The sequence below is a fragment of the Betta splendens genome, chromosome 1 (genome assembly GCF_900634795.4).
Source record: "Betta splendens chromosome 1, fBetSpl5.4, whole genome shotgun sequence".
NCBI lineage: Eukaryota > Metazoa > Chordata > Actinopteri > Anabantiformes > Osphronemidae > Betta > Betta splendens.
In genome coordinates this window covers 14325587-14438428 of record NC_040881.3, presented here as the reverse complement: position 1 = coordinate 14438428, position 112842 = coordinate 14325587, and the positions used below count along the sequence as shown (strand labels likewise).

The 112842-nt window shown below is 45.5% G+C and overlaps 8 protein-coding genes across 11 annotated transcripts; 2 read left to right on the top strand and 6 right to left on the bottom strand.

Moving 5' to 3' along the window:
* Positions 1 to 18170: 18170 nt before the first annotated feature.
* On the bottom strand, positions 18171 to 23543 carry cpz (carboxypeptidase Z). 2 transcript variants are annotated; one of them, XM_029153086.3, is made up of 13 exons: positions 23284 to 23543; positions 22865 to 22897; positions 22446 to 22497; positions 22046 to 22368; positions 21768 to 21974; positions 21452 to 21687; positions 20037 to 20207; positions 19806 to 19964; positions 19604 to 19739; positions 19379 to 19518; positions 19200 to 19299; positions 18984 to 19129; positions 18171 to 18890 (listed from the first exon to the last, which is right to left on the bottom strand). In XM_029153086.3, the coding sequence occupies exons 1-13, from the start codon at positions 23378 to 23380 to the stop codon at positions 18687 to 18689; spliced, it is 2004 nt and encodes a 667-aa protein (XP_029008919.1). In that variant the 5' UTR covers positions 23381 to 23543; the 3' UTR covers positions 18171 to 18686. The 2 variants fall into 2 exon arrangements, with proteins under 2 accessions (XP_029008919.1, XP_029008929.1); XM_029153096.3 differs by lacking the exon at positions 22865 to 22897.
* Positions 23544 to 23915: 372 nt separating this feature from the next.
* Positions 23916 to 26288, bottom strand: gpr78a (G protein-coupled receptor 78a). Its single transcript, XM_029153108.3, has 3 exons — positions 25375 to 26288; positions 25179 to 25292; positions 23916 to 24687 (listed from the first exon to the last, which is right to left on the bottom strand). The coding sequence occupies exons 1-3, from the start codon at positions 26046 to 26048 to the stop codon at positions 24444 to 24446; spliced, it is 1032 nt and encodes a 343-aa protein (XP_029008941.1). The 5' UTR covers positions 26049 to 26288; the 3' UTR covers positions 23916 to 24443.
* A 5795-nt stretch (positions 26289 to 32083) lies between these two features.
* htra3a (HtrA serine peptidase 3a) lies at positions 32084 to 34845 on the bottom strand. 3 transcript variants are annotated; one of them, XM_029150759.3, is made up of 9 exons: positions 34337 to 34600; positions 33798 to 34020; positions 33301 to 33495; positions 33163 to 33195; positions 32941 to 33055; positions 32808 to 32858; positions 32678 to 32738; positions 32503 to 32598; positions 32084 to 32376 (listed from the first exon to the last, which is right to left on the bottom strand). In XM_029150759.3, exons 1-9 carry the CDS (start codon positions 34468 to 34470, stop codon positions 32196 to 32198), a joined length of 1089 nt encoding a protein of 362 aa, XP_029006592.1. In that variant the 5' UTR covers positions 34471 to 34600; the 3' UTR covers positions 32084 to 32195. The 3 variants fall into 3 exon arrangements, 2 of the variants coding, with proteins under 2 accessions (XP_029006592.1, XP_055366359.1); XM_055510384.1 differs by lacking the exon at positions 32678 to 32738 and having other exon boundaries at positions 32211 to 32376; positions 34337 to 34442; positions 34567 to 34845; XR_008695166.1 differs by lacking the exon at positions 32084 to 32376 and having other exon boundaries at positions 32511 to 32598; positions 32678 to 32858; positions 34337 to 34442; positions 34567 to 34845.
* A 1997-nt stretch (positions 34846 to 36842) lies between these two features.
* On the bottom strand, positions 36843 to 46238 carry pi4k2b (phosphatidylinositol 4-kinase type 2 beta). The gene is made up of 11 exons (XM_029157311.2): positions 45699 to 46238; positions 42549 to 42700; positions 41933 to 42013; positions 41530 to 41649; positions 41301 to 41432; positions 40777 to 40930; positions 39680 to 39750; positions 39184 to 39286; positions 38922 to 39055; positions 38740 to 38799; positions 36843 to 38081 (listed from the first exon to the last, which is right to left on the bottom strand). Exons 1-11 carry the CDS (start codon positions 46027 to 46029, stop codon positions 37911 to 37913), a joined length of 1509 nt encoding a protein of 502 aa, XP_029013144.1. The 5' UTR covers positions 46030 to 46238; the 3' UTR covers positions 36843 to 37910.
* Positions 46239 to 48439: 2201 nt separating this feature from the next.
* On the bottom strand, positions 48440 to 50325 carry zgc:195282 (uncharacterized protein LOC100192223 homolog). The gene is made up of 4 exons (XM_029151509.3): positions 50100 to 50325; positions 49012 to 49106; positions 48866 to 48920; positions 48440 to 48756 (listed from the first exon to the last, which is right to left on the bottom strand). The coding sequence occupies exons 1-4, from the start codon at positions 50140 to 50142 to the stop codon at positions 48746 to 48748; spliced, it is 204 nt and encodes a 67-aa protein (XP_029007342.1). The 5' UTR covers positions 50143 to 50325; the 3' UTR covers positions 48440 to 48745.
* Positions 50326 to 57956: 7631 nt separating this feature from the next.
* rnf38 (ring finger protein 38) lies at positions 57957 to 77157 on the top strand. Its single transcript, XM_029156510.3, has 13 exons — positions 57957 to 58116; positions 59109 to 59804; positions 67685 to 67746; positions 72222 to 72424; positions 72512 to 72884; positions 72974 to 73135; positions 73404 to 73574; positions 73703 to 73879; positions 73979 to 74082; positions 74203 to 74287; positions 74571 to 74692; positions 74790 to 74889; positions 75265 to 77157. The coding sequence occupies exons 2-13, from the start codon at positions 59195 to 59197 to the stop codon at positions 75325 to 75327; spliced, it is 2232 nt and encodes a 743-aa protein (XP_029012343.1). The 5' UTR covers positions 57957 to 58116; positions 59109 to 59194; the 3' UTR covers positions 75328 to 77157.
* Positions 77158 to 77582: 425 nt separating this feature from the next.
* Positions 77583 to 87587, bottom strand: chrnb5a (cholinergic receptor, nicotinic, beta 5a). Its single transcript, XM_029160780.3, has 8 exons — positions 86063 to 87587; positions 83641 to 83786; positions 82924 to 82968; positions 82734 to 82843; positions 81710 to 82236; positions 81135 to 81625; positions 80293 to 80438; positions 77583 to 80195 (listed from the first exon to the last, which is right to left on the bottom strand). Exons 1-8 carry the CDS (start codon positions 86106 to 86108, stop codon positions 80180 to 80182), a joined length of 1527 nt encoding a protein of 508 aa, XP_029016613.1. The 5' UTR covers positions 86109 to 87587; the 3' UTR covers positions 77583 to 80179.
* A 6210-nt stretch (positions 87588 to 93797) lies between these two features.
* chrna6 (cholinergic receptor, nicotinic, alpha 6) lies at positions 93798 to 112445 on the top strand. The gene is made up of 8 exons (XM_029153163.3): positions 93798 to 94518; positions 105808 to 105947; positions 106314 to 106358; positions 107358 to 107467; positions 108297 to 108504; positions 109236 to 109847; positions 110373 to 110636; positions 111265 to 112445. The coding sequence occupies exons 1-8, from the start codon at positions 94461 to 94463 to the stop codon at positions 111388 to 111390; spliced, it is 1563 nt and encodes a 520-aa protein (XP_029008996.1). The 5' UTR covers positions 93798 to 94460; the 3' UTR covers positions 111391 to 112445.
* The last annotated feature ends 397 nt before the right edge of the window (positions 112446 to 112842 follow it).

The window sequence follows — 112842 nt, the reverse complement described above, 5'->3', positions numbered from 1 at the left end:
TTTCAGGGGCAGTTTATCATCTAAGTGTTGTGAAGTGTCATTCGGGGTGGGGTGCTTAAGAGCGCTAGGAAATATCTGAAAAAGCAACTTCTGACAGAGGACAGAATAAAAAGTTGATCGTCTTGGGGGAGGGTTTAATAATGGAACGGGAACATGTGGACCTGCTGGAGTTAAGTACACTTAGGAGTGCACTCTGAAGAGTTGTGGAGGAGATACCAGATGACGAGCTGGGACCAGGAGGTGCCAGGAAGATGGTTAACAAACCACTGCTCTGAATCTGGCTTCTCTTTATCTTTGATTCTCTGTCAGATAAAAAGAGATTTTTCTTTTTTTTAAGGTCTGTGAAACTGAGCAACCATAGAGTTTCTGGCCTGATTAAAACACACAGTATTCATTTTTCTAAATTTAGAGGCAGTTAATCTGAATGTATCCCATTCATAAGCGGGACTCGCTGGTGTCTTAGTGCGCTGCTTGTCTTGGAGCGGAGACAATGGACAATAATGTTAAGTGCATTCCACTTGTGTGTATCAACTAAGACCGTGTGCGTTTGTGTGCAGCCTCTTTGCCATCAGGAGGCTTTAATAGAGTAGTATATTGCTTTGCATTTTACATGACTCTAGGGCAAGCTGCTCTCGCCTGTCTGCTCCGCTCAGATCAGATGTTCAAACTGGAGCACAGAATGGACTGTGAGTTTTTCATACCATCTCACTCTGCAGTGTGTTTGTGTGTGTGTGTGTGTGTGTGTGTGTGTGTGTGTGTGTGTGTGTGTGTGTGTGTGTGTGTGTGTGTGTGTGTGCGCGCGTGACTCTACTGTATCTGTTCAGATATTACTACCATAAAATAAATTCTCGATTAAAATTTGCAGTATTAATTGCTAGATTCTAATATTTCTGTTTTTTCTTCTAAGTGACGGCTCTGGGACAGTCAAATGTGACAAAAAGTGAGAAGTGGACTTCTCACAAATAAATAAACCAGGATATCTAAAAAGTGGATTTTGCATTGTACTTTATGCTGCCTTTAAACTACTTAAAGCTGTAGCAAACAGGAAGTTTGTCGCCTCCTCAGTCGCCACGTGGCAGCGCGTGAGGAGCTGCTCACCTGGTTTCTGCCTCTGTCGTTCTCTCTGTGGCAACAACACAACACAATCATCTCTCTAAGGCACTTTCACACACTCTCCTCCTGTGACCCTGTCAACTTTATTTTATTGCCGGTTTAATCATTAAAATGCAAACATTACATGAATTACATGTTCAGACCAACATCTCCAGGGACCAACAATAGCCTGAGACTCACACAACTCGCCTCTGTTGCATATCAGTAGTAGAATATCAGCCATGACAGACCAGAAGCCATGCTGTAAATGAATATGTCAAAATTTAAACAAACGCTCCTAAATCTTTATCTTCTTTTTCTCAATAAACCATAAACCAGGAGTTGTTTTCTTTTTAAAAGCTGCCAGGAGCGGTGTATAATCTACTAAACACTGCTTACTGCTGCAGCATGCAGGCGAACACTAACACTCAGAACCAAAAGAGACACTGACTCTCATGTTTCCACGCCAAAGAGCAGGGAAGTGGACTGTGGAACCAGAGAGAGAGAGAGAGAGAGAGAGAGGGAGAGAGAGAGAGAGAGAGAGAGAGAGAGAGAGAGAGAGAGAGAGAGAGAGAGAGAAGCAAAGTGAGTCAGGGGTGTGTTGACAGCTTATATAAAAGGGACCAGATGGAGACAGGGACTGGAAAAATGGATGCTGTGTTAATAAGAGAGACAGTGTTTAAAACACGGTGACGAGGAAATGCTTTTCACTCACTCACGAGGCACATATTAGGATGAAGTTACAGCTTTGTGTGTTTTCTAGAAACGCGTCAGACATTGTGCCGCACGCTTTGCAAAAACATAAACACATCATTGGGACTGTGAGGATGGGTGTGTGCTGCTATGCGCTCCTGTGTGTGTGAGAGCATTTATGTATGTCTTAACTTAATGCAAAATTAATGAGACTTTTCCTGCTCCGGCTGAACAAAAGTGCCGCCAAATCCGCTCTTTCCTCCTGACATGGCGAGGAGTGAGGAACTATTAAAACGGAGTAATTGCCCGCAGGACAGACATGTCAGACAACGGCGCTATTTAGACTGCAAAAACAAGCCCATGCGATGGAACGCGAACATGAAGGAGGAGGAGAGAGACGGCGAGATGCCCCGATGGCGCTCAGGTTAAGAGACAAGGCGATAAACACAACAACGCACACATCTGATGACGAATAACTGCTCATGAGTGGAACGCGTGCACGCAAAACCTAAGGCGTCAATAGATCTGTCTGATGCCAACTCCAAAAATATTGTGCGCATGCTCCACTTTGTCCCCTTTCTCCGTCTTCACAGTAAATTGAAGGACTGAACACAGCTCAATTCACCGTGTCTTGGTGGAGTTATACTGATAAATATTAGATGGGCTACTTTTATTGCACGGAGCGCGGCGTGTTTGTTGTTTCAAAAGCCTGGGAAATAGCTGCGAAGTTAAAGCTAAAACCCCGGAGCGGGTCCACCCAAATAGTCCACATGGCAAAAAAAAAAGAATAAAATAAATGCAGCACTACTCTAAATACTGCCGGGAGTTCACCTGGAGTGATCAGAGGCGTTTACCCCGCTTTGGATCTCTAAAAAGCTTTTAACAATTTCTGCAGCATCTCTCCTGATTCAATCAATATTGCAAGCGTGTTGTGGGGATGAATAAATAAGTGAATAAAGCACATTTGGAGGCTGAAATGCTCTTACAGCTGCAAACTTCCCATGTATGCCCTCCGGCTGAGCAGCAGAGGAACACGTGTCCCATTACAGAGTGGGGATGCGTGGACATGGAACGCCGGGCTCCAGCTTACGCCATGCGCTCAATTAAATGGCAGAAAACAGATTTTTTTATTTTCCCACATATGATTCTCTTGGTCTGGACTCATCTATCAGGTTACAGGAGGCCTGAGAGTGACTTCATCTGCAGCTCCCTGTCCTGTGAAACTCATCCACCAGATTTATTATGATTTCATGAGCTACATGTGTGTGAAGCGAGGGAGGCCGACAGTGGGAGAAAAAGCACGTCTGCGTGGTGATTTATGATGCTGTATTGGTAATCAATATGGTTCTTTTAAGTCATTTAGATGCAATGATTGATACTTGGAGTGGCCAGCATATGGGCTGGGAACTCGAGCTGTAAGTCAGACCGTTCCCATATGGGAAACTCTATCTGTGCTGATTCCAGTGCATTTATTGTTTGTGCTGAAGTGAATTAGGTACAAATAAAATTGTCAAACAAAAAAAAAAAAAAACAGCACAATATACATAAGATACATAAAAGCGGTATATTGTTGAGTGATCGCAGCAACATTGTGGTTATGATTGCGTTTCTACGGGGAGCTCACAGTTCGGGGCATGTTTCTGGTTTCTCTTTCATGTGCAGGTTGATTTGACAGGAGGGTTAGATGGAGATAAGGTCAAACAGAGCCCTCTCTTTGGTCGTCTGTCAGCGGACAGGGACAGGGCTCCCTCTCCGACAGGCACGCGTTACCCCCAGCCGGGCGCGGGACGAAAGCTAGCTATTTTGATTGAGCTTTGATTAAATGTTGTTAACAATGCTCAGAACCGGTTTGGCCTCGTGCTGACGTGGCAGTAACGGGCTCACGGACCCACAAAGTCCCGCTGAACTCCGGGGGAATTAACCGCTCGTGTCCTGGGTTCCACATATTAGCGATTACACTTTTTTTCTTTTAACGGAAATCCATGACTAATAGTGCAAAGCCCATAAAGTTTTATGTTCGGTGACAAAAAACAACGAATAACAATAAAAAGGAAGCAACAAATGAAACAAACAATATTGTGTGTTTTTTTTTTCATCTTTAAATGTGTATATTATGGGTTTGCTAGCTAGACGGTAACAGTACTCTGAATGTCTTCAGCTAACCTGTGTTAGCGGCTTGTGGGCTGATCCGAACTATTAGAAAGGAATGTTTCATCCGGGCTGATGAAAGACAACAACTGCTCTGATCTTATCAGCAGAAGACAGATATTTAGAACCCTGCATTAGGGATTAGAACCCTAGACACAAATGAATACGCTTCTACACAAGGTTGTATTCTGTTTTTCAAAGCTTTATTAAGCATTTATTGTACCTAAAATACCTTAATCTGATAACGATCAAATGAAAAACTATTGGGAATTGTCAAACAAATGTGTGGTACTGTGATAAAGGTAAAGGAACCAGGGTTACACCATTTTTCGCATAAACAAAAGACCATGTCCCGATTTAAAATTAAAAATATGTTTGAAACTGAAGTGAGCAAAAGCAGGGGCTCTTTGTCTGATCCTTGAGACGCCTGGTGGACCTGTAACCAATCAATGATGTAAAAAAGGTTCTAGAACCTTTTCCAAAATACTTTGCAATAAACCCGAAATTTTACAGCTTACACCTCTGATACAACTTTATGGTAATTTGTATGGAAACTCAATATATGTATATATAAAAGAAAGCGAAGTAAAAAAATATGGACTAAAATAAATTTGAAGTTACACGTAGTAAAATGTGTGTATAGTAATTGTAACTGTGCTTTGTTCAATCCAGGTTATTTATAGGTTTAGCATTCTCGATAAAAGCAAGAAGTGAGCACAAACAAGCATCCTCTGATGTGTAGCCCATCTGCTGTAGGCGTCTGATTGAGAATTCTGGAAAGGAAAAGTAACATATAAACAGGCACATTTACACAGACACACACACATATCGCATCGCACAGGCCTGCATTTCATGCCCAGCGCTGCACTGATTGCAATAGATTTCAGATGAGGCTCAAAACTTTGAAACTGAGTCTATGACCTGAGGGCTGGGAAGAAAGTGACATGTAAAGAGAAGGGCAGAGAGGACGAGAGAGAAGGGAGCCGGGTTGAGAAAGAGTGGGAAAATGGGCAGCAAAAAAAACTATGTTAATTACCCGAAAAGCATTTTGTGAATCAAAACTGGACCCCGGCAACGGCACATTCACGGCAGCTCGTGTTCTCTCGTGTGTGTGTGTGTGTGTGTGTGTGTGTGTGTGTGTGTGTGTGTGTGTGTGTGTGTGTGTGTGTGTGTGTGTGTGTGTGCGCAATCTAAGAATGATGTATTCATAACTTGGCATTCATAATCCAATCTGTGACTGATTTAGCCGTCTGCTGCCCGGGAGCCAGGCAGGCGCTACGGGATACCCCATCTAACACTTTGTTTTCCCGCACCGGGACAGTGGGACACCAGGAACCCCCCGTGGGGCCGGAGCCGGGTCGGAGCGGGCCGATCACCTTAGTCTAAAGTGACGTCTCCGCTTAGCGCACACATCCACGCAAACTGCAGGTAGTGTGCGTGACAAGGGTTATTTGGAGGCGATATGGACGCGGCCTGTGGTGTAGGATGTCGTCCCTGAAGGGGGCTGAGGCGTGGGCGTTTGATCTGCTGTGCGTATTTCTAAGTTTCTGTGACGATGGGAGATTGAGCATCGCGTGTTTTGGCACGTTTGCCAGCATGTAACCGAGACAAAGAGGCTCTAATAGAGAGACTTTTGCTGCACGGTGCATTCGAGCAGCCTGAAAGATATTCACAATCATACGGAGCAGACTGAGGAAACACTCGCTGGCATTAATCCTCGGGCAGTGAATGGGAATTGCCTTCTCCTACGTCGGGATAATCATCAACATGATTTCAAACACCGTCCTTCAAAGGTTATTGACCGTAGCCCCTGGCGCGCGTTTGTTTCTCGAATACCAAAACCTCCTTATTTTTCGGTTTCACGCAGGCATCCCGATCTGAGAGAAACCACAGTGATGAATATTTTGACTAATGGCTCCTTCCAAATGTATTTGGCCTGAGCACAAAGAAACTTTTTCCAGCATGACCTACAGCTGTAGCTTGCAATAACCGAATCCTCTTTCAAGCCCGTTGAGTTAACAGCTAAAAACCAACAGAAAAACATCCTGGGTGCAGGGGTCATGGTACCTAGGGGGTATTGTTGTTCTCTGGATCTCTTGCCTCTCGCCCTCCTTAATGAATATGAGAGGCCTAATGCCCCTCAGTCTGACCCCCAATAAGTGCTCAACGCTTGGAAACATGCATTTCTGTCTTCAAAGTGCTGCCATTTCCTGAATGCTGCCCTTCCATTCAACTTGTGAAGTGTGTGTGTGTGTGTGTGTGTGTGTGTGTGTGTGTGTGTGTGTGTGTGTGTGTGTGTGTGTGTGTGTGTGTGTGTGTGTGTGTGTGTGTGTGTGTGTGTGTGTGCGCGTGGCAGAGGTGACTGCCCCCTTGAGCGTTGAGGAGAACCCAGGGATTCCAGGCTCACACACACATTTCAGCAGTCACAATTATTCTTAATTGTGGTGTAATGTAGAGACCATGTGAGTGAAAGAGGGAAACTGAGAGACCCACAAACTGACAAATTTAATAAAAAGCTAAGAGGAAGACTTGGGTAAAGTAGTGGAAAGACTACAGGAAGAGAGCGGGTGAAACTTTAGGTAGGTTTTCTGTCAAACACTAAATATGTTGAAACCTCTGTTTCAGGAACAAACCACACTTTAGACATAGCTTTTTTTCCAAAAACACGTCGATCAAATGTAACCTCACGCTTAATTTCTAGTTAACTAGAGGGTGAAAAAAATCCTCCCTTGTACCTCATAAATGATTTCAGTTAAATGTGCACTTTCACAGGCTTCCTCGCACAGGACACAATCATCTGCAATTAATCTGATCAAATGAACGGCGTACAGGATACGCCGCGGCAAAACTAAGTGCCCTCGAGCCCCATGGAGGATATTCAACGTGATGGAGAAAAACCATGTCCCCATCTCCTCAGGGGGCTAAATCTCTCCCATGTTAGATAAATTAGTCTGGGTTAGTACCTGGACTTCCTATAGTCAACTCACAACCTTTTGATCTCTAACTACGGCAAAATGGATCCAAGCTGATGAATTTGTACACCCCGGTTATGATTGATTATGCGGGCGCTCCGGACGGAAAGGCCTGTCAATGTTTATTCTGAGGCTTTTTTTCACCCCGGCAGGTCAGTTCTTTTCAATATTGTTGGATTGTGGTCAAAAACAGGAAAAGCGTTAGAGAGGAAAGTCACAAAAGTGGAGAGAGACAAAGGAAGCAACGCAAGACGGGAGAAGTCATTGGGTGCGGCTGCACTGATGGGACAGGGAAGGTGGTGGGACAGGGTCCAAACGGAGCAAACCTGAGGTGAAACGATGACGCTAATGAATAAGCCCCGTAATGATCCCGTCTGCAGCGGCTGGTTCCCATACAAACCACTGGGCCAAGCTGGAGGCCAACACACACACACACACACACACACACACACACACACACACACACACACACACACACACACACACACACACACACGCGCAGAGTCACCATGTGTTTCTGTTTTATCCTGTGTGTGTGTGTGTGTGTGTGTGTGTGTGTGTGTGTGTGTGTGTGTGTGTGTCGGACACACAAAGAGCATACAATTACTTCACACTCCTCTTTCCTTTTCTCCTCTGAGGCTTTTACACAACAAGCAGCAGGAAGTAGCTTCCTGTTTATTTCAGTGACAGTTTTACGGGACTATAATTCTTCACACATTTAGTATAAATCTTTGAAACTTTGCTTGCAGTCTTCCTGCTACCTGTGCAGGATGTCCTTCAGATTTCGGTCATATATTCGGTCATAAAAAAGGACAGTAATAAAGAGAAATTCCCACATTGTTGATGTGTCCGTCATTGGTGGAAACAAGCAACATAATGCGACCAGAGCCTCACCAGAACACCGCACGTTTTGGTTGTTCCTGTGAATGTAGCAGCAGTCTTCTAACTGCACACACACACACATTCAGCAGGTAAAACGGCACTTATGTAAAATAACAAGTAAACGCACGGAAAAACAAGGGTTTCAGTGGACCACAGCTCAGCTCCCAGAGGCTGCTGCAGCCTTGGAAGCCACACCGATAATTACGTCTTTGACCTCAACCCCACTCCTGCTGTGCAAAGGCAAGACCTTGTTTTCCGTTCACAGAGCCTGGACTGCATAAAAAAAGACTTTCTGCTAAGTTGCATCATATGTTAAAAGCACTCAGAGTGCATCAGTAATCAGGAGACCAACACCAGATCTAAAAAAAAAGGATCTGAACGCACTAGAAGAGCATGTTACACTATTTACAGTACATTCACATATATACTGTATTAATGCTTTTTGGCACTTTTGAATTTTTTTTGGGGGGGGGGGGGGGGTCTGGTTGTACCACGCTCAGACCACTCAGCTCATACTGTAGATGTTCTTCATTGACAGTGGCGGCCATTTTCATTTCATGGTTCTTTAGCTGTAACACACACACCAAGCGATGAGAATGTTTTTGGGTTATTGTCTGTCTGTCTGTTGTGGTTCAGTAAACACGACAGTGGAGCCATCGCGCTGTTTCACACCAGCTCGCTCGACCGCAGCGTCCAGTCACTTCCAGCACGAGGCATGTGTCAGACCATTAAACGACAACCGCGGCCTCGCGTCCACAGCTCCACCCTCAGATTAGGGAACTGAGTTGTGTCCTGTATGCAGGTCAGTGGAGAGTGTTAATTAAAGGACGTGTTCACGTAACATATGTGTGTGTTGGAGTGTGCCCCAGTCCTCCGCCTTTCACACCGACAGTGATGGTATGAATCACATCCAGATAAGAAAAAAAAAACACGAAATAAACAAAAATCACAACCCGATCCACTTCCAACGACTCTACCTTTTTTATAACTGTCGCTTGGAGCCCCTCCCCTCCCCCGCAGCGTAACCATGGTGATGACCAAATGCATATCATATGCATGCATGAGTTTGTGTGGCTTAAGCGCTCAGGGCTGGGCAGCAGGCGGGGGGGTGGGGGGGGGGGGGGGTGTAGTGTGTGGAGCGGGATGCGACACAGAAATGTGTTCTACTTAAAATGCTAATTTTACATATTTAATGCCATGGAGCTGTTTCTAGAGGGAGATGAGCTAAGAGGCAGTGAAGTGAAAGGGGAGAGCACTTATAGCATACACTATCCTACATGAGGGATGGGGGGGGGGGGGGGTTAAAGCACAAATTCCCTCCTCTCCACTTAACTCATTATTCATCTGTTTGTACCCTATCCTCTCTCCTGCCCTCAGCGCTCTGTGTGCCGGGGCTCCTTATATAATTGTTCCAAGTGTGACACATTCACTGACACTGCAAACAGTTTGACTACAGAAAAGACGACCACGACCAATGACACCCCCCGACACGAGTGTTTAAAGCTACTCAGTGGATATTTTTCCACTTTTTCCACACAAGCTCTCACTATTAGTTCAATGTCTCAGAGGTCTCTCGAGGTCTCTCCCCGTTGTGCTCCCTGACCCCGGCTAGCATGCAACCATCAGTGTTTTCATGCTTGATTACAGCTGTTCCTGGATTACTCCTGTGTTGTTTTTGGGGCTAAAGGTAAAATCAGATTAACTCGACTTTGGATCTGTGAACTCAGCTGGAAGGCCAGAGGGTTGGTTCTCATGGAGAGATGATGGACACGGACATCCATGTGCAAAGCCGCGAACACACACGCACGCACGCGCACACACACACACACACACACACACACACACACACACACACACACACACACACACACACACACACACACACGCATAATGTACAAACACAGTGTGCAATACTTGATTTTAATAGTTTTTTAAGCAATTCCGGTAAATATATATTGTATTTATTCTTGGTGTAAGACAGTTATTGGTCATTTGTTTACTGACTAGTCATGTGCTTCACTGAGCACACCTCCTGCTAGTCACAAACGTCATTAGCCACTATATTATTCAGAAGAAAGACAATAACGTAAGATGAAACTGACAGGTTACCCTTTTCAATTATCTCATAGCCACAAGCAAAAACAACACAAACCGTTAATGTGACATGGCATGAAGACAATCGAAATATCATTACTCTCATACCCTGCTGCCTGCACACACTGTATCCTATGCAATACCACACAAAACTGCCAAAACAAAACAGCTGGAATTCTATTCTGGGGCCTGTTTGCAAAGTTCAACTGGCCGGTGTCAGTACATCGTGTGTCTCAATAAAACAAAAAGTGCACACAGATTCTCACTGAGTGGCCTGTTTGACACAAGGTCTCCCCAATCCTCCCACAGGCACTAGTCCAGCCCATGAGGTCATCGCCTGCCGAGACCCAGGATTATAACTCCAAAGAAGCCCTTGGAGGCATGTGGTTATACGTCCTGACAGTCCAGCAGCCTGATTAAGCCCCACTGTTTGCCACCGCTAATGCTAAGCTAATATTAGCTTTGTTGTTGGGCTAAAGGTGTCTTTTTGAGCTGTCCCGCCAGGCTAAGCTATGGTAGGCTAAGCTAAAGCTATGCTAATTAGCTGCGAATCTCCGTATCTCCTCTCCAAGTGACTTGACTCAGTGTGAGAAATTCGTCATCTTGTAATAAGCTCATTGCACTGAGCGAACAGGGGATCACTTTGGTCCAACACGGGATTACAGGTGGTCATATGCAGAGGATTTGGCTCCAACTTGTTTAGAGACTGAAGGGAACAAGGGTAAAATGAATGCTGCTGCCTACGCTGCCAGGAAAAACACAGTGGTTGAATATTGACTGAATATGAATAAAGTGACAAAACCGTCTCACTATTAAACTAAATCTGTTATAGCAAATTATTGCAAATAGTTGACAAATCTAGTAGCTTTCAAATAATATAGGTACATAGACTTAATAATAATAATAATAATAATAATAATAATAATAATAATAATAATAATAATAATAATAATAATAATAATAATAATAATAATAATAATAATAATAATAATAATAATAAATTGGCTGAAGTATGGAACATGCTTTTGTCGCCTTGCTTGAGAAAGACCCTGTAGCGTAGATGCCACTTCTCTCACTCTCTCTACACAGAAGCCATCAGTCCACTGAGTACTCGGTGGTTTTAACATCAATTAAAATCCCAGCGCCACTTGCTGAGCTGCACTGTGCACTGTCACATCGTGTTGTGTGATCTCGCAGCGTGATGAGCAGTGACAAAAAGCTCCATAGTGTTTCTGTGCAACACACACATTCCCAGAGAAAAAAAAAACACTCTCGCTCTTGTCTCCTTTTTTTTTCTCTCCCTCACAGTATGTAAACATGCAAACGTGTCTCTAGCAAATGTGCTTGTGTATACACATTCAAACCAAAGGTTCATCCACGCCTGCACAGGCAAGCACAATTGACAAATAAGGTTTGGCTGAGAAATCAAACAGAAAAGTGTGGTTAAATAAGATGAGAGAAGAAATAGAACGAGACTTGTGTGAGAGAAATCAACCGCATCTCCATCAGGACAAGTTCCCCGCTCCATTCTCTCTGTCCCAACACATCGGCAGTAAACAGGCTGAGGCCGACACGTGTTGTCCCAAAGCGTCTGCTTATGCCTTCACGGCTCTAATCGGCTTTGACAAAACAAGCATCTCCGGAGAGTTTATGGCACTTAAATTGCCTTATCAGTTGACTTTTAACTATGCAGCAGATTGCGTGGCTTTGAGGTCAATGCCTATAGGCATGAAACACCGGAATAAAGAATGCATCGGCATCGTTTGTCTACTCACAGTTACAGTGTAATAGGAAACAAAAGGGCAATACAATTTTTAAAGACGAACCAAATACTGTAAATAAATGAAAATTCCCAATTAATAGTCTACAAAATAGTTAGAGCCCAACTTAGAATTTATAGAAATCTTTATTCGTTGCCATTAGTACAAGATAAAGCCATTTGACATCGTATCTGAAAAGCGTAATCCTACCATCTTTGTCACCACGGCCGTGTGTGTATGTGTGTTCAGTGATGCTGACTGTGTGTGTTCATTGGTGCGTTCACATACTCTTGCATGACAGCTAAAGTAGCTCCGTCTAACGGCACTGATGTTCCCTGCCATTTGCCTCCGGGGCCTCTCTTCATTCTCTCTCTTCCCCGCTGACTTTTAAAGTGTTCTTCTTCTTTTTTTTTTTTTTTGCCTCTCTAAGGAACTATGATCAACCAAGGCTTGGCTTCAGAACCGATCTCGGTGTGTGTTTGGTGAGTTAACGTGGCCAAAGCCGAAGCACAGGTTGAAGGGACGGCAGGTGAAGTGTGGCTTCAAAGGCTGCTTCTTCCTGAACTCCTCACGAGGCAGCGCGAAGCTGGAGATCCAGTGTTACATCTAATTTCCGACAAATGTTAAAAATGAGACGTAACTAATCCGCCTGATACTGAAGCTTAAGTTGTTCTTTAATGGCGTGTAAATGAAATCTCCATTCAGGTGCTTTCATCCTGCATTTTCCTTCCTCTCTAGCGATTCCACTTGAGCCGACTATTTGGTGGTCATGAGTAATAATAACACACGGTCTACTTCTCTTCATAGCATGAGGAACGATGGGAACGCGAGAGCAACAGAGGCCTCAGGGCACCGACCGACCACCTAATTGAATTGCAGTTTACTTCACTACTTACCACTAAACTAAAAGGGGCTTGAGGAGACATAAAACATGTTTTACTAGAAGGCGATTTTAGAGCAACATCTGCGTAAGTAAATAAAAAAACAAGAGTAGGACAAAAAAAGATACATGTAGTCACTATTTTGACATTTGAACTTCAGCTTTTGACCTCACTTTCCTTTATCTGACAGAGCAGCCTTTAAATAAATGTTGATAAATGACACGTAAGAACATTTCAGATAAATGCGTAGTTTCTAAATTTAAATCGTCACAATAATTAGGGACAGTGGTCTAAATATGGCACCGTACCTCAATATGGATATGGACTTGGTTAGCGCTCAAGCACATAATCCCAACATTGTCTGTCCTTTTTCTTTACTCCTTGATCTTGCTTCTCCCCAGAATCATAACGATTAAAGCTAAAAATACGTTGCTTCCCCGCATTTATATTTGTTCCTGTGGCCACATGACTTCAGGGCATTCTCCTGCCAATCAGCCCAGGTTATAATCATTTTTTAAACCGTATCTGTCATTGTGGGGATGAAATGAAGCAATTCACCTTAGTGAATACCGTTGAGTGGTCTGAATATGGGATCAAAGTTATTCTGTGTTTAGTGAAGGTGCTCAAATACAGGGATGTACAGTATTTACAGAACTTCAACCTGCAGTTGCATTGGTTTTCTTCTGGAACAGCGCTCTCCCACTGCACTGTGAGGGTCACTGCTAACACCACCCAACCCGCGCCTCTGAGAGGGACCTTGGTCGACATCTCTACCTGGATCCTGGACGACCTCACGCACCGACAGCACCAACAGCGAGGGCCGGTGAGGAAACGGTTCTGGCTCAGTTTCTCTTCAAAACCTGGGTTTTTTACACCAACAACGAACTAGACTGTTCACACAACGCAGGAAGGGTCCGATAAGGACGACTGCAGAGCGCACGACTGAGGACCAGATTACAGTTGGTTCAGGTTGAGGAGGCTCATATACAAACCTCGCTTCCTCTTCAAATCCTCATTTATTGGATGTTTATTATGCTGTCATGCTGTAAACCAGGACCCACAGTGTTCTAAACAACAGTGCTATTAACATAAAGGTAATATTTCTAAATCATTTACATCTTAAATTACAACACAATCTGCCAGTTACTTAAGTACCACTGGTGCAACCTATGCAGATGCTGCAGAAAAACGTGTTTGTCTTCACAATACCTGTGCAGTGCGTCTCTGACTACTTTTGTGCAGAATCTAGTTTGTCATTCAGCCTAAACCACATCATCGTACATGTTGCATTGTAAGTTTCTGCTACAGACCTGCTAATTTCGGCACATGTTCTGAAAACAAAAAAAGCACCACGTGAATCACGATGTATTACATTCTTACTGACGTCTAAGCATCAACCTAACAACCAGCGCATGAAGCTTTCTTCATATTCAGCCGGTGTTCGTCCTATCTGGTTCTGAGGAGGTGCCGACAGACGTTGCCCTAGGAAATCGACGTAATCACACACAAATGGTTGGGACTTGTGTCCGATTTCACAGGTACTGTTGCCGCTTACGGCTACTTTGCCCCGACCTCTAACCTCTTCCGCAACCAGACCCTGGCTGCTGTTCAGTCATTTCATGGCTGCAAAACTGCGTCCAAATCAAAAGCAGATACTGTCTTTTAACAAATCATAAGCGATGAAATTGAAAAGGGAAAACAAGTTTCTCATGGTGAGCGGCGACAATAGAAGACTGTTACCGTACAAGTCGTGCACTGTTTTACTTTTCTTCGAAAACTGCTTTGCTGCTCTCTGAGCAATGAAGGAAATCATAACAAAACAGGGAGGCTCAGACAAAGTGCGGCGCGGTGAAACTGCCACTTGTTAAAAGAGCTTAAGCTGGCAAATTAGTTTGGGGGTCAGACTCCATTGTCTGCCGTGAGCCCAGTTTGTCATGCTTCTGTAGAGAAAATCAAATAAAACAATAGCGGGGCAACAGCAAAGCTCAGTTGACGTTTGGGTGCAGCCTCGTGACGGCCATTGTAGGAGCCATGGTTGGGCAGCCATGAGAGTGTTTAGTAAAGGAAGTGGCTCGGGGACATGTCCAAGTGTGTGGCGCCCACACAAACCCTGAGTGTTCACACTTTAACAGTGGAAGAAATGGCAGTTCAACTTCAAGGGGACATCTGATATATTATTAGTTCCTAAGCTCTCTACCGTTAATATGCAGGCACTTCAGTATATAATGTAATACTCAAAAAATATGAGAAACCCAGAAAGAATTATGTATTGAAATGATGTATGTGTGAGATTTTAAAGAACTTCTATACATTTAGTGATAGTCAAGATGCAGGTTTTGTAGCTGTATGTCAACAATACTATTACTTCCATATCCTTTGACTCTACATACATACATACACACACACATAGACACACACCCCCAGTGTGCTGCTCCTCTGTCCCTGTGAGTTCGTCCAGCAGCGGCAGGCCTGAGTCTGTAATTGCCGCCACTGTGGCGTGGACAGACAGGCAGACTGGGGATTGAAGATGACACGCACCCATTATTAGTGGACCAAGTGCTGTTTTTGTAATTACCAAGGGTTTGGCTGAGCGTACTGAATCGGACTCTGGGATTCTCTATTCAGGAGCCGTTTCAAGTCCAACTGGCTGCACAGCTTCTGTCGTCCACAGCCTACACGGGAGCGGACTGGGCCTCTCTGAGGCCTGAAAATCTGTTCCGCTCTTCATATTTTGGAGTTCAAAAGAGTCCAAAAGTCCTGTGTGGAGAATTTCTCACACCAGGAGTTTAAACAGGGCCACACAGGGACACTTTTTGTCTTCACACAAGACTCTTTCAGTTTTTGTTTCCTCTACACTCCTCTAAATGTGCAGTGAATGTTAAAAGGCCTGAAAACATCATCTTATAATCAGACTGTTGCTTTGATACATACTGAACTGTAACTTGGAGCTTCTCTGCCACAACCATGGATTAAAGCTAATACATTTTTATATGTACGTTCTTATCAACATAACAGCATAAATACTGTCCAGCTGTGTATTATCAGGTAGACAAGTTCCCAGGAAGTCTAGACACACATATTAGTTCTGCCCAGCAGCTCGGTGAGAGTGGGGGCTGACTTGGAGCCAGCTAGCCGCTCAGGCATGAGAGGGGTTTGAACTTAGCTAAGTCTGCATGGCTCGGTGCTGGGTCTGAGGCCGCGGCTGTTGTGCCGGCAGCCAGTGGCTGCTGCGTACCTGCGATCTGCCTGACGGTAATGCAACATGGCAGCCCAGAGGGCAAAGCCCATACAACTTTCTCAGCCCTTTCCGAGTAATTGGTGACCCCTGAACCTGCCCTCCGTACAAAGGGAGGCAGAGAAGGAGAGACGGGGGGTGGGGTGGGGTGGTGGGCAGGACATGGAATAGTCATCACAGATACTGGAAAGGGGGAGACGGGGTCAGAAAGAGGAAAGGAAGACAGAAGGCAGAAGAAAGGAAAATCAAGGAGACACAGGCTGGGATGAAAAGGTTAATCTCTCTCATTGTGGATGGTTTGAAAGTTCAACAGAGACAGAAGAGGTCTGCAGCCTAGTTACGCCCATCACACATTAGCTGCAAATAGGGAGACCCTTCACCACCGCTTTCTTCTCAAGGTACAGTCCTGCAACCACTCCTTAGCCCAATATCTGTCACAGGCACAATCCATTTATCAGTGTAATCTCAATTATATGGTTATTATTTCATATTACTGAAAAAGGAAACTAGTCTTTTCTCCCTAAATTTGCCACATGTTCAACTTTTGGCTGATACACTAAAGTACTAAAACACACAGAGAAGGAAAACATTTTTTTTAATCACTCTCAGTTGCTAACATTAGCTAATCACTACAGTCCTGAATGTGATATGTAACAACTGCTCAACAATGCCCAATTGCAATGATAATGACCCTAATCCAGTAAAATTAACGTATTTTTAGTTAATTAGCATTTGACAATATCACAATATCACACAACAGCTGGAGGAGTGGTAGCGGTGACACAGGCCGCTACTGAGACCATCCAGGTACAGTGATTAAATATGCAGCTACTCTGGTGATCTTCATGCTCTTATACCCTACGTTAGCACAGACCCTTCACCTCAGGTGCTCCATGTTTCCTGTCTCGGTGCTTGTGCAACTCACATTACTCTGCTCAGCTACATTCATCGCCGCAGCCCTGTCGTTGTGGGTTTTTCTATGCAGCATGAATCCATTTGTCTCCACTGACGGAAAATAATTGGAAAGCAAACAAATCATCTCTGCCACATTGAGCAGGCCTCTGCTCCTGGGGCAGAGCAGCTAGATAGCTACAAGAATGAAAGACAGACAAAGAGAGGAACGGAGAGAGAGAGAGAGAGAGAGAGAGAGAGAGAGAGAGGGGGGAAAGAGAGGGATGGAGGGAGTTCGGAGCAAAGTGGTTTGGCATTTGCATTATATATGCAGAGTGTTAAAAAGTGTTATGTTAGAGAAAGTGATTCAGTCGGATTGAAAGTGACTACATGGTGCAGTGGGAAAGCCAAATAGAGAGAGAGACGTGCAGAGAAAGAGAGAGGTGGAGACCTCGGTGGAAGTCTGCCAGATGGAACATACGGAGGAGACATCTGCTTCTGGACGGAGATAATTATAGAATGATGCGAAGCTGAGAACATGCCAGTGCATCATAACTGCTCATAAACAGAGGGACTGACAAAGGTGTTAGAGCATAGTTACAGAAATAGAGATATTGTTTAGGCTTGATGACAAAAAGACAGTCAAAGCCCGCTCTCCATTGGATATTTACTTGGGAAGCCTCACTATGAAATCACACATTATTTTAGATACGACCTGTGAATGTGGTTGGAAATGCAGCTACACAAAGACTAACATCATGAAGTTCATCAACAACATGAAGCTCAGTCCTGATGCAACATACGGAAGCGAATGACAGCCCGTGTTCCTGCTTATAGGACTTTATTAATCCCACAATGGGGACGTTTTTGTGTTTGGATCTGACTTCAAGCAGCGAGGAAGGCACCGACAAGATGAAGTTGTTTTAACACTGGCAGAAGAACGGACTGTAGGATAATCTCCCTAACAATCTACCTGGCTCAACTTTCAGACATTATTTGGCAATGACAGCAGCCAGAAATGAGATAACCTCTGTGGTGGAGTCACCATGACTTAGGATCTGATGGACCCAAAAGTTCAAATCATTCTCTGAGTATTTGTGTCAAAATTGAGGGTTAAAAAAAATGTTGGTTCAATTCTTTGTGTATATTTGTTCACTAAATTTCACTGACATTCAGTCTAATAGCTTTTACATTTTCACATCATTTTAATTAAATTATTGTCCTGCTGCATAAATGCGATGGCTGCAACACTAGCGCTGACAAATAACTTTCTTCTCTGATAGTTTAAGCCGTCTTCACCCACGTTCACAAGCGGGTGGCCTGTGTGTGAAAACAAAACCTACTGAACACATTCGACATGCAACTCACACTACGAACTCTATTATCCGCCACTAGTTTAAACGACTCAACAACCTGAACGAGGCTGCGCTTTCGTCGGTCATTGCGCGTCCTCTGGCGCCCCCTGGCGGCCGACGGCTGCAACAGCCTCTTGAGCTTGGTCGGTGAAAGGTTGGAAATGAAATGGCGAAATTTGATTTATTGTTTATACTTCAAACAAAGGAATAACTGCAAGTGTTTACAAGTGGCACGTGACTAAACTAAGCGTACGCGTGGTGCTGAATATAAGTTGCATATGTGCATGTGAGTGTAGTACATTATAGTGCATTAAATGTAGCATAGTTACATAAGAACAAATCACCTGTGGAATGAAATAAAGAAGAAAGACTATAATTTGCAGAGCTGCTGTTGTGATTCTAATATCATATTTATAAGTACCGGTAAGTATGTTACTTTTAACAAACAACATTTTAAAATGTGGAATGTTTTGGAACCTGATTTTTTTTACTTCCCTGTGGTTTCATTGAAACGACTTAACAACTTAACCATTACTTTAAAAGACAAGACACAATGTAATCTGTTGCTGGTGGGGAAAAACGTGCCTATTCGCGTCTTTCCAGGAATCACTGACATCTCTTCAGGCTTGATCGTCAGTGTCAGTGTTCTTGCGGCTCACCCTCTCTCCACAGGTGTGTTGGACCTACACATTTCGCAGTAGCCAGTGCGGCGGTGAGACGCCCGACTGGGAGAAGTAGTTCCACCACCACGGCTTCTCCTGCCGCTCGATCCCTCCTTCACTCTCCTCCGGCTCAGTGTTACGCTCGAAGTTGTTGTAGGGGTCAAATCGATCCCACGTGTCTCTAAGGGGGAAGAGGTGGTCGTCGATATCGGGCTCCACGGGGACCTGAAGGCAGCGTGGAGGGCGGCAAGAAGACCTTAAAACAAAGCCTGTTTGGACGCTGAGATGTTTTTACATGAACAGCATCGGGACTCGAACCTTCTGCAGGACGAAGTCGACGCGGCCGGCCCTGTTCAGGCTCCTGGGCAGGTGGACCCTCTTGCTGACCTTGGAGTAACCTTTGGCCGTGGCCGTCACGACGTAGGTGCCGGGGTTCAGCAGCCGCCAGTAGTCGCCGGCCTCGGCTGAACACAGACAGAGTCACAGACATGCTGCACCCCGGAGCTGCGCCCTCGCCTCCTGTGTTATTATTACCTGTGGTGATGTCTTTCCGGATCCCCCTCACAGAGATAGTCGCACCTTTTATCCCATTTCCGTCCGAATCCTGAACGAGCCCCTTTATTCCTCGATGGACCTGTTCAGCACAGCGATTGGTTCACAGGATTCATCCACTGACCTTCAACATGTAAACACGACCCAGTGCCGTTTCTTACAGACTCCAGGAACGTGAGCAGAGCTTCCTTGTTCCTCTTCCACTCCGGATACAGCTCCGCCTCCGGGGGGAATTTGTCACAGCCCAGCTCCACGGTGATCTCCAGGCAATTCGTGTGCAGGTAGTTGAAGTCGGACATGCCTGCGCGGGAAGCGAGCACACGGTCGGCCGCTCACAGCCACAGCCTGCACCTGGGGTGCCAATAGGACGGGCAGCGGCCTCTCACCTCCGGCGAAACTGTACCACAGCGCTCCGTTGATGATGCCCCGGTTCCGGTGGAACGAGGCCCCGCAGCGCTCCGTGTCGTTGTCCGACATGGTGGCGTGGGAATCCGCGTAGGTGCGCGCCAGCTGCTTGAAGATCTGCAAGGTGGGAGGTCAGACTGTGTGTAGGCTACAGGTCTCACACACACACACACACACACACACCTGCTCATCTGGAGTGGGTGAGAACATCCTCTCCTCGTGCGGGTGTCTGGAGAAGTCAAAGGGATAGGAGATCACCAGCTCCCCTCCGTGGAGGCTGGCGGACTGAACGAACGGCAGCGACCTGAGCCACTTCATCACCGCGTAGGTCTCTGGCGCCACCTACAGGCCAATCGCACGCTTTGGATCGTACAGGAGACGCGATGACGTTAGTGAAAGCCAATCTTGCCTTACATTTCCGAACCAGTAGGCGTCTGGAATCGGGATGTGGTCGATGCGGTAGAGCTTGCTCCGCCGGTTCCGGTAGAAGACGGAGGTGAGGTCGGGAAAATTGCGGTTCAGGTCGATGTTCTGGGCGTTCGTCCTTCCCACGGTCCAACTGTTCAACAAGTGGCCCTGAAACATCTTAGTTCAAACATCTACCAGTGTTAGAAACAGTGAATTATTGGTTATTGGTTATTACTGATTGGTATAATTATTATGACATTAGGGCAAGCAATCATATCACGTGATGAGAAACAACACATCAGACTACATTTCTTCTATTGTTCTATTGTTAACATGTAGACAGACCATATATCCCTCCTGATTAAAGACAAACAAACAAACAAATAATTCATATTTCAGCTGAGACTAAAATGGATATTATCCATTATTTAGCCGTCCAAACAATCAAAATGTGATTTTTGGTTATGCAAACTCTCACATACTGTGCACATATAGTATATGTTCCCATATACAGAACAACTATGGCAGTTTGTGCATATCTTTAATATATGCATGTATAAGTACATATATAAGCAACATGCCACACACACTATGTGGATACTTAAGTGTGAGTTAAATGTCTAATTTCAACAGCACATGTATGTGGATGGTGTTAAATCTTAAATTTGTGTACGGTTCTGTTTTTTACATTGTCATGTGGAGTGTTCTCATACAGATGATGTCACCTAAAGGGAGAATGAGCAACCAGATGAAATCATTTGTAATAAAACCCTTTTTCCCAGCATGCTGCATGGAATATTTTTAATACAAGGAAGACTGACCTGAGTGCAGCGTCATTCACATACATGTACTTCCCAAAATGCATTGTGTTGTGTTGGCAAATGACTTTGCACTAGACCTGCACTGTCCTGATGACTGAATACATGATCAGTCTACAGGAAAGACATGCAGAACGATTAGAGGCATTAACTATGACCAGAGGCAAAGCAGAGAGAGCCTCAGTCTCAGTAGTTGTCATGCACAGTGATGCACACACACACACACACACACACACACACATGCAGACACACACACACCATTAGTACTCCATGCTTTGCAGTAGAGAGCACATGCTGCCAGGTTTTTGCTGCAGCTTTGAACTTGTAAACCCACAGACTGACAGGCGTGAGGTGGAGGTCTCAGGTGGTCTCATTCTGTGCAACAGCACCCATGAGAACCAGAAAATCAGTACCCCAGCCTCTGCCCTGCACCAACTCCCTTACACAACTTCTTTCTTGCTCCTTGTCAATCATTCACTTAAAGATATTGCCAATCCACTTCTGGACACCTACGGCCTCCACCTCCACGCCTGCAGCGGCTCGGACGACGACTTGCGAGCGGATAATGGCGGCTTGTCTGTTCCGGCTGTTAACAATATTTACTTCCTGGTCGCTGAGCTCCGGGTCACCGCGATCCTCTACCTCGGAGGCGGCCAGCTCGTAGCCGTCGGGGTTCATGGAGGCCAGAAGATGGACGCGCGTGGTGTTGATGATGGCCTGGACGCGCTGGTTCCCCAGGTTGTACTCTGAACACAGGTACTGGGCCAGGTAGATGAGGAGCTGGCGGCCCAGCACCTCGTTGCCGTGCATGTTGCCCACTAGCTTGATCTCCGGCTCCACTGCAGAAGCGGAAGTCGTTAACAGGTCCGCTGATTGTACCCGTAAACCTCATTCCAGCCTTTCTATGATTCTTACTCACGTAGGTCATGCTGTCCAGGGTTGTTGGAGAACTCAATGACGAGCAAGTCTCTGCCCTCTGAGCTGCGTCCGATGCTGTAGACGCGGGCGACGTGGGAGCACTTGGCCGCGGTTCTCTTCAGGATGCCGTACATCTGCGAGTTGGACGTGTGGGTGAACTGGATGATGGTGCTGGGTCCCTCGCGGGACATCGCCACCTCCTGTCTGGCTGTGAGGCGGAAACCGGGATTTAGAGCGTCCCCTCCGCGGGCGCGGATCGCCCGCCCAAGGGGACGCTACCTTTCAGCTTCGCCAGCGGGTGGAAGCAGCCCTCCTCGTCGCCGGCGAAGAAGCGGTCGCAGTCGAGGAAGTACGGCCAGGCCATGTCCACGGCCTCGAAGGCGTGGGCGCAGTCCCTCCGCAGGGCCTCGCAGGCGCTGCGGCACGGCTTGACCATCCTGTCGTCCCGGCACGGCGACGCCAGCACCGAGCAGCCCACCAGGCGGATCTCCGGGGAGCACTCGCCGCCCAGCAGGCCGTGGGCGACGCTCAGCAGGAGGTACTCGGCGCCTGACTCGGCCTCCAGGCGACTCTGGTGGCCGAGGATGTTTGGGAATATGGTTCTAGGGAAGCAGCGTTCACGCTTAGGTCCCGTTGCACAGGGATTCGATTTCAGACAGTGGCACCGGCCTCTACCCACCTAGAGTATTCCAGGTCATTGCAGTAGCCCAGGTTCAGCTCCGTACAGGTAGCTGTGGGATGAAGGCAACAGAAACTGTTTGTAAACTCATTATTTGGATTTTACTTTAGGAAGACAGACCCACAATAAATAGGGCTTTTACTAAACATCTGGATCATCGCATCTTTATGACTGTGGCATTAGACCATGCTGCTGCCTGCAGACTGAGCTGGAGAGTTGCAGCCTGTTTCCTCTAAAAACTGGTTCTGGGAAGACGAGACCTGTTACATCTTGTAGCTGTTTGGTATTTCAAACAGCTCATAACATGAGGTCACGGTGTGAAACTTCAGCTGCGCTCAGCTCCATGATGTGAAATTATAGACTGCGACGATCGCTCATTAGTTTTTCTTCCATCTCATTTAAAAAAATCATCCACCTACGTTTCTCTTCATACACATTGTCGTTGCATCTTCCTGTAAAGCAAAAAAAAAAAAAAAAACACTTTTTAAAAGATTAAACAAACCGGCGTGTCGTAAACGAAACGCCAGGAGGCGACAACATCCCAAAGGAAACTTCTCCAAGTCGCAGCATCTGTCCAGTCTAATAACAGTTTATGGCAAAGCTGTTATGGTTGTGAGCGAACAGCAGGTAACGCTGTGACCTTCTCATTAAGTTAGTGTCGGCTGCGCATCTAACAAACCTACAGAAGCCTGGTGACGGATTAGACATGAATAAGCATCTACTGAACAGACCGACCAGTAACTCATTCTGCTCCTTACAGTACTTCACGGCCTACTTCACTCATACCGATACGGCTGCTCGGTGTCGCTCCGAGCCGCTAAAGCAGACGCCGCCTCACCCACGAGCTCGTCTTCAGGCTGACAGCTGTGCTGCGGGACGCACCAGCGGCCGCTCGTCAGGGAGAGCAGGAGCACCGCTATGCCCGTGGGACGCATGCCTGGACGCAGCCAAGCTGGCGGACGACGACGACGCGTGATGTGGCAGTGCGCGTCCGAAGCTGCGGCTTCTGCGCTCCGTGGGCGGTAATTGACACCCACCGCACGGGAACCTCCTCCCTTTGTCTGCGCGGAGCATCCATTACCCAAAAAAAAAAAAAAAAAGTGAGGCGCGCCGGGATCAGTACGAGGAAGAGCCGATCAAATTTCAGTGTGTGTGTGTGTGTGTGTGTGTGTGTGTGTGTGTGTGTGTGTGTGGCTACAAACTTTGAGGATCCTTTCGACTTTTCACACAACATGAAGCTTATTTAGAGGTTTAGTTTTGAGAAAACACGGTAGAAACGTATCTTATGATGACTCTGTATCTTATTGTCTGGCTTCTTCAGTTTAGTTTGCATATTTTATTAAATAAATGTAGGGAGGGACAAGATTTCCCCAACTTGCTTGTTTTTTACTGTAACTACTGTTTAAATTTCTGAAAGCCTTTCATACGCTTTAATGCTGATCTGCAGTTTACTGTATCTGATGAGTCAAAAGCCAGAACAGTTGGAGACAGTGCACTTAAATCTTTAATCTGTGTTTTTTGCTGTTGTATTACACTGTTACAAATCCTCACATTTACATCCAATACATATAATATAATATACATATAAATATGGCACTCATATAACACTTTAATATTAGCTTTGCAACAGTCATCAGCTTTTACTGAATAAAGTCACTTCATACATTTACACTGGTGATAATAATGAACAAAGTGTTACACTATTTCCTTGGCAATGCCTCAGCAGGCAAACGGACAAGCCCTGTAGAAACAACAGTCTGTGGAGTCTAAAAAGGCCTTTGGCACATAAGAGCCAGTGCACCTTCACTGACCATACATCATTCGTGTGTCTTTGACAGCCCACCCGCCCTGAGCAGCACAGTGGCCTAAACAATCTCGCCTTCAAACCCTCCGCTGGAGCGTTCTGGAGCAAAGCGCTGCCTCTTTCCCATCGCTCTCAAAGACCCTGAATAGATGCGGGTGCTGCTAGTTCGTAAACGGATCGCCACCACTCGGACCTCAGGTGATTCTGGCGGCGCAGGTGTCGTCGATGGTGTCCAGCGCGCTGCTGACGCTGTGGGCGGACAGCGAGTAGCGATCCTTCCCCAGGACGCGGCCGATGACGCCGACCAGGACCTTCCGGTACTGCTGCCGCAGCAGACAGTACACGAAGGGGTCGCTGGAGGCCTTGGCGTAGGACAGACACTTGGTGGCGACGCCCCAGTACCGAGGGATGGGCACCGAGAGCAGCAGCTCCACCAACCTGCAGGAGGGAACCGAGCAGGAGGAGTAAGTCTGCACACAGGGCACTGCAGGTTTACAAGTCAAACACTAAAAAAACATTTCAGTGGCTCATATTCCTTTACGATCTCCTTTTTTAATTCATTTTTCAAACTAGACTCCCTTTATCTACTTTTTGCTGAATAACCTTTTAATCTAAACTGTCAAACACAGTTTTAATACATCACCGCAATCACTCCCTGAACAGCAAAAAAAGTTCTGGAAATGTTAGAAAGCTGCCAAAAAGGTTATTTTAGTGTCTTTCTTTTGGTTTTGTATCTAAAAGGATTGACATTCATTTATTTGTTTGTTTGTTTATGTCTCAACATAATACATTAAGTCACCCTTGTTCAATGTCGCAGTTGCAATTAAAGTAACTGTGAAACAGAAATAAAAAAAGAATTTCAATGCTTTCAAAGCTCGTACAATCCAGATTTAATCCAATTAATTAAAGACGTGGGCTGTAGATGTTACCTTGTTATAACGTAGGGTGAAAAGCAGAAGACGAAGGAGCCGATGAAGATGCAAATCTTTTTGGTGGCGCGCTGCCTCCTCTTCTTCTGCTCAGCCAGACACCTCTCCCTCACACTGACACGGGGAGAGTGGAATGAAATCAAGTCTGACGCGACCGCTGCAAGAACGACCATAGGGCGACAGGTGCATGCGTTACCTCGGGTGCAGGTCCACCAGCAGGAGCAGCGTCTGCACGGTGATGACGTCGATCCTCTTGCAGTGGGACCGGGCCACTCTCAAAACTTTCAAATAGGCGAAGCACAGGACGACGAGGCAGAGCGCGAAGCTGCCGAGGTGGAAGAGCACCGTGAAGGTCCCGTAGCCGGCCGCGCGCGACCCGCCCCGCTCGCCCGGGCGAACGGTGCACGAGGCGTACGCGTGGCTGTACCCTCCCCAGTCCATCAGCGTCTGGGTGAGGGCGAAGGCGAGCGCGTGCAGCCAGCAGTAGGCCAGGATCAGCAGCGCGTCCCGGCAGCGCATCTTGCTGGAGTAGCTGAGCGGAAACACCACCGCCAGCCAGCGGTCCATGCTCAGCGCCGCCATGCTCAGCATGGCGTTGGTGGTGAGGAAGGTCTCGGAGAAGCTCGCGGCGCGGCAGAACTGCTCGCCGAAGGGCTTCGCGCCGCTGGCCACGCCGAGGAACGTGGCGGGCATGTTGATGCCGGCGAGCAGGACGTTGGAGAAACACAGGTTTATGACGAAGAGTCCGGGCACGTGGGACCTCAGCTCGGAGCTCTGGGTGAAGCACAGCAGCACCGACAAGTTCGTGGTCAGCGAGACGACAGTTATCGCCACGATGGACACTTCCAGGAGGAACTCCGGGACGCTCATCTCTCGAGGCTCGGGCGGCGCGCTAGCGGCGGTCGCGGGGAGGGTTCGCCACGCTCTCTGCTCGCGCCCTCCACCAGCTGCTCATCCTACCGGCGCACATGGCACGAGCGCGCCTGCGAGCGCGAGACACGCGGAGAGAGCTGTCCAGTGCTGAAACGCCGTCAGCGGCGTCAGTCGGTTCTCGCCTCGCGCGCCCGGATCTTATCTGAGCTCCCCGGTTGTTCGCCCGGCGCCGGCGTGTTCTCCCCCCCCCCCTCCAGTGTGTTGTTACTGGTGTCGGGTCTGAAGTGAAAAGCTGCCGAGACGTCGACTTCGGGTTACCTAGCGCTCTCTCTCTCTGTTTACTCTCAGTCATGCGCACTGTCCTGCGCCTGAGCTCTGCCTGGCGATGCCGTGCGCCCTGCACGTGCAGTCAGTAGCTGACTCATGTGATGCTTGAACAATATTCATGCAAGCAGGAGTTAATATCTTCGATGGGGGGGGGCAGTTTTTACTCCAAATGTGAGTTCATGGCTCGTGCGATGGTGTTGATTGGGGGTATTTTTGATGTTTGATGTTTCATTAACACCAGTAAAAATATGAGGAATGTGATTTATTTGTGTGTGTGTGCGTGTGTCTGTGTGTGTTGTTTGACTATGAGTCACTTTTTGACTTTCTTCTGCTCTATTCCGTCAACCGAAGCACCAGGTGAAGAACACACGCACGTGCACGCCGGGACACCCCCATCTCCATAGCAACAGCAAATCTCTGGTGGCTTCATCACTCTTTGAACTTCATCTTCAACACCGATTTGTGTTGATATCGCCTCAAACGACCATTTGCAAAAAGCATGTTCGTTTAAACGGGACACGTTTGAAAATATCAGGCGCCGTGTTTGGCACGTTCTGCAGAACGTTGCATCGGGAGGAGGGAGTGAGGAGGGAAGAGCAGGGATGCAACCTGAGGCAGGCAGGAATCATTAAGAAGCAAAGAAACTCCTGCACACTTCCTGACGAGTGAGATCTGAGAGAAGATTTAATGTAAGCTAAGATCTCTCACTATAACGAGCATGTGACAGCGGGGTCCACGCATGAAAGTTTATAGAAAGAAATCATTTCTTCTGTTTAAAATATAAAGGCCATGATAAAATGAAACGACAATAAAATAATAAGTATATAAATAATAAGTATATTTTACAACTGGTGCTATTTACTTCTCTAAAATATGCAAATGTATTATTTCAAAACTAAAAATTCCTAATATGTTTGTATAACTTGATTCGAGTCCACCTGTTGAAAATAATAAGCATAGGTTCGAAAGACATGTGGTTGCTTATGCATGTGATTAAAAATAGCTCTGAAGACCAAGGAACTCTCTGTAGACATCATTACACCTCGTGTTGAGCCATGTTCATGAAATGAAAGACGTGTGAAGCCTCCAGAACCTCCAAAGGTGATTCATTCTCAGCACTCAGGGAAGACGTGCACACCAGAACAGTCACGCTCCGAGAACCCAGATGTTCCATGACTTTTGGTCCATATGTACTGATTGGCTTCCACAGTGGGCTTTTGCAAGGATTCCTCAGATGATTTTGAACATTTCTAATAACGCAGACAAGTCGAACCCTTCAACACAACTTGAGAACAATCATAATAAATGACCGTGTAATTCTGTTTCTTTCACTGTGAGTGCGTGGGCGGCTTCTTCCTCCACGTGCACACGCATACGTGTGTGTCTACAGACACTGTGAAGTTGGCCCGCGGTGCCTTTTTCTTTGTCGCCGTCCTGCTCCGGCGCGTGTCAACTCGACGGCTCCGTCGCTGCGTGGCGAAGGGAAAAACCTCTTTGTTGCTAAGGAGGAGGACGGGAGCGAGTAAAAAAAGAACAGAGGGAACGAGGAATCCGCCTGCAGCGATAGAGGGAACTCTCACGCCGGTCACGTGTTCGCTCCTGAGTTCTTTGCGCCGGAGAGGCGGTTACGCAAGAAACAGAGCGCTGATGGCAGAAGCACTTAGGAAGCCCCATTAGCAGGCGAGGGAACCACCCCGCCCCCCCCATAAGCCGCTGCCCCTGGTGCCGTGACTCCGTGTATATGCGTGCAGCGTGTGTGCCATTGCATAACACCACAGTTCCCACGGTCGGCAAGCACCGCTCATCACCTCGTCCACCCAGCGGTCCGCGCGTCTGTCTGCCCCCTCCATCCGCCGGGGTCTGGCTCCCCGCGGGTGCGTTCAGGCTCGTTTGAACGGGAAACAAACACATTTCAATGCACCGTGGGTCCAACAGCCCACGAGTGCAGCTGTTTAGTCACTGCCACAGAGAAGGGAGGCGCACCTTCCTCTCAGCACTGACCCTGATGTGTCTGCTCCGTCTAATCCACTCGTACACTTCAAAGACCTGACAGCGATGCATCTGGCGGAGGTGACGGCGGCGCGGCCCCCGTGATGATGCTGATGAGAGCCGAGCGACGGATGAAGCGCCGCGGATGAGAAGATGATCCGCGGGAAGAAAAGCAGCAGAAGCAAATGTCATGGGTGAGTGTGTTTTTCGGAACGTGGGCGTGTGGGTGTATAAATAGGTCTCAGCCCTGTGAGCTGCGGGAGCCGGCGCTGCGCGCAGAAACGCTAACTCGCACTGACACTCACATGTCCAGACACACACACACACACACACGCACGCACGCACGCACGCGCACACACACACACACACACACACACACACACACGCACGCACACACGCACGCACGCACGCGCGCACACACACACACGCACGCACACACGCACGCACGCACGCACGCAAGCACGCACACGCACACACACACATACACACACACACACACACGCACACACACACGCACACACACACAGGCTCGCTTTCATGCGGGCGCTCCGTCTCTCGCCCCCCTCTCCTCCCTCGCTCGCTCGCTCCCAGTCACGTGTTAACAGTATGGGAGCCTTAGCAGGGAAGCGGCCTATGCATATGTATGAGGGCGATGAAGACGCGCTGCGCTTATTTACGCTTTAAAAATACACTCGAACCTTAATTGTTTTGTTTTTTTAATTATGGTTTTAGCATCATGCTGGTAAACTGGTGGTAAAACAGGCGAGTGACTGACTCATCAGGGATAATCATTCTCTAATACTCTAAGTGCTGTTAAAAGACCAGAGATCCTGTATAGTAGAACTGCAGAGTCACTTGTGCATAATTAAAATCTAACCTTTGTCCACTTAAGTGACCGCTGCGAAGCCACATGTGATCCCATTGTCTTCACCAGGCAGCGTTTGGGTTGGACATGTTTGGCTGATGTCCAGGAACACGTGAACACACTTGAAGAACACGTTTCTCTGACTGACTTGTTTATTTTAACCAGTGTTGGCTCCAGCCTCCTGCAAAAATAGACATAACTACGCAGCACCTCCTGCCAGTGCTTCAGCAGACACAGACGGAGACATGGGGGGAAAAAAAATCACATTTCAAAACAAAAGACCTTTTCTCTGCTGTAGTAAAATGCTGGTTTTCACACAATATGCTGCGTCTCCAGCTCGAGCACAGCGGGGATTTTGTCATCACACTCAGCTTCGGTATGAGCCAATTACTCTTCTAACACTAACTTAACTGCAGGCAGAGGGCGGGTGGGGCTCAGGATGGTTACACATCTAAACAAACCCGCACACAGCAGGCGCGAACCCAACCGGTGCTCACGGTGCACGCGCACGCCCTCACCCAAAGGTCGGAGGGAGAGAAAATACAAGAGAATTATTCCAAATCCCAGAAAGAAGCGGAGCAGAGGGAGAAGCGGAGAATTAGATTTATTAGAGAAAGCATGAGTCAGCAGTCTGCCAGGATCCAGCTCTCAGCCCTGACAAAAGAATTTCTGGGCTTAGTTTCCCCTGTGTGTGTGTGTGTGTGTGTGTGTGTGTGTGTGTGTGTGTGTGTGTGTGTGTGTGTGTGTGTGTGTGTGTGTGTGTGTGTGTGTGTGTGTGTGTGAGGCCCTCCGGTTCCGTGGAATTTCCCTGAAACCACATCAGCCCGCTGGGTTCTGTTTTGCTCAGGGCATGATGTCAGTGCCTCATTGTCATTCCACCAGATCCGCGCGTTGGCAAACGCTCCCATTTGCCTCCTTGACAACAGTCAGATGAGAAGAGTGATGACGCTCGCTTGTCTAGTCTTGTACTGGGCTGTAGCCAGACACAGGACTCAGCTCAAAGTTTAGCGCGGAGCCTGGAAAGCGGGTGAATGCCCACCATGAGGTCCACCGCAGCTTGACCCAGTTTTACTTCCCTTATTCAGCAGTTTGACGGCTGGAGGCACAGTCTGACCTCAGAGAGAAGAGAAACGTGAAAGGGGCAAATTGTAGGACGGAGAAACCAAAAGTAAACGATGAAAGATGAGACACACAAGGGTGAACGTTTCCCATCATCCTGTGGGTGCTTTCATTCCTGTCTCTTACTTTGACAGGGAGCAGAGACAAAGGAGGCGGAGCTTCATCAACAGATCAGCTTTCTCAGCATGCGTAGGAGTTCCAGCCTGCATTGAAACTATGTGAGCTCTGGCAAAACATAACGGCACCTCATCCAGTGAGAAGCCGCATGTCGTGCCTGCGTGGCCGCTCCAATACCAGCTAAAGTAGTGAATCACACAGATGTTCTCGGTTCCTCCAAGGAACCGACGCCGTGTGCTGACGTTCTGCCGGGTTGAAAGGTTTGTTATTCATCTTTATTTATGTGGTGCTGGTCAGTAAGGCGGTGAGTCACGCAATAAGAGCTGGATGCAAAGCAGATGGAGGGAGGCAGGACACATGGAGAAAGAAATCCGTCCAAAATGTCTTTCGCTTCTTCGTGATCCAGGTCTTAATAATTCATTTCTATATGAATATTGGGTTCCGGAGTCGCGGCCTAAACTTTGCATCTCCATGAGACCAACACGCGTGCTCGTCTGCTTTCACGCATCAGGGACATGATGCTGATCACCGTCTATTAGGAGCCGCTAATGGCACTTAGAATGTCACGGGGCGTCCAGGTCAGCGAGGACTCACGGGCTGACATCACATGGGGGGCAAACAGTAATGATGGCAGTCGTTTGGTCTCGACGCCCTTCGCTCTCTCCGCGATCAACTGCGTAATTAACATCATAACACCATTTTTCCTGGAACACGTGAAGCGATAGTACTCTATTATTTCTATTTTTGGGGCTCGAGCCCGGTTGTTTCTGAGCCACACGACAGGCGTGTGGTCACAGCGTGTGGGGATATGATCAACCTGCCTGGAATTAGAATCCTCTGAAATCACAGCAGAGACGCATGAGAAGCGGATGTGAATGATGCATAAAGAGCAGGAATTTGGTTTTTAATTACAAAAGGCTGTCGCTGCTGTAGTGTAGTATCCATAATAACCTTCCAGATGTTTACTAAGCCCTTCATTTTAACTCCTTAAGAAGCCAGTAATACACAGGCTACACATAAACACAGTCTGTTGCCACGTCAGAAACACACGTACACGAGTCGCCATCTAGTGGACGTGGTTCAAATTAAAATGAGTCCGTGCCTGAACATGCAGATGCAGGCGCCAGCTTGGACCAATGCCTCAGCAGCAGATGTTGAACTTGATATCGCATAAACATGGTCCTGTGCGGTAGGACGTGTTCTGATCCGGTCAGTACATCCTAATATAGTGTTGTGTTTATATAAGTTCAAACGCTGAGGAGAATCCGTCAGGCTTGACTGGTTTAGTCGCCCTGTTATTTACGCCGCCGCCACCTCACGGTGCAGTGGCTCTTTAAATAAGCGGTGAGGTTCTGTCTGGCTCCAGGTTATAGTCTGTACCCACGCACACGGACCCTGTCACACCAAACCCGTGCATCCCTCAGGTCCGGTCGGTCGCATTTGGGTGATCTCATCCTTGGTTGGGAGAATCGGACGCATGGACGTGCTAAAACAGGAGAAGGTAATAGCGGGTTGCCAGGTCTGCGAGTCCGCTGCGTCTGGGTTTGTTTAAACGAGAGGAGAAGTCATAAACAGAGGCAAACGTGCGGCTGCTCTGGCTGGAAAGAGAAACAGACGCTGGAGGGTGAATCATTCTTTGGAAGCTTTTATTCTGACACGCTGATATTCTGGTTACTGTAGAATGCGTTCGATTTCATTTCGCTGTTTTGAGACGTATTCGCCTGCATCTAGTTCAATGAGGCGTGTGCTGGAACCTGGGGCTGGATGTAGAGCAGCAGGTCATCGCTGCCCCGGTGAACCTCTAACAGCAGGGGGCGCTCCCCTCTCAGCGCCTCGTGGACGTCGGCCGTGGTCTCGACCGTCCGTCCGTTCGCCTTCACGATGACGTCACCTGCTCGAACGCCTCCGCTGACACACACACACACACGCACACACACACACACACACACACACAGAGGAACATGGAGTGAGTGAAGGAGTCAGGCTGCAGAAATGATAGATCCACTGAGGGTCCGCGGGCGGGCGTCCACGTACCTCTCTGCGGGCGTGTTGGGGAGGACCCGCTGCACCAGGACGCCCCTGCTGGCGCCAGAGAAGCCCGGGTGCTGATGCTGCAGCTCCGCAGCCAGCCTGAAATCAAAGAAATGACACCAATATTCCAACAGTGGTAATGGTGATACGCTCAGCTGGAGTGTGGGTTTCGGCTCACGCTTGGGTGACGGTGAGCATGGAGATGCCCAGGAGGCGTCTCCTCTCCCCTCCGGACACCTCTGAGAGCAACACAACATGATTAAACTGCGAGGAGGCTCAGCTGCAACCTGGACAGAACCCGTTCGCACCTGGGTCCGACTGCGGCTCCTCCGCGGCTCCCTCCGGCGCCCCCGTCTTCCCTGTCAACAGCAAACGTGAGAGTTACCGCGGGAGAGCGAGGCGCTCGGCAACAGGACGCGGGCGGGCGCCTCGACCTCCGACCTTTGCCGCGTTCGGCCCGAGACTCCGCCAGGAAGCGGCTGATCCGGTCCGAGGGGATGGCGAAGGCGATGCCCGCCGTCACTTTGAGCGTGTTGACGCCGATCACCTCACCGTCCTGCAAGAATTCACACGCAGCTTAGACACAAATAATAGAATAACAATAGAAATAATGGAAAATCTTGACATTTTTCTAACTTTTTAAGGTTTTATACCATCACTCACCAAGTTCACAAGGGGTCCTCCCGAGTTGCCGTACTTCGCGCAGACAGGAGAAACAGGACAAACATTGATTTTGACAGAAACATGCTCGGACTGAATTCATGCGTGCGTGAGCGGGTACGTGCACGCGTCCGTGCTCACGTTGATAATGGCGTCGGTCTGGACGTAGTCCATGTCGGAGTCTTTGATGCCCAGCTCTTTGCCGTCTCTCTGCGCCGTGCTGACGATGCCCGTGGTGACGGTGTTCTGCAGCGCGAACGGGCTGCCGATGGCAACCACGAACTCCCCTGGTCTCAGATCAGCTGAACGGCCCAGGGAGAGCACGGGGAGCCGCTTCTGCAGCGCGGATAGAGACGGTCAGACAGAGACCCGCTGGGCTGGTTTCACACACGGCGGATGAATGAATGAGAGAACGGGCAAAACTGTCAGTATTTGAGACGCGCGTGTGAGAATGCGCACGCCGGTGTTGCGTCTCTGAGTCACAGAGCGGGTGTTTATGAAAGCCTTCCCACTGACCTAATGGATGTCTGGCGGAACCCTTGGCCGGGAACGTGTCCGGATGTGGGGCCACGTGCGACGGCGCAGAATGTTTGGAAAAAAATGCGGCCGTGCGCGTCGTGCGCACGCGGCGCACTCACCTGGGGGTTTATTTTGATGGTGGCGATGTCGGCCTTCCTGTCCACGTCCCGCACCACGGCGCCGTGTCCCTCGCCGTCGTGGAGCCGCACGCGCAGCTGGGGCCGCCCCGTCACCGCCGCGGCCGCGGTGACCACGTGCGCGTTGGTCACGATCACGCCCGAGTGGGTCACGATGAAACCGGAGCCGCTGGAAAGACGCATGTGGCGCGCGAACAGAGGATGTCTGTGGAAAAACGTTGCCCGAGTAACAGCACAGGTTTAAAGATTTCTCTATTTAGAAATGATGTATTTAAACAACTTTAACCTCATTGTGCACTTGGTGAGACCTAAGTTTCCATCCATAACTTACAATCGTACTCAAACATAAAGCATAAAATCTTATGAATGTTTTATTGTTATTTTTATTTAATTTAATTATTTAGTTTTATTATTATTCATCTCTGGATATAACAAACTTGCTCTGTCGCTCTCCCTCACACACACACACACGCACGCACGCACGCACGCACGCACACACACACACACACACACACACACACCTTACAAAAAGTTCGATGTGGACGACGGCAGGTGCTATTTTCTCCACTACGTCAGCGATGAAGTTGAACTTGTAGCGTGGGCTGCCGTGACGAGCCGGGGAAGCACCTACACCGGCAGGAAGGGCCCACGGCATTGATACAGACACGCAAATAAACAGATGGACACGTCCACGCCAATCACAGCATCGGGAACAACGGTGAGAGGAGCAACAGTTTTTGCTCGGTCCTACCTGCGCGCGAGAGTGCGCACGCTCCTCTGTGCGCCTGGACCACTGCGGCTCTCCCCATCCTCTGCGCCTTCCGGCTGGCCGCCGTCATCTTGCACGGGCTGCCGTACGTCCTCCCGTCGCTTCCGCACACTTTGTGCTCCATCCTACACCGGCACACGCGCCTGGAGCCGCGCCGGCGTCCCGCAGGCGGCGGCCTGCACTCCAGGCCATCCCCGCAGGGAAGGTCGTGTTTGCGGCCGCAGGGGTCCCCCTCGCGAGACGAACACGCCGGGCAGCAGTTGCACCGGTCCGGGACGTGTGCTCCGGGGCAGCTGGCGCTCGGACACCGGCTCACGTCGCACGGGGACGCGCACTGGTCGGAGCGCGCGGCTGCGGCGAGGTCGCGCGTGAAAAAGTAAACAGTTAAAACTAAAAGCAGTCTCGTTTTAGACATCTCCGCTAAGCTGTAGCGATAGGATAAATGAATCCATTCAATCCGTTTTAAACATCTTCAAATGACTCCAAAACAGTCTGTCAGTCTCAAAACAGATGGTTCTGGTGCGGTTGTGAAAAATTCCAAGATGAAAATGTTTTTTAAAGCTCTGTTAAGATTTAATTCATGACCGAGTCATAAGTGTCGACATGCTTTGCCAAACCTGTCACTGAGCAGCCCAGCAGTTCTGCCACCGACTGAACCCTGCGCCTAAATAGCGTTGGAGTCATGGAGCGACTATCGAGCACCATCTAGTGGACACCTATACACACTACACGTAAGTTATAGCGTCTGGCCTGCCTCTAAACTGACCTCAGATCGGCCGAATTGCTCTATCGCATGACAAATGAAGTAAAAGGTTCACATTTGATTAGAACGTATTTTTTTAGAACATTTTAAACAAAGACGTTTTAATAGCGCTCAGAGGAGCTCGTGAGTTTGTAAGAGACCCAGTTCACAGTTGCGAGGTTTTGCTTTGGACACGGTCCACGGCGTCCCTCGCGTCTGGCCTGTAACAGCTACGATGCAGCATACGAGAATGAAAAAGTTGATAAAGTGGGAGTCAAAACCCACTTGTTTTCTTTATTGATTGACACTTTTAGTTATTTTTATGTATGAAAAATGCACATTATCCTTAATATAATTGTATTATATTATTATTTATTGTGTAAAATGTATTGTAATAATAATAATAATAATAATAGTAATAATAATAATAATAATAACACTAACACTTTTCTAAAAATATATATTCTAAAAAATAGGAGTTATGTTTAATTTCAAGTGCTCCCTGTATTTTACGTGGGGCCTAGGGGCCCATGTTCTTATCTGCTATCCATGGAAACACCTCAAGGCTGTCTTCTCACTTTAACACATACACACTATTAGTAATCTGTCCTCTTAATCTATTAAAGAATGTGTCTGTACAGTGAATCACACAGTCATGTTCGCAGCATTCATTTTTGGTAGGTACCATATGTGATTAAATAAATCCAGTAACAAGTTCATCGCATCAGCATCTGTGTCTACTTTATTTTTTCCATCGCAGCAGATGTCGTGTGTATTACCTTATGTTGACCACCAGATGGCGCAGTATCTGAACGTCAAACATACAGAAGACTGGTATGGAGGCCATGAGGACCACAAGGTGCTTTACCTAAGGACTAACCCTTTTAATTCTAGGATCCCACTTAGAATATAACTCGGTTATACACTAGTATTTTAATGTATAACAGCTGAGTTGCATGTTTGATAATTCTTTTAGTTACCACAATATGTAGAAAAAAAAACTTTTGCTAACCTCTGTTCTCCATAGTTGTGCCAGCTATGTGGTGACAAGGCCACTCTTTCTGTCATTAACCAGCAATGCAGCATGGATCACAAAGGAATGGAAGCTCATTGCACAGCTTGCAATTCAAATGTAACCCTTCAGGCTTAGGAAAAGTTTTCCACGAGGGCAGTGTAATTTAAGACCACACACACACACACACACACACACACACACACACACGGAAATGGAAATTTTCAAAGCATTAAAATAACGTCCTTCTTTTATGCAGTCAACACCATGTTGTTTATCTATGTATGTGTATATATGACACATATGTATGACACAAGCCAAAGGATTGACTGATTTTTGAGTTTTACTTGAAGCATTAACTGCTCTAAACTGATCCGTTAGTCATTTAGTAAAGAGACTTTGCCAAAGCTTGGGCAACATTATTTGACCTGAGTAAATGTAGGAGGTTGGTGCCATGTGGTGCATCATATTCATGGAACCCTTCATAACTGCGTGATGCACAGATTCAGTTTTTCCCATTTTATTTTTAATTTTAAATATACAGCTTTTCTCATACAATCATATAGTTGGAATACAAATTTTAGGATGCATACATACGAAAACACAACAGCATCAAGCAAGTGTGAAATATCTAGGTATTTCCTCTTCATATAATGCGTAATAAAGTGGAGGGATGAGGTAGCCCACCCTCGTGCCACACGGTTCCAGAGAACGCAGCCTGCCAGCTATCAGATATGTCGGAAATACATTCATTGTTAGACGTTACTGAAATGTTTAGGAGAAACCGTGAATGGATTACATTCAAACAGTGTGTTTATTATTAATTCTCCTCCACATTTTATATTCAAGTTTCAACAATATACTTGAGGCTTTTTAACGTTCCCCACACAAGCAGAATTTGGCAGTAGTGAGTTGAAGACACTGGGTTTGTGTTTGTTGTGGTCTTAAAAGCTAACAAAAAGAGTGGTCTGGTCCAAGGAAATAGTAACACTTCCAGCACTGAGTGCACATCTATATTTCACAAAGCAATCCTACAAGGCAAAGTAATATATTTTTGGACTGTGTCGTAGACCAGGAGCAACACTGTCGAAGAGAAAGGTTTCAGGAGACGTCCGAGAGACCGGTCCTTCAGATTCTCAAACAGTACTGCACCACAGCTCTGTGGAAGTGACTGTTCTTTGGCTGTTAGCCTCACTACAAGAACTTGCAAAAGGCAAGAGGTACACTTTGGGTGGGTTAAAAAAAAAAAGTCCTTCCGGCTCCTAACAATAAACAGAGCCCACCTCTTATTCAATCGAGTCACTATGGTAACGGCAAACAGCCCCAAGGTCTCTAGGAGACAGCGGCACGCCAGCCTCCGCAGCCCCTCTGCTTCTCTGTGCTCTCTCCACAAGCTGATCATGGACCCAAGCCCAAATTCTTCACAAACCATTTTCTGTGTGTCTTCTCCTTCATTTTAAGACAATATATCGGCAGTTTCCACTTGCCCTTGCCCAATTAAGGACTGGTTTCTGGAGAAGTGTGAGCTGTTGCAGAAGCCCCTCCTCAGGTCCCATCCGCAGTCTTTTCTGGCTACCAAGAGGAGAAAAATGGCCGCTTGCAATGGAAGGTTTGTGTGAAGGCGTTGCCTAAAGTTACTACACGTCCTTGGCCTGAACGGCTGCGTTCTACCACCACCCGGGGCATTTGTACCAGCTGAATGGGGCTCTTCCCGTCCTTCAAGGCCTGCGTCAGGTTCAAAACCTGTGGGTAAACACGTTTCATTTGTGAAATACGTAAGTGCAGGAATAAACAACACTGAGTTAGAATTACACTACTGCTTCCTTTGACTTCACGTACATTTGGGGTCACTTAGAAGTGTTCTTATTTTTGACAGAAAAGCACCTTAAACTAGAAATATATACTAGAAATAATATAAATATATACACTTTATAAATTTCTAAGGTGGTAAATGACTATTCTAGTTACAAATTGCAAGTGCAAAATGGTTTTTGGTGCAACAGCTACATAGGTGTGTAGAGGCCCATTTCCAGCAACTATCACTTCACTTCATTTTACAACTCATGGTGGGGGACTGGGTAGCCCCCTTTGAAAGGTAGTGTATGCACATAGAAACAGTAATAATTCAGAGGTTCAAAAGAGGAGTAGAGATTAGAAGTAATCAGTAGAGTAGTAGAATGAAATGAGGCATCACTGTAGGGTGAAACTAGGTTAGGATGGGCAGTGATGTGGTTACAGTGAAAACAGAGCAAGTAAAAGTGGGACATGTGAGAGGAAGCCAGACCAAGGTAGGATATAAAAGGGAAGGACAAGAGGAGAAGACAGAGGAGAAAGAGTAAAAAGCAAGAGAAACAGAGGCAACAAAACACTCCTCAGTTAAACAGCAACAAAAAAGGAGTACCTGTCCCCTCATAACCGACATCTGTCTCTCAAACATGGCTTTGTCAAAGCCTTTGTCTGTCTGGAAGGCAAGAACAGGTCTCATCAGCAAGTATCAGATTTAAACATGCTATTCGCTGTCAGACAGATGCTTGTGTCCTAAACATGAAAAACAAACATGATTTTTATCTTTGTGATCTGTACCTTGAACATCTCGTAGAGGTCCTCACAAAGGTCCTGGACAAAGTTCATGTCAGAGAGTCGGGACAGCACGAGGTCTCTGGTTTCCTGGGAGAAGGCCACCTTCGCCTGAGGGAGCCAAGCCCAGTGGAATGGGTCTGAGGAGACATCATAAATCATGTGTACCTCTCCTGTCACCACAAGAATACTCTACTCTTACATATAACTTGTACTGCATTTGTGTCCATTTTGCACTTTATTATGCAAGAATAAAAGACCAACGTACAGGCTCTCCACTCATCTGGGTGCTTGAAGGGGAAGGCCAGGCCGTTGTCGATGGCAGCAATTTTGATGCAGCAGTCTGGACTGCTCTCTGGCCAGTCTGCACCCTACAGCGAGGAGGAGCAGTGAAGACACGACCATCAACTGACTGAATGATTTATGACCAGTGACTGGGCCACGAATTGATCACTGTCCAAAAGAGCTGATTAATTGCATAGATAGATGACAGACGTTGCTCATTTATCAATACATGGCAAATAATGACTGAGTCTGAGAATGAGTCTGCAAACAACACTGCTGAAGCACTACAATATATAAAACATGGTGTGCTTGTGGTCCTATTAAATGAGTGCGTGAAGTATATAAGTGTATGTGTGTGTGTGTAACATGTGCCGAATATATACCAAGACCTCACAGACAACTCTTCTCTCTCCACCTAGGGGAAAAATGTGTGCTGCGAGTCTGAACACACCCTAAGAAACCTGTGGATTTCCACTCACCCTGTGTTCGTCACCTTCAGCTTCTTCTCCTGGCTTCTCATACTTGATCAACCAGTTGTCATTTCCCCGATCTGGGAAGGAAGAGAACGCAACAAAAAATGTAAAGAGCAGGAACACAACATACCAACACAGTACAGTATGTTTTTACAAGGCTATTTATATATATTAACCCAGGTCAATAGCAAAACTGGCCAAATGGTTTAAGAATTCAACAAAGTTTGACCAATGGGCTCCATTGCAGCACTGTCAACCAATGTTCCCTCTAATTTTTCATGTGTCTGAGCAAACACACAAACCCCCGATCCCTTGGACCAATGTGAGCGACATCAGACATGTACACTGTGGTCACGCCAGCATTGCATGGTTCATTACTGTCACATTACAGCATTTACACTTGTGTTAAAATATCAAATAAAAGACAATATAAATTAAACTTATAGTGGTGAGGTGGGGGATTGAACCTCAGACCTTCTCTTTCAAAAATCAACACTTCACCAACTGATCAAACACACATTCTGCGCAAGCTTAGTCTTCCAAATCTTAACTTTCTGTTTATGAGTGTCCATCATCCAGTCACATTTGGGTTTAAACCATTATCTACCTTTAAACTTCCTGCTCTGGCTGATCCCTAACTTTCTGAATCTCCCTGTGCCTCGTATTGAATGAAGGCAATTACGTGCAGTTTCATTATTACTCACACTACTTTACTTGCTATACAACACACAAATCCAAGAATACTTTGAATAGACAATTCGCTAGACATAGACATTTCGTTACTTACAAAACAAAACAAAAGCTCCGGTGACGGAAGCGAGCGACTGTCTGACTAACTGCTCGTGTTCGGGAGCAAGTGAGAAATACTCGATGGTTCTCATTTATGTTGATTAGCTGTGTAAATTCTTCTGTGAATCGCATCATTGGCTGGAGCAGCCGGTCACTGCTCACTCACTGACTCACGTTGCAAAATAACAGAATGAACTGTTGTGTTCATTTCATTTTCAATTCAGATTGGATTTTTTTTGTGCACACACACACACAAATTGTGCATGCGTGCAGCTTGGAGGGACCAGTGCCGTCAACCAAAGAAACAAGCTCACCTGTGTTCCGTATGACGTAGTCCAGCACCACCAGGCGCTCAAACTGTGACTGCAGCTGCTTCCTGATGTTCTCCGGCAGAGGTTCTGCTTCGAAGCGCCGCAGCCAGCAGTCCGCTTCACGGTAACCCTCCACAAAGAGCTGGAACGAGCCCACCTGCAAACGGGTGCGCGACCGTAGCAGTCAACACTGGTAGCGATGTGCTGTGCATTGTGCAGATTCTCGTCAGACAGCTGCGGCATGAAGCCAACTTCCTCATGCTACTTCCTGAATTTGTCAAAGATCTTTTGAAAAGATCTAACATCCTCAAAGGCACACATCCGCTAGAACACCTCCTCCTCTGACAAACAGCTACACACGTGCATTTGATATTTAGCTGAATAAAAGGAAATACAAGGTATCATAATTGCTTTGACCATCAACGATTACTTCCTTTCATAATGAGTAAAACACATAGAATTGATCTGTACAGCCTAAAAATTCTGTTGTTTGTTGTAGAAAACAGTTGGGTGTCAGTCTCTCTTGCCTTGGGAGGTAGGCCCACTCTGTGGAAACGTCGTCCCACCTTGGGGACTTTCTCTAAGGCGTACTTCTTCCCCCTGGACTTTGCTCTGTCGATGGCATTGTAGTGGAAGGTCTCACTAGCCAGATACACCACCTAAATAAAGAAAAAGCAAGTCCACAAATGAGCTTAGCTGAAACTTGCCATAATAAATAAATAAATAAAATCAAATAAAATCCCAAGGAAGACCCACCTTAGTTTTGGGCACCACTCCCAGGCCAAGCTTGGTATCAACCAGCGAAGCAGCAGCCTCTGAGAGATAACCCTGGTTAGGTAACAAGCATCCGCGGCCAAAACAACATGGACAGCAGAGCTAATGACAGAGACGAGCAGAAGGAAGAGGGTTTGTAAGACACTGCTCCATCACTGTATCAATTAGACATCCATCATCTGGTCATCATCATCTAGTCATCTGTCAATTAAGTAACGTTGTTTGTTTTTTTATCTCTATTGCTGTTGTTGAAACCTGACTTGTTACTTTATTGCACTAGTAGAGTAACTTAAATAAAACTACAAAAACTAGCCAAAATAACAATAGTAACAGGACAACCATAACAGCTGTCTCACTGTGTTTCAGTGTTTGCTACGTTGTGCACCTTGTGAAAATATTTGGTCCATTTTGGGTTCAGGTGGCCATAGGGCTCCTCTGACTTTGGTTTGAAAACACCGATGATTTTCTGTTGAAGGAAAGAAGAACGATGAGGGAGAATAGTAAAAATAACCCCCCAAAAAAAACAACAACATCATAAAACTGACAAATGAAAAAAAACACAAAGAATGTTCAGGTTTAATCTGCAAAATGGAAGGAGCATAGATTAGATGCAATACATTTAGAGTGACTAATGGCGCTAACAAGCCATGTCAGTTTTCCTCTCCTGTGCTGCATATTAAAGTTGTTAATGTGCAGCTAATCGTGTACACAGGATGTTATCAGTTTCAGCATCAGTGGCTTCATTATTTAGTAAGTCTTCGCTGTAGACTTGCCTTCCTGTGTGCAACTCTTCGCTTCTTTTTCAGTTTTTTAAAGCTGCTAGACGCTTCATAAAAATAAAACGGGTCCATTTCTAGAGCGCTTATGGCAAGTTACAGGTCAAGAAGGTAACATATTTCCTCACAAGCAGAATAGGGAAATAAAAATAATAGATAAATACGGTACTTAAACACACTCAAATTGTTTACCATGACGTTCAGTGCCCCCTATCCCCAGCTCACCCCTTTGGAGTCTTTGACAAAGTAGCTCCCACTGGACCCCTGGGATATCCTCTCTGGAAAGACGCCATTCTCAATAGCTTGTTCTGCCTTTTGAATAATATCTGCAAACTCTAAATCTTCAGGGAAATGGTTAAAGTCGCCGCCGTTGGTACCTAATGGGGAGATGAGATGAGTTTAGATTTCATACTCCAATCTAAAAAAGGAATAATAAAAATGCACCATCATTCAAATCCACAGCACCATTGGATTGACCCTTGATATTGCTGTAGATGAGGTTCCCTGCCCAACAATTATGACTTCAGCCATAACTGAAACAAGTGCATGGTGAAATCAATGTTAGAAGAGTTAACACATTTACTAAAGAGAAGATGGAAGAGTGGGCTCAGCCGATGTTATAAGCACCATCAGCAATCAAACTGTATATAGACATTATCTTTGCATGAGTTATGAATTGGAAGCTGTAAAAATTTGAATAGATTCTTAGCCGGAGTGATGGAAACCAAAAGCACATTTTTGCAGAAGAGAAAAAGAAAATGTTTTGATATATGAAAAGGTATAAACCAGATGTACAGTAAATGAAGGTAAACATATAAGCAAGCCAGTGTTTCTCCATCTACTCTCTCCCTACTGGGCCGTTCTACTGCACACAATGCGTCCATTCTGCTTCCGCCGTTCAGGTTACAGGAGGCTGGAAGTGCTCCCGGCACAAACTAGGTGGTGTACGACAGGTGGCCAAGTGTTTGGACGTCTTCGTGAAACCAACCCAGCTGGCCAGGCCAACAGGGTAGTCGTCTAAAAATCCCATTTCATATTGCCTTGGAGATCTAAGCGAGGTCTGTTGATTGTTCCTTCGGTGAACACCCACTCATATGACATGACACATTCTTCCTCCTCCTCCTCCTCCTCCTCTTCACACAGGGCAGACCAGTCAGCTGACAGTCAGGCTCCATATGCACAGTCACACTAGGAGGCAGGAAGAGATGAAGGGACGGCAACGTGACGGGAGGACAGTCGAGCAAACTAATTTGCTTGAAGATGGCTCGAGAAAGAAGCGAATTAAATTAAAAAGATTAAAATAAAATGAGCAAAAGGAAATGCAAATATTATCTGGATTATCCTATAAGCCACATTGTTGTTCCTATATTAGGGAAAAAGGACGTGCACTGAAGCATGTTAATGATTCAATCAGTGTTGCACCTGTGTGTGATTTGGCATTAGCTGAGCCTAAGTAATGCCACACGTGTATTTAAATAATTTATTGAGAGGGAGAGAGGGAACATCAGCCGGGTAGGTTTGATCGAGGCTGGACCTCCAGATGAACCCGAGCTCCATTAAGCATTAGGAGAAGCCACCGCACACCGTTTCCATCAGCAGCTTAGCTCAGCTTGTGTGCAATGAACTAACTGCAGTTAGTTCAGTCACCTCTATATAGAAATAATAAGGTGCCAATGCAGGACTGGTGACAGATGGCATCTTGGATTTAAGGCACCGTTTCTCTGTGTAAAACAAAGTTTTTATCTTCATCATTTAATTTCCAACAATGGATTCAGTGTTTACTCAGCTGCCAAAATGAGAAATAGATGCTTGTATTGGATTTACTTGTTAGTGAGAAACTATGACAATGTCACAGTGTTTTGTGACTGCAGACACAGGACTCTCTCCCTCTCTCACCCTCGCTCTCTCGTTCCATTAATGCCACCCTGTGAAAAGCCAGAGTGAAAGTAAATACACACCCATACTCACATCCCTGTGCCCAACCACAGGGCGTACGTTACTGTGCACAGTGGCCTTGTGCATATTTAATGCACATGTCCCTCTCACCACTATTGGTCCGTTAACGGACCCGGTGGAGCTCTTTCACAGTGAGAGTGCAGTTCACTCAGGGCTCTGGAAACCTGACGACCCACCTCACACACCTCCTCCCAAGCATTACGACAAAGACCTGTGGCCGCAGTGGAACGACTTTTGATTCAGGCCCACATCATTCATCGTACAAAATAAACTGAAAGTGCTGTTCACACAATTACAAGCTGAAATTGTATTGTGCATTTTATTTATGCATACAAGCATCAATCAGTGTTGAATGTTAACCTGGTACTTCGCGCTAGAACAAACCAACTGACTTCTGATCGGATGAATGGCTGCATTTTGCATTTTACTGCTGACCTGCAGATATGCAAACGCATGTTATAACTATCCAAGGTGATAGAGTACACAGTCTACGGGACTTTGTGAACCATCATTTGTATAATAAAATGAATAAAAAATACAACTTTGAAACTAAAAACTGGCAGAACTTTAGTCCTGGTCAGTATTATTCAAAAAGACCAGAGGACATTTGACACAATCACCAAATTTCAGCATGTCTACCTCCAGCCTAGACTTCTGGCCCTGAAAGTACACGGTGGAACTAGTGCATCAACAGGGATCCCAACAGATCAAAACAGGCGACTATTGAAAGAAAAGGGGAAAAAATGCCTCAAACACTATGTTGCAGACAGAAAGAGTGGGTGGACGGAGGAGTAATGGTAAATTCTTTATGCAGTTAAGTCTGAATATGTGCTGCTTCCATGGCGACTACATCACCGCACGTTCTCATCTCCATTGCTGTATTTGGACTGATGTCATTTTAATATTGATCACCTGCTGTTAGCTGTAGTCTGGACTTTCAGCTTTGCGCACACACACACGTGATGACACGCAGGTATTACATCAGCTGAGTGGGAAGTACGCACTCGGGACACGCTAATATTTCAGTGCAAGCACAAGACAAGTACGTTTGCGTGTAGCACGGTCATGAGTCACAACAGTTCGTTGGCTTGTTTAGGACATACGCGCCCGTGTTTCATGGGCCTGGAGCAGAGCAACACCTTATCAACATCAGGTCCTTGGGCCAAATCAGACCCTGATCCTGGAGGGGCACACTTAACACGATCAACGCTGCCCTGGAGGCTTATCTTACATAACTGCACCGCGTCTTGGCCACGTAGCACTTCCAAGTTGTTATCTCTGCACCCAACGCCAATCTCAGGTGCAATTTCGTCCCGGGCTCAAAATGCGCCGGGACAAACAGTCACCGACATCGCTGCTCGCGCACCTACCGGTGCCCGTCACAATGGCCGCCAGCGAGGCTCCGTGTGAAATAATTACCCGGGGAGGCCAGGGTGTCTTTATCCGACGACGAGCTGCGTCTGTTCCGCCTGCTCCTCTTGTCCCGCGCGCCCCGCGGCGACGACGCGCTCCCCGCCAGGCACGGCAGCAGCAGCGCCTCCTCGCCCGAGCCGTCCGTCTCCAGCTCGGTCAAGACGCTTTCACGGGAGTCCGAGACGCGGACGGCGACGCCGGGGTTCGCCGCGAGCCCCAGACTCGCCTGGCTCCTGTCAAACGACACCCTCGGAGGCTCCGCCGAGTGAAAGTTCGACGCCGGCGCCGACTCGCGGGTTTCTGTCTCTGTCTCCGTCGGGTCGCATTCTGACATCATTGTCGCTCAGTGTCTAATACGCACAGTTACATTAAAATACACCTTCAACTTCCCTTCAGTTTATCACATTTCCGTTTTAAATAGAGTCCCCTCTTACCACGACAACATAAGCCTTAAATAAATTATTAGAAAGCAACTGCTTTCGCTCACTGATACGTCCACATAATCCAGTTTGCCAGCGCTGCTTCCTATTTATCACAGCACGCATGCGCCTCACAAAAAGCACAGTTGACTTAAGGTGCCTTCAGGTGTTCTTTGGGAAATCCGGACTTGTTGGTCGCTATGGCAAATCTTCCCTCATATTTGTTCTCTGTTGAAAATAGACGTAAAATTACTAACGGTAGTGCAGTCGGAATGCAACTATAGCTAACATTCAAACTGTTACATATATTTACACAAATATTGTGTGTGCATAAAATATGTTTTTGCCATTTGAGTTCCTTTTATAATCTACAACTAAATGACTGTAAAGGCAGCTTTGAAACACACCATATGATAGTTCCGGTTGACTCCAAAATGCATAACATATTCATAAAAAGGTAACATTAATCTAGGTTTACTGACGTGTAGTGTTAGTCTGTATAATCCAATTTATTAAAATAATAAAATAATAGAAAACTAGGAGAGTTTAAGAAAAAGGGCACTGCTTTAAGAATGATTAAGACGTAACCAACTGAAGACGTGACTAACTTAACGAGAGGTAGTATTGAAATGATTCCCTCACTGTTCAGCCATTTACGCACTGGTCTTTTTGAACGTGTCAGTGACATTCAAAGCCACTAGATGTCGACAGTGGTGCACAAATAGAAGGGCCTGCGAAGTTTAAAGGGCCTTAATGGAGGGGTTTTGTCTATTTGCATGTTTCTCACACACAATTGTAAGTTTTCGACATAGGAATAAGAATTAACTGCCTTCAGTCTGTCATAAAGTTGGTTTGGTATTACTGAAGATCATCAAGCTTACTGTAGAATATTGCTGTGTTAAAAGTTATGTATAAACGTTCCATATTCAAAATGGTACTTACTCACTTACTTGACTTATTTCACTTTAGTGAATAGAGCTTTACATGATGGTATGTAGAAGGTGAATTTGACACCCAGTTATTATATTATTTTTTAGGTTTAAGTTCTGAAACAGACATTCTGACGTTGTAAGAGTGCAGTTGAAAAAAAGTGTAGAACAGTGGAGTAATTGCTGAAAAATAGCAAAGAGAAAATATGACGTAGATAAAAATGAAAATGTCTAAGTAAATTAGAGAGGTGTGCTCAACTATGATAGAAAGGTAAAGTACTTTCTCCAAATGCAAATGGATCATTTTTTGATTTTGCCACCACATGAAAATAACCATACACAATATTTAACTCCTTTTTCCTGACATAGTGAAATAACATAGGGTGAAGACGCCCTGCATTAAATTTGCCAAGCCTCAGTACTCCTTTCCTCTGATTTTCTCCTCCTACTTCCTGTCTACCATATAAATTAAGGGTCTCTCTGTTTTTCTCTCTATTCTCTCAGGTCCCCTCAATCACCCAGTGGTCTCCACAGCCTTCACAGTGGTCTCCCTTAACCCTAAGCCCCTCTCTACTATAACTGGGCCCCTCCACTACCAACCATCCCACTAATAAGCTAGCCTAGCTGAAACACATGCAAATGAGCAGCCAGCTGGTATCGCTGCAGTCATGTGATTTGTCAAGGTAGGGGGTTAGGGGGGAAGAAGACAAGGAGACAAGGAGAAAGGAGGGAGTGAAGGAGAGGTAGAGTGCAGAATTAGAGGGGATGAGGGAGGGATCAAGACGAGTCAAAAAGGAGAGGAATCATTTCAAAAGCATTGGGTGTATAGACTCAAATGCATCATCTGTAAATGATGTCAGCTCTTAATTTGACCTGTCCTCTCGCCATACAGTTTTTGCCTCACCTTTCTCTACATTTTATTTATGCATCTGTCCATCCTTGGAGGATTAATACCTGCAACTCCATTTGCGTGACACGTGACATTTTACTTCTGCCTATCATCAGGTCCGTCCGTCCCTTTCCTATGTATCTACTGTATGTAATTCAACCATTCAACCACCACGGTTGACAAGCCCCTGCAGTACTCAAGCTGCAGACACACTGCATGAATGCATGTGTCTGCAGAGTGTGTGTGTGTGTGTGTGTGTGTGTGTGTGTGTGTGTGTGTGTGTGTGTGTGTGTGTGTGTGTGTGTGTGTGTGTGTGTGTGTGTGATGTGAGGGAGATCTCTGCTTCACTGTAGCACCAATTCCTGCAGATTCTGCTGGCATAAGATCTGGCTTATCCTGCCAAAAGCAACCACCCTCATCCACTTCTGCTTGCTTCCCTCTCCTTTCCCCCTGACTGCTTGAAATGGGAGAGTGGGAAAACCCTATGTCTCAACACAAATTGTCTGTATATGTGTGTTGTTAAGGCTTAAAATAAAAATGCCTTTATTGATGTTGAGTTACAATGCATGAAAAATAAAATTACATGAATAAAATAAGCAATCACATGCATCAAGTGGTCATCACAAATTTACTGTTTAAATATTTATCTTTTCACAGGCGTAACTACAGTAAAGTGTATGTAAAATTAATAATCTGTCCATAATTCATCTATCTGTGCACAGAATAAGTTGTGTGTCTGTTTTTATTTGAGTGATTGTCCATTTTCTATCAGTCCAGGTCCAGCGGAGTAGATGCACTGTGCGGTGGTGACACCAGTCACCTGTTACCTGTCAAGAGAGGTTCACACCAAGAAAAGAAATTCAGAAATAGTGGGATCCAGTTTGTGTGTATGTGAGTATATGTATGTGTGTGTGTAATATTGGGTAGATAGAGCACCTCTTGGACCAAACATCTTCATGTAGCAGTACGGACAGTACGGCTTCTCATCATGCTGAAAGACAATCCACAGACCATTGTACGACATCATCTTACTTGTTCATTTCCTTATGTATTTTTTTCTCATTCACCGTTCGCTTCCATACCTCAGCATGTTGTCCGGCCGTGAGCTGCCTGTTACAGTTTTGACACTTCAGACACAGTGGGTGGTAGTCCCTCCCTAAGGAACGCTTTTTCTCACCTAGAAGAAGTAAAAGAAAAGTTATTATTTATCAAAATGTCAGCTTATACTATATTTTCATCATTTTACGTCGGTTCTTATATATGCACAGCAATTAACTTAAAAGAACTTCAACTGTCTGTGGTTCACAACATAATGTTGCTCTGATCACCACAAATGGGCCAGATAGTGGAAGCAAGCTCAGTAGACTAGGTCACATCAGATAGTTTGAGTTTAACATATAAATGGAAAGTACAGCTGATAGAAGAACCACCAAACTGCCTTGATAGATTACAATTCCAAGCACCGTTGTACATCTACAGTCGTGAGAAAAGAGTGTGGGAGAGGATTGAAATGAAGAGACAGAAGGTAGAGAGGAAACCCAAAGAGCAGCATGCAAGCGTGTTTGGCTAGACCCACATCCTGTTGTTAACGTGGATACGAGGGCATGCGTTTCTGTGTGCTCGAACGACAAAAAGAAAACTCGACAGAAAGCGTTTTCTCTTCTATACGGAATAGACATTAACCCATAAGAACCCGGCGTCACAAAATAAAACAAATCACAATGAGATGTGTTGCAAATGGTTCATTTTGTTTGGTTCAAATTTTTCCCCTAAGAAGAAATGTGTCTGAGCTCTAATGTGCAAATAAAACACATTTCAGCCTGTTCTAAGATTCTTACAAAGTTGACAGAGGCAATGAGTAATGTATCACTGCATCAATACCGACATATCTAAATTGAAGGTTATTACTTGCACGTAAGTAAGTGCAAGTACATTAAAGGATAAAAAACAGAAGAAAAAAAACATTAAATAATTATCTCAACATATTAACCTACAATTTCATAGCACAGCTTCATATTTGTGTCAAAACTAACTCTAAAATAGTCTAAATACTAAATTAGAATTTTCTTACTGAAGTAAAAAAAAGGGACAAGAATAGGAAAACAGGAGCCAAAGTAAATTCCTGCCAGAGGAAAGCAGACTGTGTAAAAAAAGAAGAGGTAGGACTCACCAAAGTAGACAGGCTTCCCACAGATTGGACAGTAGCCTACCATGATGTATGTAATTATTTATTTTGCAGTGGAATGGGTGTGTGTGTGTGTGTGTGTGTGTGTATGTATGTGTGTGTTTGTGTGTGTCTTTAGTTGGCATAGAGAGAACATACATATGCCTAAGGCTGTGACTTTAACTTTGAAAGAAAAACCGTTAAAGAGCAAATGTGATGGTGTCTTGTGAAGTCAGAAGCCGGATGTGGTGAACGAGACGTCACAGGAAGAGAGAACATGTCAGACGTACAGTAAATACTAGCGTCAGAGCAAAGGAGGAGATTTCTTTTACAGGGTATTGTTAGCGGATATAAAAGGATCATTTTACAATCAGCTGTGTATTTGAGAAGTTCCATCAAATGCTTTGGGCAGCCTGCCTTGGCACTGTAAAAGGAGACGGAGGGAGTGAGAGAAAGACAGAGAGGTCAGGAGAAAAGGGACAAAAAACAGCTGTCAGCAGCTCGGATTCCCAGCTATCTTCTCTCCTTTCCTGCTCTTTTCACCCTCTTCTCTAGATTAAAAACAAAGAGTTGAGCCTCCAAATTGAAAGAGAAACCTGACACTTGTGCCTTTCTGTCCTTCCCTCTGTCAGTTCTCTCTCTTTTTCCCGTCACATACTCACACACATGCACAAACCTGCTCACTGACTCAGACACACACACACACACACACACACACACACACACACACACACACACACACACACACACACAATGACATCACATGAAAAATGTTCTGCCAAAAAGTGGGGAGAGCGGGAGGGAGGGTGAGGTTAGGTTGGGTGAGGGACAGACAGAGGTAGATGTGTGTGGGGGCAGTCATCCCCTTGGGACAGGTGATGGAAGAAGACCTGGGATGAGACTGGAGCGAGGAGAGATGAGCGAGACAAGGATGGAGACAGTAGCCTCCGCTCAGCTGGGACAAAGAAGGTGAACTCTGATGAACTTTAGCTCAGAACGAGGCCCATGAAGTCACTGGGAAGCCAGAAAAAAACCCTGTGTGATCTAAATGAGTAAGCATGATTAGTGGTTTTGATCATTATTACTGTGGGTCTTGTCTAGATACAGGTCTTTGGGTTGTAGTTGGCATGGGAACCGTGTAACCAGCTACAGTATCAATCTGTCTCATTGAGGACCAATGCCTATGAAAGGAAGTTGTGTAAAGCTGTAGAAAGCAACATTAGGTTTATTTAACACAAATAGACACACTGCAGCTTGTTGTGAAATGTCTTCAGACCTGTTAGATTAAATAAAAATAATCAAATAAAACTGAAAATACTTCAGCCAAGAGAAGTAGGCTTCCATGCATTCTAAACCTGATGACCAAATCATCAGAACCACCTCTCAGAAGTAAACGTGACAGATTTTCTAAATTGTATTGTTTAATTAACAATTTCAAATGTCCCTGTGTCTCTTGTTTTATAAGGTATAGACTATTTTAATGAAACAAAGGAAAGAAGGAAACATAACACAACCATACACTGTATATATATTAGTTTATTATATCCTTGAGCTTACAACATTTGTTATGTCATGAGTGATATTTTCACACACTACAAACACGTCTGCATATCATCATTTCTGTTGCCCCTGAACTTCAGAAGGTCTGTCTGAAGTATTTCATCATTTGCATATTTGCCAGCATCCTTCTCCTGTGTGTCATGCTTTGCAGAAGGATGGAATACCAAGTAGCTATTTCATCTGACCAGCCGTCCCTACAGGATAACTTATCATGTCTCTCCATCAGCATTCATTGTGTGCGGACAGCGCTGGGAGAGTTACATCCTGAACTGAAGGACTGCATGTATGCACAGCTTACAATGCCTTGCCATGCAAATGACGGTGTTGGGATTCTTATAAAAAGCACATAATGAATGTATGCCAAAAAAAAAAAGAAAAGAAAAAAGAGCAGAGGTTTGCGTTATTGGGGTGGCGAGAAGAGGACGGCAGGATTTCCACAGGTTGAGTGTGAAAAAAATGGAGCGGACACAAAGGGAATGGAATGAAAATTGAAAAGAATAAGGGAGGGGGCTGTGGAGAAACAGAGGCAGTGTAATTGTGAAACAGAGAGAGAAAGGAAACGCGGAGAGAAGCGAGGGGGCGTTAAAACCACATTTCCCAGTAGATCTTTTGGTAAGACTGTGTTGAGAAAACTGCCAAAACTCTTAACACGCGCGCACACACACGCACACACACACATTCCTGCACTGGCACGCTCATATGCATGACTCCATTCTGCCAAGTTATATGAGATACAACACACACACATGGATGGAGAGATGTGGCGAGCTGTGCGTGTGTGTGCGTGTGTGTGTGTGTGTGTGTCTGTGTGTGTGTGTGTGTGTGTGTGTGTGTGTGTGTGTGTGTGTGTGTGTGTGTGTGTGTGTGTGTGTGTGTGTGTGTGTGTGTGTGTGAGAGAGAGAGCAGGATTTACAGTAACTTTCAGTAAGCAGTGGAAACAGGCAGAGCTTGGAGGACAGAAACACTGGCTACTCTCCGCTATCTTCCCTGATGGGATGGAACTTGCAGAGGCCAAACCCTCTGATGGCGGCTTTGGGATCTGTGTGCTGGGGGGACACGGAAAGAGGCTCATGAAGAAAAAAAAAACGGCTGGAAGGATTCCTTCTTCCCACACATAAATGCACTCTTGATCACATGTGTGCACACATGAATGCACACTCATCCGCAGACACACACACAGGGGAAAAAAGGAGCCTTTGGAAGGAATCCTTTTTCACCACTCACTCTCACACACCCACTCGTCATCACGTTTCAGTTCTTGGCATCCTCCTTTCTCCTCCAAGCCCAGAATATGACATGGCTGTGGGGTTGCATCTCAGCTGCGTACACACAATCAGCCTTGCCGTATGAGACATATGGCAACTAAAATCAAACAGCATTTCAAACGTTTGACAGATGAAGATAACCGAAGGAAAACAGGGAGCTTTGCTCCGTGATACCTAACAGAGGATCATTTTCCAACTGTTGATGAAAAAGATTTGTTTTTACGTCCCCTCTACTTTTGAGTTGACATAAAGAAGAGCGAAACAGTTTAATCCGTTCTCAAAAGAAATAACTCTCCCACCCTTTGCTATTACAAAGCTATTCTGGTGTTGCTTTGGCACAGCTGAATGGATATTTTGGTATGTTGTGCACCGTGGTGTGGTGAGCCATTACTGGGGTGTGTTTTTCCACAAATATCCCCCTCCGTGATGGCCATTCTGGAGTCAGACGATCTAAATGCTCTAATCCTCTACTCAGGGTATCAGTGGATGGAAAAGTCACAAAAATAAGTCCTTGTTTTTCACCATTAATCTGGTAAAGCCCATAAGTCCCCTCATGACTCTATGCGGTGATATGATTATGACATGGCAACCATTACTACATGATTAGGAGTTGTGAGTGGCTGGGTCAGTCAGATGGCATTATGGGATGTTCTGTTGTTTGTTTTGTGTGGTGTTCGCATAAACCAGTGGAGGGATGTTTTTTTTTATTTGTACATATATTGGTTCTCTTCGGATGTTACGCAATGATTATCCTTTAAATGCCACTGAATACAATAACATAAACAAAATGCTGCAAATACCAAACCTTGAACCTGTAGGGTGATGCACAATACAATCAGTTTGTTTATTTTCAAGGTTCAGCAATCTGTCACTCACGTCTCACAAAAAATGAAATCCTTTTTTTCTCCAGCCCTTCCTTGACTTTTGCTTGTTATTTCTTTTGTACAGCAAAAAGCTTTGAATAAAAGTGTTTGGTGAGAGACAAAATGTAAATGTAATAGCATCGATGCCAAAAGTAATTATTAGAAAGAAAGTGAGACCTTTGATTTTTATCTGTTTAATTAGAATCAAGGAGTTTTAAAGTGTACTTGATCCCTTAAAGTAGTACTTGCACTTTTGTGTTTTATTCATTTATATGGTGTCTCAGCTACTTACTATTACAGCTCAAATACAGCGTTCTTGCAAATAAGTATGGCCCATTTTGGTTCAGACCAAAATAGCTCAGCAATGTTATGGTTTTCCATGAGATTTTGTTCAAATATTCATGGTTTTGCAAATGATGAATCCTGTTGGTGTTGCTTTTCATCCACAAGAGGTTTTATTGGAACTTTACCACAGGATGGCTTGCAGTTTCTCTTGCCCCGACATTGGGAAAAGGTTGAATCATGTCAAATTCTTTGTTTCTTAACATATGAGGCCTCTAACAAGACAGGACCAAAGGTTATAATAGCTAACTTCCAAAATAATTTCATAATAACACATCATTTTAGTCTAATGTATTTCTCAGACAATAAAAGCTCTACGCAAACTAAATATCAGCATGTTAGCATTGTATTTGTAAGCATGTCTCACAATTGACCCACAAATGATCTAAACATACTGATTCTTTAATAAAATCATTCTTGTGTTCAGGCCCACAGAATTTGATTCTAGTAGGGATTGTTTGGTTTAGAGAGAGACTTTGTATAAAATGAGGCACAAGACATCGAAAAACATCTTCATCTGATTTAATGACGCAACCACAAAATGTGCCTTTATTCAGTTGAACATTTTCCCTATTCTTAACATCTTTTAGTTTGAATAAAGATTTGGAACACTCTGATATGGAACGATACAGTTACACTGTGTGGAATAAGATCATTTTACCCACCTTAAGCTACTTAAGGGAAACAATACAGCAAGGCAGCAGATTAAGGGGATGATATGCTCATTATACACACTTTTAAACTTGCTAAGTTGCTTTCAGTCACTGAGTTGGGCACGGCAGGTTCGGAGTGCATAGCATTCGGATCTCTAGGCTAGTCCCACCTATTGTTTAGATCTGCTTGGGAAAACAGAGAGGCAGGCAGAAGGAAAGGACCTAATGTGTTGCTTCTTGCCTGCACATTCTTGGCATAGCTCTTTTGCCCTTTTCATTTTTTGACTGTGATTTTTTTTCCTCCCTTGCTTTAATAGTGAAGCCAAGAGTCCACAGCCAGCCAAGTCCCACCGCTCCAGTCTGGCTAAGCCACAAAAAGCCTGGCTTCCTCCACTCCCTCTCTCTCACTTATTCTCCATGTATACAGTATGCATCCCCCTCTTTCTCAATGCGTTTCGCTCTACGTTTCTATGCGTTTCTTACTTGACTGTAATTGTCTGACTGTAATTTTTTCTGTGTCTCTGCACTGGCTAATCTGCTTCTTTGCCCCACCGCTCGTTCTTTCTTGTTCTCTTCAGACACACATACAGACTATTTCGCTGCCTGTCAGTCTGTCACAGGCAGTGGACTGGTTTAACAGGCCGGGTTCAACTGGGCTCCACGAACACATGGCTCTCAATCTGCCTCCTCGTGTGTGCTGGAATGGTATTTCTCCTCTGTGCTGCTGCTTCATGCTTTCTATTTCATGTTCTTTTTAATAAAGAATATGTTTAAAGCGAGTTTTGTTTACTTTTTATATGGGCTTCACTCACATATGCTTGGCCATATGTGGGTCTGTTTGTAGAACCTCAACTAACACTTCACCCACTGATCATTTCTTTATTTTTGTCAAATATAATCTTCAGAACAACATCACTTATTCAGTAATGCGTTGCTGTTTCATCTAAAATTCCGCTCAGCAGAAGACACACTGTAAGTTTGGCTGCAAAGGATGTAGTGTTAGCAATTTGCACCTCTCTGTCTCAAATAAAATTGAATTATAGATCAAGAAAGCCTTCTGTGCAATAAAAACAGGATTCTCCAACTCCAACAAAGCCTGCTCTCTGTTTCTCTGTGTCTTCCGAGTCTATTTCTATCTGATCAGCCCCATTCATTCCGCCACTTAGACAGGAATCTAATTAGACCAGAATATCAGCATTAAAACACACATCTGCCCCCCTTCCTCCACTCTCTCTCTCTCTCTCTCTCTCTCTCTCTCTCTCTCTTGTTTCCCTGCTCTTCCCTACAGCTGGTGAGAGTATGGTTTTAGGCTGCCCCTCCCCCAGCGTTTGAACAAACCAATAGGAGACCATGTCAGCAAAATACCCACCCCCCAAACCCCCCCCAATAGGCACACCATCACTCGCTTTCTCTTACCACCCTATCCGTTCCCAACCCCATCCCCCAGAGCCCTCTCTACACCCCATCCCCCTTTGCTACCACCCCTAACCCACTTACTCATCCTGCCTCCACCCTCCCACACACCCATGAGAATTCTCCACCCTCTGTACTCACCCGTGCTCACTCGCCCTATAGGTGCTCCCTAGTCTTCTTCCTCTTTCCTGTCCCTGGGCTTCCCACTAACCCTTTTTTTCCTGGACACCCTTTCTTTTAACTCCCTCCCCTCACTTACACCCACTCGCCATTTGCCTTATTCTCATCTCTGTCTCTCTCCTTCCTTCCCCCACCTTTCTATCCTCTCCTTCATCTGTGGCCTTATCTTATGAATATCGGTAGCACACTGGGTGAAAAATTGATCCTCCCCGCCTGTCTGTGGACGCTGCCACAGCACATTAGCCTGTGTGTGTGTGTGCGTCTGTAAAAGAGAGAGAGAGAGAGAGAGAGAGATGGAGCAAGAGGACGACTACTGCTTGTGCTTGTGAGAGAGAGAGAACAGAGGAGTGGAGGAAGGAGGGTGGGAGGGATATTTGCATATCATCAAAGTAGGGAAAGGGAGTGTAATGAGGAGAGAATGTGTGTGTGTGTGTGTGTGTGTGTGTGTGTGTGTGTGTGTGTGTGTGTGTGTGTGTGTGTGTGTGTGTGTGTATGTGTGTGTGTGCGTGTGTGTGTGTGTGTGTGTGTGTGTGTGTGTCTGTTTGGTGTATTAGGAGTGGCATTGATGGGCCAGGGTGGAGTGTGTGTGTAACGAGAAATTGAGACCAAGAGAGGAGGATATGGGATGTTAGATGGACCAGGACAGCTTAAGGTGTGTGTGTGTGTGTGTGTGTGCGTGTGTATGTGTGTTTGTGTGTGTGTGTGTGTGTGTGTGTGTGTGTGTGTGTGTGTGTGTGTGTGTGTGTGTGTGTGTGTGTGTGTGTGTTTGTGTGTGTGTGTGTGACAGAAGGGAAACAGAGATCATATACATGTATCCCATCACATGCCATCCATCACACTATCTAACACACCCACACGCATAAAAAGCATATCATTACTGCACATGTTTTTTATACAAAAATTGTTGTTGTCTTTTTATAAGGCCATATTCAGGATACATAGGACTCTAAATGTGAACTCAAAACCACGCTAGGATCCCTTAGCGTCATTATATGCTTAAAAATACCATCAACCAAACAATGCCTTTGTACATTGCACAATTAAAGTAAGGAGCTTAATTGGTTACTGTAAGATGGAAAGACATGGACATGTTTATAGTGTGAGTGAGTAGCGTGACTTAGCACTCCTTCAGTTACTTAAATAAGTGCATGGGCATTTTATTAAAAGAAATGTTGTGCTTTTTCTAATTTTTTTTAATTGTGTCTTCTTTTCTACTTACTATAAATTTGTAACCTATGTAACTTTATTAAAAACTGAAACTAGTTATTTTTAAAGCGAAGTTTCGGCCCTGAAGCAAACAGCTGCAATGGGTAGGCTTGGTATTTGTAAATAAATAATTTAAATCCCCTTTTAGCCTGCCTCTCAGCTTCTGATTTAACAGGTCTGGCCAATCGATTGCAGACCCCGAACCAAGTCGTATTGCACGTGAACTCGCAATATTATTGCGGTCTGAGTAAAAACACCAGCCAAATGTGGCACTTTTCGCCCGAGTGTCGTGTTTTGGTGGTCTTTGTGAAGGTACGCGAAACGTGCATGATAAAAGAACTAGGGAACCTACAAACGCCGCCTGTTCTCTAGTATCGATTGGCCGAGCCTGGCAAAATCCGTCTTGACGGTCTGTCACATTTCACGCTGACACCAAGCGAACACTGGGCGCATACACACATTCATATCCACTCTCACGCAGGGCTCACAATATTATCGACAGATCCGAGTCAGAAGTACGGTCGAGGAGCGCACATCGAAGGTAAGTTGCTCTTTTAAAACTACTCCTGGCAGCGAATTCAGACCGGGATTCAGCGGTTGACTCAGAGGCGGGGTCATTTGTTAAGATCGCGTTAATTTCGGCCGTGGTTCTTTCTTTGTAATTTTAGGTTGATCACTTTTTATATGTCTATCTGCGCTTTCCTGCTCGACCTTTTCTAACTGGGTAAACGTTGCCGGCTCATCCCAACTCAATGAAATCAACTCGGATAAGTTTTAACTCAACGCCTTTTTCGGTTTGTTACTGTTAACCAAGCATTTTAAAGGGATCCGAGGCGTGGGTGGCTGGCGATGGGATTTTTCTCTGTGTTGGTCGGCGGAGGAGGAGGGGTTGGTGCGGCTCGGCAAGCTAGCGAACGGCGTTACGCAGCCCCGATTAAACAAGTTGAAATGTGCGTTAAAGTGGACAAAGTTACGCTGAACTCGGTTCGTCGGGGGTCACGGTTCGCGGCCCAGCGGCCGAGTTTGGCCGCGTGCTTGTTTCGGGGCCGCACTAGGCGAAACAAGCCGTTTTATTCAGCGTGCTCTGCGCATTAAGCGTTAGCTTGTCACCCCCCCCCCCCCCCCAGCGTTAGCCTCCTCCGAGCTAGCGAACCGCTGCCGCACTCGGGGCTCGGCTCTCGGGCACTTCGGGTCGCCAGCGAGCCACAGAATTTGACGTCGCCGCACCGGAGGAGCAACGAAGTAGACGCGCCACATCGATCGCGTCTTGGGCGGAAAACGTCGTGCGGTCGCTGAACCCGTCTGGGGACACGTACTGTGCGTGGCAGCGCTGCGTTACTCGGACAAACTTGGGGAAGTGGGTAACTCGAAGTTGTGACACACGCGTGTGCCAAAACGGACAACGCCGGTTAATCCGAACGTGCTCTGCGCACTTTTTATGCGGTGATTGGTTTTGATTCGTAGCCCCCCCCCCCCCCCCCCCCCCCCCCCAGTTTAACCCTCGCCCACTCTTCAATCCTGCGTCTTTTTCAGTGTCTAAGAGCTACTTCTGTGAGAGGAAACCAGAGGGAAACGCAGGAAGAAAAAAAAAAGAAACCGAGGAAATCCCCCGAAAGGAAATGCCAATCGCAGCCGCTGGACAGCCAACGACTCAGGAGCCCAGAGTTTGCCCCCGGCTGCCCTCCACCCCGGAGCCTGTCCCTAAAGGGGCTGATTTATTCGACGAGGCGGGGGCGGCGGAGTCGGCAGAGCGCACAGAGTACGGGGGCGCGCAGGGGGGCAGACGACTCGGGGGCTATAGTTACAGCCCGAGCGGCGATAGGGACTTTGTACGACCCGGATCCGCCGACGGCTCTCCGCCGCAGTCCCCGGCCGCGTCCTCCTCTCTCCATCCCCTCCACTCGCACCAAATGGCCACGGAGGCCATGGAGCCCCCAAGGACTCGATCGCGTTCTCGATCTGGATATTACCAGCACTACGGTGGGGGGAACGGTAATGGGATTACTGGAGGCGCAGTTATGGGAACCAACCATTACCACCACCAGCAGCAGCAGCAGCAGCAGCAGCTGCATACACAGCAGCAGCAGCAGCAGCACGGTGCCGGCTGCGCACCTCTCGGAGCTCACGGCAACCACGCGGAGATTCAGCAGCGAGCGCCCGGAAGCAACGTCCCTCCCGGCATCCATAGGCTGCCCGCGGTCCCCGGAGCGCACCGCATCCCGGCGGCAGGTAAATGTGCCCGCGCGCACGCGATAGCGCACGCTCGACAGTCATATGCGGTGGTCACTGGACTTTTCTCGTTCCACACGCACCCAGCGCAAGTGTTAGAAGTGGAGGTGTTTGATACCCGTGGGGAGGTTCTGGGAGGCGCATCGAGAGGCGGAGTGGGTGCCCGGGGCTCGGTAGGACAAAAGTGGCTGTGCATGTGTGAACGCATTAGTTCTATTCTAATTAGACGAGGCGTTTCACGGGCTTGCCACGAAACTGCAGTGCGAATGCATTGCACATACAGCCTGTGAATGAAGAGCAGTCTGCTGTGTGGGCAATGCTCGCCTCCAGCGTCCTCAGCTGCTGTTCAGAGTTAGCCCCACTGCGTTTCTAGAGGTGCTGCGGCATGTTTACTTTTAGTTAACTATATAAATGTTGGCGTAGCTAGGTAACAAGCCCGCTGGTTTGTGCAGCCTAGTCCTTGTCCAAACCGCGCTAGGTCAATTCTTGCTTTCGAGGCTCCCCCATAAGTGAAGCTCGTGTTCTGAGTACAGTCTTGTGCTGCTCAGTGGGTAGATTATGCTGTTTATTCTAATGTGCACGTTAAACCACAAAGTATCGTAGTGAAGAGACTTGGCTAAATGACCAAATAGGATGTGCCATATTACACAGAATCGGGTACAGTGTGTGTGATACTAGACAACAGTGTGTTCTAACATAGCAGGGTTTCTCAACTCGCAACTACTGCAGAACAGAACTTGTGCCCGTGGACTGGCGATGGGTGTAGAATACATGCGAGGGCACTCTTGCATAGTGAATGCAGCGCAGTGAACCACACCGCAGAGAAACAGCACAGGTAGAGTTTCACATTCAGCACACACCTAACAGGCTTCTCAGGTTGGGAAAGTGCTTGTTGGGCAGTTGTCTCAATAAAACGTCTTGTAGGTACATAATGGTTTGTTCTGTCTAGAAGAGAGTACTTAAGTTGTTTATGCATGTTAGTAGTATATTTTCAGAAACTTAAGTGACCAACAAAGTTGTCCGTGCTACTGAGAAACTCGTGTTTGACCTATGCCCCACCTTGGAACAGAGAGATTCAGTCCCACATGATTCAGCTACATGGCGAAATTAGGGGAAATCAAGCAGATAGAAAAGTTTACTCCTTGCTTCGCTTGCCAACAGAACCAGACTCGTGTTCTTTTCATGTTTGGTGACTGGAATTACCTGTTTGGGAGAGGTAGAACAAAACAGAACACTTACAAAAAAAACAAACTATTGTAGGATTCCCAGCTTATAGACTGTTGGGTGATCTGTGTGCTTCATGTCCTGTTTTGCGTCTGCTTTTGTTTTTCTGTAACTTAGTTCCTGTTATTGTTAACCGAGTTAAAGGATTTAAAAGCCAGAAAATCAAAAGTACAGGTGAGTTTGCCAAGTCGATCTGCGTCGCCACAGAGTTGAGTGGTCTTGCCTGACCTTTGACCCAAGCTCTGTGACAGCAGCTTGGCATGGCATGTCAGATAGGACAGATCAATGGCCATAATGACTGTATTGTATTTCCATCCAAATGTATTTCGACCTACATAGCGAAGGCATGGACATGAAATTCAACCTATACTCCCTTATTTTGAGAACTACTTTCAAGACCGATGCGTAACTGTAACTAGCTAGCTAAAAAACGGGTTTGTTTTGAGATTGTTTCTTTGAGTAGCCGTGATAGTAAAGCATTTGCTTTACTAAAGGAAAAAAGCAATTACTTTTATGTTCAAGAGCCATTTACATTGTTGATTCAGCTTAAAGATGGCTCGCTACTAATTAAAAGTTGAATATTCTCTGCTCACAAGGGAAAGCAGCTGGTTTGCTGGATCTTTCCCAATCCAGTTCTACACATCTTTTATTAGAACCTCTTTCCATTCCCAGAATGGCTCCAGCTTGTTAGAAGAAATAGAGAGAAGCTGAAATGCTTAGTCTATTCTTCCCATGCTAGTCACCTGCGTAGAGCATGAAAGCTAATGATATCCTGTACTCTTCATTCCCTCCCCTTCTTTCTTCTTCTTGTAGCCTATTCTAACTCTTTTGCCCCCCTTTCCCCCTTTTGTGCCTTGTTCTTTCATGCCAAATTTATAGTGTTTTAGTTATCAGAATTTTTTTATTTCCTTCTTTTTCTTATTGTGTCATTTTGTTCTTGAGACATGACTCTTGTCTATCGTGTTGGGAAATGAATTTGGGCTGTACGGTACAAAACCTCCCCAAAGCTCATGTCCACAAAGGTGAATAGAGGTGCAAATGTAGAAGTACTCGAGCAGAAGTGGGACCCAAAATGCTTAAAACCGCTGCCAAAATGGGCCAAGTAGAAAGAAAAAAAACATAGAAACACACACATCCTCTGTAGTAGTTGATATCCTATCCTGATTCTGACCCACCTCTATAACAGTCTGTCCTCTCCAAGTCACATTAATGTCTCCCTTCCCTCTGGATCAGTCAACCCTTTCTGTACCCCTCTGTTCCATTTTCTCTGGCCTCCTCCCTCACATTTGGTTAATGGAAGGATCGTTTTAATGGATTGCCCAAAGCAGCAGAGGGGATGACGCTTCTGCCACTATATCTTTACCCCTCCACTCCACTCATCCTCTCCATACTTCTGTCTGCACAAGACATGAAAACATGCACGCTTTTTTTTTTTTTTTGCTTTCCTTTGTCTTGTTGCCCAGGCAACCTTTCTGGTTAGAAGGTAAACACTTTGACTGGAATTGACCAAGTGGCCAAGGTTCCCTGGTCCACGTAACTAACTGATGAGCCTAGTTCAGTCAGCAGGACAAGATCCAAAGGTAGAGAGCGGTGTATTGAAATCATATCTAAAGTTGTGAGGTGGGCTTTCATGTAATTTGAAAAAAAAGATGTACTTTTCAGATAGGCTTGGAACAAGAAAGCCAAAGATTACAAAAAGAAAGGAAAGAGGAAGGTTAGGTGGAGTGCAGAAACTGAGAAAAAGAAGCCTATTTCAAAAGATTTTGTGGGATTCATTAGGTAATTAAGGCAGTTGAAGCAGAGAGACTGCAGTGTGTGAGGTTTTGGAAGGCCAGGTGCAAAGGGAGGATGAGGATGGGAACAGAGGGACAGGTGAAATGACAAAAAGGATGTGGAAACCGATTTCATTGGATAGAGCAGACTATGGAACAGAAGCAGGATGGCATTTGTATTTTAATTGTCAAAGCACAAAGACGCAAGCCTTACATGCAGCAAAAGTGTTTGCAACCTGGGAAGAGGTGTGAATGCTGTGACTTGAAATACAGACGTGAAAATGATTGGCTGGCAGTGAAGATAAGAGTCAGGTTAAGTAAAGGTGTGTGTAAGTGAGGGAAGATATGAATGAGTGTTTGGTATGTTAAATAGAGAGCGGAGGCTTATTTACATATTCGCTCATTCCTGTTCCTGTAACTAGGAGTGTCCACTAGATGAATGGGTGGTTCCACTGGACACAGGAGGATGCACGCATTTCTTCCGGCTCCTGTGTTTCACTTACAGTTTTGTGTCGGAACAGGTTGTATCTTCAGCTTCCGCGCGTCATTTCAACACAAACCCAGTCTTTCCACATCGTTTTCCGCTTCAGTTGTGTTACGCAACGAGAAGTAACTTTGATCAACCAGTCTTTGTGCATCCTGATTGGCGCCGTAGCCGAATGTGTTCTCACGTTCTGTGAATTAACATAGTTTTGTTTCCAAATCACATTTTGAACATAATCTACTTCTAGTCTGTCAACGCATTCATACTGGAGCACTGTCACAGTGTTTGTGAGCAAACAAAGCCAGTTTAGCCTCATTGAGCAGTAAGGTCTGTGCAGGTGGAGACTTCAGCTTCATATAACCTTTCACTGTGTGTCCTATTTAAGTTGAGGTTTCTGCAGTCACCTTTCTACCTTGGCATCCAAAGGCTTTACTGCTTGTTTGCGTGGCATTTACTTAATTTAAATCTACGCTTTTAGTATCATACAACCAATCAGAACAGTGCAGTATTATAATTGAATGTTAAAAAAACAGCAACGCACACACGAGTCTGAGACCAGGAAGGAATAAGGTCAGTGAAGGAGTGGTTAACTCTGGAGTGTGTATTAATGTACCCCCACTGCATGTGTGCACACCTTGTTTGCTTGATGCCTAGGAGTGGGAACAGGACTGTTCAGAACATGAGCTTACATACAGACCACGTCACTGTAGGAAGCACTTTACGTACAAACAGGTTCGGTAGCACCGGGAAATCTATAGATCTTGATTAAATATGAACCAGTATAAACATTTTAAGGAAGCTGTGAACTACTAGTTTTTTTTTATTTTTTTTTAATTCAAATATGTTTTTGGTCATAATTTTTTCAGCGATTCTCTACTGCAGGTCAGAATTGTGGCAGTGATGAAAACAGAGGCGAAGACAATGTGGAACACAATGAGGACAGAGAACATTACATAGTTGGAGGACCAGGACTTGGGAGGGCAGTAGAATTATTCATGTTGTCTATATTGGCTCAGTGGAGATCAGGTCTGTGCAGAGCGGTGTTAGGCAGGTAATGGCTGGGCAGGCGCTGCATGCCCACCTATTTTAAGCCCATATGCCAGCTTGTTACTCGACTCTGCTTTGCAGTATGGTGCGAAGTGCGCTGTGACATGTGTTCAGGAGCAGGAGTAACGTGAGGTCTGTTTGTGCGTTTCTTCACTTTTTATATGTAAATTGAAACAAGTTCTACAACAGTCCACAAGGCTCCTGTCCATTTTCCTATTCGCCCCTGTTAAGCCAGTGGTTTGTTAACCAAGCCTGCCCCTTATCCATCATCTTATCTATCCAAACGCCCCTTTTGTTCACTCGATTTTTTTTTTGTCCTGTTGTGTTTTGACACAAAAGAAAGCGGTAGTTTAATGTAGAGGCTTGGAAAGGCGGGGTGGTGGAGATCATGGATGGAGATGGTGCGATAGGGAAAGCAAGGAAATGTGAATGCTGTGAGATAAAGCAGCAGGAATATATGGGAGAGAGACAGGCCGGCAGATAGGGAAATAGATTGGTGGCAGGGAGGGCTGGTGATGAAGTGATGGAGAGTGTGAGGAGGAGGAGGAGGATGTGTGAGGAGGGTGTTTGAGCTGAGTGCAAGGAGGGAGCTGTGTGTGTGTGTGTGTGTGTGTGTGTGTGTGTGTGTGTGTGTGTGTGTGTGTGTGTGTGTGTGTGTGTGTGTGTGTGTGTGTGTGTGTGTGTGTGTGTGTGTGTGTGTGTGTGTGTGTGTGTGTGTGTGTGTGTGTGTGTGTGTGTGTGTTGTGGAGGGTGGGGGGGGTGAGAAAGAGAGGGAGAGGTGGAGGAAATGGATAGAAATAGCTGATGCACTCTGAGGCTTACAGAAAATCAATAGCAGTCAAGAGGGGAAGCCACAACCCCCATCCTGCTCCCCCTCTCCTACTGCTCCCTCACCCTCTACCCGCCCTCTCTCCCTCCAGTCATCTTCCTTCTGTTTATTCCTCCACTCTTTCCCATTTTCCCTTTCCCCCTTAGCACTTTCCCCCTTTCATGTGCATTTTCCTCCTCCTCCTCTTCTGCACATCCACCCTGCTCTGCTCCTGCCTCCTTCATCCTCACCACCCATCACTGTTACACCCATCTTGTCTCTCACCCTGTTCCCAAGATATCCTGTTTATTACTATGGGCTGTTGCATGCTTCCAATAGAACATCAGGGACTGTGGCATTACGTTTAATTAATTTATTTTAGACAAATCTAATCAGTGGCAATTTTCCTAAGCCCATGTGTAGGTGTCTTTGGACTTGGAAATAGAATACAATGCCAGTATCTGATTGCTTATCACATGTGACTACGGTGTTTAAAGCTACATAACGCAGGTAGCGTCGGCACGACACTTCGATGGGTCCGCTCTGCTCCTTCCTGCTCTGCAGTGTATCCTCACAAATGCCCAGTGCTTTACTTGGTCATCATTTATAATTTCTTTCTCGTTCTACTGAGGCATTAGTCCCAGCATGTTCATACACACAACACGGCTTTCCCTCTTGTGTTCAAGTCTCACTGCTATGATGCTCTGATGCGCTGTGTCTGCGTCCCGAGCTGTGCTGCTGCCTCAAAGACCGGCTTATGCTTCTCATCTGCTTGCCACAGAATTGCACTGAGACTGTACAAACGGCACATTTTGAACCGGACCCCGGTCCAGCGAGGAGGAAGGCGACTCAAGGGGGCCCTGTGCTATGTGGTTATGCCTGTCACACTTGGTTTGCACACATAAAGTTGTACATGAGGATATATTTAACTTGATCTAGATCCATGTTGGGATGAAATTAGTTTAAAAAGTTGGAAAGTAAATTTCTTAAAATGTTCTAGATTTGAGGGGAGAGTATGTATGGTGAAATTTTAATAGTGATCTTTTCGTGAGGCCCAATCTTTCAAACAACATTGTTGCAGTCTTTTAGTCCAACATTGATCATGATGTCATCGAAACGTTTTAGGCCTGTCTGTAGCGTTTGCATTGTGCTCTGTGGAGTAACTCGGGCTGAATGACTCGTCTCTGACTCAATACACCAGACTCTGACAATGCGCAAGTGAGACCATATTCAAGGAGGGAGCTGGATTTTTGCCCATTGTGATCTGTGAATGTGTTTCGGACAGACGCGCCATGCAGTACTCACCAGTACTCCATCCCAAATCATCTCTGTGAAAACAGCCTTTTAGCTGGTCCACACTAATATAAGCTTTACTTACCTCAACCTTTTTCAATCCATTTATCTTGCCTGCTCTGGGGATTGGAGTATGAGAGGAAAGGCTTTTTTAGGGACTGAGGAATTCAATTGTGAAAACCTCACTCAGTCTGCCTCTTTCTCCTTCTCTCTCCCCTCTTTTCTTTGAAGACAAGCTATGATTGACAACAAAGAGAGGCTGTGAGCTGGAAAAATCCCACAAACAAACAACCAAGAGGTGAAAATGCTCTTTCTTCAAGCCTGTTTTGCATCTATCCCCTTCTTGGTTAGCTTCCTTCATCTCTAGCATAAAGGTAGCCTTGTCTGGAGTGCCCTTGGGAGCGGTTACCCTTGCAGTGTGTACCACTGCCACCATCTGCGGCGAGGACGTCCCCAGCTAAAGACGTGCCCATGACAAAGGGACAAACAAAAGCCAGAATAAATAGAGAAGACAATAAAAAGATGAAAGGATTGTGGAAAAACAAAAGCGTAAAAGTCTTAGCCGTGATGCAAGCGGCGGTATCATCAGAAAGCTTTTCTAATCCAGGATTACTCTGTTTGTTTTGTGCGTTTGTGTGTGTGTGTGCGCACGCATGCACGTGCGCGCGTTCACCTACATCTACCCCCTGTGATCGGAGACACGAGCGCGCCATATGTGTTTAAGTCACACAAGTGACTTAAACACGGTCAGCCGCCCCTTGTCACAAACATGTTGCCACTGTGTTTTTGCAGTTGTGTGTTAAATCCGAGTAGCATGAGAACAATAACAACAAAGGGATTAAATGCACTCAATGCAGATAAACAGGGGGCTCTCCACAATGCTTGGGTGTATTGGCGCTATCAATCGCAAACAAAAGGCATTAACATGTTTTGTATATTGTCGTGCAGAGTGGTGCTCGACGCAGGAGAATAACTCAACTAGGAGTCTCACGCACATAACAAGGTTTGGATCAGACCTTATGGTTGTCAGGGACGGAGGACGGTTTTCTGTCATGCTGACACCAACCCGAGGCGTGTGTGTTTATACTAGATACATTATACTGTATTACTAGTTGGCAATGATCCATTACAAGGGCCAGTGTGGCTGTGTTAAAACAAATGACTTTGCTCATCATAGTTTGGGCATCAGATTCAGTTGTAGTTGATAGTTTGTGTCTCACTGTGTGACCTCTTCTGCTCCTTTTCTCTGTAGGAGCGTCTAGTGGGGCCCACCACTGCCACCCGGACCATGCGTATGGTGAAGAGAGTGAGAAGGTAAGTTTTTTTTTTTTTTTTTTAATAAGAAGTTTCACACTGCTGTGATTGAGATCATGCTGCCCTTTCACTCCACATTAAATACCATTTAGAGCCCAAACGCAACCAGGCAGAATCGGTTCGTCATTGTGTATGTGCTGTGTCAATCTCATCTTCCCTCGGCGTGTTAAGAGAATAGGACCCGGTGTAGCTGGTAAATATGGCTGGAATTAGGTTTGTTGGTGGTGCTGCTGTGGTCGTGAACTCTATTAACTCAAATTTGACCTATTTGGATGCTTTGTGGATTATTCACAGGCAAAAACACAGACGTGAGCTTGTTTGTTGTTTAAGCATGTTGCTGATGGGCAGCTGTTTTTACACGAATGTGTGTCGGTATTTGCTTTTTATTTGGTTGGAAGGACAAGGTAGGAGCTGTGAGTTTAAGCAATAATGTCTGATGAACAGACTGGAAACTTCATCACTGAATGATACGTATCTGCATCTAAAACATTAGCTATAATATTATGGTACCGATGATGGCAGTGTGGCAAACCTGCGTTCATATAAGTGTTTTTCATAACCTACCAGAGTATTTTAACATACTTCAGTAAATGAAGTACAATTGAGCGTCATTACAGGCGAAGGGCTGTTTTAGAAGCAGGCAGATGAAGTGAAAAAACCTGAAGGAGAAGAGAGGAGACAGGATGCTGAGGAAGGTGTTGCAGAAAGCTTGAAGGGAGAGAGGGAAGGGAGGGTGGGAGGCGAGGCCAAAAACAGGGAGGGGGTATTGCTAATGATTTCACCTCCAGCTGTGGGACTTGGTTGGAGCGAGAGAAGGGGGGAGGGAGGGGAAGGAAGGGAGGAACAGTGACAGAGGAAACAAAATGAGCTTTGAAATCTTGTTGATGGAAAGAAAATTAGCGGGGGGAGGGAGAAATGTTTGAGTGTTAGTGGAAGCATGTCTGCAAATATTAATGAATCTGTAAAAGCAAATGACCATATTTGCTCAGCAAAATGTATTTCCAGGGCATGAATGCTGGGAGTGAAAAGCCCAGGCTGGTTAAACTCTGAGGGGCGCGTGCCCGTGTGTGGAGGGGGCTTCTGTGATGTCGTCGGTTTCCAGCAGTGATCGCTAAACCATGATGGGAGCTGAACAGTTAATTTGTGTGTGTTACTTCGAGTGCATGTCTGTGGGCTCAGTGAAGTAGAGCATGGTAGGGTGTGTCTCTGCCCGAGCTTCAGGATATCTGTTCACCCCGGTGTGTGCGTTCCCTTATCGAGTCTCCCATTCACATCCTCTGTTTAATTTGGGCTGTTTTGCCTGTCTAACATGTCTGACACTGCAGGCATTGGCAGCGGAGAAAAGACATTCTGGCGTGTACAAATGCGCGATAATTCAGCGATGCTGTTGTCAACAACACACACGGCGGGCTGGGTTAAACAAGTCAACGAAACAACTGCGAACCACAATATTTGCAGGTGGATACCCACTCATCAGGTTCATTAAAGAAGCTAAAAATCCTGCTTCTCTAGTTATGAGACACTGACGAGGACGAGTGTTCGGCTTTGGTTACACTTGATTGTGTGACCTGCAGCAGTGCCAGTTCACCTTGAGATAACATTAGGGGCAGCATGCAGGAAGACATGAAGGAGGCTGTGTTGTTGGTGCTTTTGCATGTGACTAGAGTCTGGGCAGGGTCTGTGAATGTAACAGAGCAGTGTTCCTGTTGAGACATCAACCGTTCAACGCAGCAGATCGAGCATAAATGCTCCTGAACGCCATCATTACGAATGAGTGTGTTCAGTTCTTTCTTTGTTTTTCCAAATTTCTTTCTGGCATTAGTGGCGAGGTGATCGGACTGGGTGAACGTATGCATGCGTGTTGTGTGTATGTGTCCCTAAGAAGCGCTATAATGGAACATAAGGCCACGCTATGAACACGCACACACAAGCACAGCCATCCTTTTGTCTGGCACTGCTCCCCTCCCACTAACGTGGGTAGACAGGCCCATCAAACTTTCATACTAATGGGGCAATAGTCTGCATGTGTCGAGTGTGTGTGTGTGTGTGTGTGTCTTTTGAGTGGGTGTGTGTGTGTGTCCCCTATCTAGGAACTTCGTGTCTCATCCCCTTGGATTTCAGGCCAGGGTCTCGGACAGGACAGACGGAGGAAAAAAGGGGGGAGGGAGCGAAAGGAAGAGGAGACCATAGAGGGGCTAGCTTATCTGATGGAAGGGAAACGCAGGGAGGGGGATGGCTGTTTTTGAGAGGGGGGGGGGTGTCTTGGGATGGAAAAGGCTGGCTCAGATATGAAAATGGGCACAGTAGATGTCCCTGGGGTTTTAGAGTTGGGACTGGGCTGGTAGGAGGTTGTGGGGTGTCAGGTCAGGGGAGAGGGGGTTGTCTGTGGTTGACGTGAATAGTGAGGTTTGGCGGTGTGGGGGTGGATTCTCAATGCCCTTCAGTCCAACTGTGTGGAAATGGGGGCATAGATTGTGTCCTTCCCATGTTGTTGTTTACTACTACTACCATCACTGAAGCTGTACGTGTTCTTCACCATAGGGTTTTACTTCAATTAGTCAAGGAGCGTTTCCAGTAGTCGCTTTAGCTTTTAACAAGCCCCTCATTTGCTTTCTCTGCACACATTTTGCCAAAACACGAATATAGGATAAATAAAGGATTCAAACATTAAATAGTAGTCAGCAGTTTAATTTAGACTCATACATAAATTAAAACAGTCAACGAAAACCTTGAATTATTCAATCAGCAGAAAAAAGGTGAAAGATTGTCAAATAAATCTAAGAAACCTAAAACCAGGATCTTCTCAACAAATTGGTTCTGTTCTGAGTGTTTACCTACTTAAAGAACAGCGGACCCGCTCTTTGCATGTCAATGAGAGTTAGCAGAAATTCTATTGGACAGCAGAATGGCATTTTGAGCATTAGACGGGGCACAGACGGATGCGCTCCAGCTTTCAAGGGCTCGGGAGAGGCTCGCTGCTGCTGCACCAGTTGCCTTGGGCTCGAATGTTCAGCCATGGTAATTTACACGGCTTATAAAAATACAGACAGACACACTCGGCATCGAGGAAGGCGGCCCCTCGCCACGACCCAAATTTGTTCTGTCATTTAGGGTCTGGTGCACCCTCGGGCTGCACCGAGCGGTGCCCCCTCTTCGCTTCCTCCCTCTCCGCCGCACTCGCTCCGCTCCTCCTTCTAGCAGCCCTGCGCTATCGCGTATCCCACTCCGCTCCGGACTCGGTGAAGTCATTGCTATTGTTTGTTTCCTACACGCTGCTCAGGTCCAGCTCGCGTCCCGCGACATGATTGAGCAGCGCCGTTGCTGTGCGGTGTGTTTGCCCCCCCACAGTTAAAATTTGGGATTGTGGGAACGGCAACTTCCCTCTCAGGAGCTTCAGAAGTTTTGTTCTTTATGGGCTGTAGAACGCAAACAGTGGCAGCTGCCCATGTGTGATTGTGAATTTGCTCATGTCTGCAGGCGTTTCCATAACTGCATGTGTGTGCGTGTTTCGGCAGGCTGCTCTCCAGCTGTTTCCTGTTAGCTATCACACTGCTCTCAAGGTTGCTCTGTGTGTGTGTGTGTGTGTGTGTGTGTGTGTGTGTGTGTGTGTGTGTGTGTGTGTGTGTGTGTGTGTGTGTGTGTGTGTGTGTGTGTGTGTGTGTGTGTGTGTGTGTGTGTGTGTGTTAAAAGTCACAGCCCCTGAGTCATTTTTATCACACTTTAACGTGTCTCTCCCACGAAGAGGGGAGGTGGAAGCAGTGATCGAGTAAGAAGAAAGGGAGGGCAGTGTGTGTGTTTGTGCGCGAGGTGTCTCGTAAGCAACTTTTATGTTCTTCAGAGCATAAGGGAGAGTGACTAAGAGCTGACACACAACCATGTGTGTGTGTGGTCTTGCCTCACCAACTGCTAAGAGAAAGAGTGACTCCTTGACTGTAAGTGGAATGACTCACAGATGAGTTGATAGGACTGAAACGAGAGTGTACGATAGCGCGTTAGTCAGTCCAAACCTGAGTGACTCCATCGTCAGCCATGACACTGTTATTGATGTGTCACAGTGTTCGGACTCTGCTTGTTGAGCGGATCACTGGAGGGTGTGTTTGTGTGTGTGTGTGTGTGTGTGTGTGTATATGACTCGCACACACGCCCTGTTGTTGCGTTTGCATTTCTCCCTTCCAAGAGGAAGTGACTTTGAACCCTGAGGGCCTCACAGTGCTAGTGGTGTAATATGCTCTATGCTTTCACACGCACACGCCTGTACGTACGCACACACAGCATCATACAGGAAATGCCATGTGTCACAAAGGAGGCTAGTGTCCATGTAGCAGTGTGGGTCGTGGGCCAAGGAGGCTGCAAAGCATGGTGAAATTGATTAATTTGATAGGAGTGCTATGGGTCGCTAACCACAATGCCCTCTCTTCTACGTCCCCCCCTTTCTCTTTGTGTTTCCTCCTCCGTTTCCCCGCTGCTCCCTACAGAGTGAGGAAAGCCCCAGTCCAAAACGCCAAAGGCTGTCCAGTCAGTCAGTGTTGGAGCAGCTAACCTCATCTGCACCCCCGCCATCCACCCCCTCTCCCCCTATCCGGCCCTGGGAGTCAGGACCCCCAAGTCGGAGGCAGCCTCACTCCCACACACACTACCACCAGGAGCGATGTCTGACTCCTGCGCGGCACAGACGCAGGTAATTTACCCTCCTGCTTCCTAAAACTCACTTCTACTGCAACGCCGATACAAAGCTGACGTTTCTCTTCCTTCTTTACCCCTTCAGCCCGCCAGTAAGGCGTCAGCGCGGCCGCCTCTCCAGACCTGCCCGTCACTTGCCCTCCCATCACCACCTCTCCACCCAAGGCCCCATACCTCACCTGCCGCCGTCAGAGCTCCAGGATGAAAACTACCAACACGTCCCCCATCATTCCACCCACCAGACGTACCCAACACACACTCCCAGCGCCTACACCCAGCCCCCCACAGCCGGCGGCACGGGAGCCGGTCCGGAGGAGCCCAGGGCTTTCCACCCGCCCACCCTGTCGCCACGGCTACTGCATCCAGCTGCTCACCACCACCACCACCAGCAGCAGCAGCAGCAGCATCATGCATCACAACAGCAGCAAGGGGCCATGGTCATGGACCTGCATGAACAGGTTAGTCTGGTTATGCTCACCAGGAAACGCCGCCTGTTTTGCGCGGTTGTTTGTTTATCTGTCGTTTGTGTACGATTATTTCTCTCCAGCTGCAGCAAGGTAGTGTACCAGTCTCGTACACGGTGACCCCGGTCCCTCCTCACGGCCTCACAGCGCCGTTGTGCAGCGGTCAGCACCTTCCGCCTACTTGTTCGTCACAACAGCAGGTCCCCGCATGCAGCATGGTCTTCAGCGCCGGACACTACCACCCGGTGAGTGCTGTGTAATTATTAGGTCTATTAACAGAGAGGTACATTTTGTGCTGTACACGCTCCTCTAGCTCAACCAGAGTGAAAGGAAAGTGGTTTAGGGGCAGTGGTTAAAAGTATCAGTGACCTACAGAACGTTATTGTGTTTGGACGGGCTTGTTAGTGATGCCAATCTCTGCCGCCACCTTCTGGTAACGTCAAGCAATTACCACCATGAAAAAACATGCCATTAACCTGGTCTTTTGCGTCTTTCCCATCCACCTCTTCCCAGATGCTACAGATGTGTTCAATGCAACATCTGCCGGTGCCCTTCAGTTTCCCCTCACTGCTGTCCAGTAACCCCCAGTTCCTGCTTCCTCTCCCGCACCACCTCTCTCACCGACCGACCCAACTCCCGACGCCTGGACAGTTTCTGCCGTTTCAAACACAACAGCCCCGATCGGTGAGTGAATGCCTTCAAATATTTAGGAGCACACTCATTTTTTGAAGCAACAAACTTCATGTGTCTGATGACATTTAGTCAGTTAAAGCAATTCTAAGCTCACTAAAACACTTCATTATTCTCCATAGCCGTTACAGAGGATCGAAAATGAGGTGGAGCTTTTAGGGGAGCAGTTGTCAGTGGGTGGAGGTTTCAGCTACACCCACCATCACCACCACCACCAGCCCCCCTCCACGCTCCCGCCTTCCACGCCCCTCCAGTTCCTTTCACACCATGACCCTCTGTCACAGGAGCTCTTTACAGTGGTGAGTGCACCAGTTAAAGGGCCCTTTCTTTGTATGATGATACAATCTGTGGTTATGTTTAAATCATTTGAAGTAAATTGTTCTTTTTCCTTCCCACAGCCCTATCCTCACTTTATGCCTCGTCGATTCACAAGTCGACGTTACCGCTCTCAGCAGGCCGTTCCTCCAGCACCATACCACCCCAGCTTCCTGCCTTACTTCCTGTAAGGGATTGTCCTTTACTCAGAAATGCATTGGATCCATTCAGATTAAATACTGTAACCCAGCCCCTATGTTCACAATGATCTAAATGTGTCTTCTCTGTCGTGATTGCTGCACCACAGGTCCATGCTTCCAGTTCCTCCAAATGTAGCCCCCACTACCAGTTTAGAGCTGGATGTGGATGATGGAGAGGTGGAGAATTATGAGGTAGGGAAGAAAATATGCAGGAGACTTTTTTTTTGAACTTTTTAAACTGAAATGAAACAGACAAATCTCTTGGTACCTCTACATTCAGTCAGTCCTTAACAGATTCAAAACAATAAATGGCAATTGTTCTTATAAAGACTTGGCATGGAGCGGAGAGCATAGAACCGCTGCAATTTTACTAACATTTTTTTCATATTATCTTATTTAATATTTAATATTTTATCTTATTTTATAATATTCATATTTTATTTACTTACCTATAATGTCTTTTGTTTTCCTACAGGCCTTGTTAAACCTCGCTGAGCGTCTAGGAGAGGCCAAGCCCCGAGGTCTGACCAAGGCAGATATAGAGCAGCTTCCGTCGTACAGGTTCAACCCCAACAACCACCAGTCTGAACAAACACTGTGAGTATCGTTTCTCATTCAGCAATGAGTGTGTGTTTAGTAAGGATGGTTACCATGTTTAATATGATATTAAATGATACCACCCTTTATGTTACAGGTGTGTGATATGCATGTGTGACTTTGAGGCGCGCCAACTCCTACGGGTTCTACCCTGTAATCACGAATTTCACACCAAGTGTGTAGACAAATGGCTCAAGGTGAGTGTGCACACTGTTCTGTTTATATTTAGGGAATTGAGATGTCTCCCATTTAAATGTCTCCAGGAGAATGTCAGCTACTCTGTCCTGTTAATGCGTAATTAGTTGACTACAAGTGTCAATATGTGTGAACTACGTGGCTTTAATAAGTCAGAGGTAGAGGACAAATCAGATTACTCTCTCTGTCCATGTATGGATCCATTAACCTGGTTACTTGGGTCCATATAAAACATCTGATTTTATATGTGTAAGCTAGTAACATGCTAGTTCACCGTCCATAAATAGAACATGGGTTAACATAATTATGTATTTAATATCGGCCCATCTTCCTAATATGTTTTAAATGTTCATTTCTGTATTTTTCTTTTGTTTCAGGCTAACCGGACCTGTCCTATATGTCGAGCTGATGCCTCTGAGGTGCAGCGGGACTCTGAGTGACCTCTGACCTCCGCCTCACCACCAAACGACCACAATCCCCAGCTCCATCCGAATCCCCTTTGGATACACAGACGTGTGAACGTCCACTCACTCTCTTCCTTCACTCACACGTCCTCCCACGTGATTACTGGGACAGCATTTTAGGGTGTAGAAGTTGGAGTTTTCCTAATACACCCAGAGAAATTTGGCATTCCAAAGAGCTTCATTGTTGTTGTTCTGGTCATATTCATCCTGACTCACATGGAAGATTCATTACAAGTTAGCTTGAACAGTCGATTATATTTTCTGAATGTGTTTTCGTGTGTGTGTGTGTGTGTGTGTGTGTGTGTGTGTGTGTGTGTGTGTGTGTGTGTGTGTGTGTGTGTGTGTGTGTGTGTGTGTGTGTGTGTGTGTGTGTGTGTGTGTGTGTGTGTGTGTGTGTGTGTGTGTGTGTGTGTGTGTGTGTGTGTGTGTGTGTGTGTGTGTGTGTGTGTGTGTGTGTGTGTGTGTGTGTGTTTCCACTCTGCTTCAGAGTAAAGTCACTGGAGGTAACTTCCGATTCAGAAGTTTGGGTCCAGTTACACCACCCACCATATTTTTATTGCCCCATTTCAGTACCACGTTCTACAGTTCTCGTGTTATTTCATGTTTGCCCACCTGCATTGTTCTGAAATGGCTAAAGGGTCATGGCCTTAAGGTTAATTAGTAATTAAGCAGTATTTTAGTGTAATGAGGCATTTATCTTGATTTCAACATATTCACTAATGTTTGTCACGACATAAGGCCTTTGAAAACAGGTTTGTGTCCGTTCTGGTACTAAAACACTTTTCTGTAAGTGTTTACAGATATACATGTAACATTTTCTCCATTACTGACAGGGAACAATGTTTTGAGGCAGATAAGGTCACAGCTAAGTCTACTCTGTTTCACCAAATGGTGGCTCTGGCACTTTAATGTGTAGATTTAGGACCGTCACACTTTGCAGTGGGTGTATGTGATGAAACGCAAACATTAAACGAACATGTTTTCCACTTCAACCACTTGTTACCTGTAGATGCTTTGTATACTCACACGTCCGTTTCGGTTTCATGCTTATTAGAATAAATCTCTGTAAAACCTATGCCTGGATGTCGCAGCGTAATCTCTTGATGTTCACCTCACTCCCAAGCGGCGTCGGATTCACGCCTGCTGGTCTGATATCTGACATGCATTTGATAAAGATTTATTTTCTGGGGAAAACTTGTGTCACCACTTTAAAGCAGTGCATTTGTCTAAATGCAAACCAATTGTATTTGTGTCCAGGAAGAGCAGTCACCTTCTACAGCTACAGTGCAGATTTATGGAATAAATCATGGGAACGAAGGGAAATTATTTGGCCATTGTTTCGTTGATGTTCTACCTGTGAATGTATGCATCTATTTTTTGTCTTAGGAGTGTTTATTTGTGTTGGACAGTTTGTTTTTTCTTTTTTGCTTGGTACACTAGCAATTACCTCAGTCCCACTATTTATGTCTTTTCAGGATATGGTGCCGCCTGTTTGATTTGTGCTCACTCGTTCATGTCGCTAACCTTTTCCATGCAAGTCGTTGGGTCGTCTATTTTTTTTTTCCTTTAAATGCCATGAAACTATCACGCAAGAGTGTGGTTTTATTATGTATTATATCTGTAACCAAAATCATTTGAAGGCCTGTTATGATGATAATGAAATTTTTAACAAACATTTGTACATTTTGTATGAGAGTTATTACTAGTAATACCTTTATTAAGTAGTGCAATGATTTTTTTTAATCCTTTACCCCATCTTTTGGATTTCAAAAGCTGGTCAAGTAATAAATGTATAACATCTTCTAAGTGTTGCGTTATCAAGTTATTCTTTACAAGATCCTTACAGTTTGAGGGGCGACCACTTGGTGGCAGTGTAATTCTACTTCCAACCTTATCTTTATGGGAAAATCTTACATTTTTCAAATCAAATTTTAAAGTGGTGCTTCAGAAATGATTTTGATTTAAAAGGTCTGGTTTAAATTCAAAGCATATAAATGTTCAAATTCTTTGACACACAGAATCAAACCAAGACGAATTAGCATTTACTGTTCCTGTGTTGGTCTTAGGGTGCGTGTGGACTCTTTTCGCTCGGCATCTTCCACTGTTTGCTGACTCAGCAACATTGTTTTTGCTTATATGCACAAAAATGAGCTCAGGTGTAGAGGTAGCACCAGAAATCCATGTTCTATCGAGGGCATTATTGTAGTAACCCAGGCACAAATACACTTCCCTGTTGAACTTGTGCATACAGATGTGCAAAATGTAACATCAGCTTTAACAATGCTGCTTAAAAATATTATTTTAATGTATTTTTTTGGCACAATGTGGTTTAGAATAAGCATATGACTGAAAAGATGTTGATAAAGACTGACTGATTGAACTGCTTGAACAATTCAACTTAGCCTCATCATTGCCATACCTTCACTGATCACCGCTGCTGAACATTGTGTAACATTGAAGGTGCACTGTGGGATGTGGCGCCAACATTCTCAGAGCAGTTGGCAGCACTTTAGCCAGTGGAGTGTAGTCAGCATGGTCCTTCCTCAGTCCATCATTGGGACATGAAGAACACAGAGGGCCTGCTGATTAACAGATGTTCTGACCCAGTTGTCAAAGTCAAACTCACTTTTTCTCTTTGCAAGACATCAGCCCAAGGCTGTGGAGACGGGCTGTGTTAAAGCCCGCTGTGTGTGATTATACTGGTCTTCTGTGGCCTCCTCAAAACCCTTAGCTGCTCTGGAGACTCCAGTTTCAGCTTCAGTGAGCCAGTGCTGCCATCTAGTGGTGACCATGATACTAAACCATCACAATTCAGTTCATTCCTGTATGTTATTAGTGGCACTTGGGCTTCATCCATCCGTTATCAGAAATGCTTGTCCTCCAAAGGGTCGAGGGGATTTTAGAGCGTATCCCAGCTGCGTTGTACTGGCACAATTACCCCAAATACAAGTTAGGCACTTTTACCATCCATGCACTAAAGAATGCATGCGTATGCATATGTTGACTGTTTGCTCTCGACATCCAGCAGAACTACAGCGGCAAGTTAAACTGAGTCATCAACCTATTTCTGTCCGAGATTATTTCCAAACAACAGTTTGACTGATGGTTGGAAGCAGATCCAGGCTGCTGTCAACACGGATCAGCAGAGTGGTAGGTGTTCACATTGAGACTCGGCTAATCCACCTTAACTGGGTGGAACACCTTGAGAAATCTTGGAAATGTAATCAGCCACACTGGGTGAATTGTGCCAGTAAATAAAACAGATTAATTTCAGGCAGGGAATAATGAATGATTTGATCTCATCCTGGTGCAAATGTAAAATGTGTTTCCTGCCACGCTCTGATAGTCACATATGTCAAGTGTGTCTATGTCGAAAAAAAAAATAGGATCCACACATTCTACACACCAGAACATATGACAAATATATCATATAAATACATAACACCTTGCTTATCTATGTTATTTATAGGCTTTCACACATGACTCGCTCTCACTCTCACGCTCTCTGAGCAGTTTGATCAACACATGAAGAAACCAGGCTTTTTTTTTATTTTAGGTCACTGACATGAAACACGTCACAAATGACATATTAGTGTTATTGTGCCAACTTTGAAGTATAAAAATATTTTCACCCCTTCCCGACGACCTCGTCTGGCGCTGGACACCTCCTTTCTTCCTGAACTGTCAGGAAGCAAAAGTGTCACCAGAGCTACTCGTCGCTTTCTCTTCCACTAATAGTCTCTCCCTTCCTTCTCTTACTGTGACAGACGTTCACGTATAATATATTCACCTTCAAACACCGAACTGTTGCTGTCACCGCTGGGTTCAGAGCAATGCTCACGGTTGTTTACCGGCTTTTGTGAGAGGTTTATGAAGCTGGTGACTGTGACAACAACTTGTGCAGTTGTATACAATTTGCAGGGACTCTATTTATTCATGCTTTTGAGAAGGAACACAAATGGCAACGTGTTAGAAAGGAGCTGGGTCACGGCCCAACCATGTGAATACAAACAGCCCAACTGTCCATTAAATGTCAACAACATGAAGGGCAACATCTGAGAAACCGACCTTGAAATGATTTACAGACGTTTGATCCATAGATCTGTTCTTTCAGGATCTGCGGCTGAATGACAACACCTAAAACTTTAACAACCTCCGCGTAAAAAATCACAGCTTTTTATTTGACATGTTGCATTCAGATACTGTAAGTGTCAAGCTCTTTGTCAGCATGTGCTACTACACTTTATTTTGCGTCGTAACAAATCCTTTGACCGGACACAGAGTCAGGTTTAAGGCAGCTGTGCCAGTTATCGGCCGTTTCCTCCTAAATAGTAGAGAAAACAAAGAGGGAAGTGCTTATAGAGACCTGTTCAATTTTTAAAATTTGGTCTCCGTTTTCATTTTAGCTGACTTTTAATAGCATTCTTACATTTTGGCAAGGAAAACGCAAGTAAAGACAAGTGAACAGCCAAGAAGGAGACAGAGCAAGAGAGACGGTGCATTGATAGTTTCACAAACTAAAAGAAACAACAACCAACAGCAGCACAGTCGGTTCACGACGAATCCGGAGCTTTGTGAAACTCAAACGCTGGAAAAGGGGCCGAACTAAGTTGTCACGTTGCAGCAGTAGGACTTTCAGGCTTGTGATGGTGGTGAAGACTGGACGGACGCATCGCCCATCAGAAATAGGCGTCATGCAGTCCAAAATAAAAGCCTAACATATGAATCCTCTGTCTTTAAGCTCCATGAACTCTTATCTCTCACCGGATCAGAACCGGACCTGCCTCAGGGGTCTCGCCCTTCAGATGCTCCTCGCGAGTCGCACGTCCTAGAAGTCGCCAAACCTGTGCAGGAGCACACAAACAGGTTTTCACCGGCGCTGCATCGTCTCCTCATCCGCTCGGCTCAATGCGCTACATTAGCAGCGTGGCTGTGACTCACTCAGTGTCATCAGCGGCGGGTGCGTTGTAGCTCTGGAACAGCGGCTGCATGAAAAGGCCCAGCGTTCCCACCACGCACACCAGGATGAAGATCCACAGGAACAGACGGTCTATCACCATGGCGACGTACTTCCAGTCTTCGATGATCTGGAACCAAACCAAGACCGCTATCACAGGTTGTTGAGTCAAATCAGGACGATAAAACGCGCGTGGGCGCAGACCCGTGGGGGAAACGCGGTGTTTTTTTCCCTCCCCGCTCAGAACAACGTGCACTCGGGAGTAGTTCCTAACATTTTGCATGTCAAGTGGAGTTTTATTAATTGCTGCTGTGGTTACGGAGCTTCAAAGACACCAAATGGGCTGATGTCGAAAGAAAGGAGGAACAAGCAGCTGGAGGAAAAACCTGCCATGAGCAATTACTAATGCAAAAAAGCGCTTGTAATATTTATAAAGTGGGGGAGTTTTGTGAAAGTTTGGGAGCCCACGGTCACAGATTTGGGATTAGTCTCAGTGTTATGTTCAGTTTGTGTTTATGTAGGAGTTGTGTGAGGATGTCTGATGCTTACTAAAAGTAATACATGTAGCTATTTGACAGGTTGAAACGATGTCAGAAAGAAAACCCAACTCGGAATGTTTCATGACAGGTCTCAATTTGCCTCACACCTTTTTAACTCTACCTTCACTATTTTTGTCATCGTGCATCTCAATAATGTGCCATTTTTATATTTCCTTGCTCTTCACTTATTCCAGTGTCATCTGTGGATTCACTGATCTGATCCCATCTCATGCTTTCTATATTATTACACTACATTACATTATTATTAGTACATTCTATCTCCTCACCCCTTCATCGTCATCCTCGGTCTTCATGTGTTCAGCGATGTATCTCACTCCATCCACCGCCTCCTCTAGATCCGCGTCCGACTGGAGCGCCACAGACCTTTGGAAGTCCGCCAACCCGCCGCCCGCGTCCGGAATGTCTCCCATCTTCCAGCAAAACTTCGGGGCCAGATCCTCGTTGACGTAGAAGCTGTCCGTGTCTGGTCGGATGCCGCCCAGTCTGATGTTAGCGTACTGTCTGGTCTCCCTCCCAGTCTGGGAAACCCTCCTCCCAGCGCTGCTCCAGTCGGCGTACTTCCGGCGGAGCTTATCGCGGACGCTGGAGGCCCCCGGGCGCCTCATGAGGAGGAACCTGGGGAGTCGGACCAGGAAGAGGTGCTTGACCCAGTCCGGCATGTGGTGAGTGGACGGGGAGCGGTGGTGCACGTTGAGGACGCACACGGTGCTCACGATGGAGAAGGTGACCAGCACCATGGTGAACATCAAGTATTTACCTACGGTGAGGTGGCAGGAAAAAAAAAGTGAGCGGCGTTCATGAAATGAGAGGCGCGTATAAGACCAGCACCGGCAGCACTGACCTATGAGCGGCACGGCCAGGGAGGTGGGCGGCACGATCTTGGAGATCAGCAGCAGGAACACGGTGAGCGCCAGCAGCACCGAGATGCACAGCGTCATCTTCTCGCCGCAGTCCGACGGCAGGTAGAAGACCAGGATGGCCAGCGAGGTGATGAGCACGCACGGGATGATCATGTTGATGGTGTAGAACAGCGGCTTCCTGCGGATCACGAAGTCGTAGGTGACGTCCAGGTAGGCGGCGTCGCCGGGGTCCTCGTTCCTGCGCGCCGGCAGCGAGACGATGTCCCACTCGCCGCTGGGCGTGAAGTCGTCGCGGCTGGCGAAGTCGCTGGCGAGCGTCACGTCCACCTCCGTGCGCTCGTAGGTCCAGGAGCGGAACTTGAGCGTGCAGTTCTGCTGGTCGAAGGGGAAGTTCTGCACCTCGATGGCGCAGGCCGACTTGTAGATGGCCGGCGGGAGCCAGAAGATGTCGCCGGTGTTGGAGACCACCGCGTTGCAGTAGAAGGAGACCTCGTAGACGCCGTCGGCGCTGGAGGAGGAGCAGAATGGACTGATTTGATTCTGCCAAGTCGAACGGGGCGATCTAGCTGTTGCACTAGATACAAACTGGCCCCTTTATATGGAAGCGCATTCAGTGGACAGAAATTTAGCAGCATCCACGCCATTAATCTTTTCTCAACGGGAATAATCTTCCAAAACGCCAAATGGAATCTGGGTGTAGCCTCTGTAAGCACGGGGGGTCGGTGCTGATAACCTTTTCTCTTCCCCTTTAACGCCGTGATGACGATCAGACAAAGCCAAGTTCTCCCTCATGACTGGCCGAAGCGATAATGAAGCCAGATTTATCACTAATCCCTCAACACCTCAGCAAAAAGGGTTGGAAAATGAAAGGTTGCATATTAATGATTAAATCATCTCCATGGGCGAATATAGTTGAACATTGTAATTTGTAATTGAACTTGTAGTTTGAAACCCTGGTTGGAGAAATGCTCTTAATGCTGGTGAAGCACTTCCTGCAGCGCTTACTTGTTGTAGAGCACTATGTCAGGAAGCCAGATGTGCTTGGACGGAATGCGCAGCTTCTTGATGCCGTCATACTTGTCCGGGTCCCAGCGCAGCCTGTAGTCATTCCACTCCTGCAGACAGAGGCTTCATCAGTTCCATCACAGGAAATTCACTAACATAGAAATAAGGTACGTTTGTACCGTACTTTTACCTGGAACAGCCACACGTTGGTCGTCATTATCTGTTCCCGTTCATTCTGCAACAAAGACACGTCGTCTGTCACACATCCTGCTCTTGTAATACATTTACACAATACATCATAGTTCTGTGAAAACTATATGTTTTACATTTTTAATTGATGGATGACGGATTGAGGGAAGTCTGTTTTGTAAGAGATGACGTTGACCACCTTGGCTTTTTGTTCCACATCCAGAATCTCTAACCCAACTGCACCACATTATTTTGACTGTCTTTGTTGTAATCATGTAAGCTGTTTACTATGGTTTGCATATAGTCCACGGTATTTTTTACTGTATTTTTACACTATTTCCACAATATGTGTAACATTTGAGTTGTCGAAAGAGGTTCCGCTGGTTCAGAGCAACATTGGTTCCTACCTGCCGTGGTTTACACTGGGGATGAGTTGAGTGTAACGCGTGCGGAGGTTGAGGTGCTGCAGCCAGGTAGAGATGTTGTACTGATGTTGTTAATAATTAAAGAAGAGGAAACTAACAATCTCCCAGCTTCATTCAGTGCTGTGTCCCCCTGAGCCTCTGGAATCCCCCGGCACACAGCGAAGCCTCCACCTCACCTCAGCTCCTTCACTCAACCCTCATCCCGCCTCCCTTAGTGAGTCAAGTTAGATCACAGCGCCCTTTATCGCTGCATCATTCACTGAACGCAGCCGTCCACCATGATTTGTACTCACCACACTGATGAGCTGAGACAAGGACACCTGGAAGGAGATGGTCACTTGCTGGCTCTTATTGACAGCGGGTCTGATGAGTTTGTTGTAGCGCTGTGGCCCCAGCAGGTAGTTCACCAGCCGCTCCTCTGCATTCTCTGCCCTGTTGCCTTCCGGCCAAACACAAGGGGACAAACACCGTGACGTCATGTGCATTGGGAATGTCTCTCGCTGAAAACGGCGCCTCCCGCTGCTACAATAAACACATTGGCTGTAAATGTAGTCAATCTATAGTAAAGGGCATTAGAGCCGAATCACATGTTCCAAATAAGAGTAGGGGCAGGAGAGTTTAGAGCAAACGGAGGATCCAGTCATCCATCGTCCCTGAAGCTCTGTGTTCCCTCAGCCCTAAATTATCGGTTATGTAAAAGGGAATAACGCAGAAGCAAAATGCTTTGGAACTGCTCTCGGGAGCGTCCCCGTGTTTGAGTCCACATCAAACAGTCAAACATAGCGGCAACAGCACACGCAGCGATGTTTTAAGAGCCGAGTGAGCACGCATTTCCTTTTTGCAGCAGCGCCCTGCTGCTTCCACCGTCCATGAAACAGTGAACTCCAGTGTTTGAGGCAGTTTCCAAAAGAGGCAAGTGGCTCCATTAGGACTAATGGGCCTCAACTCACTGTTTACTTTAGGTTCAGAGGATCTATTGTAGGATGTATTTGGCACAGAGTAAGAATCTGGATACTTCTAAGTGTTCAGGTTTTGGGTATTGTAGTGATTTTCCTGTTGCAGCAGCACAACCTCCTGGAGTCCCTTGCTGACGTCGTCGATTGTCATGGGGTCAGAGGTCATCAAAGCTAAATCAGTGAACCGTTATTAGGTGTATGTGTGCTGAGATATGAACAGCAGTGTAATATGGTTTCAGCTGAACCAAAAACCAGACAGGCCGATGTGCAGCGTTTGATCTGCACAACAATGACAGGAAAAGAGGTAAGTCGTCACTAGAGTTGTTATTGTTATTGTGTTATGATATCGTGGGTTTGAGTTTGATGAGACGACCTATAATACGGCAACACTAACCCTATTAGACGAATGTTCTGCAGCAGAGATACAGCAAGCACAGAGTAGCATACAGTAACTTACTTTATTAGTCAGTCAGTTCGATTTTCGATGGCTCCCTCTGAAGCCGCGATTGGTTTAATAGAACCCAACTCAAACACACATTAGTGCAACAACATTCACAACAACACGGGAGACACAGTAGTCTATTACGTGGCTTAAATAATTTAAACTTGGATTTTAGAGCATCTTTGGCTTGATGGATGCTGCAGAATCAAGCTCAGCTCTGTAATTCCTGATGGTTGTCAGACTCCACTCATACTTCTAGAGTGAATGTGAATTGTTCAGGTCGGGTTTGACATTTAAAGCTACATTTGAACAAACTGTACTTACACGTAAAACTAATACCCGCAGGTCAGGCTGTTAAAAGGAAGCTTTGATTTTAGGCTGGTGGCAGAGAACTTTGCAGGAGTATGTTTAAAACAAAGCTTTATCCATTTTTATTTATTAGTATATTAAGTACGAGTGTCACACATGGCGTTGGGCTACACATGGGTCATGTGACTCCAACAGTGTGAATCAGATGGTAGAAAATGCCATGTAATTTGTAATGTGTTAACTGAACATTACTAAAATCCAAAACTATAATATTATAAAAGTTACAGGCTTGATCCTGTGTCTAGATAAGCGCTGCTTTATGTGGAATTCAAATGCTGCTCATACACACAAACTAAAGGGATATCTTCAGGTTTGGTGCATAAAGCAAGTTTGCATTTAATGGCTTTTTCCAACATGACGAAATGAGTGCTCTATTTTTATTTAAAAGACAATTGAAGCTCTCATTTGAAAAGAAAATTCAAATAAATGGGTAATTTGTTTTAAAGAAACTCTGCACCTCCATTCTAACAAATGCGCCTGAAACATTACATAACACAGAATGTCTTTACGTTCAACTGCTGATTGCTATAATAATATGATTTTCATATTAATAAAACCAGTTTCATCTCCTGCTTAACCTGCTCTGAGATATATTTCTTTTATTTATTTACATTTCTGTTCAGAGATTCACAGACTTGATGTAGACAGAATAAAACACAGCTACTCTAGTTGTGTTGTGTTGTGTTGTGTTGTGTTGTGTTTGAACAAACGACCGCAGGTGTGTGTTACTAGGAAGCTAGTGTGTATTTGTGAGAGAACATCATTTTTCATAAACAATGGGAAATAAATGTGTGTTTCAGCACCATGGACAGAGTCCAACGTTGCATTGACAGCAGTTAGACGAGTTACACTATTAACACTGAAATACCACTTTTATCGATGCCAACGTTGCAAACACACATAAGCACAAACACATGAAAGTTATCGAAAATAAAAACAAGCACTTACATGTGAGAGAGAGAATGAAGAGCAGGAGATGAATGTTGGGAAGCATCTCCTTTCTACGCGGCCGAACAAACTTGGTATTTCCTTACACAGTCCTCCACAAAAACCAACGTTCTGAGTAAAGTCAGATTCAAAGTAATTACAATTCTTTGTGCGCTGTGAAACCTCTCGCTTCAAACTGCTCTTGTGTTTTTGTACGGTCGAAAAGAAACACCTCATCCGAATGTTTAATTAAAAGTTGAGCAGCAATAAGAAATACACGAAACGCTTAGACCAGCATTTTAAAGGCTGGATGTTTATTGGCCAGAGGCCAATGCTGCTCCGTGTTTTTATAGCGCACCACAAGAGGAGCCGGGCTCTTCATAGCGCCGCCTCAGCCGTGATCTTCAAACAGTTACGGTAATAAATCCAGCGGAAACGAGAACAAAACAGCGGTTCTGGGGTTAAAAAAAACTTCATCAACTCCTACTTCTTTTGTGAATAAAACCACCGGCGTCAGCCCCGCTGTGCTCTAATGACGCGCAGACAAGTGTGGACAGCGCCAAGAAACTGGCGCAGCTCGAAGTGAAGTGCGCACGACCGGGACGCGCGACGTCGATTTGATCCAATAAAAGTCCATGAAGAAACCAGAAACAATTTTCCACGAAACTCCGCGTTACCCAGAGGAGAGGGAGGAAAGGGAGGAAAGGGAGCAGGCGCGTGCGGACGGGAGTGCGCGCGTGTCTCAGGCGCGAGGCGCGCGGAGGCACGGGGGAGGCTCCATCAGTGGTGAAGAGTCGCGTCATGACTTTGGCTGACGTTCAGCCGCCAGTGGTGCCTTTAATAACACAGCAATAGCCTTCTAACGGTTTACAAGTCAACTTCTCTTAAAGATAAAACTTATGATTAAATGAAGTTAAAATTAAAATTAAGATTTATTGTTTCAAATCGCGTGAATTATTCAGACCGTCTTGCACATTTGTTCATACGCTGTTTCGCTTGAGATATGACCCACAAGTGATCAGAGTCTAAGTGGTGACACATGACACACAATTTAATATAATCAGTTATTCTTTGGGAAATTCAAACACTATAATACAGCAATTTGGCGTCTAGTGCATCAGAAGAGCTAAATAAAAATAAATAAATAACCAGATGATATATTGATCCTGTGCTGGTATTAATGGGTTAAGCTAATGCATAAATCCCTGCCAGCCCAGGCCGTATAACTCACACATTACCCCCTACACGGCCCAGTGGAGCCTTCAATCTGCTGTAATGGAAGTGTGCGTCTGCTTCAGTCAAGTTAACTGGCACAAGGGCACCGCAGCTGACGGCAATCCACAGCGGTCCCGGTCCAACCCGGCCGCTCCATCAGTTCTTCAGTGCAGACGGGTTCAATAAATAAAGGTGCCAAGATTGGAGGCTCACAGATGCCGGTACCAGAGCCGGCCGGGGCTGTAACATGTGCGTTCACTCTATTTATCCAGATGAGCTCTCACGAGTGTGCGCGGTGTAAAGATTGCTGAGCCGGCACAAAATGGCCTCTCTCCGTATTCATTCTGTGCACACACACACACACACGTACGCACGCACGCACGCACGCACGCACGCACGCACTCACGCACGCACGCACGCACACACACACACACACACACACAGATAAGGTTGGCGTGGATCACATTTTTAAAATGTGTGTTCTTGTCTTTTATTGTTTCTTTGAAATAAATGAAAACACAAGCTAAAAATACCAGAAAATACTTCGTCTTGACATTCACGTTTTAACCTCAAACCCAAACTCTGTTTCGTGGTCCATTTACCCACCACCTTTCAAACTCCAACCTCAGGAAACTGCAGCAGTGGTGTAAAGGTTGTGCACAGGGAGGAGTGTTGCTGTCGTCTAACATCCTCAGAGTGCTTCCATCGCAGCAGTCTGGGGTCCAGTGAGATCTGAGCGCCGCGGCCCGAGGGCTGTGACCGGCAGGTAATGGTGGGAGGTGTGGGACGGTGTGATAAGGTCAGATAAACCGGTGTCAAGCAGGAGAAGCAGACGGGCTTGAGCTCTGGGGCAGCGAGCAGCGCTCTCCTACACACTGTCCTGTTTAAAAGCCAGTCCAAGCAAAGTGACTCACTGGACCCCACGCCTCAGTTCTGGTTCTTTGTGTATCAGTTCATAAATGAATTCAGAAGAAAATCAGTATCAGTACGTGACTAAACAAACTACAAATGAAGTATTTGATCAATCCTGTTTTAATCAATGACTCTAGTCTGTTGAAGTGGAAAAAGTAGGACCCCCACATGCAGGGTCACATCCTGGCTGTCGTGTGTCTGTGTCTGTCTGTGTGTCTGTGTGTGTGTGTGTGTATGTGTGTGTGTGCGAGACTATGATAAGATTTAACTGACTCACACCCTTTATCTCAGCAAACGTGAAGCCCCGATTTCCCAAGTCAGCAAGATGCCACGAGCCTCCGTTGTAGTGGACCGTTATCGACGGAACACATATTTATTGTGCCCCACTAGGGCGGGTGTGTGTGTGTGTGTGTGTGTGTGTGTGTGTGTGTGTGTGTGTGTGCGTGCGTGCGTGTGTGTGTGTGTGTGTGTGTGTGTGTGTGTGTGAGAGAGAGAGATATTTACCTTGCTCCCCAACCTATCAATACAAGGTTGACTGGATTAAAAAGGTAGTCTTAGACCTGGTGATGTAATGTTCGTCAGCGACTGGAGGCTCGGAATTGGCATTTCACTGGACACAGCACATAAGAAGACACAATGTGACAAAACCAAAGCATAAATGTCTGAATATTTTACAATTTGTGCAACAAGACCCAAGATTTTTATAACTCGTTTACAGTGTATAACGTTTGAATTCTAATTAACCATGGGAGCAGAATGGCATCACTAAGATAAGTTGGATCACTGACTCTAACTTCTGGACACTGGCGTTATTTTCCACGGAGCAGCACTTTTCCGGCACAGTGCTTTTTACAGTCTTTCTCTCTGTTCCTCCATCTCTGCGTCCATCCCTCACCCTCATCCCCACCCTCATCCCATCTCTTCTGGCAGCGCCGGCCCCAGCTGACCCACAACATTAATTTAAGTGAGCCCAGATTCTCACATCAGCACTTTTCGCCCGCCAGTCGCACGTACAGGACAAAACTGAGCCCAACTGAGAATGAAATGAAAGAAGAAGAGAAGTCTGCGATTCGAACGGTGGCTAACGTGCATGAACGGTGGAAGGAGGCTGAAAAAGCTCCAGGTGTAGGTGCAACCGCTGAGCAATCATCAGCTGATGTCGCTGTAATTTCATTCACAACCTGAAAGAGTGAGACTCCTGTGATGTTTTTGTTTTAAGGCGTGATGGGGTTTGGGGATCTTTATGATTGATGTGAAGCATTTGGCTCAGGGTGCTCCCATGGTGCACCGGGCCGACTCCCAGAGTGGTCCCTGAACGCCTCCCACTCATGTGTGGAGTGATGACCATGAGGTCAACAAAGCCTTTACTGCTCACGTTCTTTAGATGTGAACTCACAAAACCTCTGTAGGAAATCATTTGTGACTCCTTTGTGATGCCGTTAACGCAACGCTGTTGTGCGTTTTACTTTCCATTTCCAACCAGAACGCTGCTAAATACGCTTCCTGCCACAGGAATAAATCCCCGGCATTTTCCTCCGCCGACAGTTCATCAGTTCTCACTCATGGCCATGACTCCATGCCCCGAACCAGAAAATCAGCCGCGGATTTATGTTCCTACGCCACGCTTTTTGTTTGGGAGTGTTTGCGGAGGTCTGCGGTGCGCTGGAGGATCTCACTCACGCTGAAGGTTCCTAAGGTTGCTCTCCTAAATAAGCAGGATCTGTCAAGCACCCCTGCAGTCACCCAGAGGACTCGTTCTGCTCCATCTACCTTCCCTGGTGCCTGAGGGGGATACACACACACACACACACACACACACACACACACACACACACACACACACACACACACACACACACACACACACACACACACACACACACTGGACATGTGCCAGACTCCCTCTCCGTGGCCCATTGCTTCTCCCTCTCTTTCCTTTATTCCCCCATTTCTCTCCTCCCTCCTTTTACTTTTCATCCTGTTCTCTCTTCTCTCTCTCTGTTTCCAGCTCCCGCATCCTTTTTCCAGTCTTCTGCTTGTGGAGAAATAGGAACTAAAAATACGCCGGTGATAAACCCAATTATCTGTCCCTTTTTTCACGCTCCACGCCCAAATAGCTTAGAACACGGGGCGGGCTGCGTGCCAGCCGTCGGCCTGGAGGACGGCTTCCTGACGGCTCCACACCTGTGCGTTTGCCGCTCGGTGAACCCGTCGAAGGGCCTCCACTCGGCGCATCGGCTGATTGCAGCTCGAACAACCCGCGCTTCTGTGTTGTGGCGCATAAGCGTCCCACCGTCTGTGCCTCCACGTCCACAGAAAGCCCGCTTTGCCCAACTTTCCAGTCCCGGGCACAAACGTCAGACTTAACTTCCACTATTTACTCAACTTATCCATTATATTATTTAAGACTGCGCAGCGCTGACGTACTGTAACAGGCAGCCGCGCTTTAACTCTGGCTATTCAGTTCATTTTGGAGCTGCGGCGCATTTAAAAGCATTGTGTTGACAGTACATTTGGACTCTAATTATGCTCTCCTTCTCTCTGTGCCGCCGCGACGATGAATAAAAGATATGCAGCTCTGCCGACAGTAATGAGAGCGCAATGGTCTTAGACAGCACTTATGATGAACTAACAGGGGTTTTGGGCTTGTTTAAATATTCCAACCGCCTGTGGCCCGAGTACGTAGCAGTGATAGATGTCCCCTCCCTCCTCATCACAAGCTGTAACAGTCAAGCGTTGCCCGACTGGTGAGCTGACACATTTACTCACGTCTACACACTTCTTTACAAGAGACCTGTGCATCTCTGTGATCAGCAGTGTTTATGTGAAGACAGTCACATGGGGGCAAATTATAGGCTTTAACATAATGAAGCTGGGGTTTTATGTTTGACTTGGGGCCACTCGGTTTCCTGAATCACACACTAACCCATTTTTGGGCTCCCTGCACCAGACCATGACATTTTACGGTCCCAGGGGAAATTAGTTTTCCAAAACTAGCATAAAATCGTGAACATGCATGTCACCTGTGTATAAATCAGCCCCTCAGTATGTAGGTCTACTTCATGCTCAGATGTACAAGTTGGAGAGCGTGTTCACTTTTTATCTAGAATGAATAGTCAGTGCTCCAGGCTGAAGTTGTCCTGTCAGTCACATCCAACCACAACTGTAACAATTAGGATCTTTTTTTTAAAAATTATAAATGAATTGACATTCAAGAAAGTAGAGAAACAGCATTAAACATGAAATGTTCAGGTGTTAATGTGAAATGGGCTCAAGCACAGTGTGTTTTAAATAAGTCTATGAGTCTCGGTTGAGTGTGGCCACGCTCACAATAGTTTCATAATTATGAAGTATGAATGCTGTTATCTAAGTCTGTATTCATCCTGCACATAACAGCAGAGGAGATCAATTCATCATTGATCAGGAAAACTGCAGAAAATAATGTTTTAATTAAAAACCCTAAGAAGATGGTGAAGTGATGACAAAACAATTCTGTTTTAGTTTTTGCCTTTAGAGGCAGAAGATTTCTGCGGAATGAGGAAAATGTATTTAAAAGCGAATAAGCGTTACATTTGCAGCTCGCTACCTGGACACGCGCTGCATTAGCTCGGTGCGCGTCATGCTTTGCATCAGGTTGCAGCCACTTGCAGAACCGCCCATTGTTCGATGAGTCTGACTGATGCAGCTACACTGAGCCTCTCTGACAGGCTCTGGGCTTTCAGCCACTGCTTTTCTCACTCCGCAAGACACGACATCCACCGTCCTGCCTTCTGGAGGCTTCCAGAAGGCTCCGATCACCTCCGCTCTATTAAACCCACCTCGGTGAGCTGAGACGATCATGCCGGGGAGAATAAAAAAGGGCCATCCAGATTTCATTACTTAGGGTGGAAAATAAAAGCACTTCTCTCGGGGGTCATGGGATGTGGCGCAGATATGTGGACGTGAATAATTCAGCGCGGCCTAAAAGTTCTAGCGAGGGAGATAGATATTTTGGTGTGTTGTGTTTCATTTGAGGCAGAGAGATGGCACCAGCGTGCATTATAGGAGTAAAAGCAGGTGCAGAGGGAAAGGCATGTTTGAGATATGTGAGGTGGAAGGCGGAGGAGCAGCAGAAAGCTGGAGCTGGAAGACCTGCACTGGTCAGTAATGGAAGATCAAATATCACAAGAGCAAGACCTGGAGGAGGACGAAGAATGTTGAGGAGGTAAAAAGGATGACGTTAGAGAAGAAGAGAGGATGCCTCTAATGGCTTCTGGACTCTGTGCATTCAGCTTTTACAAAAAGCATGAATTAAACATTGTCCGAGCAGAGCGGCGAGACAGGCTAGGGTGCGTCACGCTAAACAGTCCTGGCAGAAACATCAATTCGCACCTAGTTCCTCTGCTAAACCGCTTCACTAATAAGGCTGACGAAGACAAGCGTGTCATGACGCCGCTCTGTGAGCTCCACACTAGACGGGCGGCAACACCAGCAACAGCGAAAACGCATTATCCCTGTTGAGCTTATTGTGTTTTTCTTTGTGAGTTTGTTTTATGCAGCGCTTGTCTGCAGGGATTAAACCCGGCAAACTCATTCCAGTCTCTAAAAATGCAAGGGAAGATGACATGTACAATGTTGTGATGGTTTTTACTAGTGTTCAAATAAAGAGACACTGATTGTTCTGACAACGTTTACACATTGTTTGAAAGAGTGATTGTGTTTATCGCGGGTGATACGACCTGAGGGTGAAGGAGATGTCCTGACATTGTGTGTGTGTGTGTGTGTGTGTGTGTGTGTGTGTGTGTGTGTGTGTGTGTGTCGTAGGAAACACCTATTCCTCTATGCTGTTTCTATATTTATAATCCTTAAATGACATCTGGCAGTGATTTACCAGGGGCCACAACACCACTGAATGGGCTGTTAGTGGTGTTGTTGTTGTTGTTGTTGTGTGTGTGTTTTACTCTAGAGTGAGTTGATAAAATGATACAGATGCATGGGGTTAGAGAGACTGTGGCCAATCAAACCCATCAACGCAACAACAAATGATTCATGTAACAAAGCATTTATTCAAACCGTGAACATAACGGAACATCTTGTAAGACTGTACAATGGGTGATGACGCACACATGGCTTGATGGTTTTGGACCCACAACACAGCCGCAGTTCCACCTCGTTTGCTGGGAACTTGTTCCAGGAAAGATCAAATACATTTTGGCACCACAGTGGAGGTAAAGATGGGAGTGGGGGGAGGCCTGTCTAGCAGGCAATGCATAATAGATATTCCTACATAATACATCTGCACAGTGCATATGTGGACTTATACTCAATTCAGATCATTTGACTTTCAGGATCTGTTTATGTGTAATAGGCATGATTATTGGTCAGTAGGGCGGAGGGAGGCTGTCCTGAACCGCATGTCTGAAGAGTATTTAAAAGACAAATACATGATTCATTAACTCCCTGTTGGCTCGACTTGGTTCAGCGCAGCGCAGTTCGTATTGCCTCGTTTACTACTTTGGTCGATGACGTCAAACCGAGTGTGGAGAATCGCGGACTAAAATTAAATGTCATCGGCGCGATGCCGAAGTGGGGAACACAAAAGCAAGCGAGCACCCGCTCCGGCGACTTCGCCCGTCGAGCGCAGTGCTGCAGTTTAGTGGCAGAAGAAAGACACAACAACACCGCCATGAAATCACGTAAAGAAGGTTCTTTGACTCGCTGATAAACAAACAAGAGGCGTATATACGATCATATCATTTCGCGACGACACGTGGTGAGAAACCCTTGCAGAATAAATTAAGTTTGTAGACAAGTCCGCGGCTGATTTCAGCACCACGGACAGCGCTGATTGAAATCAGCCGCGTCGCTCTCGCCCCAAACAGTAAAGAACTGAATTAGAACCGGTCAGATTTAAATCACTTTCTCTGAACTACACCAAAGTGCGCGCACCGCTCGGCGTTAGTTACTAGAGCCTAGTTCAAAACCCGTCCTCCGTACGTTTCCTGCCTCCGTCAGCCGCCGAGCCGAGCTGCGCCTCTCCCTCACGCAAAGTGTTGGGGCGGTTTTCCTGCCCTTGCGCGCGGACCCCGTGCGGATGCGCCAGTGGGAAGCCTGCGCTCGAGAGGAGGAGGGACGAACGAAGTCAAGTTCGGATCAGATCTGGGAGCAGCACCGGCACAGAGGGACGCGCAGCACCAGGGGAGAGACGCGCCGGCTCGTGTCCTTTCAGATTTTGAGCTCCTCGCATTGATCACGTCTACGTGGTTCTTTTAGGGACGAAGTGGAGAAGATTCCCAAACGACACCGGGGAGAAATGCAGCCAGTGGCGAGATGGACTTTGTTGTTTCTTCTGGTGGTTCTGACGGCGCAAGGTAAAAGAGATTTTTCGCACCCAAGGTTATTATCGATCTACAGTAGATGACGAACTTTTAGAGGCACATGGAATCCCGGTGATTTTCTTAATGTAGCGATTCAATCAAGCGCTTTCACGGGAACTTGTCTAATTTTATTCTGACAGTGGCTCAAACATAACATTAGCACGAGGAGGCGGTCGAGATACTGTCTCATACCTGTTGTTTCAGTTCACTGAAGCGTCAAACGCTAATTAATAAATTAATTTTAAACAAGTCTTGTCAACAGCGCGTTTCCAAAAGTTTTTTCATGAAATCTATTCTCCTTTCAGTGCCTATCACCGCGGTGTAAACCTCATCTCTTGGTTGTCTTCTTGTTAATTAGGCCAACAAATCAAAGCGCAAAATTACAGAAAAGCAAAGAAAAGGAATTTTAATGAATGCAAATTTCGTTTTGGGGCTGTAAATAGTTTTTTCATGAAACCAAAACATATTTGAATTTGTTTACAGGATGTGTTTTCCTGTTTGTGGCTGGTGGGGGAGTTTGTGGCTCATACGTGGCCTGTGTCAACTCTGTTTTTTTTTTTTTCTGAGAGTGAAAGCAGATAGGATGTTTTGAGTCAGGGAAGATTTTTCATCCACAGGCGTTTGTTAAAAAAATAAATTAAATGCCTCATAGCCACGTTTGTCTTTGCTTAAGTCTGATAACCTTATTATTACTTTTGAAAGTTGCACTAAACTATTAGCTCAAGCTCTTTTCACGCTCTCAAGCTTCAAGCTCCGAGGAAGCATGAAAGGAGGAAAGGAGGAGGGCGAAGGAGGGAGGATGGGGTGAAGGGGACATTAGCTATTACTGAAATGCAACCAGTGAGTTAATCACTGACCGCTGCAGAAGCAGAGAGTCCGGGTCTGACCTGCAGCCACTCTGAGGATTAGATGCAGAGATGGTAATTATGCTGCAGCGTTTCAAAGCATGAGCGTAAACATTTGCTCCCAGGGCATAAATAGCAGCTATCTGATTTATTCAAGGTGGCGAACAGGCTCCTTTATACTGTATGTTATCAGCTTTACACACTCACACTCTGTATTCCATGCTTCCTGGGTGTTCTCTCTCTCTCTCTCTCTCTCTCTCTCTCTCTCTCTCTCTCTCTCTCTCCAGTTTCACATACACATGGAACCAAGCTTTTACCTAAATCATTTGTAGTTGTTTATGGAAAGTTGTAAACCTGACAGCATGTACAAGTGCACATATATCACACAGCAGTAACGCAAAGGCATTGCATGTTCTAGCAATTCATTTTCAATTCAAATTTATTTATATGATGCCAATTTAAAAAAAAAGCTTAAACTGGGTCATTATAAAAATGATTGTCAACTAAAAGCTACAATTAGCCTTTAGCTAACTAGCACAACAGTATGCTAAGGTTTGAATCCTCTCTGCTGAAAGTTTCAGCAAAATCCTATCATTTTACATGTGTATTATTACAGCAAATATTCTCACAACTACCTTATTGGATGCACCCGCATGAATTAACACAGTCTAGTTAATGGCATTGACTTATTGGACTATTATAAAATGTATAGTCTGCTCCTATCAACAGATCTAAATGTTGCATGACTACAACTGCTCCTACATTTCTGCTCGGATAAACAATTGTGTGCATCATACACAAACAATAGCAAACACAGTAATACATCTGGACGCAGGCACATGCTTAACAGCGTGTTTGTGTTACCTCACCCTGTGTGTGTATTTGTGCATGCCACAGTATCATCTATGGAGCAGCGTACACAGCAGAGGGGGTGCATCTAAACACAAAGTGAGCCAACACACACTGCTGCATTGACCTGCTCGCTAGCAGGGTGGGTAGACGGTGGAGGAGGAGTGCGTCACAGGCAGGTTTGGGCACAGATGTGTCCAGTCTTACGTCACAGGTCTCTTAATGTGGTTTTATTGACAGCATCTGTTCATGCACAAGTTTAGAGAAAAGGACAAATTAGGAGTAAACATAGACACGGTGGCAGAGAAAATCTGAGAGCATTGTGGTGTCACAATGATCCTTCTATTCCATTTAGTGTCAGGCCCTTTTGCCACCTTCATCTTTGAACTTCATTGTGCTCTTTTTTCATCTGCCTTTTTGTTTCTTTTTTTTACTTCCTTCATTCTCCCCCTTCATCTCTGTCACTTGAACTGAACTCGTTCCAAACTCAGCTTTGCTGTTACAAAAACCCAAAAACCACGAGTCTGAATGTTGCAGCTCACTGCCAAACAATAAGTCTTTATACAGCGCTTACTGTATAAACCTTGTACATAATAATGACGTGAAGGTGAAGACGTGCGCTGGCTTTCAGCGTTGGCTCTTTCACTGTCTCCCTCTCATACACTCTGCTCTAAAAGCATTTGCAAGCTCAGGGGAAAACCAAGGCTAAAGGCTTCTTACAGCATCCTCTAAAGCAAACCATAAAACTCTTCTTCTCCATCACTCATTATCTGTTCTTCATTCATCTCTTCCTGCAGCCTCACATTCCCTTTTTCTTTCATATAACCCCTCCTCCAATAAAATCCCTGGCTCGTTTTTCATGCATGCCGACCTTAATCAGGTGCATTAAATATTTTGTGTATTCTGCATTTTTAAGAGTTCTGACACATTTTGCAAAGACACTTGCTTACATGTAAGTGACATTATATGTTTGCCAATGTTAATAGTAAACTTTTCAAACAGACACTGGACCTGTCCTTATTATGGTTCTTCATAAGCCCATGAGTTCTGTCTACATGAGCCATACACCAGAGGCGTTGTCTGTCTCAGAGACAGGCTTTAGCATATATTCAGAAAGGGCAGTAACAAACATCTGGATGGTCTTACAGCATGAAAATTTGCAGACAGTCTGGGGACCTCAAGGACCTCAAGGACCCGATGGATAGAATGAGACCTTTAAGAGTATAAGCTGCCTTTTTTAATGCATTGACATTTTTTTCCACTTGGTATTCTAATGTTAAAGTTAATATTTTTTTACAACTTTGTTTTAAAATATTCATATAGATACAGTCAAGAAATAAACAAAACAGACACTAGCATCTACATGTAAGTGAAGGTTTGATCAGGCCCAGTCTGGGCTGTGGTAATGTACAGTACATGCACTATGCACTGTAGCAATGTTAATAAGATGTGGGCTTTAAGACAACTTTCTGTGACAAAATTCTTATTTGAGGACAATGGCTGGTCAGAAGAATGTGTTCAGGCAGTGGCCTGAATAAAACTACAGCGTGTCTGACATGACAGAACATAAATAGCACAAAAAAAGCGAGCAGGTGCAGTGCTTCCTCTTCCAAAGTGGCTTTAATGACGCAGGAGGGGATTTATGCTCTACTGGATAAAACAGGATGCACCCTAAACTGGTTTGTACAAAGTTACTTATTTTTATATCTGCTGAAAACTGTGAGTTACATAAACCAGAAGGCTAAATTGGATTTATTTACAATTAGGAGAAGGGCAAAATGTTTCCACTGACAAAACTTAATCTGTAGAAGAGTAGCTTTTTCAAAAGATACTTGAGTCACAGTTTGAAATAATTATTATGACTGACTTGTGAATATTATGTTACGGCCTGTCACAAAATGGCAGACCGTGTCAGGAAATGCTGAGGACCCAAAGGGAGAGAACTGACAGTTAAACTCATTTAATAATAAAAGCATGTAACAAAACTAAAAACATGCAAAAAGACGAAAACCAAGGACTGGGAGGAAAAACGAGGACACCTGGCTTATTCAAAATGCGCAAACAAAAGCAAAGGACACAGATGCAGCTATCTGCCTGAAGGTGAGCATGGCTAGCAGAAAAAAACACAGGAAATCGAGGCTCATAGAGCTAGACAGCAAAACCTGAACTATACAGAGCAGATTCAAAAAGCACTGAGAACATGGAGTTAGAGCAGCAGACAGTTCAGCAGGGTGAGAAAACAATGAGACGTGGCCTGGCAACACTGACGGACGAGCGAGGGTCGAGTGAATGAGGGGGGTATCGGTGGATACGGAAAGTATTCAATCATTAATGCACACACAGCACCACATATTGATGGAAATACAGTTGTTGACACTTTTGCAGACTTATTAAAGTAGAAAAACGGAAATATCACATGGTCATAAGTATTCAGAGCGTTTGCTCAGTATTTAGTGGAAGCACCCTTCTGAGCAAACGCAGCCAGGAGCCTTTTTGGGAATGATGCAAGTTTTCCACCCCTGGATTTGGGGATCCTCTGCCAGTCCTCCTTGCAGATTCTTTCCAGTCTTTAGCTGTGTGCTTAGGGTCATCGTGCTGTTGGCAGGTGACCCTTCGGCCCAGTCTGAGGTCCTGAGCACTCTGGAGACGGGTTTCTTCCAGGATATCCCTGTACTTGGCCGCATTCATCTTTTCCTCCATTGCAACTAGTCGTCCCGTCCCCACAGCTGAAAAACACCCCCACAGCATGATGCTGCCACCACCGTGCTTCGCTGCTGGGACTGTATTGGACAAGTGAGGAGCAGTACCCGGTTTTCTCCACTCGGCTTAAAATTAAAGCCAAAAAGTTCTATCCTGGTCTCATCAGACCAGATAATCTTATTTCTCACGATTTTGGAGTCCTTCATGTGTTTTTTTAGCAAACTCCATGCCACTCTCCATAAAGCCCCGACTGGTGGAGGACTGCAGTGATGGGTGACTTTCTACAACTCTCTCCCATCTCCCGCTGCATCTCTGGAGCTCAGCCACAGTGATCTTTGGGTTCTTCTGTACCTCTGACCAAGGAATCGAGGCTCTGGTAGCTCAGTTTGGCCGATGGCCAGCTCTAGGAAGGGTTCCGGTCGTCCCAAACATCTTCCGTCTGAGGATTATGGAGGCCACTGTGCTCTTAGGAACCTTAAGTGCAGCAGATTTTTTGTAACCCTGGACAGATCTGAGCCTTGCCACAATTTTGTCTGTGAGCGCTTCAGGCAGTTCCTTTGACCTCAGGATTCTTATTTGCTCTGACATGCACTGGGAGCTATAAAGTCTTATATGGACAGGTGTGTGATTTTACAATCAGCATAATCAAATGCAAAAATGTCAACAATTCTGTGCTTTTCTGCCAATATTGGGTGCTTAATTAACATTAATGAGGAAAAAAATGAACCTAAATGATTTTACCAGATGGCTGCAGTATAACAGTGAAAAACTTAACGGGGTCTGAATACTTTCCGTACCCACTGTCAGTGTTGCCATATATATGATAATAATCATATTTATACGATAGTTTTTGAGTCTGTACAACCTACAATATCATAGAGCCAACATACTATAGTTTTGACACTGCAATTCATCATGTTTTGATGTAGTTTTGATTGACGCACACATCATCATTCACTCATACCATACAAATTAAAGATCTTGATTTAAATGACATTATTTGGATTTTCAATGGTGAAAATTGTAAGTTAAGAAGAAGACATAATTGCCAGCCTCCTTCTCTCTCTGCCTTGTTAAACCCTCCTTTTTTTCTGATGGATTTATGCTTTGTTCACCGTGAGGACATATGATACAGATCGACGGACAGAACCATGCAGTAAATGAAAGGATGGGTGTAATTTGACCAAAGCTGTAATTTAGTTTTATTTGTAACTCTTTCATAGATAGATTTATGATATCTAATATATTGATGCTACTAATGTTATCTAGGGGCTCCCAAAGTTCCTGGACACCAGTTTGTAAGGTTACTACAGCCGATCTACTAATGGAAAGGATAAGATTATAATTCAAGATAGTCGTTGGACTAGTTAGAACTGTAGAAAGGTTCAATTTACATGTTTGTTTTTCTTACTCAGACAAGCTCAAAAATAATTTTCATAAATCACACATTCTGTAAACGTTTTGTTTTAGTAAACGTGCGTTGTTCACTATCGTCGGTGCAGATTTTCCACAGTCCCTGTTTTTACATAAGACCTTTCCATTGTTTTTGAATTGGGATATGTTTGCGTGATGAAAGCAGCCAGTACAAGCTGGTAGACTAATAGCCAGAACATGGGGGGGGGGGCGGGAGGGGGGAGCTAAATGTGAAGTCTCCAGATGAAAGAGAGGAGAACCTGTGGCTCATTTTCTGTCATAATTGATTCTTTTTATGATTCTCAACGTGAAATGAATCTGACCATGTCGAATGTGTGCGTGTGAATGTTTGTGTGTTTGTGTGTGTGCGAGAGCGGGACGGCAAGATGCGGTGTTTTGATCAAAGGACTGGATTAGTCAGTGGACATGTGACAAAGAGCAGCTCTGCTTTTGTAATTAAACTAACTAGCAGATGAAACACCGTGACGGTCTCTTTTAGTTCATCTAATTTCTACGCTTTTCTTCTTTTAACTAAAAATTACCCACAATGCTCGTTCGTTTATGCCCGTTCAAATATAGCACAGTTAACAGTTAAGACTTTGTAGAGAAATGTTGCCAGCTAGATGTACAACCTCGCTCTCTTTAAGCTCTTTTTACACAGCATCCAGCTTCCAGACAGAAGGCTAGAAAGTCCGGATTCACATAATCTTTTGAGTGACATCTTAACAGGACTTCGCTTTCAGTCTGTTCGTGCTTTGACTTCATCTCTTCTCCTTGTTTGTCAGATTTTTTTTTTTTCGCATGTGTGTTGTTCTCTCCAGAGGCCTGTCACCAAGAGTTCGGCACCAGCTGTATTCCTGGTGTCATTGTGCGCACGAAGAAGGTTATCTCGTGCCTTTGAGGGAGGGATCTTGATGTAATAGGGTCAGCGCTGTTTTATCTTTAGAATTTCCATGCCTGTCTCTAAAAAGTCAATTTTAATTATGAGATTTTTGTCTGTCATCTGTCGCAAACATGGTTTTAATGGGTTTAATCAAGTGAGGATAGTACCAAAAAGGTGCATAGAGGGGACAAAAACAACAGAAGCGCCTCCGGGCGTCTTCTCCATCACTGATCATTCAGGGTCTGTTTATCTATTGCGTCAACAAATTTCAGACTTTTTCAGCCCGTCTACTCAGAACTCTATTTTTTTAACATGTTAACATGCCTAAAAAAGGTGGTATTGGTCTATTTATGCTACAGAGGGTGATGTGAAGGTGAGTGAGCATGGTTTCTGAGCGACAACTGAAAGCACTCAGAAGTCTTGGAAGAGGAATACAGGGGGCTCTTTTAAGCAGCGGCGGGAGTCATCTTCAATAAAAACATGTGATGTAATACATACTGGGCACATGTCACCTGGTGGACCAAACTTTTGCAAAAGTGCACTAGAGAAAAGACAAACTGAAAATGATCATTTTTGAATATGTAGGGGAAAAAGTTTGGGTGTAGTGATTTTACACTGCACCGACATAAGCAGCTACTTATTTTTATTAACTTAACAGAAGCATTAGCTCATTCCACACGGCTGCCAAATAAACCCATGTTTTGCTAATGCTGTCAGTCCAGACTGATTGCAACTGTAATCTGATTTCATGCTATACACACACAAGACGCTTCATACCTTTAACTGATGCCCTTGCTTCTTCATTTATATTTATCCTAGCAACACCATCGCAAAGTAATCAGCATCTCGTGTGTCAGCGTCACAATATAAGCAACACTGTGTTTTACCGTTTGGATGTTTTTAATTACAAGCAGCAGCCATAATATTTATTCTGTCATCTTGTAGTTATTAGCAAGGCTCTTTGGAACTACTACTACCACTACTACTACTACTACTACTACTACTGTTCAGAATATTAGAGGCTAAACTACTGAACTATGCTGTACCTACAGTATGAAACCACTGCAACTGGCTACTGTATAATCATAACAGTGACCAGAATGTCATTGTTCACCACAGTTCATCCGTTACACATTAGAAAGGTCGCCTGCCTCGCGAAGGGCTGACATTTAGAGACAGACAACCACTCACACTCCCCATTTAGAATCTCTAAAAAAAACATGCAGAGATTTCTTGAGGAAAATGCTAATTAGGGACCGTAGCCTAAACCACCAGACATTCTTTAAAATATTTATCTTAGTATATTGTATTATTGAAGAACCCACATTTTTGGTTCTGTCCCTCATTCATCAAAACCTTATAATAAGCTTATTACCTTTGTATATTATAATCTACACTGTAAGCTATTAATTGTAATTGAATTTGCTGTAATAAATGCATTGGTTCTATAAAAAACGTGTTGAATTTTAAACCTGCCCTACAGTAATACATGATCATGTTACCATTGTTAGATCCAATTATTTACTCTTATTTTGAAATTCTCTGCTTACTGGACATAAACGAGAAGCTAATGCAGCCAGAGAGGGGAGGTGGTGTAAGTGTCCAGGTGAGTCTGTGGCTCAGATAATTCAGCTTTTGATGTATGATGCTAAACCTTGTTAGAAGAAAAGGATTCTTAACGAAAAGCAGAAAAAAATGTATAAGTTTTACAAGTGTATATAAATCTAAAACAACTATTCATATTCAAGCGTACACACAAAACCAAAATAGTGTGGTAAAACGCTTGATGATGATGCAGTGTGGAAGTTATAAAATCATCCCCTCACCTACTCTCTCCTGCTTTGTCCTCATATCGGTCGCAGTGTGTAGCTCTGGCCTGGACACTAACACATGAAGAGCCAGGCATTCTCTAGAGAAGTTCATTTATTCCACAATAACTCTGAGGTCACAACAGTCCTTGAAAAAGTGAACCTCACGAAAACAGTGTCAGCTCAAGCCAAAAAGGAACTAAAATCTCCTCCAAATAATAACCTGAACTAAAGGGGGAAGGAAGATTTCAGCAGTATAAACTAGGCTAAAGATGGCTTCTTGTTGCAAGGCATTGTGGGAACGAACATTTTAGTTAATTAAATAGTTTAAATAAAGTGTGTTCCTGGGTCATAACGCAGCATAACATGGCAGTTAATAGTTTCCTCATGTCTCAGGTTTCCAACAATCTATTTCTTAATGTGATGAAGATTTTGAGGAGTTTTAATAATTGGTAGAAAAGGGGAAAAGAAAACATTAAGATATACCTTGTTTCATCATGTTTAGCTAGTGTGACTCTGCTGCTATGCAGATACCTTAATCTTAACTGAGGCAAACCCATGCTGCCTGTGTTTAGACGACAGCAATAAGAAACAATGGATTATGAAATGGTTGACATCAACATTTAAATTAACCTGCTTTGCAATAAAGCCCCACAGTATATAAAGTAAAGTGTTGCAGCCCGTACAGAAAAAGCAATAAACTGAGTCCTAGATTACTAATATCACATGTGCTGCTCCCAAGGAACTCTCGTCAAATACCGCAGCACTGATATAGAATTATGAGAGAGAGCAGCGAGACTCATATCAATGAGACGCTATTACAAACAATAACACAGCATCGATTAATGCCGGGATGCTTTCCTGTGTAGAGGCAGGCCGTCTGAACTGCGCTGATTCCTCCACCGGAAAACATGCAAGTCAACGACTCCCATTCGAGTCCGAGCCAATTTTAAAGTCATTTAGCAAATATTGGCCCATGTTTTATATTTGTCATTGTTCTGATTCAAGCAATGCACTAAAGCTACAGCAGTTACGTCACACCCTAGCGTATCTGTGGTAAATAACGTTCCAGCTATTGTATCAAGATACGTTTGAAAGCTCCTCCTCCTCCTCTTGTAACTCGATTTCTCACCTTAACTAAATAAAAATATGTCAGCGCTTCATCTCCTGTCTTCGGGCCAGAGTCTACAACTCCTCTGCACTCTATTAAAATAGCTTGCTGGGCATTTTCCAGTAGGTAGATGTGCTAGCATTTTGCCTCAGGTCTTCCAGGTTCCTTCCTGGATAATTAGTGAATGAGACCCTTATGTTTTGGGTTATGTACTGTAAATAGACAAGCACGTAAACGATAATAAGTCGTGCTTTTCATACAGGATGACGTGCAACGGCTGCCAACACCTGCCCGTCTACATCTACTGTTTGAAAAGAGAAGAGGACACGGTTTTCACAGTGATTTAGAGACATTTAGATTTAGATGTATGGACTATTTTTATTGGAGCCTAAATCCGACTCTATTCTAACACCTTATGGTAATATGTCACCTGTGCATAATTTCCCTTAAATAAGCAAGGAGCATTCTTTACTCAGGAGACTTTCAAAGAGGCCATATTATGCATAATCATGCATTCCTTTTGGGACTCTGCAGAAATATCCAAGCGGTTTACAAAAACGAAATCACATTAGGTACTACTCCTACTGTCACATGTTCACAATGCAGACTGAGGTGAGGTTACAATTTAGGAGTATCATATAGGATAATGCAGCCTCTTTAAAATGATTAATCACCTAACACGAAGAAACTGCCATAGTATTAATTCATAAATTCAGGTCAGGTCACAGCGGTTCCTTTACAGTGACTCTTGGGACAGTTTCAAACTAGGCTGCTGCTCTACTGTTTTCAGGCTGGACCGACACACTCCCCACAGCAATTAGCCATGAACCTGAGCCTTTAAGGGCCTTAGTGAAAACAATATAGACGCTGGCACTGTAACGTACACATTCTAGTGTTAGAAAGCGTGTATTTGATAGACGAGGTCAGTCATTTGGATTTGTTTTGACAGCTTCAACATTCATTAATTGTGCTGGGCTGTAATGGATGATCAAGAATTCCAGGTTTGAGGTTTGGTTGTTAAATTGTTGTCTAACATCTGAACCCATGGACCTGCTGGCCGCTAGGTTTGGAAACAGACGCTACAAAGGTCACAGCTGAATAAAATTAAAATAAATAGAGGCGGAGAGATTAAAATGTCCCATGTCACTCAGCTCGGGGTGAGAGGTCAGAGAGGCGCACGTGTCCTGAATTAAGGGACATTAAGGCTTTTTTCCCCTCATTACCGAGAGCAGCACATTGGTGTGGTGGTTTGCATTGCTATGTTTAAATGCGCTGAATCCCCCACTTTCCTGTTAAGTTAACCGATTACTTGAGTTGCTCGTGGCTGTGAACGCGTGTCCTCTAGCCCAGCGACGTCTAGGATCGGCTCCAGCGCCCTTGCAATCCTCACAAGGAGAAGCATTTAGGATGATGGATGAACGCATGGATGGACTGAGAACCAATTCCCCTGCAGAAAATAAGAAAAGCAAGAAAACAGGCCAATCATTATTCAACATGTACAAGGTTGATCCTGGCCTTGTTGGGAATCCTTAGTGATGTCCTTTCATCTTCCCAGTTACATACACGACAAACTTTTTTTCTGAGTTTGGAACTGATTAACTTTTCCGAAATCGTAATAGTTTTTGTATTTTTACTAAACCTGCCTTGCATTTCACTTCCCCCTTTCATTCTCAGACGGCTTCTCATCCAAAGCAGAGGACCGGCTGTTTAGGAAACTGTTCAGAAGATACAATCAGTTCATCAGACCAGTCGAGAACGTCTCGGATCCCGTCACTGTGGAGTTCGAGGTTTCCATCTCCCAGCTGGTGAAAGTAGTAAGCTACACGCCTCCTCCACCTTCAGTTCTGTCTTCATAGAGCACAGCTTACCTAATAACAGTCTTGCTTCAGTATGTCAGAGTTTCAGAGGCGAGAGATGTGAGATGTTGTCCAATGGGCATCATGACCATATTTCAAAACTGAAAAGTTACAAGATATTGTAAGCTAGAGAGAGAAATGAAACGAAACAGTGCAGAGCTGTGGGTGGGGGGATTCTCATGCTAAGAGAAACCCCAAGCCTGTTTTTCAGTGTGATCCTGACGATGTCCACTCGCTCTAACCAGGTGACATTAAAAAAGGTAAGTGTGTGGCTGTGCAGGTGTTCGTACTAATAAGTTCCTTGTTGTGTTTTTGTCTCTGCAGGATGAGGTGAACCAGATCATGGAAACAAATTTATGGCTCAGGCATGTGAGTATACACTCACACACACACACACACACACACACACACACACACACACACACACACACACACACACACACACACACACACACACCACAGACACGTAGCTCTATGCGAATAAAGGTGAGGGAGAAGTGAACGAGAAAATGAGGATATCGCACAAAGACCTCAGCCGGTGATCCGTGTTAGCATCATGTCACGTCACGCTCTGTCTCCGAACAGATCCATAGTCACAAACCCTGAACTTCTGACCTCAGTCCTCCAACGCATTTTGCCTCTGTCTCTCAAACCCTTGTGATGTGATTTCATCACTTCTTTTTCCCGTTCAGCACGTCTTTGCTTCATACGACATGAAACATAGCTGCATCGTCTAAATCTGCAACAGCAGTGGATAAGACCCGTCAGTGACGTCTACGCTTCCAAATTAGAATGCATTGAAATCTCCAGGCTGGTCTTTTTTTTTGTGTTTTCGTTGTTTGTAATGGCTGAGCTGTATCTTTCTATCAAAGCATCACTGATCAGCAGCTGTGTCAACACAGCTCTCACAGATAAAGACTTTGAATCGCAGCCAGTCGGTCTACAGTGGAAGCCATTTTACTGTAGAGAGTAAGACTTTGGAGTTCTTTATTTGAACATAAATGCATCCATGGTTGTTATTGTTTCGTAATCAATGAAGTTCAGCCAATCACAGTGAAAACTCCTGGATAGATGAATGAAAGTAGGAGCCAATGAGACACGGTAAAGGGTTAATTAAACAGACGTGACTGTTGTGAATGTCTTATTTGCTTACAAAACTGCAGCGATGTGACTTGAGTGTGTATCAAAAAAGCATCAGAGGCAGCGAGTAAACAAATATCTAAACGTATGACAGTTTCAGCTCTAACGTCTTCAGTTAAGCATCAAGTGATGCTCTGCCTGCAGTAAAAAAAAACAGTCTCCAGTGACTGCAGTCGACGATGCAAAGCACACAGCATGCTCACTCTGTTTCCTCTTCTTCTCCTCCAGATATGGAACGACTACAAGCTGCGATGGATGCCAGCGGAGTTTGATGGGATTGAGTTCATTAGAGTTCCATCAAACAAGATCTGGAGACCCGACATTGTGCTGTACAACAAGTGAGGCTCTCATCATAGCAGTCATTATTATTATTATTATTATTATTATTATTATTATTATTATTATTATTATTATTATTATTATTATTATTATTATTATTATTATTAGCTTGGATTGACTTTAGCCTCTTTGGGTTCATTGTTTCTATTCTAGTCTGCGGTCACGCTGCAGTAGTAATCTTTGTTCTGTGCAGAGGAGACGTAGTTAGTGAACATATTCTCGACCTGGGTGCGTGCATGCATAGGTGAGCATTTGGCAGCTGAAGAGGCAGATATTTCCCTCAGGCTTTTTGGGGGGAAGAGACTGATTTACATTCGCGTCCACAGAACCCATCAGCCAAGTTGTGCTTTGTCAAGTGGACCAAAATCACCTATTGCAGCATTAACAATGCAGTTTATATTTATCCTAACGTCCAAAGACCCAATAATGAGCAGCGATCTATTATTATCTTTATTTATTCATGAGAAACTGTCTTATTTACATTCTCAGTCCTTCCAACTCATTTTGAGGAACTAATATCTTTACAGTGTAGTGGCTCTGTAATTTAGCTGAAATGCATTGTTTCGTGTGCTCTGCTGTTGCTGTATCTCATTTGTAGTTGATAACTGAACATAACAGACCTCATGGTAGTATTTTCTGATTTGTATTCCTCTCATGTCCCTCAATCCATTTTCTTCTTGCCTTTCCCCTCATGCCGATATCTCTGCCATCTTCTAACCTCGTATCCAATTCCAAACCCGCATACGCTTATGTCCTCTATCCTCACATCTTTTTCCCATGGTTATACCTCCCCTGTTAATATGGTACATGCCCACACGTCACGTGCAGTGCTGTAGGTGATTTCCTGGTGGAGGACAAAACCAAGGCTCTGCTGAAGTTCGACGGCACCATCACCTGGGTTCCTCCGGCCATTTTCAAGTCTTCCTGCCCCATGGACATCACCTACTTCCCGTTTGACTATCAGAACTGCTCTATGAAGTTTGGCTCCTGGACCTATGACAAAGCCAAGATTGACCTGGTACTGATCGGGTCCAAGGTCAGTGTTTGTAACTATATTCACCTCTGGAGTATAAATTTTCTTTAGACGCCAGCCTTATTGTAGCTGCTGTGCTTTGGACACAATGGTGAGTTCACTCTGTGAGATCATTGAACCTGATGACGTGCTGATGTCACGGTTTAGTCCTGGCAGACGTTTAAAAGGGTAAGTTTAATGGAAAATGTTAACATGTCATGTTGTGTTAGTGGAGGGTTCCTGCGTGACACAGACCAAGGACTGAGAGTCTGCTGAAGCCTTGACTTTAATCATTATTCAACTACTTACTAAATATAGTTTTGCAAGTGCTTCATTTTTATGAATAAGTGACAGTAAATTATTAGAACAGAATTTTTAAAAGTGTCCTTTCTTTCACTAACAAATAAATATAAAAAGAAAAAAAAAACATCTTTAAACATCTTTTTTTTAATCTGGTGCCTAATCAAAAGGTGCATTTTCATCTTTGAAATTCCACGAATAACTGGCCAGTGGACACACCTGCACCTGCTTCTTAGGTTATTATTACTCGGGGTTTGTTGAGCTGTCAGAAAGGGGTCGGGGTTTATTGTTGAGCCCCTTTTTTTGTTGAGAACTAATAAACGAGTAGAATTCATGTCACATGTTCATGTCACAAAGTTGTAGGTGGGGGTGTATTATTAAGATATTTGTACATTCCTAACCATAAATAATGGTGAAATGATAACTGCGTGATGCTTTTTCGGGCTCTGCTGCAGGTGAACCTCAAGGACTTCTGGGAGAGCGGCGAGTGGGAAATCATCGACGCTCCGGGCTACAAGCACGATATCAAGTACAACTGCTGTGAGGAGATCTACCCAGACATCACCTACTCCTTCTACATCCGACGCCTGCCACTGTTCTACACCATCAACCTCATCATCCCCTGCCTCCTCATCTCTTTCCTCACAGTGCTGGTTTTCTATCTCCCGTCCGACTGCGGAGAGAAGGTCACGCTCTGTATCTCCGTCCTGCTCTCCCTCACTGTGTTCTTGCTTGTTATCACCGAGACCATCCCCTCCACGTCGCTGGTCATCCCACTCATTGGAGAGTACCTGCTCTTCACAATGATCTTCGTCACGCTCAGCATCGTCATCACTGTGTTTGTGCTCAATGTACATTACCGCACGCCGATGACCCACACGATGCCCGGGTGGGTGCGCTCCGTGTTCCTCAAAGTGCTGCCGAGGATCATGCTGATGCGGAGACCCATTGATGAAGCGGGCAAGGCTGGGGGGCTGGACAGCAGTGGGGAGGCAGGAGGAGCTGGAGAGGGAGGAGGAGGCGGAGGAGTGAAAGGGGGGAAGAAGAAGAAGACTAACTTGATGCAGGTATGATTCCGTCGCCTTCGTCCTCCTGTTTTCTCTGTCATGACGTTGTTCTCTAAAGCCCATAGGGAGTCGCCGTGAGCGTCCACGCTGGTCCAGACTACCTGCAGTCACACTAGATCGAGCCTCAAACCCCGCTAGAGATCAAAGCGTGAGGAGTTACTTCCTCCTCCTGCCCTGGTTCTAAGCAATACTGCCGCTCGTCACACGCAGAGGGCTTCAATCATCTGTTTATGAATATGTCCAAAGCCCCACAGGACGTCCCAGTCAATACTAGGCGGCCTGTGACCCACATTGAATTGTCTCCGCACTACAAACAGAATGTACAGTTATTGGTTGGCTCCTGCTGAGGCTCGGTTATAAAATACAAAGCTGAAGGAGCGCGGCATGGCAAACCGCCGCAGTCATCACTTGCTTTGGGGTTCCCACAATTATGAGACGGAGGGAGCGCTTTCCTGGGAATCGATCGCACGGTGGCTGCTTACGTTGTGTTGAGGCGACGCGTACAGCTGTTGTATTCGCCGGCAGGCGGGCGGCGGCTCCCTCAACTGCCTGGAGTTCGGCGACGGCAAGCTGTCCTCCATCGAGGGCTGCGCCGGCAACAGCTGCCCCTGCCAGCGCGGGAGCGAGGCCCCGGACACGCCGGAGACGGGGAAGACGGCGCGGCAGCGCAGCCCCCAGAGCGTCAGCGCGGTGGTGGCCTTCTCCGTGGTGTCGCCCGAGGTCAAACAGGCCATCGAGAGCGTCAAGTACATCGCTGAGAACATGAGGAGCCGCAACAAGGCCAAGGAGGCGAGTTCATTCCATTCATCGGTGTTATTGTTCGTATGAGCAGTTTTAGGAAATGCAGCTTTCAGGCCATACATGTGAAATGTTGTGTATTTAATCGTTTCTGCATCCATCTGTACAGTAACGGACACCACCAGCGCGTAGCACAGTAGCTTCTCACCCACTCGGCACGTGACAATAGTCTGAGTTAGAATCAAATCGTTTTGGATCCGCGTCGAGAGCGAGGAGGGATCCTCTGTCTGTCACATCTGAACGCAGTGGCTGAAATCTCCCAACGGGAGGAAGCAGCCTTTGAAATGCAAAAGCCGCGGCGCGATCAGCTTTGTCAAAACGCCTGTCGCTTCTTCTGATGCTGCCGTTGGAACGTGATTATCGCAGTCGCTCCTTCCTGTTTGAGTCATGTTTCATATTAACGTTGGCTTTTCAGCAGCGATCGCCTCACTTCTCTCTCCCTGCCGTTTCTCTCTTTCCTCCAACCTTCCTCCCTGCGATCCTCCGCTCGCTCCGTCCGATCCTCGACTTCCTGAAGCCTCTGTCTCCTCCTCCTCCTCCTCACCTGCCTCATCTCTCGCCGCCGACACTTCCCTCTGCCTTCTCACACTTTTGCTTGTGTCCTCTTCCTCGCTCACAGGTGGAGGATGACTGGAAGTACGTTGCCATGGTGATTGATAGAATCTTCCTCTGGGTTTTTGTGACTGTGTGCGTCCTGGGAACCGTGGGACTTTTCCTCCAGCCACTTTTTAGCTTTGTCTCGTAACTGCTGCCCGGTCGGGGCTTGCTGGCACCGTGTTGACCCTCAATAAGTCCCAAAGCACTGTGTGATGTGTCGGGTTTGTCACATAGAGACGTACTCTAAACAGCATTCCAGTCCATTTAAACTGAGAAAAAGATTGTGTGGCCATAGAGTAAAGGTCAGTTGTAACTCTGTGATTTAACTGTGCTACAGGGAACACGAAGCCTCCTCTGCTGCGCTCAGTGCGTCTTCCTTTTGTGCCACGTTGCCACACTCTGCATTAGGATGAATCATTTTTAAAAGGTTACGCGCATCAGCTTTGATCAAACGAATGTAGCTGCGATCTAAAACATTAGAAAATGACATTAGGCAGAAATAACAACAGTGTGAGGTTTCTACACAACAAATTTTGTTGTAAAAATTGTCTGAATGGAATCGGCGTCAAAATGAGGTCCAGTTAGAGCTGAGCTGGGCTCAAACCCGACACATCCGGTTGTGGACTGGAACAGACGCCGGTGAACTGGGAACTCTCCACGTGCAGCAAACGAGCCTGAACTCAACCCTGCAGCTGCCAGTTTCCTCTCTTCGCGCAGCTGACGGGGTGCTTTTTACACACAAGGGCAGGCTGTGCTTCCTTCTTTTGTAATTATAACTGTGCATTTCTAAATGTTCTCTGTGTTTAATGTTCCACACGCTAATTGGTTGGTCTGGTAAATATCCGAATTTAACGGAACTTGATTAGTTGCTCCTGAAATAGCATCATGTTTATTAATTCATGAAAGGAGACTATCATCCAATTCCACGGCTGTTCATTTAATATTTCTTGTCACTTTTCATTAAGTCGATTAATAAGAGCAAACCTAAAAAAAACATATGCAACTGAGATTCTGTTGTCTGATGGCAGCGCATAAAAAATATCTATGATTTGATTTAAATGAATTCCCCTTTTATCTTTGACAATATCTGTTATGTTTTGATGCAAATGCTCATTTCCTGATGCCGAAATGAGGAAATGTTTGTCTTTCTTTCGACCGACCAATGAACTTACAATAAATAAAATATTTATTCAAATAAGTGAATACCGAGGCTGGTAGCAGTTTAATCTACGGAATCCATGTAAAACACGGTGACTCAACGAGGCTTTGACATTTCTGTTGCCATTACCTATAATTGAGCATCTGGTTCCACTGTGTAATTAAAATCCAGACGTTTGAGAGCTATTCAGAAATAATTTTAGTTTCATATAAAACGCATTACGCTAGATATTCACGTTTATCTGTGTGAAGGTCAGTCTTGCAGCTGTAAACCTCATGTAAACATGTAATAGTGCTGCATATTTTATGAGAGGGCTTTAATTCACATTGCACTACTGACCTTTGTTTTTACAATATTTCAATTGACATTTATTAGTACACATTTTCCTTCATGTTCCTCCTCCCTCTTTTGTCTACAAATTGCAGTTGCATTAGCCGTTGT

Coding starts and splice junctions, on each gene's coding strand:
- zgc:195282 (XM_029151509.3), bottom strand. CDS start 50,142: ATGGTAGGCTACTGTCCAATCTGTGGGAAGCCTGTCTACTTTG. Junction 49,107..50,099: donor TGGGAAGCCTGTCTACTTTG/GTGAGTCCTACC, acceptor TACTTCTTCTAG/GTGAGAAAAAGCGTTCCTTA. Junction 48,921..49,011: donor CGGCCGGACAACATGCTGAG/GTATGGAAGCGA, acceptor ATTGTCTTTCAG/CATGATGAGAAGCCGTACTG.
- cpz (XM_029153086.3), bottom strand. CDS start 23,380: ATGCGTCCCACGGGCATAGCGGTGCTCCTGCTCTCCCTGACGAGCGGC. Junction 21,975..22,045: donor CCCGCTGGCGAAGCTGAAAG/GTAGCGTCCCCT, acceptor TCCGCCTCACAG/CCAGACAGGAGGTGGCGATG. Junction 21,688..21,767: donor CCCTGGACAGCATGACCTAC/GTGAGTAAGAAT, acceptor CCGCTTCTGCAG/TGGAGCCGGAGATCAAGCTA.
- gpr78a (XM_029153108.3), bottom strand. CDS start 26,048: ATGAGCGTCCCGGAGTTCCTCCTGGAAGTGTCCATCGTGGCGATAACT. Junction 25,293..25,374: donor CTGGTGGACCTGCACCCGAG/GTAACGCATGCA, acceptor TCCCCGTGTCAG/TGTGAGGGAGAGGTGTCTGG. Junction 24,688..25,178: donor TCACCCTACGTTATAACAAG/GTAACATCTACA, acceptor TCCCTCCTGCAG/GTTGGTGGAGCTGCTGCTCT.
- rnf38 (XM_029156510.3), top strand. CDS start 59,195: ATGCCAATCGCAGCCGCTGGACAGCCAACGACTCAGGAGCCCAGAGTT. Junction 72,425..72,511: donor CCTGCGCGGCACAGACGCAG/GTAATTTACCCT, acceptor TTACCCCTTCAG/CCCGCCAGTAAGGCGTCAGC. Junction 74,890..75,264: donor GTGTAGACAAATGGCTCAAG/GTGAGTGTGCAC, acceptor CTTTTGTTTCAG/GCTAACCGGACCTGTCCTAT.
- chrna6 (XM_029153163.3), top strand. CDS start 94,461: ATGCAGCCAGTGGCGAGATGGACTTTGTTGTTTCTTCTGGTGGTTCTG. Junction 94,519..105,807: donor GGTGGTTCTGACGGCGCAAG/GTAAAAGAGATT, acceptor TTTCATTCTCAG/ACGGCTTCTCATCCAAAGCA. Junction 105,948..106,313: donor TCTCCCAGCTGGTGAAAGTA/GTAAGCTACACG, acceptor TTGTCTCTGCAG/GATGAGGTGAACCAGATCAT.
- pi4k2b (XM_029157311.2), bottom strand. CDS start 46,029: ATGATGTCAGAATGCGACCCGACGGAGACAGAGACAGAAACCCGCGAG. Junction 42,701..45,698: donor AGACACCCTGGCCTCCCCGG/GTAATTATTTCA, acceptor TCTCCCCATTAG/GTACCAACGGCGGCGACTTT. Junction 41,650..41,932: donor GGACCAAATATTTTCACAAG/GTGCACAACGTA, acceptor CTCTGTCATTAG/CTCTGCTGTCCATGTTGTTT.
- htra3a (XM_029150759.3), bottom strand. CDS start 34,470: ATGCCGTGGGCCCTTCCTGCCGGTGTAGGTGCTTCCCCGGCTCGTCAC. Junction 34,021..34,336: donor CACATCGAACTTTTTGTAAG/GTGTGTGTGTGT, acceptor GTTTTTCCACAG/ACATCCTCTGTTCGCGCGCC. Junction 33,496..33,797: donor CCATCAAAATAAACCCCCAG/GTGAGTGCGCCG, acceptor TCCGCGCTGCAG/AAGCGGCTCCCCGTGCTCTC.
- chrnb5a (XM_029160780.3), bottom strand. CDS start 86,108: ATGCTTCCCAACATTCATCTCCTGCTCTTCATTCTCTCTCTCACAT. Junction 83,787..86,062: donor CTTCATTCTCTCTCTCACAT/GTAAGTGCTTGT, acceptor TTTGGCCGGAAG/GCAACAGGGCAGAGAATGCA. Junction 81,626..81,709: donor CCTGGCCGTGCCGCTCATAG/GTCAGTGCTGCC, acceptor ACCTCACCGTAG/GTAAATACTTGATGTTCACC.